This window comes from Aristolochia californica, unplaced genomic scaffold, assembly GCF_029961685.1.
Source record: "Aristolochia californica isolate CCGP_79_NKW_82.1479 unplaced genomic scaffold, dmAriCali1.0.hap1 SCAF_9, whole genome shotgun sequence".
Classification (NCBI taxonomy): domain Eukaryota; kingdom Viridiplantae; phylum Streptophyta; class Magnoliopsida; order Piperales; family Aristolochiaceae; genus Aristolochia; species Aristolochia californica.
Window position 1 is genome coordinate 25,564,692 of NW_027182290.1, and position 144,179 is coordinate 25,708,870.

Below are 144,179 nucleotides of genomic sequence, written 5' to 3' on the forward strand. Positions count from 1 at the left end.
CTTTTGTTTCATATAACTCATTAACTTTGACCAACCTGAACTTGATGAAAGCCTACGACTTGTGGAAACACCCATAGAGCTAGTACTTGAAACAATCTCTTCATTTCTAATATCCACATTATAAAAGGATACATATTCATCGTAGATCTCATATAAGGTGCGTCAAACTAAATTTATATTCATTGTAGCTTCCTCCTTAGAATATATCACTGGAAAACACATTTTGATCAACTTTAATTTTACCATTGGATCCAAAATTGAAGCAACAACCATCAATAAATTGCATTCACCCCAGTACTTCTCAAATTTCTCTTTCATTCTACTAACCATTGTCCTAATGAAAACATTTTCATTTGTAGAATGAAAATCCAGAACTTCTTTTACCCTATATACCTCACTAAGGTACAAATTAGAAGTAGGGTAGTCACTCCCAGAAATTATATTAGTAACTGCGTTAAAAACTTCTAGGATCTCACACACCATGTCAACCTTTTACCATTCATCAAAACTTGGCAAACAATCATAAGTTGGTTATCTAACTTTGAATCTAGAAAATGCATCTTTGAATTTTAATGCAGAAGACAACATGTCATAAGTGGAGTTCCAACGAGTTGGACAATCAATAACCAACCTCTTTTCACCAAGTTCTAATTGTTGTACAATTTCAGAAAAAAAGTGTGAAGTCTAGCCTCAGACAGATTTATGAATTTGACACTTTCACGCACATTATCAATGATATTCTTAATCTGAACAAGACCATCTTGGACTAATAAGTTCAAAATATGAGGACAACAATGCACATGAAACAACTTTCCACCACACACCAAATTTTTTTTCCTTGAAAAATCTTGTTTCAAAACTTTGATACAAACATCATTATATGCAGCATTATCAACTGAAATACTAAAAACTTTATTTTTGATCTCCCACTCTTTCAAACACTTGTAAATAGCATCTGCTATATCAACGCCACGACGAGGAGGAGGAACATTCACAAAACTCAAGACTCGTTTTTGTAGCTTCCAATTACTGTCAATAAAATGCCCAGTAATAACCATGTATTCAATCTTTTGATTTTGGGACTTCCAAAGATCCGTGGTAAGAGTAATCTTGTTAATCTCTTTTAAAAAAAATTTGAATTTCTTTTTTTCTGCCTCATACACCTCCATACACTCCTTCTTAATGGTCTTACGGGATATTTTCTCATAATTCATATTTGCCATCTTCATTACAAAATTAAATCCCTCCTCTTCTACTATCATGAATGGATGCTCATGCATAAGAATCCAATGAGCAATGAGTATTCTTATTTTAGCTTGATCATATTTTCCTCCAAAATCCATAAAAGGAAGTCCAGATGGACTCTGATCAACATTAGACCCCGCTCCCACTGGTTGAAAGTTTAAGGTTTTTTGTTTTCTCATTGCCACTTTTCTACTAGTGCAACGTTTTAAATGTCGACTCATATGTGTGGTCACTCCACTACTAATAACACTCAAATTGATTTTACAATGAGCACATTGAGCCTTTTTTGTACCATTAAGTGATACTTCTTTGAATTCCAACCACACATGAGACTTTTTTTGTCTTTTTGAAGTATGGGTAAAGTCACCTTCATCCTCATTTATGGTAATTTCATCTAGGTCCACTTCTATGACAGAGGGTAGTGACTCTGGTGGAGTTGAGTCACTATTTATAGTCACACTAGAACTAGTGTTAATTATTGATGTCAATTGAGGAGGTGTTGACATTCTTACTTCTACAAAAAAATAAAATTATAAATTAAAAATATAGAGAAAAGAAAGTTATCCAAACAATAAAGATCCTACACATAATTTAAGATACTTGTCTATTCTTAGAGGAAGGTACGTGACGTTGTGACAATCGGGAACGACCCTTGTCTTTCAACGCAGTGGGGTCTCTTTGACCCAGTAGCCCTGCACCTAATAGTTTCCAGTCCAATATACCGATCCTTTTTTATATATAAATTTAAAAACTTCTAAGAGAAGGAAATAAACATACCAACATTCTCTTCTAATATTCTAATGAAATACAACCTCAATAACAAGAAATTAATGATAAAAATGAAAAGAAAAAAAAATTCAAACCTTACAGAAACAGAAAGTGTGTTCGCCGTTCAGGGATATCTCCAAAAGCCTTTCCAAGAATGAAGGAGCACTGCTGAAAAGAAACGAGAGTTAGAAATTTTGTAGGGTTAGGTCGGCGACGAAAAAAAAATAGAACATTAAATAAAAATCTTACCTCCCATCGGACCGTCGCTTTCGTCTCATCAGCGACGAAGAACTTTGGATGAAGAAATTGAAGAGGAAGGATAAAAATCGATTGCAAAAAAGAGAGATAATTTACATCGGTCTGTATCTAATGTATCAATTCAACAAAATATTGGGTCTAAAAATAAAAATTATGTACTGTATTCTGAAATGTTCTGATCTAATATGTATGATGAATACACTTACTAGACTTGTTACTAGTCTAACATAACATAATTGGGTTGAGTTCCATATGCATAAAAAAAAGTTTTGTTTTGGTGAACAACAATTTAATTATTATGGTTGTTTTATGGACCACAATATTATATTTAGGAAGAGGAAGAGTTCCATAGGAATAAGAAAAAGACACATGAAGAAAGAACAAGCTCTGATCACACCAGATATGGCTTTTTTTTTTACAATTTTGCAGTTAGGACATGATTTTTGTCTACACAATTGATTCAAAGAGCATGTTATCGTAATTTTAATTCTCTCAAGTTATTGCATAAAAAAAAAAACAGAACCAAGTCACAATAGAAGCTGCAGAAAAAAGGTAAAGACTAATCATTGCATTTTGGATAAAAAAAAGTCCACTACCAGATAAAATATAATTAATATGGACACAATCTATATGAACAGAGATCAATATAAGTAGTGAACTAGCAAAAGTAGATGTGCATTGTACATTAAAAATGTTGATAGTCCACATATTGTGAGTAGAGGAAGGGCTTTGAGACTTTGTCCACAGGAAAATCGTATAGGATACCAAATGTAGGACAACATATGAATGATGACTGTACATAATGCAATGCTGAGCAAAGGATGAATGATCTTTTTCAGCTTAAACAAATTCTTAAGAGAGAACAAAAATTTTATGCATTTAAAACCAATACCGCTGATAGCAATATAGATGGAAATTGGAAGGTCAAAATTTAGGCCTGTCAGTAATAAGATAATAATCAACTACATGGTCTGCTAAATTCTCTTCGTGCTTAAAAAAAACCACATGATAGAAAACGATACGAGATAAACTTATTGATTGAGGAAAAAAGATAAAAAAATGATTAAAACGATGTATTTAACTTTATCTGGAACATATACAACGAACCCTAGAGTCCTGTCAACCAAAGGCTAACTAGACTTACAGAAGATAAAAATGAAAAAAAAAATCAACACTGAAATCACAGAGGAAAAAAACGTACTGAAAAAAAAAATAAACACCGAAATTGCAGAGGAAGAAAACGTACAGAAGATAAAAATGAAAAACAAAAATCAACTCCAAAATTGCTGAGGAAGAAAACATACGGAAGATAAAAATGAAAAAAAAAAATCAATACTTACAGAAATAGAGAGTGTTCGCCGTTCGGGGATATCTCCAAAACCTTTCATAGAATGAAGAATCATTGCTTAAACGAAACGAGATTTAGAGATTTTGTAGGGTTAGGTCGGCGACGCAAAAAAAAAACATTAAATAAAAATCTTACTTCCCGTCGGACCGTGGCTTTCGTTCGTCGGCGAGGAAGAACTTCGGATGAAGAAATCGAAGAGGAAGAAGATAGAAGAGGAAGAAATCGCAGAGGAAGACGAAAAAATCGAAGTCTTTGACAGAGATTGAAGAATCAGAGAGGGAGAACGAGGGATTTGAAGACCAAAATTCCCCGTTTCCCATGAATACCCGTTGACAGACAGTGATTTTTGAGAGAAAATCATGCTGAAACGGCTTGGAAATGGCAGAGAAGTATGGGTTCCAGACGGGGTAGGACGGAAAGGAAGAGACGAGACTCTCTGTCTCGAAATTTTTTTTAGAACTTCCCCGATTCCCCAATCGCCGCTTGTTAAAACGAGCCGGTTCGCGAGCCGACGAGCCGAACCTGGCTCTGCTCGGGTTCAGCTCGTTAATATAAACGAACCTATTTCTGAGCTCGAGCTCGATATAAAACTAATCGAATCAAGCCGGAACTGAGCCGAACTCGAGCGGCTCGCGAACTGGCTCAGTTCGAAGCCACCCCTATATAAGAGTATTGTAAGATGGGCCACACAACCAAGGAAGGCCCACATATCTAAGAGTATTGTAAGATGGGCCCAAGCATATAAGAAGTAGGACCCACCATGATTACCATGAGTTGGCATCCTTATCACATAAGTTGGAAGATCAAGAAGGACTCACAAAGATAACCACAAGCTGGTTGGAAGATCAAGAAGGACTCACAAAGATAACCACGAGCTGGCATCTTTATCTTATGGTAACATCCTAGAAGAGTTCTAGTTTGAGTTATGTTTGTCTTCTATTTATATTGAGTTATTTAATTGTGCTAGGACTTATCTTTAAGTGTTAGAGTTTGGGTGTAATTGGGACAAAGGTAGTTTTATTGTAATTGGACTCTACTACATTCCTCTATTATAAATAGAGGTTCAAGTACTCTGATTATAATAGGTCAATGAAGTATTTCTCTTTTTCATAAATTCAACAACATTCATGGAATAGAGTAGGTCGCGGGCTACCTCAAGTAGATGTCAATTTTTTTTCTCCTACAACATTTTGTTGAGGGGTGTAGGCACAAGATACATGGTGGATAATGCCATTATCCTTACATAAGGATATTATTACATTTCTGAGCACTGCATATAGACCCAATACCTACAAAAGATAGGAGTGTGCCCTACATCCAGCATGAGTTATGACTGGAGTATGGAGCAATGTTGTTGTGGACTCAATAGCACACCGAGTCACACAACGAAGAAGACAACAACAACTCACTCAATAGGATTTAATTCTTATATTTCTTTGAGTAGGATTTATTTCTAATATTGTTTTAAGTAGGATTTATTTCTTATATTGTTTTAAGTAGGAGTTATTTCTGATTACTTTTTATGTAAGGGCATTATGGGGAATTATTGTAACCCTAACCCTAAAACTCCCTATTTAAGGGATAGGTATGAATGAAATAGGAAGCTTTGAGATTTTAGAATAACCTAGTCTAAATAGGTTGGGATCACCTCTTGATCCCGAGTTTAGGGTTTACTCCAAAAATCCAACCTATCATTCACCCTCCATTGCCATCCATCTTCACCCAAATTCATCCACCATCATCCCTATTAAGAAAAGGAGCTTCCTGCCCCTTTTCCGAGCCCAAAGAGGAGGTCTATCCTCCTTCTTGGCAGCAGCAACAAGAGAGGCCCAATTCCTCCCTTACCAAGCAGCAAAGTGAGGATTTTTATCCTCAAATCTTGAGCAATTCCTGGTGCAACGTGGGAGCTGATCATAGCATCAAAGAAGAGGTATTAATCTATCCCAAACTCTGGTTTCAAGTTATTTAAGAAAGAAGGATTGCATTCTTAGCTAGAGCAGCAACAAAGAGGGCCAAACCCTCTTTGCCGTGACCAAGAAAGAGAGCACCTTGCTCTAGCAAGGTCAGCATTGTTGTGGGGTCTTCTACCTAGCACAACAACTCGGTAGGACCCTCAAAAGAGGATCTTTCCTCCTGGCCAAGCATTGGTTAAGGAGAAATACTCATACACAGACCCTTGACGTGAAGTGAGTAAATTCTGAGTGCTGGATTCACAAATCCCACGCCGTGTTACTCGATCCATGACTCGGGACCGTAACAACTTGGTATCAGAGCAGGGTAACATGGGGGATAATATCAGCAATGAAGAAATCCAAATCAGGATACAAAAGATAGAAGATAGCCTTGAAACAGCACAACCAGTGTTGGGAAAGGTTTGTGGTTTGGAAGAAGAGATGAGCCGAATCATTAGCATGCTACAGGAGTTGAGGGCAGAGAGACATCAGAGTCCAGAGGTGAGAGAGGTTACTCAACCATATCACAGAAGAGGGGAGCAGTGGCCTGGGCGCACTGCTGTCCAAGCACCTCAGCATGGAGGCACAATCCCAAGGTACACCAAGTTAGAGTTTCCCTTTTTCAATGGTTCTGTGGATCCCGTAATTTGGTTGCATAGATGTGAAATTTTTTTTTTGAACCAAGGGACTACTGAATGGGATAAGGTGCAACTAGCCTCTTTCCATATGACAGATGAAGCCATGTTATGGGTGACTCAAGTAGAGAAAGAGAGACCGGAAATGACTTGGGGAGAATTTAAAAATCTATGCACAGTTAGATTTGGGCCTCCCGCCAACAGCAACCCCTTGGGAGAGTTAGTCCTATTGAGATAAACGGGTTCGGTGGAACACTATCAAAAACTCTTCCAGGAAAAGTTGGCTCGTGCTGGAGAGAGGGTATTGGTTGACCAGCAGGTCTCCTTATTCACAGCAGGTCTCAATGAGTATTTACGGCTAGAGGTAGAACTCCTTATGCCCATGGATCTAGCTCATGCCATGAATATGGCCCGAGCAATGGAACAACGACAACAGTTGCAGCAACGTAAGTCGGGTTGGTCGAGTGAGAGGAACACTTCCTCCACGTGGCAAGGGCGCCGCTATAATTCATCTCAGGGAACATCTACAGCAGCACCATCCAGACACACTTCGACTACGACTCGGGTAGCCGATCCCCGCCATGGTAATTCCCTACCGAGCTTTATAAAAAAATTGACAAGTGCGGAGATGGCAGAAAGGCGGTCCAAAAATCTCTGTTATAACTGCGATGAGCAGTATCGGGTCGGACACCAATGTAAACGATTATTTTGGCTCGAGATGGAGGATTCAGAGGATCTAGAGGAACCAGAGGATATTATCGAGGAGGAACCACCAGAGATATCCTTGCATGCTATTACTGGGCAGAAATCGCCTACTACAATGCAAGTCCGAGCTCATGTCATTGACCGAGAACTGGTGGGACTAGTCGACTCGGGGAGTACACACAATTTTCTGAGTTTGACAGCCGCACAACATCTCCAGCTCCAGATACACACTCATCCGACAGCCACCGTCTCAGTGGCCAATAGGGAGAAAGTCCCTAGCTATGGGATTAGTAAGGCGGTAACTTTTTCCATTGGATTTACTTCATTTAATGCGGAATTTTTTGTTATTCCCCTAGCGGGATTTGATATGGTTTTAGGCATTAAATGGTTACAAACATTGGGGCCCATTCTGTGGGACTTTTCGGCTTTAACCATGAGCTTTGATTTGGCTGGAAGTCGGGTGCTCTTACAGGGCTGTCAGGTGGACAGGGCCCACCGCATACACACTTTGCAGACACAGGATCAGCCTGACAGTACTAGTGATGGTCTGGTTGAGGAGTTCTATGACCTCTTCCAGGAGCCTTCGGGGTTGCCTCCCATGAGGCACTGTGACCACAGGATCTGTCTGAAACCAGGTTCTGAGGTAGTGGTCGTGCGACCATACCGTTACCCACACCTTCAGAAGGATGAGATAGAGCGTCAGTGCCATGAGATGTTGAAACAAGGTCTTATTCATCCCAGCCGCTCCCCGTTCTCTTCACCCATCTTACTTGTGAAGAAACATGATGGGACATGGAGGTTCTGCGTGGATTATCGGGAGTTGAACGTGCAGACAGTAAAAGACAAGTTCCCGATTCCGGTAGTGGATGAGCTTCTGGATGAGTTACATGGGTCGTGGTTATTCTGTTATGGACTCCATAGCATCAAGAGTGGCTAACCGGAGAAGAGAATAGATGGAGTAAACTTGTATTTCAGTACCTTAGGGGTTTAATTGTAATTTGAAGTTCCATAAGGGTCTAATTGTAATTATAGAACCTTTGATGTTTTCCTTGACCTATTTAGGGCATCAAGTGAAGGAATGAAGACAAGCATTGATCATTAGTCTAAATGAGATCAGGTTCTCTCTCAAAAGAGGCCTAACGTGGGAGCTCCTTTTCAAGGCTCACGTCCTTCACCATTGGACGTTCCAAGAACCCCAAATCCTTCCCTTCCTCATCCTTCAATCTGGAAGCTAGAGGAGATCGCCGGGTGACTCGATCCATGGCTAGAGAGCCTAACAACGTGGTATCAGACAGGACCACCCTTGGTGATTCCTCTTCACCTGTAGAAATTCGAAATTTTGTGGAAGAAAACCATGCTGGTCTTCAATCTCAAATCAATGGATTGGAGGGAAAATTCCAGATGTTGCTGTCACGCATGGAAGAAGGATTCACCCAGCTTTCAGTCCAGATGGCATCCTCATCACGTCCAGCAGATCCTCTCAACCCTCTGCCAACGCCTCCACCTCCTCCCCTGCGCCAAACACCTCAACCTCGTGGGGGCCTCAATCCAGCCCCTCCGACCGTGCCAAGGTACACCAAGCTTGATTTTCCAACGTATGATGGGTCCTCCGACCCTTTAATGTGGTTGCACAGGTGTGATCATTTCTTTTCCAATCAAGGAACTCTGCCCGAAGGCAAGGTTCAATTAGCCGCCTTCCACATGCTCGATGAAGCGCTTATGTGGTTTCATCAATTCAAAAACGAATTTGTGGTCTATGATTGGGAATTTTTCAAAGAAAATTGTATGCTACGGTTTGGTCCTCCGCTTCGCAGCAACCCAGTTGGGGATTTGGTCAATCTAAAACAGCTTGGCACTATAGAACAATATCAGAAATTGTTCCAAGAAAAACTTGCTCGTGCAAGTCATTTAGTCCGACCTGAACTTTATGTCAATTTGTTCACGACTGGCCTGGTAGAACCCCTTCGCCTAGAAGTGGAATTGGAAGCCCCCACCTCCCTAGCCCACGCCATGAATTTGGCAAGAGCATTGGACACCAAACAGCGCCTCTTCCGTGAGTCCTTAAACAAACGTCCTCCTTGGCAACCTCGCCCACAGCCCCATGGCTCTTATCCCACTCCCCCCAGGCCTCCTCCCCACCAACCATCACCACCACCACCAGCCTTTACACCCCCACCAGGATTTATCAAACGTCTGACAAAAGCAGAAATTGATCAGAGGAGGGCTCAGGGCCTATGTTTCAATTGTGATGAGAAATTCGTCAAGGGCCATCTATGCAAAAGACTATTTTGGGTAGAAATAGAAGACCCTTCAGAGGATGACTTTCAGGAGGATATGGACCAAACCGAGGAGGACACACCAGAGATCTCCCTCCATGCCATGACCGGACTGCATAGCACAAATACCATGCAGGTCCATGCCACCATGAACCATCATATTCTGCTAGCACTCGTGGACTCAGGCAGCACACATAATTTTATAAGCAGCCAGGCAGCACATCAGTTGGGGTTATCACTACAGCAGAAATCAGGAATATCAGTCTCAGTGGCTAACGGTGACAAGGTCACCACAGTGGGGTTCGGTTCAGTAGTGCCCTTTACTATTGAAGGTCACTCCTTTGTAGCAGATTTTTTGGTCATACCGCTGGCTGGGTTTGACCTTGTCTTGGGAATTAAATGGCTACAGCGATTGGGTCCGATCTTATGGGATTTCCAATCCCTGACCATGAGTTTTAACCAGGACACACATCCGATCACCCTCCATGGCAATAGCGCCCAGAGGCCATGCAGCCTCCACACACTTTTGGTGGATCCTTCAACAGGGAATAACTTAGCTTCATTGTTGGCTGAATATGCTGATTTATTTCAGACACCTGCCGACCTTCCTCCTATAAGAGAGTGTGATCACATAATTCGTTTGAAGATGGGCATAGAACCAGTGGTAGTGCGTCCCTACCGCTATCCCCATGTGCAAAAAGATGAGATAGAACGACAATGTCAACAAATGCTACAACAAGGTATTATTCAGCCTAGTCGTTCTCCTTTTTCATCCCCAGTATTACTCGTAAAGAAATCAGATAAATCTTGGCGCTTTTGTGTGGATTACCGTGACCTCAATGCTCGCACCATCAAAGATAAATTTCCAATTCCAGTGGTCGATGAATTATTGGATGAGCTACACGGCTCTCAACTATTTACAAAGTTGGACTTAAAATCTGGCTACCATCAGATTCGGGTTTATTCAGAGGATATCGAAAAAACTGCCTTCCGCACCCACCATGGTCACTACGAGTTCTTGGTGATGCCATTTGGGCTATCCAATGCCCCGTCCACCTTTCAAGCGCTTATGAACCAGGTATTTCGCCCTTTCTTACGGAAGCATGTCTTAGTTTTTTTTGACGATATCCTGGTCTATAGCAAAACTTGGGCAGCACACTTGCATCAATTGAGACAGGTTTTCACCATTCTCCAAGCACACCATTTATTTCTCAATCGTGCCAAATGTGACTTTGCCACATCCGAAGTAGCTTATTTGGGGCATGTGATCTCAGCATCCGGGGTGAAACCAGATTTCAGCAAGATACAATCGGTGATGGATTGGCCCACACCTCACACCGTTACAGCTTTGAAAGGGTTCCTTGGTCTCGCAGGGTATTATAGAAAATTTATCAAAGAATACGGTCACCTGGCAGCACCATTGCATAATTTACTGAAGAAGCATGCCTTTCAGTGGTCTCAGTTGGCAGACTCCTCATTTAACAACTTAAAACAGGCATTAGCGTCAGCACCAGTTCTCCAATTGCCCAACTTTGCCGAAAATTTCATCATAGAATGCGATGCATCCGGGGGAGGGATTGGTGCCGTCTTGCAGCAACAGGGTCACCCCATTGCCTATTTCAGCCGCCATCTCGCTCCTCACCATCACAAGTTAGCCACGTATGAAAGGGAACTTATCGGTTTGGCCAAAGCTGTGCAGCATTGGCGGCCGTATCTGTGGGGCAGACCTTTTGTGATAAGGACAGACCACTGTAGCCTCAAATATTTATTGGAGCAGCGCCTTACTACAAACCCACAACAACATTGGCTCAGCAAATTAATGGGATTCGATTTTCAGGTGGAATACAAACCGGGTTATCTCAACAGGGTAGCAGACGCTTTGTCACGCCGGGAACTAGAGGATTCACATTTGCACGCATTGAACCACCCCAAGTCGCCCTTGCTGGACACAATCCGTCAGGATACTAGCCATCATCCAGATCTCCTTGAGTTACAAGCTCAAATCGAAAACCATTCCAAGGATAAGAACTGGACACTACAGGACGGTCTCATTCTGTATAAAGGACGCATATATCTTCATCCTTCGTCGGTCCTCATTCCTGCCATTATTGCATCCTTTCATGATAGTACACATGAGGGCCAGCAGAAAACATACTTCCGCCTCAGTCGGGAATTTTATTGGAGCGGTATGAAGCGGGTCATTGCTGAGTATGTTGCAGCGTGCCAGATCTGTCAGAGGAATAAGTCAGAATCCTTACAACCCGCCGGCTTGCTCCAGCCACTTCCACTTCCTTCACAGGTATGGGCAGATCTATCAATGGATTTTATCGATGGTCTTTCTCCTTCTGCAGGGAAATCTGTTATTTTTGTTGTGGTAGACCGGTTCTCGAAATATGCCCACTTTATGGCCCTCAGCCATCCGTATACAGCCACACAGGTCGCTCAACTCTTCATGGATAATATTGTCCGTCTCCATGGCCTTCCGGAGACCATCACCAGCGACCGTGATGCGATCTTCACCAGTAAATTCTGGGGGGGAACTCTTTAAGCTCCATGGTTCTAAGTTAGCTTTCTCGTCAGCATACCACCCTCAAACAGACGGCCAGACAGAAGTGGTTAACCGCACATTGGCGATGTATTTGCGGTGCTTTGTGGGGGACACGCCCCGACTGTGGGTTCGTTGGTTAGCATGGGCGGAGTATTGTTATAATACCTCATACCACACCGCCTTGGGTACTACCCCTTTTCAAGTTGTTTATGGACGCGCACCTCCGCGACTACTTTCTTATGAACCGGGGTCTTCTCGGGTAGCAGCATTGGACCAAGCATTAGCCGACAGAGATGCAATGCTTGCTCAAGTCGGCCTTCAGTTACAACGTTCACAAGCAACTATGAAGCATACTTATGACAAAGGACACCGTCCCCTTTCCTTTGCACCTGGAGAATTTGTTTGGCTCAAACTTCAGCCATACCGCCAACTATCTCTTGCAGCCATCAAACGCCATAAGCTCTCTCCAAAATTTTATGGGCCGTTCCAGATCATGCAACGTATTGGCACTGTGGCGTATCGTTTGAAACTACCACCAGACGCCAAGCTCCATGACGTCTTCCACGTCTCCCTTCTCAAACCGTTCAAGGGAGACTCACCACTACTGCATACCCCTCTGCCTCCTCTCAAAGATGGCAGGTCCATGCCCACGCCCGCTCAGATCCTTCAAGCCAGGCGAGTTAACAACGCTTGGGAAGTGTTGGTTCGGTGGACTGACAAGGAATTGATGGAAGCCTCTTGGGAGACACTCGAGTCCTTCCAGACTCTCTTTCCCACTTTCGAGCTTGAGGACAAGCTCTTTCTTCAGGAGGGGGGTGATGTTATGGACTCCATAGCATCAAGAGTGGCTAACCGGAGAAGAGAATAGATGGAGTAAACTTGTATTTCAGTACCTTAGGGGTTTAATTGTAATTTGAAGTTCCATAAGGGTCTAATTGTAATTATAGAACCTTTGATGTTTTCCTTGACCTATTTAGGGCGTCAAGTGAAGGAATGAAGACAAGCATTGATCATTAGTCTAAATGAGATCAGGTTCTCTCTCAAAAGAGGCCTAACGTGGGAGCTCCTTTTCAAGGCTCATGTCCTTCACCATTGGACGTTCCAAGAACCCCAAATCCTTCCCTTCCTCATCCTTCAATCTGGAAGCTAGAGGAGATCGCCGGGTGACTCGATCCATGGCTAGAGAGCCTAACATATTCACTAAACTCGACCTCCGTTCGGGATACCATCAGGTCCGGATGCACCCCTCTGATATCGAGAAGACGGCGTTCCGCACGCACCATGGCCACTTTGAGTTCGTCGTCATGCCGTTCGGGTTATCCAATGCACCCTCCACTTTTCAAGTTTTGATGAACGAGGTATTTAGCCCCTATCTTCGAAAATTTGTTCTTGTATTTTTCGATGATATTTTGATATATAGCAAGTCGATTGAGGAGCACTTGGCACACTTGAGGATTGTTTTCGACTTGTTAAGAGCACATCAGCTCTATTTGAAACACTCCAAGTGTTCTTTTGCGGCTTCACACGTGGGATATCTGGGACACATTATCTCACATGAGGGGGTTACGGTGGATCCCGAGAAGATCCAAGCTATTCACGAGTGGCCGCAACCACAGTCGTGTTCTGCATTACGGGGTTTTCTGGGTCTTGCGGGCTACTACCGTAAATTTATTCAGAACTATGGGCCAGTGGTAGCATCATTGACGAGTTTACACAAGAAAATTTCCTTTATTTGGAATGAAGGGGCCACCACATCATTTGTGGCACTCAAAGCTGCCCTTGCATCCGCGCCAGTATTACAACTTCCCAACTTCGACGAATTATTCGTGGTAGAGTGCGACGCTTCGGGCGTGGGCATGGGGGTCGTTTTACAGCAGCTGGGCCATCCTATTGCTTATTTTAGCAGACAGTTGGCAGTCCGCCATCACAAACTGGCAGCCTATGAGCGCGAATTGATTGGGTTGGCCAAAGCGGTCCAACATTGGAGGCCTTATCTCTGGGGCCGGGCTTTTCTCATACGCACGGATCACTACAGCCTTAAATTCTTACTAGAACAGCGTTTGACGACGTCGCCACAACAACACTGGATCAGTAAGTTGTTGGGGTTTGACTTCTCAGTGGAGTATCGTGCGGGGAGATTAAATAAGGCGGCAGATGCCTTGTCACGATGTTTTGAAGATCAGCAGTCGGTCTATTCTATCAGCCAGCCGAGATTTCTCATTATGGACTTGGTGCGAGAAGCACATGCTACTAACCCTGCACTGCAGGAACTGCATCAGCAGATCTCAGAAGGGACACTGAATGTGAAGTGGTCCATCCAGGATTCACTTATTTATTATAAGCATCGGATTTTCCTTCCACCTGAGTCTGAGTTGATTCCAGTTATTCTCTCGGTCTACCACGACAGTACACACGAGGGGATCCAGAAGACCTTGCACAGAATTCGAGCTGATTTTTACTGGCAAGCCATGAAAGCCTCTATTGCGACTTATGTTGGCGACTGTCAGGTATGCCAGCGCAACAAAGCCGAGCACTTGAGTCCAGCCGGTCTTCTCCATCCTCTGGCCCTTCCAACGCAGGTTTGGGCCGACATTTCAATGGATTTTGTGGAAGGCCTACCCCTGTCAGCCGGCAAATCCGTACTTTTCATAGTGGTTGATCGATTCTCCAAGTATGGGCATTTTATACCGATGGCTCATCTGTATACAAAAACACGGGTTGCTCAGACTTTCCTGGAGCAGATAGTCCGCTTACATGGCATTCCAGAATCCATTGTGAGTGACAGAGATGCAGTTTTCACGAGCACCTTTTGGCGGGAACTGTTTCGCTTGAGTGGGACGAAATTGAAGTTCTCCTCCGCCTATCATCCACAGACAGACGGGCAGACTGAGGTGGTGAACCGCACCATCGAGATGTATCTACGGTGCTTGGTGGGGGATCGTCTGCGGCAATGGGTTCAATGGCTTCCGTGGGCCGAATATTGTTACAACACTTCGTTCCACTCTGCATTGCAATCCACTCCTTTTCGGGTTATATATGGCCGGGATCCACCTCGCCTCCTCTCGTACAACCCAGGGTCCACCCGCGTGGACACGATTGATCAGGCACTCATAGACAGGGATCTACTGCTACAGAATATCATAGAACGGCTACGACGTGCCCAAGCTCGGATGAAGGATGTATACGACAGAGGCCACCGTGAGGTCTCTTTTGAGGTTGGAAAGTATGTGTGGCTACGGCTCTAGCCCTACCATCAGCAGTCTCTAGCGGGACCTCCACGTCATAAGCTCTCACCCCGATTTTTTGGGCCGTTTCCCATTCTTCGACGCGTGGGACCAGTCGCCTATCAACTCAAATTACCGGACACCGCCAAAATTCACGATGTGTTTCATGTCTCTCTTTTGAAGCCGCATTCCGGAGCACAGCCTACATCCACTCCATTCCTACCACCAGTTGATCATGGCGAGGTTATTCTTAACCCAGCTGCGGTGTTACGTGCACGGCTGACCAATGATCATTGGGAGATTCTCGTTCAGTGGACGGACACTGACCCTGATGCTGCAACATGGGAACGTGTGGACATCTTCAAACAAGTCTACCCAGCTTTTGAGCTTGAGGACAAGCTCTTTCTCCATGGGGAGGCAGATGTTGTGGACTCAATAGCACACCGAGTCACACAACGAAGAAGACAACAACAACTCACTCAATAGGATTTAATTCTTATATTTCTTTGAGTAGGATTTATTTCTAATATTGTTTTAAGTAGGATTTATTTCTTATATTGTTTTAAGTAGGAGTTATTTCTGATTACTTTTTATGTAAGGGCATTATGGGGAATTATTGTAACCCTAACCCTAAAACTCCCTATTTAAGGAATAGGTATGAATGAAATAGGAAGCTTTGAGATTTTAGAATAACCTAGTCTAAATAGGTTGGGATCACCTCTTGATCCCGAGTTTAGGGTTTACTCCAAAAATCCAACCTATCATTCACCCTCCATTGCCATCCATCTTCACCCAAATTCATCCACCATCATCCCTATTAAGAAAAGGAGCTTCCTGCCCCTTTTCCGAGCCCAAAGAGGAGGTCTATCCTCCTTCTTGGCAGCAGCAACAAGAGAGGCCCAATTCCTCCCTTACCAAGCAGCAAAGTGAGGATTTTTATCCTCAAATCTTGAGCAATTCCTGGTGCAACGTGGGAGCTGATCATAGCATCAAAGAAGAGGTATTAATCTATCCCAAACTCTTGTTTCAAGTTATTTAAGAAAGAAGGATTGCATTCTTAGTTAGAGCAGCAACAAAGAGGGCCAAACCCTCTTTGCCGTGACCAAGAAAGAGAGCACCTTGCTCTAGCAAGGTCAGCATTGTAGTGGGGTCTTCTGCCTAGCACAACAACTCGGTAGGACCCTCAAAAGAGGATCTTTCCTCCTGGCCAAGCATTGGTTAAGGAGAAATACTCATACACAGACCCTTGACGTGAAGTGAGTAAATTCTGAGTGCTGGATTCACAAATCCCACGCCGTGTTACTCGATCCATGACTCGGGACCGTAACAAATGTCATACTGCTTGGAGTAATTTTACTCTAACTTATCTTATGCCAGTCAGGCCTCATGGAAGAAATCACCAGCGTGAGGGGGAGTATTGGACGATAATAAGGACTGCCATTTTATACAAGAAGATCTTATACACCATTTAAGCAGGCTGGGAGTTCATGATGTTCTCTCACCCCTAGTTTGAGGGGGTATTGGAAGATGGGCCCAAGCCCACACAACCAAGGAAAGCCCACATATCCAAGTGTGTTGGAAGATGGGCCCAAGCCCATAAGACTAAGGAAGGCCCACACATCCAAGAGATGTGGAAGATGGGCTCAAGGCCCATATACCAAGGAGAAGGTCCATAGGCCCATACAATGATGGCAAGATGGTAAATAAAGAGTCATCTTATAGAGATGGCATTGATGTATTTACGTTAAGTTCCAGGGGAATTATTATAATATGGTAGTTTTGCCAATCTATAAATTAAGTTTAGGGGAAGGGTTAGGGCAACAAGTCCATAACCTCTTCTTCCTCCTGTTTTCTCCCACTGGGTGTCTCTCTCTTTTTCTCCATGATCTAAATCAATGGAATCCTGAAAATCAACAAATGGCACTAATGGACGAGGAGTAGTAGGAGGGAATGACATACCCGGAGGAGCATCATTCAAGGACTAGGAGGTGTCCTAAAAAAAGTCACATCCTTAGACACAAGTAACCGTTGAAGGGTAGGATTGTAACAGACAACCTTTTTGGGTGCGAGAGTAACCAAAGAAAATGTACGTCATAGAACTAGGAACAAGTTTACTTTTCTGAGGAGATGTGATATGGACAAAACAAGCACACCCAAAGACCTTTACGAGAAGATAAAATGGGTCTTCACAAGGAAATAATACAGAATAGGGAGTCTTATGACCTAGTACAGATGAAGGTAACCTATTGATAAGGAAATGGGCCATAAGTATGGCATCAGGCCAATAAAAGTAGGGTACCTTCTTGGAGTAGAGGAGGCCACGAGAAACCTCAAAGAGATGACGGTTCTTTCTTTTGGAAACACCATTCTGTTGAGGTGTGTAAGCACAAGATGTTTGATAGATAAGGCCATTACCTTCATTGAAGAATTGAAACACACTAGACAAGTACTCTTTAGCATTTTCAGACCTAAGTACTTGAATTTTCTTGCCAAACTGGGTTAATACCATAGCATGAAAGGCCTTAATGATAGTAAATATGCTAGATCTTTCTTTAAATATATATAACCAAGTAACCTGGGTAAAATCTATTACAATCCTGGATCTAACACAGCCATTCGTAGGGAAGAAGAAGAGAAGAAAGAAAATCAAGGCAAAGGGAAGCATGAAAACCCTAGGTTCGTTAAGGGGAACACCACCCCAACCACTCACTCCCTCCCCCTCCCCCTTTGAGCTTGTTTAGGAGAACTCAAACCCTCTGTTTAACCTAAATTCAGACATCCCTTTTTTCATTCCATTTTCCCTCTAAATAGGGTTCATGTCCACAAGGTTCAAGAGAAAACTATAGATTTGCCCCTCCACGACATTTAACTTGAAAAGAAAAAGATTCAAGAGAAAATTATGATTTGCCCCTCCATGGCATTTAACTTGAAAATCAAACTTAGTGACTCAGTAACTGACTCCGCCAGAGTAATTCACTCAGCCTATCGTCTTTGCATGACTCGGCCCATTATTTGGGTTCATAACATTACACCCCCCTGGAGAACGAGCTTGTCCTCAAGCTCAAAAGTAGGGAGGCGTGCTGAGACATCGCCACAATTTCCCAAGTAGGCTCTATGGCAGCCGCGTCAACCCACCAGATGACACAAGCACATTGTCAGGTCTTGCTCTTCCCTCCATATGTCCTTGAATTGCGTGAAATAGTCTCCTCACTTCGGCCCCCATTTTCAAGGCTGCACTTCCCACACTTTTCATGTTCATGGCGGAGAACCAGTATGGAAGCATTGCACCCACCATCAACCCAACGAAGATTTTAGGTGTTAAAGCCTCCCCTGTGGGAAATTCAGCATGATGCACCAAGGCACCAAAGAGAGCCAAAGACACTAGGGCGGCTGAACCCCCTTCCACAAGTAGCAGTAGTGGTTCCTACGACAGCAAGGGTATCCGTTCTTTTGCGTATCCTGTGACTCATGCCAGCCATTTTAGCAAAACCTCCAGCCTTGTCACTAATGGGACCATATGCCTCAATGTCAAAACCAATAGCAGTGGTGCTCAACAATGCAAGAGCTGTCACTACAATGCCATACATGGCAGCAAGGTTAAAGTTGACAAAAATGCTGATATCAATAGCAGAAATGGGAATAATGACAGACTTATATCCCAGATGAAGCCCGAATATCACATTTGTGGCACTGCCTGTCCGATAGGAATTAGCAACACCTGGCACAGGGCTGTAAGCATCGCTAGTGTAATACGGTGTTGTGTATCCACTAAGAGTCCTGCCCACAATCCAATAGCAACAACGAAGAAGAAGGGCCAATTCTAAACTGGTTTCGCGACTCCAACTACTGCCATATGTCTTATTTCCTCATAAATGTTTGGTGCCCTCACTACACTCCCAGCCAAACCATATGCATTTAGGAGGATGGTATATGTCACCATATCAGTAGGGACATGTACTATTGGCCTTTGCTTGTAGATATGTATTGTATAGCTCAAAGGACAGTCATGTTCATTCATGGGGCTTAACTTAATAAAATCTTGAACAAGGATTCCATACCTGATGATGGTCTCACAAATAGCAATATAATTTTTTGTTGAAGTATTTTCTCCATCCGCAGACCACTAAGTTGACAGCAACAATGTCATTATACTTCTGCTGAGAGGACTCACGAAGAGCAATTAGTGCTCTCTAGTGACTTGTTATAGCAACAACAAAGAAGTTAGCATTTATTGCCTCTGCCAGTGGAATCCTTCCTATTGAGATAGAGTGCAACCTTGCCCCTTCTCTGCAGGTCTTGCTATCAACTACTTGGTTGGCCTCTCCTGCCCCACCCAACTTCATCTCCCTTACCAGCTTAAGCCCATGCCCTGGGTGTCTGCCCCGTAAATATCTAGCAATCATCACATTTCCCTTTTTAATAGACCCTCTTAGTGTAGAATTCCAGGACTCCACTGTTGTTCTAGGCATGTCATTAGGTATAAGATTTACCCACTGCAAGAGATTGGTTAACTGATCTATGGGCAGATTGACCTTCAATACTGTTGGAATAGAGTGAAATTTAATACTGCAGGAATAGCGTGTCGTGCTGAAAAAAAAATTGACTGTAGGCTCTAATGTTCCACTAGAAGCACCTAGATTATTTGTTTTGACAACATACAAAATTTCAGTTGCACCTCCCATATCAATTGGCACCAATTCAAATCTGAACTCAACATTTGTCTGAATCCTTCTATGCAGTTCAACATATATCTGGCAGGCTACATCACCCCCAACACTAGGTGGATCTCTGCATAACCCCTGTGCTGCCAAACCAGCAGGTCCATATTTGGATCCACTCTTGTCCTTGTCAAAAATTTCAGTAGCTGTATACAAGTGATCTTCTTTTTCCACAGATGTGTCATTGCTATTATGAATTCAATATAATCAATTGTACTATTTCCCTCGACATCAGCTGCTTCCATCAGTTGACTAACTTCAGATTCTGAAAGCTTAATCCCCCCACTTTGACAGACCACTTTTCAGTTCTTCAAAAGTGATGGTGCCATTGTTATCTGTATCCATAGATTTGAACATCTCTTTCAAGCTCATGACTTTTTCCTCAGAAATATTTTGAGCAATTACCGTTAAGGAAAATTTTTAGAGCTTATTCATTGCCTTGAACTGCTTCCTTCTAGTTAAGATTGCACTATCAATTGGTTTGTCAGGTGCATCCCCACCCTCATAGACCCATGTATGATTTAGAACTCAATTGTAGAAAGTCGCTCTCCAGGATCTGCTCTCAACATCGTTTTTACTAGTTCTTTTGCACCACTAGAAATTGATGGCCATGGATCAGACGCAAATGCAATATGCCCATGCAAAACCGCATCAAATATACCCTGTTAAGTCTCCGCCCAGAATTTGATTCTATTCTCATGAAAAACAATATAAGTCATCATTACAGTCTTCATGTGTCCACCTGAATTTTTTTTTAGAGTAATTTTCTCTTCATCATTGGCTTTACAAAAACCATTTGATTTCTGTTGACATCTACACTACCTTTATGGGTAGAAGCTTGGCAACAGTGTTCAATAGTGGGAAACATGTTGCTTAGAGAAATCGCATCTTCTCTCATGTTATCAATTGCTTGCACTCCCTAGTGACTGGAAATTTCACATCCCCCATAGACAAAACCCTTTACTTCAATCTCCCCCTTCTCTCACACCTCAGTTACACTGTCAAAAAGTTCCTCATTATCATGAATTAGGAAATTGAACATACCTGTCTATCTTGATAAATCCAAACTTTCCTTAGCACCTTCATTCAGATGGTTGTGAACACATTTGGTCTTTTGGTGATCTTCTTTGTGGCCCTCAAGAACAAGATTGAAATCCTAGGACTCATCATGCAATCCAGGGTTTCCAGCGAACTCTCCAGCAGAAGCACAAATTTTTTTCAAATCGGCATCAATGATTCCAACACCAAACTTCATTGTCGGATTATTGTGGAAAACAGAGTTGACATTCCAGGAATTTTCATCTTCCTCAATAGTATCGTCCTCCTTCGCTTCCGGCACTGACGTGTCCAAGCTCTTCTTGCCGATGACCCTGATGGCGAATGCTATGCCGTCAATGACGGCCTTGGCGTATAAACTTTTGGCATAGGATCCCTGGTAGATGAGCCTATCGAGCTCGTATTTTTAAAACAAATTGGTTGTGTCGGCGTCGAGGATATGAGGGGTCTCCATGGGTCACAAAATCAATCGACCCCGAGGAGAGTCCTGAGTCCCGAGGATCTTCACCTCTGCTTTGGCTCTCGAGCCCGCTTCGGGTTCCCATAGTCTGGGCTTCGGTCTAGGTTGCCACAAGGAGAGGAGGCGCTCGGCGAAAACATGCAAACCCAATTTGGGCTGCACCGGAGAAATTTGAGGTCGGCCGATGAACAACAACAACTGTTCATCTACTGGAATAATGACCTTCCTCTCTGTTTTTTTTTTACGATGCTTCTCGAATTCCAGCAATCTCTCCTCTATTTTAATGGAAGTCTAATGTAGCATTGCTGAAAACTTTGCCCGCAGTACTGCATGTATTTCATCTTCAATCAACGAATCACTCATTGTGTCTCTGCTCTGATACCACATTGTTATGGTCCCAGATCTAACACAACGATTCGTAGGGAAGAAGAAGAGAAGAAAGAAAATCAAGCCAAAGGGAAGCTTGAAAACCCTAGGTTCATTAAGGGGAACGCACACCCCCGAGCTCGTTTAGGAGAACCCAAACCCTCTGTTTAACCTAAATTCAAACTTCCCTTTTCCATTCCATTTCCCCTCTAAATAGGGTTCATGTGCACAAGGTTCATGAGAAAATTACAAATTTTCCCCTCCATGACATTTAACTTGAAAAATAAAAGGTTCAAGGGAAAATTAAAGACCCCTCCACGGCATTTAACTTGAAAAAAAAACTTAATGACTCAGTAACTTACTCCACTAGAGTAATTGACTCAGCCCGATGTCTTTGCATCACTCATCCCATTATTGGGTTCGTAACAAAATCATCAACAAAAGTAACAAAATATTTAACTTTAGAAATATTGGAGACACTCAAGAGTCCTTATACATCAGAATGTACTAGAGAAAAGGGAGCACCAATTTTATTGGTAGGGCAAGGAAAATATGTACTCCGCTGGTGTTTGCTTAATTGACAAACCTCACAATTTAATGTAGACAAAGACTTTAAAGAAGAAAATAATTGTCAAAGAGAAGATGTAGAAGGATGGGCATGCCAGTTGTGCTAAAGTTGTGCCTTAGATGGAGAGGATGAAAGTGTAGCTAACGGAGGCAGGTCTAAGTAATACAAACCCCCCTTTTCAAGGCCTCCACCAATCACCCCCTTCTTTGTTAGATCCTGAAATACACAAGAAGTGGGTGAGAAGGAACCAGAGCAATTTAGATTTTTTGTGAGCAAACTTACTAAGAGTAAGTTTAAAGGGAATTGAGGAATGAGGAACAAATAGGACATCTTGAAGGGGGATAGAGGGTGTAATAGAAGATGGTCCCTTGCCAAGTACTTTGGTTTGGGTACCATTAGCTATAGTAACAAACTTATCGGGAATACATGGAGATAAAAATTTTAGCATATGTTTGTTACCTAAGAGATGTTCGAAGGCCCTAGATTCTATTATCCAAGATGAAGAGGACGAAGTGGAAGAAAGCATACCAGAAGCAATAGTGGCAGCAACTATAGGATGTAAGGGAAGAACCCATGAATGACTTCATTTTCTGAAATATTTCATAGTCTTCATGAGTGAGAGTCATCTTCCCGGTTTGTGATTCAGCCTTTTCTTCCCGTTTTTCATTGGTAACAAAGACTGGAGTAGCCATGGCCTATTCCGGTTTTCTGTTATGGTCCCTAGTCATGGATCAAGTAACTCGGCGTGGGATTTGAGAATCCAGCACTATAATAGAGCAGTTGCTCTCAGTAAGGATGGAAAAGGGTTCTCCTTTCTTTGGCTGTGTTCGGATAGGAGGAAAGCAGCCTCCTTTGTGGGACTAGGCTGCTGTTCTCAGTAAGGGCAGAGAGCCCTTGCTGCTGCTTCTTGGATAGGAGGGAAAAGGTTCCCCTTTTGCTCATGGAAGAGAGGGTTTGGAACCCTGTTTGCAGCTGTTTGGGTTAGGGGCTGCAAAGCGTCTAAGTTGGACAGCCCTTGGACCAGAGGTTAGGGGTTCCTAACCTTGTTTCTTGCTGGCCTTGAGGCTGAGAGCCTCTGAATTATGGCTGTCGTGATAATGATGGAGAGCCTCAAACTTGGCTCAGAAAGGGAGGGAGAGACCCTCTATGGCTGCTGTGAATGGATGGGAGGCTGAAGCCCCTGATTGAACTCGGAAAAGGGGCAAAAATTCCCCTCTTCTCTTCGGTATGGAACAAGGTAAACAGAAATTAAAATAAGGAAGAAGGAAATTCAGATTCAAGAGCGAACCTGGATCTAGAGCTCATCAAGGAGACCTCCAAACCCTAGAGCTCGTCAAGGAGAACTCCAAACTCTGTTTATCCTAATTCAAGACTTTCCTTTTCTCATTATCCTTGCCCTCTAAGTAGGGTCGATGCCAACCATAGTTTTAGGTTTAATTATTACAATTATGTTCCTATGGAAATTTAACTTAAATAATGCATAAAAACGAATTGAAAACAATATGGAAAGAAAGCTGTTAACTCTGTGACTCAGTGCGCCTCCGTTGTATGACTTAGTTAGCTATTGAGTGCTCAACATCTGTCTCCCCTTGAAGAAAGTGCTTGTGCTCAAGCTTGTAAGCTGGGGAGACCTCTTTGAAGGTGTCCAACTGTTCCCATTTCCCTGTGTCTGGTTCAGTGGCTGTCCATTGGACTAGAATCTCCCACTGGTCATTAACCAATCGGGCGCGTAACACCATAGCTAGTGTAAGGATGGCGAGTTCATTGTCCACTAGAGGAAGGAACATAGTGGATGTGGGGGGGTGAGCCCGTATAATGACACACATTATGCAGCTTGGCCATGGTTGGAAGTTGTAGTTGATAGGCCACAGGTCCCATGCGCCAAATAATGGAGAAAGGCGCAAAGTACTTGGGTGGAGCTTATGGCGTGGCGGTCCGGCAATGGAATGTTGTCTGTACGGTTGGAGTCGTAACCAAACGTAGTCTCCTACCTCGTACGAGACGTCTCGATGTCCCTTGTCGTAGAAATCTTTGATGTGAATCTGAGCACGTCAGAGGTGATCTGTAATATTTTGTAATACTTGGTTGTGATCCATGAGTGCTTGATCAATGGATCCATGCAGGTGGACCTTATAGTATAAGAGAGGAGCCGAGGGAGATCCCTACCATAGAGAATCCAGAAACAAGTGGATTGTAAGGCTGAATGGAATGAATTGTTGTAACAATATTTGGCCCACAGTAGCCACTGAACCCAGTATTTTGGACTATTGCCCACAAGGCACTGTAGAAACATTTTGACAGTGTTGTTAATCACCTCGGTTTGGCCATCTATCTAGAGATGATATGAGGGGGAAAATTTCAACTTCGTGCCACTCAGACAAAAAAGTTCCGACCAGAAAGTGGTGGTAAAGACCACATCCCGATCACTGACAAAGGATTCTAGAATGTCATGCAAGCGGACAATATGCTCGAGGAAGGTATGTGCCACTTGTGATGTTGTATATGGATGAGCCATAGGAATAAAATGTGCATATTTGGAGAACCAATTGACCACCACAAATAATACTGATTTTCTGGCTGACTGGGGAAGACCATCGACAAAGTCCATTGAAATATCGGCCTAGACTTGTGTAGGAAGTGTGAGAGGTTGAAAAAGACCTGTTAGACTTAAGTGATCGGCTTTGTTGCGTTGGCATACCTGACATGCTGAGACATATGTGGCTATTATTGTCTTCATGGCTTGCCAATAAAAATCTGCTCGAGCGTGCTATAATGTTTTCTAGATGCCTATATGTGTGCTATCATGGTAGGCAGAGAGGATGGCTGGAATCAACTTGGAAGTGTGTGGTAGATAAATCCGCATTTTGTAGCAAATAAGAGAATCCTAAATAGACCACTTAAAATCCATTGTCCCCTCTGTAACTTTTTCTTGTAGCTCCTGTAGGACAGGAAGAGTGGCATGGGCCTTTCTCACTAAGTCCAAGATGAGGAAACGAGGCTAGATGATCGCATATATGAGCTACTGGTGTTCAAAACACCGTGACAAGACATCCATGACCTTGTTTAATCTTCCTGAATGGTACTTGACTAAAAAATCAAATCTCATCAACTTACTGATCCATTGCCACTGTGGAAAAGTCGTGAGGCACTGTTCAAGTAAGAATTTAAGGCTATAATGATAAGTAAGGTCGCTAATGTTGGACAGACTTGGTCAACCCGATTAATTCCCTTTCATACGCTGCCAATTTGTGATGTCGTGCTGCCAACTGTTTGCTGAAATATGCAATGGGGTGTGACTACTACTGTAAGACGACCCCAATGCCCCCATCGGATGTGTCGCACTCTACCACAAATAAGTCCTCAAAATTGGAAAGTTTTAGGACGGGTGTGGAGGCGAGAGCTAGTTTGAGGGCCTCAAAGGACTGTGTGGCCTCATCATTCCAAATAAAGGAATTCTTCTTGAGCAGACTGTCAATGGTGCTGCCAAGGGTCCATAATTCTTAATGAATTTGTGTTAGTAGCTGACTAGGCCCAAAAATCCTCTCAAAGCTGAGCAAGACTGAGGTTGTTGCCAATCATGAATAACCTGAATCTTCTCGGGATCAACAGTGACCCCCGCATGTGATATAATATGGCCGAGATAGGCAACATGTGACTCCGCAATAGAGCATTTGGATTTCTTCAAATAGAGCTGGTGGGCTCGTAACAATTCAAAAACTATCTGTAAATGCGATAAATGTTCTTCCCCGAACTTGTTGTATATGATTATATCATAAAAAAAACAAGTATAAATTTTCGAAGATAGTTGCTAAATACCTCATTCATCAGTGCTTGAAAAGTGGATGAGGCGTTTGATAACCCAAATGGCCTGACCACAAACTCAAAATGGCCATGATGTGTGCAGAATGCCATCTTCTCAATGTCGGAGGGGTGCATATAAAGCTGATGATATCCAAAGTGTAAATCCAGTTTAGTGAAGACCCATGAACCATGTAATACATCCAAGAGCTCCTACAATACCGGGATAGGGAACTTATCCTTCACGGTCTATGCATTTACCTCCCTATAATTGATACAAAATCTCCATGTGCCATTATGTTTCTTCACAAGCAAGACTGGTGAAGAAAACGGGGAGCAACTGCTGCGAATAAGGCCCTGTTGTAACATGACTTGGCACTGTCACTTGATTTTATCCTTTTGGAGGTGGGGATACCGGTACAACCAAACTACCACCACATCAAAACCTGTTTTAGAGAGATCATATGGTCATAGTTCTCAAGAGAGGCAATCCGGAAGGCTCGTGGAAGAGGTCTAAGAACTCATCAAGAAGTTTTTCGATAGTGCTATTCGGTTGGTCTTGAGTGTGAATGGTATGAAGGTGGTGGGGTTTGTTCACCTGACTGCCCTGTAATAGTACTTGGCTTCCGCTCAACACGAATCTCATAGTTAAAGCAGAGAAGTCTCACTGTATGGGTCCCAATGATTGTAACCATTTGATGCCTAACACCATATCAAATCCTGCCAAAGGTATGACAAAAAATTCTGAATGAAATAAAGTAATACAAATTGAAAATTTTACTACTTTGTTGATCCTGTTGCTTGGGACTTTCTCCCTATTGGGCACTAAAACCGTGGCTATTGGGTGTGGATGGATCTATAACTGAAGATGTTGAGCAGTTGTCAAGCTAAGAAAATTGTGTGTACTTCCCGAATCCACTAGTCCCACTAGTTCCTGGTCGAGGACTCGAGCTTTGACTTGCATAGTTTTGGCAGATTTCTGCTCAGTAATGGCATGCAGAGAGATTGCTAGTGGTTCCTCAATAAGATTATCACTATTTTTGTATCCTCTATTTCATCCACTTTGAGCCAGAACAACTGTTTACATTGGTGGCCTGCCCTATATGGTTCATCATAGGTGTAACACAGATTCTAGGACCTCTGTTCTGCCATCTCGGAACTGGTTAATTTTTTGATATACTAAGGGTGGGGGTTACTAGAGTGTATGTCTGCTGCCAGAGTAGTAATTGGATTATTTTTGGGCAGTGGTAATGCTGGATGTGGCAGTTGAGGAGAATTATTTCATCGCCCTTGCCAATTGGAGGAAGTGTTCCATTCCCCTTGCCAAATTGGCTTACGATGTTGAAGCCATTCTCGTTGTTCCATTGCATGAGCTAAATTCATTGCCCGAGCCAAATCTGAAGGTGAATGAAGTTTCACCTCTGACCACAAAGATTCAGTGAGGCCTACTGTAAATAAGTTGACCTGCTGGTCGACTCGTACCAATAAGCCAGTGTGAGCCAAATTTTCTTGGAACTATCTTTTATGTAGTTCAACAGACCCGGTTTGTCTCAATAGGACCAAATCTCCCAAGGGTTGCTATGGGCGAGAGGGTCAAATCTAATTGGGCATAATTCTTTAAATTCATCCCAATCCAGCACTAATCTTTCTAGTTCCACATGATGAAACCATAGTTATGCCTCATCTAACATGTGGAAGGCGGCAAGTCTCACCTTGTCAAACTCAGTAGTCCCTTGGTTTGAATATTTTTTCTCACACCTATGCATCCAAATTAAGGGATCGACTAATCCATTAAATGTAGGAAAGTCCAATTTTGTGTACCTGGGTATTGTACCTCCACTCTGCAGTGCCTGGACAGCAGTGCACCCAGCAAACTATTCCTCCCTTCTGGTGTGCGAATGATTCTCCCCCCTTCGGTCTAGGATAGAGTGTCTCTCTGCCATGAGATCCGATATCATGCTAGTGAGTCATTGGATTTTCAAGCTCATTCTAGGAATTTGTTCCAACTTTTCTTGTGCTTAAGCCAGTTCATCTTGCATCCCTTTGATCATGCTTTGAAGTTCTTCATTGCTAGATGTATCCCCCATGTTACCCTGTGTTAGGATCCTCACGAGCCATGGATCTTGTTACCCTCCTCTCTTCTCTTCCTTCCATTATCTTGCTTGACGTTGAGATGGAATGAGGGTTGAAGGGGATTGAATTTCGGAAAGGAGAATTGGGAAAATTCGGAAGAGAGCTTGAAGGAGCTCTTGACCTGTTTATCTAAATTACGTTAACTAGAGTGAACTCAATTCCTAATCTTCATTACCCTAGCCGTCCCCTTAAATAGGGTGGAGGACGTCCAAAACCCTAAAGACCTCTTGGGTCAATGGTTCAAACCAATAAATGCTAAACCAACCCAAACCAAAGACAAAACCAAACCAAAGACAATTACATGGAAATTGAAAAACACATTAATTAATTCCTACGCCTGTTGGTAACTCGTGATGCTATAGAGTCCATAACATCACCCCCCCCCTGGAGAAAGAGCTTGTCCTCAAGCTCGAAGGAAGGATATAAAAGTCGAAATGTTGATAACTGCTCCCAAGTGGTGTCACTGGGATCGGCATCGGCCCACTGGACTAGAATTTCCCAATCCCCTTGAATGTGGCGTGCTTGTATTACCTGAGTTGGAATAGAAAGGACTCTGCCCTCATGTAGTGGCGGCAGTGGAGTGTGTAGTAGGGGCGAGTCACCTTGGAAGGGCTTCAATTGGGAGACGTGAAATACATTGTGGATCTTTGCTTCCGGTGGGAGTTGCAAACGGTATGCCACGGGCCCAATTTGGTCCAATATCGGAAATGGACCATAATATTTTGGAGACAGCTTATGGCGCTTGGCTGCAGTCAGGGACAGCTGGCGGTAGTGTTGAAGCTTTAACTACACATAGTCTCCAGGGCAATAAGATGCCTCCCGGTGCTTCTTATCATAAAAGCGTTTCATAGAGTGTTGGGCCGCTTGCAGATGTGTACGTACCTCAGTGAGCATAGCATCTCGTTCAGCTAATGCTTGGTCCAAAGTGACGACTTTGGATGCCCCCGGTTCATATGGTAACAAACGAGGTGGATCTCTGCCATAAACTACCCTGAAAGGAGTAGTACCCAGTGCTGTGTGGTAAGATGTGTTATAGCAAAATTCTGCCCATGAAAGCCATTTCACCCATCTTCTAGGTGCGTCCCCCACAAAACAACGAAGATACATTTCAATAGTGCGATTGACAACCTCTGTTTGGCCGTCCGTTTGTGGGTGATAGGCTGACGAAAATGCCAATTGGGTGCCCTGTAATTTGAATAATTCCTTCCAAAAGAGACTGGTAAAAATTGCATCCCTGTCACTGATAATGGATGAGGGAATTCCATGTAATCTAACAATGTTTTCCATAAATAATTGAGCGACCTGAGCAGCAGTATATAGATGCGCCAAAGCAAGGAAGTGCCCATATTTTGAAAACAGATCAACGACGACAAAGATCACCGATTTACCTGATGAAATGGGAAGTCCAACAATGAAGTCCATGGAAATATCAGACCAGATTTGAGATGGTAGTTGCAGAGGTTGCAGTAGGCCGGCTGGACTTAAGGATTCGGCCTTGTTTCTTTGACAAATCTGACAAGCAGCTACATAATCAGCAATTGTGCTCTTCATGCCCTACCAGTAAAAGTCCCGACTTATTCGGAAATATGTTTTCTGTCGACCCTCATGTGTGCTATCATGGATAGAGGACAGGATTGTGTGAAGAAGTGGTGATGTATTATGTAAAAATATCCTGTTTTTGTAGAGAATGAGACGATCCTGAATCGTCCAATGAGGAGCAGTTGTCCCCTGTTGAATATCCTGATATAAAGACATAAGATCCGGATATTGATTTACTTCCTCACGAATAGAATCTAATAGCAGTGCACGTGGGTGACTGATAGCATAAATTTGAGTGGTGGAAATATCCCGACGTGATAAGGCATCAGCCCCCAAATTCGAACTACCTGGCTTATAATGAACCGTAAAATCAAAGCCCATGAGTTTAGTTAACCAATGCTGCTGTGGGGATGTGGTGAGGCGCTGTTCCAGAAGATACTTGAGGCTGCAATGATCTGTACGAATGAGAAACGGTCTTCCCCAAAGATACGGTCGCCAATGTTGGACAGCCTTGGCTAACCCAATCAATTCCCTCTCATATGCAGCTAACTTATGGTGGTGTTGTCCCAACTGACGACTGAAATAAGCAATGGGGTGCCCCAATTATTGTAACACTGCCCCTATACCTCCCCCGGAGGCATCACATTCCACCACAAATTCTGCCTCAAAATCTGGTAATTGTAGGACTGGCGCTGAGGCTAAGGCCTCATTTAACAGGTTAAATGCCTGTTCTGCTGAAGAAGACCAGTGGAAGGCATTTTTTTTGAGCAGGTTGTTGAGTGGTGCTGCTATCTGTCCATAAGATTGGATAAATTTTCTATAATATTCCGCTAAGCCCAAAAAGCCCTTTAATGCTGTAGTGGAGGTGGGAACCGGCCAATCTGTAACTGCCTGAATCTTGCTCTGGTCAACTTTCACGCCCCCAGCTGATATGACGTGGCCCAAATATGCCACCTCAGATGTACCCATAGCACATTTTGATTGATTCAAAACCAAATGATGAGAGCGTAGAATGGTAAATACCTGGTGGAGGTGGTGGAGATGTTCTTCCCAATTTTTGCTGTAGACCAGAATGTCATCAAAAAAGACTAACACATAGTGGCGCAGAAGTGATGAAAAGACCTCATTCATGAGGGCCTGAAAGGTGGATGGTGCATTGGAGAGACCGAAGGGCATGACGAGGAACTCGAAATGACCGTGATGTGTGCGGAAGGCAGTCTTCTCCACATCCGCCTGGTGAACTCGTATTTGATGATAGCCCGATTTCAAATCTAATTTGGTAAAAATTGTAGCACCATGTAACTCATCCAGCAACTCTTCCACAACTGGAATGGGGAACTTGTCCTTAACTATGTGCAAGTTTAGTTGCCTATAGTCGACACAAAATCTCCAAGATTTATCTTTTTTACGTACAAGTAACACTGGTGAGGAGAAAGGAGATCGACTGGGCTGGATCACACCCTGAGCGAGCATATGCATGCACTGTCGTTCTATTTCATCTTTCTGGATATGTGGGTAACGATAAGGCTGCACCACTACTGGATCAGTTCCCAACTTTAAACGAATGCGGTGATCGCAATGACGCACTGGTGGTAGACCTGTAGGGTCATTAAATAAATCCGCAAATGCTGTAAGTAAAGGAGCTAACTGATCATCACCCGTGTGTTGAATATGCAAAGTGTGAAGTGCGTAAGGGACCTGTGCCACAATGCCTTGTAATGTAATCTGGCCCTGTGGTGCTGAAAATGTCATAGTCCGAGCCTGAAAGTCCCATAATATCGGTCCTAATAACTGGAGCCATTTGACCCCGAGCACCAAACCAAATCCAGCCAATGGAATGACTAGTAAATCTGCCTGAAAGGAATGCCCCTCAATGGTGAAAGGGGTGTTAGCACATAACCCCACGCTAGCAATTTTGGCCCCATTGGCCACTGAAACTGAGAGACCCCTTTGTTGTTGAATTTCCAATCCCAATTGTTGCGCGGCTGGTTCACTGATAAAATTATGTGTGCTGCCCGAATCAACTAAAGCAAGTAGCATGAGATGATGTAACCTGGCCTTTACCTGCATGGTATTAGAACTACGCAGGCCATGCATGGCATGGAGGGAGAGCTCTGCTTCCTGTTGTACCTCTTCCACAATTTCATTTTCAAGAAGCTCTTCTGAATCTTCTTCCAATAATTCAATACTGAATAAACGTTTACAGGTATGTTCGGGCAAGAATTGTTCGTCACAATTAAAACATAGGCCCTTTGCCTTTCGAGCATCCATTTCCTGTTTAGTCAAAAATTTACGTGGCATAGAGTGTGGAGGAACATTAGTAGCCTGATCTGCTCGGTTAGGGGCAGAGGACCCAAAACGTGGACCAGATGCAGTACCCTGTGTTCTGTTTTGCCAAAATGGTTTTCTTTGTAAAGACTCTTTTAGAACTCTCTGTTTGTGCTCCACAGCCCTGGCATAATTCATTGCAGAGTCCAAATTTGTTGGACCCAGTAATTCCACTTCCAATCTGACTGCCTTTGTCAATCCAGCATTAAAAATCTGAACATGTAGGTGAGGAGGAACAAATTCACTAGCTCTGGCCAACCTTTCTTAGAACGTTTTTTGGTAAACCTCTAAGGTGCTGGTCTGTTTGTAGTTGATCAATTCCCCCACTGGGTTGCTGCTAGCTGGAGGTCCGAACCTTAACTGGCAAGCATGTTTAAAGTGCAGCCAATCCTGAATGGAATGGACATTTCGGTAGTGATGGAACCACATGAGCGCTTCATCGAGCATGTGGTAGGCGGCCAAAGTAACCTTGTCCATTTCCACCGTTTGTTGATGATAAAAGAATTGTTCACATTTCGTGAACCACAGTAAAGGATCTTTAGAGCCATCATATGTAGGAAAGTTAAGTTTAAAGTACCTGGGAACCGTTGATGGTGCTTGTGCGTGAGTGGTCATTGAACCCATTGGTTGGCGCAAGGGTGGATTTGGTGGTGGCGTGAATTGTTGGTGGGGAACTGGTTGTTGTTGAAAATTGGTTGCTGGTGGTGGCGTTGGTGCTTGAATTGCAGCAAGTTGTCGTAGGATGGATTGTAGAGATGATTCCAGAGTTTGTAAGGTAGTATTGATGTGAGAAATTTCAGTACCTTGAAGAGTGGATCGTTGTTGAAGGTCTGAAAGGACTTGACGTATGTCCTCTGGAGAAGAGGAATCACCGAGGGTGGACCTGTCTGATACCACGTTGTTAGGATCCTCACGAGCCATGGATCTTGTCACCCTCCTCTCTTCTCTTCCTTCCATTATCTTGCTTGACATTGAGATGGAATGAGGGTTGAAGGGGATTGAATTTCGGAAAGGAGAATTGGGAAAATTCGGAAGAGAGCTTGAAGGAGCTCTTGACCTGTTTATCTAAATTACGTTAACTAGAGTGAACTCAATTCCTAATCTTCATTACCCTAGCCGTCCCCTTAAATAGGGTGGAGGACGTCCAAAACCCTAAAGACCTCTTGGGTCAATGGTTCAAACCAATAAATGCTAAACCAACCCAAACCAAAGACAAAACCAAACCAAAGACAATTACATGGAAATTGAAAAACACATTAATTAATTCCTACGCCTGTTGGTAACTCGTGATGCTATAGAGTCCATAACACCCTGCTCTAATACCAAGTTGTTATGGTCCCTAGTAATGGATCGAGTAACTCAGCGTGGGATTTGAGAATCTAGCACTGTAATAGAGCAGATGCTCTCGGTAAGGATGGAAAAGGGTTCTCCTTTCTTTGACTATGCTCGGATAGGAGGAAAACAGCCTCCCTTGTGGGACTAGGCTACTATTCTTGGTAAGGGCAGAGAGCCCTTGTTGTCGCTGCTCAGACAGGGGGGAAAAGGTTCCCCTTTTGCTCAAGGAAGAGAGGGCTTGGAACCGTCTTTGCTGCTGCTAGGGTTAGGGGCTGCAAAGCCTCTAACTTGGACAGCCCTTGGACCAGGGGTTAGGGTTCCTAACCTTTTTTCTTGCTGGCCATGAGACTGAGAGCCTCTGAATTATGGCTGCTCATGATGTGATGATGGAGAGCCTCAAACCTGGCTCAAAAAGGGAGGGAGAGACTCTCTATGGCTGTTGTGAATGGATGTGAGGCTGAAGCCTCTGATTGAACTCGGAAAAGGGGTAAAAATTCCTCTCTTCTCTTCGGTATGGAGCAAGGTAAACTGAAATTAAAATAAGGAAAAAGGAAATTCAGATTCAAGAGGCAACCTGGACCAAGACCTCATCAAGGCGACCTCCAAACCCTAGAGCTCGTCAAGGAGAACTCCAAACCCTATTTAACCTAATTCAAGACTTGCCTTTTCTCATTATCCTTGCTCTCTAAGTAGGGTTGACGCCAACCATAGTTTAGGGTAATTATTACAATTATGCCCCTATGGCAATTTAACTTAAATAACGCATAAAAACGAGTTTAAAACAATATGGAAAGAATGTTATTAACTTTGTGACTCAGTGCGCTTCTGTTGTATGACTAAGTTAGCTATTGAGTCCTCAACATTTTCCGTTAAGCTTCCAAAAATGTTCTACAAGGCGATTTTGACCGCCACAATAAGTGCATATTCGAGGCTCTGTGCTAGAGTAGCTTGAACCGGTTCTAACATCTCTTGTTCGGCCTCTAGAATTTCTGTCGCGGCCTGAATACCTCTATTACCTGAATACATAGTAGATGAAACATCATTATTTGATTTAAGAGATGGATCAGGGATTCACAGAAATGTGGCACTTATTTCATGAAAGGAAGGTAGTGCGGAGGAGCTAAGAAGTTGTCTTAGAGATTTCAAGATATGACTTGATATTTGTCAAAAACATTTTTGTTGCCTTTGCCTCTCTTGAACCGAAATATCGTTGTAGTTTGGTTGAGTGATCTTCCACTCTTGAAGTAGACCCAAAAACCGAGTAAAAAATTCATGAATATTGTCTCCTAGCTTAGTATTGAGCATGTTTTGCAATACATCAAATAACTTTTGTAAAGAAGTCATACTAGAGTATAACTTAGTACAAGTGCCCCAAATCTGTTTGACTAATTCTAAGTAGACAACATTGTTGGCTACATGCTCTTCCATACTATTAATAAGCCAACTAATTACCAAATTTTTATCCTTAACCCACTTTAGATAGGTTTTATTTTCTTCATCTATCAGTGGAGAAGGCTTGGTTAAGTGACCGAGAAGGTCTCGAGTAATAAGAAACCTTCTCACCAATTGAGACCAACTAAGACAATTAGATAATCCCCTTAAGGGAATAGTACTAATTTTGAGTATGTCACTCTTACTACTTGTATTTCCTTCAGCCATCTTAAGGCAACGAATGCTTAGTAAAGCACAAACAAGAGGAGGATATGATGAAGATCCAATCAAACTAAAACTCCAATTAAAATGGTGCATTTGCTATAATCCAATATTGAAGAATTGATATGAACTAAAGTAGAACTGATATAATCCAATAATCAGTCGAGCCTTCAGTTGTGGAATTGACCCATCCAGATGTTTGATAGTATAAACTCACTTGAAACGAACGAGTTTTTTATCTGTTGGAAGAGGAACTAGTGACACTGTCTGATTGTCATTAAGTGCCTTCATTTCTTCATCGATGCTGTAGAGCCTCCTGATAGGACTATGGAATAGATATGGAGGAAATAGAAGAAAGAAACTGACAACATAAAGGTGAGAGGCGATGATGAGACACAAAATTTGAAACGAGATGAGAGGTAGAAGGTCTAGTGCATGATCTAGGTTATTTCCTTACAGAAATAGGACAAGTATCATATTGAGAGCCAAAAATAACTGGGGATGAAGGACTTAACTCTATTGGATCTGTTAACTAGGTAGGTGTGTGTTATGGTCCTGGGTTAAGTACTTGGCTTTCCGCTACCTACCAAGCCGATCTTTTGGGTAGTATTGGCTAGGTGCTTAACAATTGGGATCAGAACGGGCACCCACGTCGCGAGTTCAAATCCTGGCATAAGCAAACTTAGTGGAGGGGGCGACCTAGAGGTTGGATTAAAATTACTGGTAGGGTCACGAAAGGTGGGTCGGGCTAGTGTCGCTAGAGGCTGGATTAAAATTACTGGTAGGGTCACAAAAAAAGGTGGGTCGGGTCAGTGTCACTAGAGGCTGGATTAAAATTACTGGTAGGGTCACAAAAGGTGGGTCGGGCCAGTGTCGCTAGAGTGGGCCATCGCATGTGGGATGTCGTGGACGTTGGCTCGTGAAGGTGGGTGTAATGTTATGGTCCTGGGTTAAGTACTTGGCTTTCCGCTACCTACCAGGCCGGTATTTTGGGTAGTATTGGCGAGGTGCTTAACAACTATTGATTAGCCAACTAATCACCAAGGTATCATTTTTCAACCATTTTTTATAAAAAAATATCATCTTCATCAATAGGTGGTCCTCGGGTGGTGAGGTGACCAAGTAGGTCTTTTGTTATAAGAAACTTCCGACTCGATGTGGACCAACTCATAAAATTTGATACCCCACATAAGGGTATAGTGGTAATTCTTAGTGTATCACTTTTGATATTCACATTCTCTTCGGCCATGATAGGCCCTTCAAAAAAACTTTCGAACAATAACACCAAGTAGTATTCTTCAAACAACTCGATGTATGGGGAAATTTTAGCATTGATGATAAATTCTTATTCTGATTTTTTTCTCTAATACCATTCATAAGAGACTCAATAACAATCTTCTATATCATGGGACTCTTTTTCCCATGAAAAAAAAAAATTCCAACAATCTGATCATGGACTGGTATCGGTTAACCGACAAAACTGTTTTGATAGCTTCTTCTAGATGGAGAGGCATGCATATCCACAATATAATAAGATGAAAAGCATTCACATACTCATCTTTAAATTATCTTCTAAATTCTGAAACCAGTAACATGAAGGACAAAAAATTAAGCTCTTATTTCACGGTTTGTGATCTTCCATCATAAAAGAGCTTTCTTTGAGTGGTGTTGATCATCACTTCTTTAAAAAATTCCTTTTGACGAGGGATCCTAAATTTAATGCTCTGATACCATGTTGAATTTAGGATCCCTTTTCCAATATTCCAAGCAAAGGAAGAGAGAAATAAAAAAAAGGAAAAAAGGGGAAGAAGACTCTCGGGTAGAGAAAAGAAAAGAAAAGGAACAAGGTGAGCCCCAAGCAAAGAGAGAGAGATTTACTCAAGAGAAAATTGTAGAACTTGATCAATTTTGAATTACAACACCTCTATTTATGGTAGAAGAAGTGATAGAGTCCTTATACAATTAACCTTTAAATCACCTAACTACATTCCTACTCTAACTCTCTAAGATAAGTCTATCTTGAAAGGATAACACAATCTAATAGAGTTATAATATAAGTTAAACTATAAATCTTCTTCAATAACGTGGAAATAAGGAAGGAGGTGAGCTTGTGGCCTTATCCTTGTGGGTCCCACGTGATCTTCCAGCTCATATTGATAAGATTCTAGCTCGTGGTATATTTGTGGGTCCCACTTGATCTTCAAGTCTTATAACTCATTTCAGCTTGTACTTCTTATCTTCATAACTCATGCTAGCTTGGATGAGGACTCTTCTTGGCATCCCACGTCCTCATGGTGGGTCCCACCATCTCATGCATCATGGTAGGTCCCACATTTTAACACTCGCCCTCAAGCTGGGGGTGAGAAAACATCGCAGATGCCCAGATTGCTGCAGAAGGTAGACATAATCTTGTGAGTGACTGGCTTGGTGACAATATCAACAACTTGACTTTGTGATTATATATGCTTTAGAGATAAAAGGCCTGCTTGGAACTTTTCTCGTATAAAATGGTAGTCCACTTCAATATGCTTTGTTCTTTAATGGAAGACTGGATTCGATGTAAGGTGTATAACTGCTTGATTATCACAATATAGATCCATCAAAGCTTCTTTGTAGAATCCCAATTCATCAAGAAAAGATCTTATCCATAGGAGTTCACTATCAATGTGTTCCATGGCTTTTTATTCTACTTCTGCACTAGACCATGCTACTACATTTTTCTTCGTGCTTCTCCATGTAACATAATTCCCTCCAACCATCGTAAAAGATCCTGAAGTAGATTTCTTGTCATCCGGGGATCCGACTTAGTCTGCATCTAAGAATTCTTTGATGTTGAAGTGACCATGATTTTTATAGAGAAGCCCTCTTCCTGGAGCTCCTTTCAGATATCGTAATATCCTTTCAAGTGCTTGCCAATGACTAAGTTGTGGTTTTTTGATGTATTGACTCACCACACTTACTGCATACGATATATCTGGCTTTGTTACACATAGGTAAAAAAGTCTTCCCACTAGTCTCTGATTTTTCCTAATATCTACATCTTCTCCAATACCTGCACATAATTTTGTATTTGAGTCCATAGGTGTGTCTACTGGTTTGCATCCCAGCATTCCTGTCTCCTCCAGTAGATCAAGGGCATACTTCCTTTGGAATAGCACAATCCCATGTCTGGATTGTAATACTCCAATACCCAGAAAGTATTTGAGTAGTCCAAAATCATTTCTCTTGAATTTAGCACATATTTTTTCTTTTGTTTCTTGGATGCCCTCGGAATCACTACCAGTTAAAATGATATCATCAACACATACTGCCATAATTACCTTGCCTCTAGGTGTATTTTTAATAAAAACTGAGTGATCTCCAAAGCATCTATAAAATCTTGCCTGTATGTGGGATTGGCTAAATTTCTCAAACCATGCACGAGGGTACTGTTTTAGACCATACAACGATTTTTTTAGCTGACATACTGACTCCCCCTCAATCACATACCCAGGTGGTTGTTGCATATAAATTTCTTCTTTGATGTCCCCATTCAGAAATGCATTTTTCACGTCAAGTTGATATACCTGCCAGGAAGATTTAGCTGCCAAAGATAATAACATACGTACCGAGTTCATTTTTTCCACTGGAGATAGGTTTCCTCATAATCAATTCCATAACATTGTGTATAACCCTTAGCCACGAGGCGAGCCTTCAGCTGAGCCACAGACCCATCCAGATTGTGTTTCACAATAAACACCCATTTTCAACCAACATGTTTCTTATATAATGGAAGTGGGACTAGAGCCCATGTCTGATTTTCATAAAGGACCTGCATTTCTTCATCAAATGCTGCCTTCCACCCTTGATGTTTGAGAGCCTCCTGATAGGACTGTGGTACATGTATGGAAGAAATAGCAGAGATAAATTGACAACATGAAGGGGAAAATGATGATGAGACACAAAATTTGATATGAGATGAGACGTAGAGGGTATGGTGCATGATCTGAGTTCTTTTCTTTGTGAAATAGGACAAGTATCATATTATGGGCCAAACAAAATTGGAGAAGATGGACTTACCTTGGTGGGATCCATAAAGTCAATAGGTGTGGTGTCAGCCGGTGTTTCTGGGTACTGAGAAGTTTTTGTAGCATGGGATACAACTGATCGAGGAGAACCTGGTACCGAAGATAAAATTGGAGGTGCATTTTTAGAATAGTATGGAGAGTCTTCAAAAAATGTTACATCCCTGGACACAAGTAAACGCTGAAGAGTAGGATTATAACAAACATAACCCTTTTGTGTACAAGAGTATCCTAGAAAGATACACTTGATAGATTTAGGATGAAGTTTACTGTGTTTTGGGGAGGAAATATGGACAAAACATTGACACCCGAAGATTTTCAAGGGCAGTGAAAATGGATCATCATTTGGTAACAATATAGAGTAAGGAGAATTATTACCAAGAACAGAAGATGGTAGACGATTTATAAGAAAGAATGCGGTCAGGTTTGCATGATGCTAATAAAAGTATGGAACTTTCATGGCATATAATAAACCTCGAGCTACCTCAAGAATATGACAATTTTTTCGTTCAGGTACACCATTTTTTTGAGGAGTGTAGGCACATGATGTTTGATGGATAATGCCATTTTCTTGACAAAAAGAGTCAAGTTCTTTGGAAATGTATTCTTTGTCATTATCATACCGAAGTATTTTTATGTTTTGACAAAACTGAGTGAGTAGCATAGCATGAAAAGACTTAAAAATCAATGGTATCTCAGAACACTCTTTAAATAGAAAGAACCAAATGGTACGAGTGAAATCATCAATAAATGTAATAAAATACCTGACTTGAGAAATATTTGAGACACTCAAGGGTCCCCATACATCGGTATGAATTAATGAAAATGGAGTAATACTTTTGAATTTTGGACGAGGTGAGTATGTACTCCTTTGATGTTTACTCAGTTGACAAACTTCACAATGAAACTCGGACTTGAATTTAAGAGTAGGAAACATATAATGAAGAGATTGTGAAGATGGATGCCCCAACTAGTTGTGCCATAGCCTTGTCTCATTTTCACTAGTGGAAATAATATTTACTTTTTGCACATCTAGGTAGTGTAGCCCCCCTTGTTCACAACCTCTACCAATCACCTGCTTCGTTATAAGATCCTGAAATACACATGAAGTGGGTGAGAAGGTGATAGAGCAATGAAAATACTTTGTCAGCTGACTAACAGATAACAAATTCAAAGGGAAGGTAGGAACAAATAGAATATTAGTGAGCACAAGTGATGGTGTAATGGAAGTGGATCCTTTCCCTTGAACCTTGGTTTGAGAACCGTCAGCTATGGTAACAAACTTATGTGAAAGACACGGGGATACAAAATGTAATAAATTTCTGTTACCTGTAAGATGCTTGGAGGCTCCTGAGTCAATTATCCAGGATGAGGATTGTTGAATTTATGGAAAAGAGAAATACTTCATTGACTTCAATCACTCGTTGTAATCAGAGTACATGAACCTCTATTTATAATAGAGGAGGTAGTATAGTCCAATTACAATAAAACTACCCTTGTCCCAATTACACCCAAACTCTAACACTTAAGGTAAGTCCTAACATAATTAGGTAACTCAATATTGATAAAAGACAAATATAACTTAAACTAAAACTCTTCTTGGTCGTGATCCTAAGATAAAGATACTTTTGAGAGTCCTTGATCTTCCAATTGATGTGATAAGATGCCAGCTCATGGTAATCATTGTAGGTCCTACTTCTTATGGGTTTGGGCCCATCTCGTGGTCCTTCCTTGGTCGTGCGGCCCATATTATAATAATCTTAGATATGTGGGCCTTCGTTGGTCGTGTGGGCTTGAGCTTATCTTCCAACAAAGATGTGCCAAATAGCATACCTGAAGCAGTGGTATTTAATGAGAAACTTCAAGAAGAACCCATCATTTTCTGAAACAACTCATATTCCTCATCAGTAAAATTTTTCTTTTCAATTGTTTTTGTGGGCTGATCTTCCTTTGTATCACCTACCAAGGCTTGATTAGCCTTTGTCAAGTCTGAGTTTTCGTTGGCATTATAACATATTTCTCCATGGTGACCATTTTTTCTACAGTAACTCCTTTCCTTTTAATAGCATGTATCGATAGAGTGGCCATATCTACCACAATGAGTCCATTCTTTCCACAATTTTTCCATGCTTTTGATTAGCCAACTAATCACAATGGCATCATTTTTTAACCATTTTTTATAAAAAATATCTTCTTGATCAATAGGTGGTCCACGGTTGGTGAGATGACCAAGTAGGTCCTTTGTTATAAGAAACCTCCAAACCGATGCGGACCAACTCATAAAATTTGATACCCTTTGTAAGGGTATTGTGGTAATTCTGAATATACCACCTTTGCTACGCACATTTTCTTTAGCCACAATATGCACTTCAACGAAAATAATTCTCCAAAAAATTCTATTCAAAATATCCAAGTAGTATTCTTCAAACAACTTGGTGCATGGAGAAATTAAGCATTGATGCTAAACAATCATTATTCTGATTTTTTTCTGACTAAATAACCACTCATAATAGACTCAATATCAATCTTCTATATCAGGGGAATCTTGTTCCCTCAATTTTTTTTTTCAACAATCTGATCATGGACTGGTTTCGAATAATAGAAATTTTGAACATATAAAACTCCTTTGATAGCTTCTTCTAGATCGAGAGGCATTCATATCCACAATCTCATAAAATGAAAAACATTCACATACTCATCTTTAAATCATCTTCTAAATCTTGAAACCAGTAACATGAACTAATAAAAAAAATAATGTAGGAACTTATCTCAAGCTTTTTGATCTTCCTTCTCAAGGAGCTTCTATGAGTGGTGTTGATCATGTCTTCTTAGAGCATTCCTTTAGATGTAGGGATCCTAAATTTAATGCTCTGATACCATGTTGAATTTAGGATCCCTTTTCCAATATTCCAACCAAGTGAAGAGAGAAAAAAAATAGAGGAGAAAAGGGGAAGAAGGCTCTCGGGTAGAGAGAAGAAGAGAAGAGGAACAAGGTGAGCGCCATGCAAAGAGAGAGAGATTTACTCAAGAGAAAATTTTAGAACTTGATTAATTCCGAATTACAACACCTCTATTTATAGTAGACGAAGTGATAGAGTCCTTGTACAATTAACCTTTAAATCTCCTAATCACATTCCAACTCTAACTCTCTAAGATAAGTCTATCTTGAAAGGATAACACAATCTAATAGAGTTCTAATATAAGTTGAACTATAACTCTTCTTCAATAACATGGAAATAATGGAGGAGGTGAGCTTGTGGCCTTATCCTTGTGGGTCCCACGTGATCTTCCAGCTCATATTGATAAAATTCCAACTCTTGGTATCTTTGTGGATCCCACTTGATCTTCAAGTCTTCTAACTCATTTCAGCTTGTGCTTCTTATCTTCTTTACTCATGCTAGCTTGGATGAGGACTCTTCTTGGCATCCCATGTCCTCATGGTGGATCCCATCAGCTTGTGCATCATGGTGGGTCCCACATTGTAATAGGAAGAAGAGCTATCGGGTAGAGAGCAGAAAAAAGGAAAAGAGAGATGTGTGCCCAGCAAAGAGAGAGAGAGAAAGATTTACTCAAGAAGGAGATGTGTAACTTGATTAATTCCGAATTGCAACACCTCTATTTATAGTAGAGGAAGAGATAGAGTCTTTATACAATTAGCTTTTTAATCTCCTAATTACATTCCAACTCTAACTCTCTAAGATAAGTCCATCAACACAATATACTAAAAGTCTAATATGAGTTGAACTAGAACTCTTCTTCAATAACGTGAATATAAGGGAGGAGGCTAGCTCATGCCCTTATCCTTGTGGGTCCCACATGATCTTCCAGCTCATATTGATAAGGTTTCCAGCTCGTGGTATCTTTGTGGGTCCTACTTGATCTTCAAGTCTTCTAAATCATTTCAGCTTGTGGTTCTTATTTTCTTAACTCGTGCTAGCTTGGGTGAAGACTCTTCTTGGTGTCCCATGTACTCATGGTGGGTCCCACCAGCCCGTGCACCATGGTGGGTCTCACATTGTAACAGCTGTAATGTGGCGGTCCGAACTGTATTGTGCATAGCTCTTTAAATTCTTCCCAATCCACCACCAGGCAGTCTAATTCCACTTGATGGAACCAGAGTTGAGCTTCATCCAGCAAGTGGAAAGCAGCTAAGCTTACCTTGTCCATGTCAGATGTGCCTTGGTGGGTAAAAAAAATTTCACATCAGTGTAGCCATATTAAGGGTTTGACTAACCCGGTGTATGGGGAAAAAATAAATTTTTGTGTACTTGGGTACAGACCCTCTGCTTTGTGCCGGTAGACCATTGCCCCAGAATGTTGTTCTCCCCCTCTGTTGTAAGAGTGTTCTTCCATCCTTCGTGTATTGTCTGGGGGTCGATTTAATCCCGCCACAATCTCTGAAACTTTGTGTGTGATCTGTTCCATCATCTCTGCCATTCGAGCTTCATTTTTTGTCCTTAGTTCTCTGGCAAGGTTTCTTAGTTCTTCACTTTGGGATGGGTTTCCCATGTTACTTTGCTCTGATACCAAGATGTTAGGGTCCCGAGTCATGGATTACGTAACATGGCGAGGGATGGATGGATCCAGTGCTATGAAGGAGTGGGCCCACTGATCAAGATTGGTCTTGCCCATAGATCTGGTATGATCTAGACACCTGCAGTGACTGTGAGGGAGTGGGCCCACAAATCTGGACTGGTTTGGCCCACATATCTAGACAGGTTTGGCCCACAGATCTGGAATGATCTGACCCATGAATCTGGCAGGTCGGGACAACAGCTTACTGTTGTTGACTAATGAAATGTGAGTTTTAATTTATCACTGTAGCTCGTTGATAGGGGATATGCAGCTTGCTGGAGGTTGGCCAGAACAGGTTGACCTCCCTGTCGTTGCCGGGGGACTAGAAATCCTCCGTGGCTCAACGTCTGAATAGCAAAGGACCACCGATGGCTCAACGTCTGAACAGAAAAGGACCACCGGTGGCTCAAAGTTGGAACAGAGCCTGGCTGTTCTAGCGGAAATCCGACAGCACATCCCTACTATCATCGTGCTCAGGGGCCTCCTCTACACACTAACTACACTTCTACCCTGCTGTAGGAAGCTACATACCAGCTTCTCTCTGACCACCTTAGCAGTAGCTCCCCGAGGTGTTGCTTCGTCTTCCCATACCTGGTTTCTATCGTGAAACATCATGAACAGCAGTAGCTAAAACCAGAGAAGCTTCAACTGCTGTTGAGTGCTTAGATCTGTAGGAAACTATATGATTAACAACAATAAGGGTGGATTATGGGGGGGTATAACTAGAGCTCAAGGGGAACTCCGACCCTGAGCTCTAGAAGGAGACCTCAGATCCTGTTTGGAGATAAAATGAGTCTTGACGTTTCATTTCCATCTCTGCCTTACAAATATTTCATGCCAACATGAGTTTACGATGAAAATTACAAAAATGCCCCTGAGGCATATTTAAACAGAAATAGCATAAAAACAAAAATGTAACTAAAAGATGCAGTGCCCAGTGACACACCCACGGTGTTGCTGCGTTACCCAGCTCACTATCGAGTTCATAACATTCTTATCCAGTATTTCTATGAGGGCCTTCTACCCACTGATAGGAGCATGATTGATGCTGCTAGTGGAGGAGCTTTGGTGTATAAAACTCTCGAGGCCAAGAGAAACTTTATTGCAAATATGGCGGCCAATTCTCAACAATTTGGCACTAGTCTTGACCTTCCATCTGAGAATGTTAATGAGGTAAATATTTCCTCTCTTGAACAACAAATTACGAGTCTAACTTCTCTTGTTCGTCAAATGACTATAGGTAATACGCAAACAACGAAGGCTTGTGGGATTTTTTCAGTAGGAGGGCATCCAACCGATATGTGCCCAACTCTTCAAGAGAAGCCCACTGAGCAAGTGAATGTGGTGGGTGGTTTTCTTGGAAAACTGCAAAGGAAGTATGATCCCTATTCGAACATGTATAACATGGAATGGAGGGATCATCCAAACCTTAGCTATGGGAATCCACAAGTTAATCAGCCCATGACTCAAAATCACCCAAGTTACCAGCAATATAGGCAGCCATATCCCCCTAGACAACCACCGAGCCAAACTTCCAATTCTGGTATGTCTTTAGAAGATATTGTAAAAAACTTGCCACTAATAATTTACAATTTCAACAGGAGACAAGGGCCAGTATTCAAAGTTTGGACAATCAGATAGGTCAGATGGCAACCACAATTAGTCGGCTAGAGGCACAAAGTTTGGGGAAATTACCCTCTCAAACGGTAGTAAATCCAAGAGAAAATGCAAGTGCAATCTTTTTGAGAAATGTTAAAGAGGTTGAGAATCCGGTAAAGGCAAGCCCAGCATCATCAGAGCAAGAAAAGGAGAAAAATGTCGTTACAGACAGGAACGTTCCCAATGATGATGATGTACCTAAGCATAAGTTTCCACCTCTTTTTGATTATAAACTAGTTCCTCATTTTCCTCAGGCTTTGGTAGATTCTAGAAAATATGAGCAAAATAAATATTTATATGAGACTTTTCGTATATGTGAGGTAAATATTCCATTTTTAGATGCTACTAAACAAGTGTCTCATTATGCTAAACTCCTAAAAGAACTGTGCACAATTAAAAGAAAATATAAACTTAAAGGATGTGAGAAGGTGAGAGTAGGGGAGAATGTTCTACAGTTATCCAAAGAAAATTCCCTGCGAAGTGCAAAGATTTAGGTATGTTATCTACTCTTGTACATTAGGTAACACGAGATTTGAGAAGGCCATGATAGATTTAGGAGCTTTGATTAATGTCATGCCATATTCTATATATGCTTCTTTGAAAATTGGACCTTTGAATAAAACTGGTGTAGTAATTCAATTGGCTGATAGATCTAATGCTTATCCTATGGGTGTAGTTGAAGATGCTCTTGTGCAAGTTAATGATTTGATTTTCCCTACTGATTTCTATGTGCTTGATATAGAAAATGGTGACTAAAATGCTCCTATTTTGTTAGGAAGACCATTCTTAAAGACATCCAAGACTAAGATAGATGTTCATAGTGGCACACTTACCATGGAATTTTATGGTGAATTATTAAGTTTAACATTTATGATGCCATGAAATATCCTGGTGATGATAATCATGTTTATTCTATTGATGTGATTGATCCTTTCGCACATGAAATTTTTGAACTTGATAGAAAAGATGAATTGGAAGTTGCCGTTAGTAAGCATCTTGAGAAAGAGAATGAGGAGTTATCCTTGAGTTCTGATTTACAAGAAACTATTGCGGTGTTGAATGATATTCCAAAGTTACAGCAGTCAGGTAATGTTCTTATATTGCGTTACCAGTTTCTAACAAGAGGCCTTTACCCTCTATTTTGCAGGCACCCACTCCAGATTTGAAGCCTCTGCACAGTCACCTCAAGTACATGTTCATTGGAGATGGAGGAGCGTTACCAGTGATCATCTTCAGTAGACTTAGTGCACCATAAGAAGAAAAGCATGTGCATGATGAACTTCATTTGCAGGAAACGCTCCCTAATGAGCAATTGCTCGCCGCAAGTGTGACATTACCTTGGTATGCGAATATTGTAAATTATTTGCTAACTAATATGTTACCTCCTGGTTTGTCTAGGGCTCAAAGAGATAAGGTCAAGAGTGATGCTAAATAATATGTGTGGGATGACCCATAATTATGGAAGCATTGAGTTGAGCCAATGACAATAAACAAAGGTGCTGCTTGGGAGGCAACACAAGGGGAGTTCGTTCTTTTTTTTTTTTTTGCATTTATATTTTGGTTATTTTTGCCTTCTATTTAATTTCACTGTACATTGGGGACAATGTAAGTTCTAAGTGTGGGGGAGGGGATTTAGGTTGTGTTTCAATTCAGTTTTAAAAAAAAAAAAAAAAATCTTTGTTTTTGTGGTTTTTAATGATTTTTGGTTGTGTATGTCGTGAGCAAGATTAAATTAGGCTCTTGAAAAATTCATAACATGATTGAATAAGTAATCTTCCAATTGAGAATGAATTAGTCTAGTTATTTTCTTTGAGGATGGTAGTGACTATATTTGGTAGACAAAAGCCGGTGAGATTTTGAGCCTTTAGACTGACACATCTATATCACTCTCACTATTTTCTTTCATGAGAGATAATCTTCCATGGATTTGTTTCTCTAGAACTTGCCTTGATTCTCTTTGAGGTCACATTGACACATGCAGGCATGAACATGATTAAGGCCCTCTTTGTTGTAAGCTACATAAGCCAAATAGCCTACCTTGTAATTATTTTTTTTTTCCTTTTGTTGAACCCCTTTGAGATTTATTGTTTTTTTTAACCCATGTTACAAGCTTTAAACCTGAAAAAAAAAAAACCTTTACCCAAGCCATAGAGCTAGTGGAGCATTGTTCATCATTATGGTTTGTATGGGTGTGCAAGAAATAAGTGTGGGGGTGTCTGGATTTGTGGTATGGCTATGACTGGTGAAATGGAACATGTTTTCACCCCAATTCATGAGTTTCATTGTTAGTAAAAATAAAGGTGAAGAGAAAAAAAGAAGAAGAAAGGAAGTGATGGAGGGAATGGCTTTTAAAGTTACAAATTGTATGTGTTCATAATTCCTCCTAAAATTCCAAGAAAGGGATCTATTTACACGAGATAGATACAAATTGAAGAAGATGTTGACTGGAGTGATTAGTTTTACACGTCTAATATATTCGAGCTTGAGTTGATTCATTTTTCCTCCACTAGTTTCAATGGCTTTTGAGCTACATTCCCAAATATGTCCCACCTTGATCCTAAACCCCATTACAACCCTTGAAAAGTCCTTATGATTTGTGTTATCCATGAGATCTGAGTGGTGGATAATGAGAAGATATGCAAGCCTATGGTTGATCATTTTCATTGGAATGAATTTGAGAGAAACACATTCCCTTCAAACACATGAGACTTGAGTGTTTATTTTTGTGACAGTCTACTTATTTAGTCTACTAATTGTAAGTTGTTTAAAAATGTTTGTTCGTGATATTTTATGAGTTTTGAAGAGCTTGGTTATTTTTTGTTGATGGTGTTACAACCTTGGTGTTTTTAGTAAAGTGAATTTGAATTTTGTCGGAGGAAGTGCAAAAGCAAAGTGTGGGGGAATTTGATGAGAATAAAAAATATCATATTTTTATCCCTTAATGCTTCGGTTTTTATAATTATTTGGTGCCTACATATACTCATTATTCTTATATTTTGATTTAGGATGCAAATGGAAGCGTTAAGTGCAAAACGAAGTTAATTGGGCTATTATGGACAGTTTCAACATTGCTTTGTAATCTGAGAATAACTCTCTCATCCGAGCTCTGATGGAGATGATTCAAGATGCTATGGAATTCCAAGAAAAATTTCTACAACTTTTATGTTTAGATTTTTGAGAAATACTGGATGTATCCAGGTCTCATCCTGGCTTGAAGTCACTGCATGTGCATTGTGACTCAGACCAAATGCACGAAAAGAAAAAACCCTAAACCGGGAGAAAGAAGGGGAATAAAAAGGAGAAAAGGAGTTCAGCACCCCTGACCTCATTTTCTCTGCTCCAGCTTTTCCTCTTTCTTTTCTCTAGTTTTTTCTTTTAGATTTCTTCATGGCCCTACGTGGCTAAACTTTCAGACTTGGTCAAAGGAAACTAAAGCCTCGGTATCAATACAACTATGAGATCTGATTTGTTTTCGTTCAATTTATATTTTGAGTATCCGATGTTCTTCTATAATTTTATTTCATGATTGTCTCATTTAATCACTAGGAGGTCTACTAGTTTATTACTCGTTGCAATCTACAACTAGGTTAGATGTCAAATCCGTAATTGTTTGATTTGTCTAACTTGTGAAGCAATCGAGATTTGATGATTAGTTGCGTCAGGAATTATTAGATCTTGAGAAGAACGCTGGACTAAATTAAATGCAGCCACTTGTGCTTGTGTTTTTTAGCTTCATCGATCTCTCTAATTCTTAAGTCTTTTGCTAGATTAAACCTTTAGCACTTGTCTTGGGTTGTTTAGTAGTTAGGGTTAACTGGATCGCTTGTTTTCTAATTAGCTACAAAAGGAGAGACAGGAAGATAGTTCCAACGGTGAATATTCAACTGCAAATTGACATATGCTTGCATCGATGATCAGTTGTGATATTCCGATGGTGGATGTTGACTTAGACCAAGGTATGTTCTTTCGATTGATTTCAATTCTTTTATTTTAAAATTATTTGTGGTTAGGAGTCCATGACGGAGGAACTTCATCCCAGTCAAAAATATCAAAATTATTTATGGTTGGAAGTCCATGACAGAGGAACTTCATCCTCGACAAAAATATCAAAATTATTTGTGGTTGGGAGTCCATGACGGAGGAACTTCATCCCCATCAAAAATATCAAAAATATTTGTGGTTGGAAGTCCATGACGGAGGAACTTCATCCCCGTAAAAAATATTAAAAGTATTTGTGGTTAGAAATCCATGACAAAGCAACTTATTATTACATTTATGTTACTTCCCCCCATTAATATCATATATTACTCTACCACTTGAGAGTCGCTGTCCTATGGAGGGACACGATGGTAGAGGTGGACACTTCAGAACAATGCCGATAGACACACTACTTACAAAAGACAGAGTGTGCCCTACATCTAGCATGAGTTATGACAAGAGTATGGAGTAATGTCTTAGTGGCTAGGAGTGATTTACTCTCACTGATATTATACCAGCTGGACCTCATGAATGAGAGCACCAGCGAGAGGGGGGACTTTTGGAAGATGAAGGCATATTGGAAGATGTGCCAATTTATACAAAGATTTTATACATCATTTGTAGCAAGTTGGGAGTTCATGTTGTTCTCTCACCCCCAACTTGAGGGGGAGTGTTTGAAGACAGGGCCCAAGCCCACATGACCAAGAAATGCCCACATATCCAAGTGTATTAGAAGATGGGCCCAAGCCCATAAGACCAAGGAAGACCCATGAAACCAAGAGATATACAAGATGGGCTCAAGGCCCACAAATCAAAGAGAAGGCCCATAGGCCCACATACAAGATGGCAGGATGGTAAAGAAAGGGTCATCTCATAGAGATGGCATTGATGTAATTAAGTTAAAGTTCTAGGGTTTAAACCTAAACCCTAAGTTCATGGGTATTATTGTAATAAAGTAGTTTCACAAATCTAAAAATAGAGCTTTAGGGGGAGGGATAGGAATCATCAATTCCATAACCCTTCTTCCACCTGTTTTCTCCCAATGGGTTTCTTTCCCTTTTTCTCCATGAGCTAAATTTATGGAGTCCTGAAAATCATTATGTTGATTTTTAGGACTCCATGAATTTAGCTCATGGAGAAAATGGGAGGGAAACACATTGGGAGAAAACTGGTGGAAGAAGGGTTATGGACCTTGATTATCCTAACCCTCTCCCTAAAGCTCTATTTATAGATTTATGAAACTACTGTATAACAATAATACCCCTGAACTTAGGGTATAGGGTTTAGGATTTAAACCCTGTAACTTTAACTTAATTACATCAATGCCATCTCTATGAGATGACTCTTTATTTACCATCCTACCATCATTGTATTTGGGCCTATGGGTCTTCTCTTTGATTTGTGGGCCTTGAGCCCATCTTCTATTTCTCTTGGATGCGTGGCTCTTCCCTAGTCTTATGGGCCTATGCCCATCTTCTAATACACTTGGATATGTGGGTCTTCCTTGGTCGTGTGGGCTTGGACCCTCTGCCAACACTCCCCCTCAAGTTGGGGGTGAGAGAACAGCATGAACTCCCAACTTGCTGCAAATGATGTATAAAATCTTTGTATAAATTGGCACATCTTACAATATGTCTTCATCTTCCAACACTCCCCCTCACACTGGTGCTCTCGTTCATGAGGCCCAGTTGCCATAATATCAGTGAGAGTAAATCACTCGTAGCCACTAAGACACTGCTCCATACTCCAGTCTTAACTCATGATAGATGTAGGACACACTCCGTCTTTTGTAGGTAGTGTCTATTAGCATTGCTCAGAAGTGTCCACATCCACCACCGTGTCCCTCCACAGGACAACGACTCTCAAGTGGTAGAGTCATATATGACATTAATAGGGGGATGTAACATAAATATAATAATAAGTTCCTCCTTCTTGGACTTCCAACCACAAATATTTTTTACGGGGATGAAGTTCCTCCGTCATGGACTCCCAACCACAAATAATTTTGATATTTTTGACGGGGATGAAGTTCCTTCGTCATAGACTCCCAATGACAAAAAAATGATAATTTTTTTATGGGGATGAAGTTCCTCCGTCTCGGGCTCCCAACCAAAAATATTTTTGATATTTTTGACGAGGATGAAGATCCTCCGTCATGGACTACCAACCAAAAATAATTTTGATATTTTTTAAGGGGATGAAGTTCGTCCATCATGGACTCCCGACCACAAAAAAATGATATTTTTGACGTGAATGAAGTTCCTCCGACATGTACTCCCAACCATAAATAATTTTGAAATTTTTTATGGGAACATAAATAAATATTGGTAAGAGGCTACCTCTTTTTCAATAATAATGTCTCATCAAAAGAGACACAATAACAACAGTTGGAATGGGTTTGGCTTGGGCCCATTTAACACGACCTAAAATAATCCTTGTAAAATGACCCATGAAATAATCCAATGAACATATCTGTTCTAAATAATGTGCAAACCAAGGAATAATCTGTTAATTCTTCAAAAATAATAATCCAACCAGAGAAAAAATTTACCAAATCGCACCGAGTTAAATAGTAGACCAATATATGCAAGTCACTGCAGAAATATGTATAAGCTTTGGTCTAGGCATGTATACCGATGTAGAAAATAAGTGGCCCGAGTAAGGTTGACCCAGACCCGAGTTGACTCAGTCTGGAACAGAAGTCACACGAAAAGCTGCTGAGTCAACTCGGTCTGGGTTGCAGCTGAACCAGCGCTTGGTTAACTCGGAGCTGATTAATTCATGTTTCCTAACTTTAAAGGGGGGGTTATTCCAACATGAAGTGAGATTAATTACTTCTACATTACTTAGGTCATCAGATTAAGGTGTTGGTGTAGAATGAATTACACTTCAAGTGAATCACGTCAATTCATTCTTTCAGGCAAAAATTGGGAAATTTGGATTCATACAAGTTTTCGCTTCTCCTTCCCCCTGTTGGCCTTCCTCTCCTCTACCTCTCGACCTTCGTTGCAGAGAACGGGAGGCCGAGTCTTTGTTGTAGAGCCTCTCGGCCTCCCTCTCCTCTACCTATCAACCTCTGTCTTAGAGTACAGGAGGTCGAGCCTCTGTCGTAGAGCCTCTCGGCCTCCCACCATTCTTACCCCCCCCCCCCCCCCGTTGGCTTTCCTCTCCTCTCCCTCTCGACCTCCGTCACAGAGCACGGGAGGCCGAGCCTCTCGGTCTCCCTCTCTTCTCCCTCTCGGCGTACTGTCAGAGCGCCACCTCCGTCACTGTTTCCCACTGGCCCGCCGCTGAGGAAGACGACGCGCGCCATGAGGAAGACGATGGTTTAATTTTTTCTAAGTAAGGAAAAATTAAACCATCGTCATAAAAATAATAATATATAATTTTTATTTATAAAATAATTATATTTATTTATTTAATATATTTATTTTATAATTACTATATTAAATTAGTGATTTAATCGTCATAATTAAAATATTTTAAAATAAATATTTGATAAATTATTTTGGTTTAATTATCCCATTGCTATAATTAATTAAACCAACGGTTTTAAATTTTGTGACAATATATTATTAATTAATAATACATAAAAATATATATTATGTTATTAATATATATATATATATATATATATATATATATTATATTAATTTTTTTATTAATGTATTAAATTAGTGGTTTTTAATGTTAAAATATATTTTATGTTATTAAAAAATAATTTATTTATTTATTATATTGGCTTATGTTATTTTTTTAATTTTATTTATTTATTTTTAATAATTTATTCTAGTCACACGTAATTATTCTATTAATTTATAATAAACTATAATCATTAAGTAATATAATATAGTTTTTCATTAATTAGGATATTAATATATTCTAATACTACAAGTTAAATCACTTAGAAGTGTTGTAACCATGTTTATTTTGGTTAATTATCTGTTTAGATATATGTTCTATTTAAGTATATTATTAAAAGGTTACTCATTTTCTTTTTTATATCATACTTTTCATTTGGGGTTACTAACACTGGAATCTATTTTCCAGTACACTTGAACTCGTCTACACTAACAACCAAGGATGAGTTGAAGTTGAATAAATTCATTTAAGATGAATTGAATTCTTCACTTCATTTCAAGTTGATTGTGGACTAACCCCCCAGGAAACATGAAATATTTGAACAATGTTGTCTTCTTCTCCACGGCGCCGAATGGAGATCAGAAAGCCTAGTTGGTGATGAACGGCAAGAACCAGAAATAGTTGGTGAAGGAATTTCCGAAATCAATAGAATGACGTCCTTTCGAAGTGGCAACCAAGTTGGCATAGGAAAGGCCAGGCGAAAATAATCTCTCTTCGGAAGTTACGGAAACAGTAGAGAATCAGCGAGGAGATTCTGAATCAATAGAGTCGTTGTCCAGAAATGACAACATGGTGGGATACAGCCATGAGACTTTCCGAAAAATAGTGTTAACCGCAATGGAGAGCGATTTTCTAAAAACAACAACGTTTTCTGGCTGGACTCAAGCGAGTTCGGGTCTCGACAGAACAGAGCGGCCGACTGATTATAATTGGTTTCCAAACTTAGGAACCAATTTAAATCGGCAATAGAGCTTCTTCCCTGAAGAGCATAAACTCAGTGCTCTTTGGGAGGCAACTTTCCAGATTAGAGCAGTGAACGAAAAATTGATAGGAAACTTGCCCAGACAGCAGGGTGATAGAACAAGACTTTTTCCAGCAATATTTTTTGAGAAAGTCAAGAATGTCCAGAGTGCAACTTTGGACGAGCAGAGACCAGATAGGCTGGATCAAGCCAGCCACAATCTGCCAAACAAGCTCCAATCGAGCAAAATATATGGCAAGTTGAACCAGAATATCTGACTAGACGACGATGATCAGCAACGAAGTTGCCTCTGTTGTTGGAATGATTTCGAATGAAGGCATGGCAACTTTCCAAGGTAATTTACAGAGACAACGTACTTTAGGCTCACCATCATTCACCGTGAGATTAGACTTCTAATGTGATACCCACAATAATTTCCAAAGAGAGATAACAAAGAAACAAAGAACGATGACAGAGATAGTGATGAGCAAGGAAAAATGATTTAATCAAGGGAAGCAAAAAAAATTAAAAATAATGCATGAGACTAAGAGATAAAAGGGGAAAAAATTCTAACAATGTTCAAGAATAAAAATTAAAAAACCATAGCTCGGAGTCCTGAAAATCAAAGCTCGGATATCATGTTGATTTTTAGGACTCCATGAATTTAGCTCATGGAGAAAAATGGAGAGAAACACATTGGGAGAAAACTGGAGGAAGAAGGGTTAAGGACCTTGATTATCCTAACCCTCCCCCTGAAGCTCTATATATAGATTTTTTAAACTACTGTATAACAATAATACCCCCAAACTTAGGGATTAGGGTTTAGACCCTAGAACTTTAACTTAATTACATTAATTCCATCTCTATGAGATGACTCTTTATTTACCGTCCTACCATCATTGTATGTGGGCCTATGGGTCTTCTCTTTGATTTATGGGCCTTGAGCCCGTCTTCTATCTCTCTTGGATGCATGGGTCTTCCCTGGTCTTATGGGCTTGGGTCCATCTTCTAATACACTTGGATATGTAGGCCTTCCTTGGTCGTGTGGGCATGGGCTCTATCTTCCAACAATTTAGACCAAGGTAGTTCTTTTGATTTCGATTCTTTTAATTTGAATTGTTTCTAAGTTGTTTTTATTAAAAGTGTTTTTGTTATACTCAAATCTCCCCCTCCTATCCTTGTTCACGAAGCATAAAAGTAGATTAATCACTCTTCATGGATCGATCCTTACTCGCACTACTACATATATTTTTAGGAGTATAGGTTTTATTTTTGGTTTCCTGCGACAACACACCTGGGCCCCTATAAAATTGCTTCTCTTTCTGGTGCGAAATATTTTTTAACTACTGTGGACAATTATTCTAGATTCACATGGGTATTTTTTATGCATCACAAAAGTGAAACACAACATTTACTTGTCAATTTTTTCTATTTTGTCCAAATAGAATTTCATGTTTCTATAGCCAGCATTCAGGTTGATAGTGGTGGAGAATTATTTTCCATGAGAGAATTTTTTAAACAAAAGGGACCACTTATCAGCATTCTCGTGTCTATAGTCCCCCAACAAAATGGGGTTGTAAAGCGCACACACCACCATATTCTTGAGTCAGCTCAAGCTTTTCATTTTCAAACCCACCTTCGTTTATATTTTTGGGTAGAATGTGTTTCTATTTCTATTCATATAATTAATCATTTGCTCACACCACTCCTTTTTTTTCCAAACTCCTTGTGAACGGTTTTATGGCAAGCTCCCTTCTTATTCCCATTTTCAAGTTTTTGGGTGTCTCGATTATGCTACTGATGTGCACATTCCCCATAAATTCGCTCCTCGAGGCAAACGTTGTATTTTTCTTGGTTATCTCGTTGGTTAGAAAAATTACAAGCTATATGATCTTAACACTCATCAAATTTTCACTAGTCGTGATGTTGTTTTTCATGAAACTATTTCCCCTTATGAGTCTATTCCATCCACTCCCCCAAATTCAGCCTCGGTAATTCTTATTTCTATAATTGATCCTTCCCAACAGCCGTTACCACGGACTCCAGTTCCGTCTCCACCATTATCTGCTACTCCTTCCAAACCTATTTTACACCGTTCCCAGTGTCCACATAACCACCCCCCCGGCTTTATGTGACTATGTCTACAACCAAGTGACGTCTCCCGACCATTTGTTGCCTTTGTCATGAGGTCCACAAAAAGGTACGCGTTATCCTCTTAGCAATTTTGTCTCTCATCATCGCTACTCACCACAACATTACTCTTATACTATTGTTGTCAGTCAAGATATTGAGCCTACATCTTATACGGAAGTACCTTCTCATTCCCATTGGCAAGAAGCAATGCAATCTGAATTGGCCGCTTTAGAAGCCAACCACATTTGGTCCCTCACTTCTCTTCCTCTTGGTAAGAAACCCATCGGTTGTCGTTGGGTTTATAAAATCAAATGGCACTTGGATGATACTATTGATTGTTTTAAAGCTCGTTTGGTTGCAAAGGGTTACACACAACTGGAAGGTATAGATTACCATGTCACTTTTTCTCCCACTACTAAAATTGTTACTATTCGTTTTTAATTGGATTTAGCTTCCGCCAATTAAAAGATGGTAGATTTTTGGGTGCTAAACCTATGAACTTTCCAATGGAGCAAAACATAAAGATTTTAGATTTATGAGAATTGCTTAACGATCCATCTCAGTATAGGCGTCTTATTAGACACCTAATTTATTTGACTATCACCCGGCCGGATATTACCTATTCGGTCCATGTGTTAATCAAATTCATGCATGCACCACACAAACCACACAAGGAAGCTATCTTGCAAGTGTTGCGTTATTTAAAAAGCATTCTAGGACAACGTTGGTTTTCCCTTCTCAAAATGATTTATCCTTGCAAGCATTTTCTGATTCGGATTGGGTTGGTTGTCCAATATCTCGTAGATCCACTACAGATTATTGTGTTTTTTTGGGATCTTCTCTTATTTCCTGGTGGAAAAAGAGGCAGAAAACCGTATCTCTCTCCTCAGTAGAAGCCAAATATAGAGCCATGATATGTACATGTTGTGAATTATCCTGGCTACGGTCATTGTTGATAGAGTTGAAAATATTACATTAGAAGCCAACACTGTTATATTGTGATAACACAACTACCTTACACATAGCAGCCAATCTTGTTTTTCATGAAAGAACCAAACATATGAGATAGATTGTCATTTTATTCGTGACAAAATACAAGATGATTCGGTGGTAACCAAATATGTTGCTTCAACAAATCAGCTTGCGCATGTGTTTACCAAGCCATTGGGAAAGGAAGTCTTCTCAACTATGATGCGCAAGTTCGGAGTTCTTGATATTCATTCTCCAACTTGACGGGGAGTGTTGAGAAATCATGGTAGAAATCAACGATAAACTCAACTTTTGTAAATGGATTGTATAAAATTGCGAGAATCACAATTATAGATTGTAAAACACTTGTATAAATTACCTCTTCATTCAATACAAATCAACATGGAAAATAAACTTCCTTGTTTTACTAGCATGGCAGCACATACGGTAAGGTGAATCAATTCCAGCAATTAAGCATTGACTTAATGCTGAAATTTTGATAATTGACCCACCAAAAGTACAACATTAAGGTGAGATTGAAAGCTAACTTAAACAACTTCCTTCAATAATTAACTTCAAACCCTATTTTAGGGTTTCATTGATTTGAAAACTAAATTTAGCATCCAACAACATCAGAATCAACCTAGAATTAAGAGGGATTTTTTGACATTGTATGCCTGAATTTTGGACATCTAATTCATGGCTAAAATTTGAGATATAATAACTTACAAAAAAAATTGGAACTCAGCCATATATGACTATGAAGGAACTCGATTTTCACCAATTCATGCAAGATCTAATTAAAAAAAAATTAGGATGTTTAGGACTTTGTTTTGTATGAAATAAAATGAATACAAATGACTAGGAACCACTTATCTAATTTAGAACATTGCTGGAATTTTAAAAAATCAAGCACCTTGTTTCCTTCAATGGTTGAAAACACTCCTTTGACACACTTTTAACGCTTTGGACATAGCTTTATTTGGAACCCTAGAGTCCCAGACACCATGTTAGATTCTAAGGTTTCATTCTTAGAACAACTAGGGTTTAGGAGAAGTAGAGGAAGACATAAGGAGAAAAAATAGAAGAGAGACTAGGAAGTAGAGGCTAGGACACATGAGACAAGAGTTGTAGAAAACATGAGTCTAGGGCACAAGTATGAGTGTCCTCCTCCTTAGCTTCATATTTATTCTTTGGGGGTAGACACCCTAGTACATGAATTTTTGTATTTAGGACTTCATTACTAGAAAGTCTTCAAGGTTGAGTGAATGAAGAGGAGAAGAAAGAAGGAGAATAAGAGAGAAGGAGGAGAAGAGAGAAGGAAGGAGAGGACAGTTGAGAAAGAGAGGAGAGGATGATTGAGAGAGAGAGAGAGAGAGAGAGAGAAGAGGAGGAATAGGGGGAGAATTAGGGTTACGGAACTTGTCCCTCCCCCTTAAGCTTTATTTATAGAGGATAAAAGTATCAATATTACAAGTATACCCTTCACCCTAGTAGGAGTGAGAAAGAGGCAAAAAAATAAGATAGTTACAACAAGAACACCCAAGCTTGCCTATATCTTCTAACACCCCCTCAAGCTGGTGGTGAAAAGACATCGTATATCCCCAGCTTGGTACATGCAGTGGATCCCATGTTATGAACCTTTATCAAGGTAGTGATAGAGGGAAGAAGGAGAAGAGAAGAAGAGAAAGGAGAAAAAGAGATTGAGCACGGCTAGAGAAGAGAGAAAAAGGGGGAGAGAGATTAGAGAGAATGCTTGGACGGATATAGAGAAGAGGAGAGGGCTTGATTGAAACCCTTCAACCGAGACCCCTATTTATATTTTCTTATTACATATTTAGGGAAACTCCTCAATCAATTATGATTCTTAATTGCATCAATAAAGAAAGATAAATTACACTAATTAAATAAAATTACCAAATTTTCCACCTCATGTGATGACACCTCATGAAGATTCCACCTTGTGTGATGACTCATCATGCCACCTCGTGTGGGCATGAAGGTTTTGGTTCCATCTTCTAACAATTATTTAGGATGTCTTTTGCCTAGTTTATGAGAATTCATTGGAATCCTTATAAACCATGTATAAAAATTTATTCAAATCACTTGGTATAGGCAAATTAGGTTTTCATTGTCATTGACCTTACTTGGATATTAAGAGTTTATGACTTGGATGAGTTAAAAAAGAGAAAATTTGTTTAAATGCATAATGGCTATTAATGTGTACGTAGCCTATACTTTAGAATTAATGTGTTTGTTTGTTGGATATCTGGCAAGATTTTGAGAATCCCATCTCATAGCTACAAATCAATTTTTACTTTAGACTTTGATTCAATACATGACTTTATGCTTGATTCTCATACTTTTGTAGAGACATTGGTATAAGTTATCTTTGTCTAGTTGGCTACGGTACTTTAAAGAGTGTTTTGACTTTTCTTAATGCAATTCAAATTAGCCTACTTATGCCAAATAAGAATTTGGCATTTACTCTTCTTAAAAGCATTGGAGATCTTAATGGAAAATAGTATAGATGTATGTAAAAGATCTTTACAAAGCACATACACATATGGTTAGATAATGAACTTTATGAACCTATACCAATGATAAAATGTAAGCCATATTGTGCTTAGAGAAGTAAGACCTTCTTTTGAGTCTCAACCAAGCTCTTTGTTTTTTTTTTAATGTGAGACTACTTAGGTAATTCTTTGCAACTCAAAGATTAATCTCTCATTAGAAATTAAAGTCAATGCCTTGGGCAAGAAATTTAATTTTCTATGAGCATTAGACTACTGTGAGATCGAATTGGTAAATTTCTTCACTTTGATGTTTTTATTGGTTTTTAATCAAAATTTGACAAATAACAATGAATAAATTTATTTTTGGAACCTTATGATGTTTTTCTGCCATAGGCATGTTTGTTGAGTATCTAAGATGTGTTTAATTGGTTTTCGTCAAAATCCAAGTGGTAGACAAGATTTTGATCTTTTAATATGAAAATTTGAAAAAAAATCTATTTGGAAGTTGTGAAAAAATTTGTTTTATCTTCACTAGAAACCAATCTGTCATGACCTAAACAAGTCACATTATCATCCCATAGATATTTGAGAATATTTAGTTGAACTTTAATAGGAAGAATTTTTTTAGCTTTAAGACAGAGGTACAAAAAGGTTCATGGAGTTACTTGGAGCATGCTTAAGTTGCCTGACATCTATGTGAGAGGGTGTGAAAAATCTCCTCTCACTTTGAGTCCTTTAAGGTTTATTTGGAATCCCTAGAAAAGAAAAAAAAAAAAAAAAAAAGAGAAAGAGAAAGAAAATGATTTTCTACTATTTGATAGCAGAGAATCATGGAGAGAAAAGAAAACAAGATGGAAAGCCATTTTCTCTTTTAGTTAAAACATTTGTTGTCAAAGAATCAAAAAAACTCGTAGAGAAAAGAAAAGAAATGGTTAAGTAAGAAAAAAATTTATTGGGGTGATTTGGGATCTTGGACATTTCATCCGTCCCCTTTCTTTCTTCTGCCTTATATCCTCCTCAGCCAAGTTCTTCCCCTCCGATGAGTCAATGAAAGCTCATTTCTTCCAACGAACAAGAGAAAACCCTTCCCTTTGATGAGCAAGAGAAAGCTCCTTCCCTTTGACCAGCAAGAGAAAGGTGGTAATGGTTATTGGAGCTTCATCCGGCCTCGTTAGAGACTTCTATTTGGATCTCACAAAGGCCAGTTGCAAGATCATAGCCACAACTCGAAGAATAGATGAACTAAACTCTTTGTGCGAGGAGATCGATCAATTTAACTTTTCTTCTTCGTCTACCCCAAAGCGCCCCACAGTGAGATTCCCTTGCACCGAGCTCAATATGACTATAGCAGAACCCATCATCGATGTTTCTGTGTAGAAAGCATGGGGCCCCTTTGGAAGGATTGATGCTTTGGTTAACAATGCAGGAGTTAGAGGTACTGGCCATGCAAATTCACCTTGAACTTTTTTTCTTTTTCCTAAAATCTAATGACAAAGGCGTTAGATTATTCCATTTTCTCTTGCTGATCTGAGTGTGATTTGACATAAGGGGAGTCGGACAAAATTTTTAGAACCAATTTAAGCAAATAATGGCTTGTTGTGAAATCTGACTACAGATGCATGCATGATGCTAATGTGGAAGGTTCAATTGTTAATATTTCTTCTATTTCTGCTCTTGGTCATGGTCTTGCACTCGGAGGGTTGCCTATGGTGCATCAAAAGTTGTATGGATTTAATGACCCAGGTAAGTTATTAATCTTCATCTCTTTAATGACCTATAATTGGGTTTTTTCTTCCTGTAATGGTTTTGGAGAGACCGAGGCATTGGATCTCAACAGGTGATGAGCAGGAGTTGAGTGTGCACAAGATTAGAATGAACTGGATAGCCCCATGCGTGTCCAGGTCGAAGATCACGGAGAAGCTTATGTAGAAAGGATGGGTTAAAAGAGCATTAGAGAAGACTGTGCCTTTGAGAACTTGAGGCTATATGGATCCTCTGTTGACATCTCTTGTTTGATTTCTTATTCATGATTTGTCTGCTTATATGACCGGCAACATTTTTGTTGTAGACAGAAGTACCGCTCTTGTAGGCATCCCAATTTCCTCTTCTCTTTGAACCATGTTGGGCTCCTATCCACAAAAAAAGACAACAAAATAAAGTTTATGAGGATTAATCCTCTCTAGCAATAGTTTGTGGAAAACCCTTATGTCATGGTGCTCCTGTATCTTTGGAATTAAAATTCTTATATCTTTTCTATTTTTCTTGTGCATCCAAACAAGAGATCCGCATTTCTCTTTTGTTTTCTCTCTTCTTTTCCATGGGCATCTAAACAAGACAAAAGAAACCTTTTTTTATTTTTTTATTTTCTCTTTCTTTTCTTTCTAGGAAACGTGGTTTCTCTTGTTGGGATGTGTTATGGTCCCGAGTCATGGATTAAGTAACTCGGGGTGGGATTTGTGAATCCAGCACTGTAATAGAGTAGCTGGTCTCGGTAAGGAAGGAGAAAAAACCATTCTTTGTGCTGATCTCGGATAGGAGGAAAGCAGACTCCTTTCTGAGTCTATGTTGCTGTTTTAGGGTAAGGGCAGAGAGCCCTTACTGCTGCTGCTCAGAAAGGAGGGGAAAGACTCCGCTTTTGCTCACAGAAAAGAGGGCTGAAAAGCCTCTAACTTGTATAACTTTTGGCTCAAGGATTAGGGGATTCCTGACCTTCTTCTTGCTGATCTTGATGCTGCGAGGAACTTAAATTGGTGTTGCTCATGATAAGAGGATTGAGAATCCTCCACCCTTGCTCGGAAAGGAGGGTAGAGTCCTTCTCTTGCTGCTGATGATGGAAAGGAAGCTGAAGCCTCTATTTGAACTCAGAAAAGGGACAGCAACTCCCCTCTCTTCTTCGGTATGGATCAATGGAAAACAACAATTAACTATGAGAGAAAGATATTCAGATTCAAGAGGGAACCTGGACCTAGAGCTCATCAAGGAGACCTCCAAACCCTAGAGCTTGCCAAAGAGAACTTCAAACCCTATTTAACCTAATTCAAGACTTACTTTTTTCTCATTACCTTGCCCTCTAAGTAGGCTTGACATCCCCCCTAGTTTTAGGGTTAAAATTATAATTCTGCCCCTATGACAATTTAACTTAAATAATTCATAAAAACGAATTTAAAATAATATGGAAAGAAAGCTATTAACTTTGTAACTTAGTGTGCCTCCGTTGTATGACTCGGTTAGCTATTGAGTCATCAACATTTGCCTCCCCTTGGAGAAAGAGCTTGCCCTCAAGCTTGTAAGCTAGGTAGACCTGTTTAAAGGTGTCCAACCACTCCCATGTTGCTGCGTCAGGTTATGTAGCTGTCCACTGGACTAGAATCTCCCACTGGTCATTGACCAAACAGGCGTGTAATACCGCAGCTGATGTAAGAATGACGTGTCTGTTGTCTACTGGAGGAAGGAACAGAGTGGATGTGGGCGGTGAACCCCTATATGATTTCAGGAGGGATACATGAAGCACATCATGCAACTTGGTCGTGGCTAGAAGTTGTAGTTGATAGGCCACCGGTCCCACCCGTCGGATAATGGAGAAAGACCCAAAGTACTTGGGTGAGAGCTTATGGCATGGTGGTCCAGCAATGGACTGCTGGTGGTACGGTTGTAGGCGTAACCAAACATAGTCCCCTACCTCGTACTAGACGTCTCAATGTCGTAGACATCTTTCATGCGTACCTGAGCTCGCCATAGGCGTTCTGCAATATTCTGTAATACCTGGTCGCAATCCGTGAGTGCCTAATCAATGGCGTCCACGCAGGTGGACCCTGGAGTATAAGATAGTAGCCGAGGAGGATCCCTGCCATAAAGAACCCTGAAAGGAGTGGATTGCAAGGCGGAGTGGAATGAAGTGTTGTAACAGTATTCAGCCCATGGTAGCCATTGAACCCAGTGTTTTAGACAATCTCCCACAAGGCACCTTAGATACATTTCGACGGTGCGGTTAACCACCTCGGTTTGGCCATTTGTCTAGGGATGATATGAGGAGGAAATTTTCAACTTCGTGCCACTCAAAAGAAAAAATTTCTGCAAGAAAGTGCTAGTAAATTCCACGTCCCGATCATTGACAATAGATTCTTGAATGCCATATCAGCAGACAATATGCTCAAGGACGGTTTGTGTCACTCATGATATTATATATGGATGAGCCATAAGAATAAAATGTGCATACTTGGAGAACCAATCAACCACCACAAATAATATTGACTTCCCGGCTGACTGTGGAAGACTCAAAAAAATCCATCGAAATATCGGCCCAAACCTGTGTAGGGTGGGTGAGAGGTTGTAGAAGACTTGTTGGACTTAAGTGGTCGGCTTTGTTGCATTGACATACCTGACATGTTTAGACATATGTCGATATGGAGGCCTTCATGGCTTGCCAATAAAAATTTGCTCGAATGCGCTGCAAAGGCCTTCATGTGTGTTGTCATGGTAGGCAGAGAGGATGGTTGGGATCAACTCGGAAGTGTGGGGAAGATAAATCCGTTGTTTGTAGCAAATAAGTGAATCCTGGATGGACCACTTAGAATCCATTGTCCCCTCTGTAATTTTTCTGTGTAGCTTCTGCAGGATAGAAATAGTGGCATGAGCATCTTTCACCAAGTATAGAATGAGGAAACAAGGTTGGCTGATCGCACATATGAGTTGTTGGTGTTCAAAACACCGTGACAAGGCATCCACTGCCTTGTTTAATCTCCTCGAACGGTACTCAACTGAAAAATCTAATCCCATCAACTTACTGAGCCAGTGCTGTTGTGGCGAAGTCATGAGGTGTTGTTCAAGTAAGAATTTAAGGCTATAATGATCAGTACGAATGAGAAATGCATAGTCCCATAAGTAAGGACGTCAGTGTTGGACCGCCTTGGCCAACCCGATTAATTCTCGTTCATAAGCTGCCAATTTGTGATGACGAGCTGGCAACTGCCTGCTGAAATATGCAATGGGGTGTGACTGCTGATGTAAGACGGCCCCAATGCCCCCACCAGACGCGTCGCACTCAACCACAAATAAGTCCTCAAAATTGAGAAGTTGTAAGACAAGGGTGGAGGCGAGAGCTCTTTTGAGTGCCTCAAAGGACTGTGTGGCCTCCTCATTCCAATTAAAGGAATTCTTCTTGAGGAGACTAGTCAATGGTGCTGCCAAGGGACCATAATTCTGAATGAATTTGCGGTAGTATCCGGCTAGGCCCAAAAATCCTCTCAAAGCCGAACAAGACTGAGGCTATGGCCAATCATGAATTACCTGAATCTTCTCGGGATCAGCAGTGACCCCCGCATGTGATATAATATGGCCGAGATAGGCGACATGTGAAGCTGCAAAAGAGCATTTGGATTTCTTCAAATAGAGCTGATGGGCTCGTAACAATTCAAAAACAATCCGTAAATGCTCTTCCCTGGATTTGTTGTATATGAGTATATCATAAAAAAAACAAGTACAAATTTTCGAAGATAGTTTCTAAATAACTCATTCATCAGTGATTGAAAGTGGATGGTGCATTTGATAATCTAAATGGCATGACCACAAATAAAAATGATCGTGATGTGTGTGAAAGGCAGTCTTCTCGATGTCGGAGGGGTGCATACGAAGTTGATGATATCCAGAGCGTAAATCTAGTTTAGTGAAGACCCACGACCAGGAGCTCCTCCACTACAAGAATAGGAAACTTATCCTTCACGGTCTGAGCATTTAATTCCCTATAATCGATGCAAAATCTCCATGTGCTATCATGTTTCTTCACGAGCAAGACGGGTGAAGAGAAAGGGATCTGCTGCTGCGAATAAGGCCTTGTTGTAACATAGCCTGACACTATCGCTCAATTTCATCCTTCTGTAGGTGGGGATACCGGTACGGTCGAACGACCACCACATCAGAACCTGGCTTTAAACAAATCCTATGGTCGCAGTGTCTCAAGGGAGGCAATCCAGAAGGCTCATGAAAGAGATCAGAGAACTCGTCGAGAAGATTTTCAATAGTGTTGTTCGGTTGGTCCTGTGTGTGTATGGTATGAAGGTGGTGGGGTCTGTCCACCTGACTGCCCTGTAATAGCACTTGGCGACCGCTCAATACAAAGCTCATAGTTAAAGAAAAGAAGTCCCACGGTATAGGTCCTAATGTTTGCAACCATTTGATGTTTAACACCATATCAAATCCTGCCAAAGGTATGACAAAAAATTCTTAAATAAATAAAGCAGTACCAATCAAAAATTTTACCGATTTGCTGATCCCGTAGCTAGGGACTTTCTCCCCATTGGCCACTGAAATTGTGGCTGTTGGGTGGGAAATGATTTGTAACTGAAGATGCTGAGCAGTTGTCAACCTAAGAAAATTGTATGTACTTCCCGAATTCACTACTCCGACAAATTCCTGGTTGAGGACTCGAGCTCTGACTTGCATAGTTTTGGCAGATTTCTATCCAGTAATGGCATGCAAAGAGATTGCCGGTGGTTCCACCTCAATGTGATCATCACTATATTCTATATCCTCTGTTTCATCCACTTTGAGCCAAAACAACCTTTTATATTGGTGACCTGCCCTATACGGTTCATCACAGTTGTAGCACAGATTCTTTGACCTCCGTTCCGCCATCTTGGAATTTGTTAATTTTTTTATATACTGAGGAGGGGGATTACTAGAGCATGAGTCGGCTGCCAGAGTAGTGACCGGATTGTTTCTGGGAGGTGGTAATGCTGGATGTGGTACTTGAGGAGAAGTATTTTGTTGCCAATTGGAGGAAGTGTTCCGTTCCCCTTGCCAAACTGGCCTACGTTGCTACATCCGTTGTCGTTGTTCCATTGCTCGAGCTAAATTCATTGCCCGAGCCAAATCTGAAGGTGAATGAAGTTCCACCTCTAACCTCAGAGATTCATTGAGATCGGCTGTAAATAAGTGGACCTGCTAGTCGACTCGTATCAACTGGCCAGCACGAGCCAATTTTTCTTGGAACTATTTTTTATACAATTCAATAGACCTGGTTTGTCTTAACAGGACCAAATCTCCCAAGGGGTTGCTGTGGGCGGGAAGGCCAAATCGAATTGTGCATAATTCTTTAAATTCATCCCTATCCAACACTAATCTTTCTAGTTCCATCTGGTGAAACCATAGTTGTGCCTCGTCTAACATGTGAAAGGCGGCAAGTCCCACCTTGTCAAACTCAGCAGTTCCTTTATTTGAAAAAAAAAATCTCTCATCTATGCAACCAAATTAAGGGGTCGACTGACCCAGTAAAGGTAGGAAAATCTAATTTTGTGTACTTGGGTATTGTACCTCTACTCTATGGTGCCTGGACAGCAGTACTGTTAAGCACCTAGCCAATACTACCCAAAAGACCCTTGAAAAGGAGTTTCCTTTTCTTAATTATGAATGCACCAATTCCAACAAGAGACTGTTTTAAGGATCCAATTATGAAACCCCACTTTATACCTCACGTCAATGAGTAGGGTTTCTGAATTCATGCAACTACCAATGCTGAATGTAAAGAGGGCAGTCTCTAGCTCTTCTAAATTCGGAAAAGATAGACAAAAATACCTCTTGAAGACCTCCTTCAATTCAGCAACTCGAAAATCCCTTTCTTGATGCTAAGACTCAACCAAATCCTTCTTCCCTCACTGCTGGTTCGTGGAAGAGATGGATGACTATTGCAGCATGGAAGAGAAGGCTGATTCCTCCTCCTTTTCCTTCCAAGATCTCCTCAAAGACTCCCCAATGGATGCAGCAAACCCCCAAGAGAGTTCACACCAAGAACCCTAGAATAGAGAGCCTAGAAGGAACCTAAATTACCCTAGTTTATGCTAATTTCGAACTTGCTTTATTTCTCAATCCTTACCCCTTAAATAGGGTAATTAACATCAACATAGGTTAGGGTTATAAAACCCAATTCTACCCCTACCTTTAAGTCTTATTACAAATCAATAAAATTCGAAATTAAAAGCAACATAAATAATAAAAGTAAAGTAGATGACTCAGTCTTATTGAGTCCATAACATCTGCCCCCCCCTTGGAGATCGAGCTTGACCTCAAGCTCGGAAGCTGGGTAGACCTGGTGGAAGTTGTGGCCGATTGCTGCCCAGTAATGGCATGCAGGGAGATGTCCGGTGGTTCTTCCTCAATCATATCCTCTGTCACCTTGAAATCCTTATCTTCAAACTTATCGATCAAAAACAATCTTTTGCACTGATGCCCAACCCGATATGGTTCATCACAGTTGTAACATAGATTCTTAGCCCGTCGTTCTGCCATCTCAGCACTTGTCAATTTTTTTATATAAGGAGTTGTAGGATGACTAGATCTCGGATCCCCTGTCAAAGTAATACCCGGGTTGTTTCTCGGAGGAATGCGCTCCCCTGACCATGGAGGTCGTCTATGCTGTGCTTGCTGTCGCAGTTCTAAAGCACGAGCTATATTCATAGCACTGGATAAGTCAACAGGTGCATAGAGCTCCACCTCAAGCTTTAAGGCCTCTGTCAGTCCTGCTGTAAATAGCGCAACTTGCTGATCCACTTGTACCATATTGCTGGCTCGTGCTAATTTTTCCTGGAACAATTTTTGATATTGCTCCACGGCCCCAGTTTGGCGTAATAAAACCAAATCTCCCAAAGGGTTACTGTAAGCCGGAGGACCAAAGCGGAGAGAGCACAGTCGCTTAAATTCATCCCAATCTACCACCTCACTACCAACCTCAACTAGCTGGTACCAAAGTTGTGCTTCCCCTAGTAAGTGGAAAACAGCTACGTTGACTCGGTCATAGGTTGGGACTCGCTGATGGCTAAAAATTTTTTCACATCGATACAACCATATCAAAGGGTCTTCTGACCCATTATAAGTAGGAAATTCCATTTTAGTATACCTCGGAACAGTGCCTCCCCCTGGTAGAAGTGTCCCCCTGGAATGAAGGGTCCTTGCTGTCCCAAGAAACTCGTGCGCCTCGGAAATTCATCTCCCCCTCTGTTATACGAATGGTCCCCTCCTCTCTAATCTGGAATGAGAGGTACAGTGCCTCCCCCCTGGTTGAGGTGTCCCCCCGGAATGAAGGGTCCTTGCTGACCCGAGAAACTCGTGTGTCTAGTAAACTCATCTCCCCCTCTGATCTGTGAATGGTCTCCCGGAATTGGGTTCTTGCCAGTGCTCAGACCAGTCTCCATGCTATCCATCCTTCCTTTCAAAGTTTCCAAACTGAGAGTGAACTTCTCCTCCAATGCAGCAAATTTCTTGCCAGTAGTTAGACCATTCTCCATGCTATCCATCCTTCCCTTCAAGGTCTCCATATCGATATCAATTTTTGAGAACCTCTCTAGGACAATATCAAATTTTCTTTCAAGCAATTCAAAGTATTCATTGGTGCTTCTCTCTGTCGGGTTACCCTGCTCTGATACCAAGTTGTTAAGCACCTAGCCAATACTACCCAAAAGACCGGCCTGTTAGGAGCGGAAGACATAGGTACTTAACCCAGGACCATAACATCACACCCCGCCCGCCCGAGCCGACGACCACGACGGCATTAACACAGCAATGCGACCGGGTCAGGGGTCACACCAGGGGCTTGCGGTCCACCTGCGCACGCGGCCGCTGGGACTCGAAGTCAGGACGTAGCGCCTGCTCTGATACCAAATGTTAAGCACCTAGCCAATACTACCCAAAAGACCGGCCTGTTAGGAGCGGAAGACATAGGTACTTAACCCAGGACCATAACAAGTACGCCTAGCCAACTGCTCCTCCCTTCGGCTGTACGAATGATCCCCCCCTCCCCTTGGGTCTAGAATAGAGTCTCTCTGCCACAAGATCAGACATCATGCTAGTCAGTCGATGGAGTTGCAAGTTCATACCAGGAATGTTTTCCAGACTTTCTTGTGCTTTAGCCTATTCATCTTGCACCTTTTTATCATGCTTCTAAGCTCTTCCTCATTGGATGTATCCCCCATGTTATCCTGCTCTGATACCAAGTTGTTATGGTCACGAGTCATGGATCGAGTAACTCGAGGTGGGATTTGTGAATCCAACAATGTAATAGAGCAGCTGGTCTCGATAAGGAAGGAGAAAAAGCCTTTCTTTGTACTGATCTCAGATAGGAGGAAAGCATACTCCTTTCTGTGTCTATGTTGTTGTTTTAGGGTAAGGGCAGAGAGCCCTTACTGCTACTACTCGGATAGGAGGGGAAAGACCCCCCTTTTGCTCACGAAAAAGAGGGTTTGGAACCCTCTTGGCTGCTGCTCGTGTTAGGGCTGAAAAGCCTCTAACTTGTATAACTTTTGGCTCATGGATTAGGGGATTTCTGACCTTCTTCTTGCTGATCTTGTTGCTGTCAGGAACTTGAACTAGTGTTGCTCGTGATAAGAGGATTGAGAACCCTTAACCCTTGCTCGGAAAGGAGGGTAGAGTCCTTCTCTTGCTGCTGATGATGGAAAGGAGGCTTAAACCTCTGTTTGAACTAGGAAAAGGGACAACAACTCCCCCCTCTTCTTCAGTATGGATCAATGGAAAACAACAATCAACTATGAGAGAAAGATATTCAGATTCAAGAGACAACCTAGACCTAGAGTTCATCAAGGAGACCTCCTAACCATAGAGCTCGTCAAGGAGAACTCCAAACCTTGTTTAACCTAATTCAAGACTTGCCTTTTTTCTCATGACCTTGCCCTCTAAGTAGGCTTGACTTCCCCCCAGTTTTAGGGTTGAAAATTATAATTCTGCCCCTATGGCAATTTAACTTAAATAATGCATAAAAAATAAATTTAAAACAATATAGAAAGAAAGCTATTAACTCTGTAACTCAGTGCGCCTCCGTTGTATGACTCGATTAGCTATTGAGTCCTCAACAGGATGCACAAAGAAAAAGGAAAAGAAAAAATTAATAATTTTTAAAATTGTATAATATTAAAAATATATACAAGCCTAAGAACTAAAATATCTATAATTATTAAAATATTATCAATAAACTTTTATTTATCAATTAATCTCAATATTATCTATAAAATTTTATTTATTATTTTATTATAATAGGAATTATTATTATTATTATTTTAAAATAATATTCCTAAATAATATTTAGAGGCTGTAATTATAAAATGCCTCAATCTAACCTAAAAAAGTAATTATTGAACATAAAAATGTTGCAAGTTGAAAACTCGAGTCTACTTGGCACGGATCAGGTTTCTCAAAACCTGAACACAACCTCGATCCCTGGTCGCAAAACCCAAACACGACAAACTCGAAACATCAAACCCGACCCCAACCCGATCAAGATCCCAAATCACCACGATAAAATTTTATTTACTTAAGAGTTCTTTTAAGTAACATACAATCGACTTAACATAATATTTTGTCAAACCATGTTACCTACATTACATTTCGGCTTATTTCAGCCCTTTAACATGAGATCGCCTATACCGTTGTGGCCCACAAATTTTATGGACCACATCAATCACCTAGCTTGAGGTCATTGACATCAGGCCCCTTCACCTATGAGGTTTGGTCTAACAAATTCCTAGACCATGTTGTACAGGATATCCCATCTCCTCGCGGCCATCATAGATTATGATTAGTCTCCACAATGTCACCTATTCTTCTCTCTTTCACCTTCGTTTGTTGAGAAAACACTTCTATTCTAACGAACGAACCAATCTGTCCTTCTACCTTCATTTTCTTGTTCGATTTTTTTCTAATCTATTGGTTCCTTCTCATGTTCACCCTCTGACCTTTCATATACATCGTGTCAATCATCTTTCGGTTGGAAGGATTCAACCGAAGAGAAGAAATGGAGAAGAACCTCGTCACCCCGCCATTTTCACTTCCATTTGTGAGTACTCCCTCGGTGCCATCACCCAGCTCCTCGTCGGACATTTCGGCACCATCTACCTCTCCGCGATCTCCATTGAGAACCTCCGTCATTGTCGGCTTCTCCTACAACATCATAGTGCGGAAGCGAAGCTTAGAAATGATGTGATTTCTCAGTTATATAATCCATGCCGTTTACTCTGATTTTTGTGTTCTCTGCATTGATTAGTTGGGTGGAACGAAGACAGGGGACGGATGAAATGTCCAAATCACCCTGATAAAATTTTTTCCTCACTTTCCATTTTATTTTCTTTTCTCTCCAAAATCTTTGATTATTAGAGACATTTTTTTAACTAAAAGAGAAAATGGCTTTCCATTTTTTTCTCTCTCCACGATTCTATGCAGCCAAACAACTGAAAATCACTACCAATCGTAAACGAGTTACATTCAAATTACTTTCCTGCCACACACCAAAGAGTCTCTTTTGACCGAAAATGGCTACTTGAAGAAAGCAACGACGACTATACCCTGAAACGTCAACCTTCAAACGTCCACATTTCCTGCGGCAAATGGAGCACCATTTAATTTGTTTCCCCGACTCCATTCCTGTAGAACTAGGATCGTTTCAAATCATAGCTGGATGACAGGACCCAACATTTGATCTGAGAAGACGTAGAGCAGATCTCAGAGTCTCTCATGCCTCCTTACTTCAGTAGAAGCTCTGATATCTGTTGCTTTATGCTGCGTTTTCTATGCTTCCTCGTTACGACAAGCAGTTTAGGACAAAACTAAAAAAAAGTTTTAAATGAAAAGGCAGCAGTCCAGAAAACAGTTTCTAGTTACTGTAGGGTGTTACATAAGATTTCAGACGATCTTCACCTCTCTGAAGCAGTTGCTTGTTCCAGAACCTCGTTTTGTGTTCAGACTTAGAAACTTAAAACACACTTGGGCATTTGCAATCCGAACTATCAACTCGAAATTAGCGAGATAAATTAAAGCCCGTCTCTGCACTGTACTGAAGTTGCATCAGCGACCAGGCGATAACCTTCATTATTCAATTCTTCGGGCCATCTAAAAACTCCGTCTCTCACCTCTTTAAATGCAAAGCATCCCAAATTAGGAATCCAATCCGTTCGGTACAGCAACGAATCAAAACCACCTCTCGATTCTCTCAACTACCAACTTGCAGAGATTTAATTTCACGGTCCTTTTCTCTGGTCTTTCGCGAAAAGAAGAGAGATCGACCCAAGAAGAAATCTGAAAATGCAAATAAGCAGCAAAGCCACCGGCGAAGCAGGAGTGTGCAGATCATTTCCTTTCTGAGTTCGTATTGATGCAACTTTCCTGATGCCGAACGACACAACAGTTAGGATGGCTCCGCTCTCGTCTTCCTTCCGTGCTTCCGTGACAGATTGCTGTAAGAAAGTGTTTTACTCCCCAAAAATCAAAATCCGATATTTTTTTCCTCGACTGAGGACAATAGCAAGTTTGATAAAGCTTTAGAAACCAAAAATAATACAAGAATCACTGAGGCATGCATTTACTTGGATATAAAGCTCGGCTAGTTGCAAAAGGATATACGCAAAGGTATGGGATAGACTATCAGGATACTTTTGCACCAGTAGCTAAGATCAATACAATTCGTATTCTTATATCTATAGCAACAAATCGAGACTGGCCTCTGCAACAGTTTGACGTTAAAAATGTCTTCCTCAATGGAGACTTAGAAGAAGAAGTCTACATGGAACTACCACCAGGTGTAAAAAGTGGTTCTTTGTTTCAAGGTAAAGTTTGTAAATTGAAGAAGTCATTGTATGGGATGAAACAGTCACCTAGAGCATGGTTTGAGAGATTCTTGACTACAATGAAGGAGTTTGGTTATAAACAAAGTAACTTAGATCATATTTTGTTTATAAAACACAAAGAAGGAAAGGTAACAACATTAATTGTATATGTTGATGATATGGTCGTGACAGGAGATGACCCAGGTGAAATGCAAGTTTTACAGGAGTATTTAGCTACTAAATTCGAAATGAAGGATCTCGGACAACTTAAATATTTTTTGGGGATTGAAGTTGCAAGATCGAAACATGGAGTCTTCCTTTCACAGCGAAAATATGTGTTGGATCTTCTAGCCGAAATTGGAATGCTTGACTGTAAACCAACAGAGACGCTAATGAAAATGCATCATAAACTCGGAATTCTTCCAGATCAAATTCTAGCAGACAAAGGGTGTTATCAGCGATTCGTTGGAAGATTAATCTACCTATCCCACACAAGGCCCGATGTAGCATATGCAGTAAGCGTTGTGAGCCAGTTCATGCATGCACCAAGTGAAGAACATATGGAAGCAGTCTATCGGATCTTGAGATACTTAAAGAGTGCTCTAGGAAAAGGTTTGTTATTCTCAAAAAATGGTACCTCTAGTATTGAAGGGTATACAGATTCTGATTGGGCAGGTGATCAGACAACTAGAAGATCCACGTCGGGTTACTTTACTTTTGTGGAAGGGAATCTTGTTACTTAGAAAAGCAAAAAACAGAAGGCAGTATCAAGATCAAGTGTTGAAGCTGAATTTCGAGGTATGGCTCATGGTGTATGTGAGTTGTTATGAATACGGAATATACTGAGAGACTTAGGGATTGAATACGACAAACCTATGAATCTTCACTGTGATAACAAGGCAGCTATCGCAATTGCACAAAATCCAGTTCAACATAATAGCACTAAACATGTTAAAGTTGATCGTCATTTCATCAAAGAGAACCTCGATGCAAAGATTACACAATTCCCCTTTATTCAATCTGCGAGTCATATGGCTGATATGCTCACGAAGGCAGTATCAGGAAAAACATTTCATGGTATAATTGACAAGTTGGGCTTGACTGATATCTATGCACCAACTTGAGGGGGAGTGTTGAAATGTATAGCTGTATAGCGTGATTGGAGGAAACTGTATAGCGTGATTGTTTCCTCCGATCCCGTGATTGTATTCTTAATTTTATTCCTTGATTTTAGGATCTAAATTGATCCTAAAATTGACTTGTAATATATTATAAATAGCCTCTTAACGGAGAAGAATAAACTCATCGGAAAATCATTTTTTCAGTCTCTGTTATTATTTTCGGTTCTCTCTTTTTTACAAAAAAGAAAAGTGAGGAAAGAGTCCAATAAGGATGTTTCCATCAAAAGCGTTTTACATGTATGAACAAAGCTGAAGTAAATTTGACCCTGCCATGGAGAAAGGAAACCCACTTCTTTTGCAGACATCGTGAATAAGAATAACGACCATATGAAATTTGATAAAATTTCAAAACTGAAACACGATAGAGTAAAAGTTTTGAGTTTTCAGACTACAAAGAAGAATAGGAACAAAAAATTATACTCCTGAAGTTTTCTATTTTTCTATCTCATCAATATCGATAGGAAGCTCGACAAGCGTAAAGAAGAAACTCTACATAGATCCTCTTTCTATTCTTCATCTTCGCTTTCTTCATCATCATCTTCTTCCTGTACTAGTGTTACTCAACTGTTTTCTTCTTTGTGTTGCTCTACCTGTTGTGTAATGGATTGGGGCCTGTCGGCACTAGTCGTTTGTCATCCGAAAGAGTGGAGTTCTCTATGCCGTGCATGTAATTGCAGAAATTGAGCTTCTTCGACGCGCATTCCTCAGCGAAAGTAGTGGCAATTGAACCTTTTGAGGTCTTCCGTCGGTCCACCCTCAGGACCTCACCTGAGATCTCTCTAGCAATCGCATGTGATCCCATAATCAACAAACACAACACCACAGTGAACCTCACGCACCACCTCATCTTGCCCAATTAGATATAAGGAAGGGAAGCAAGAAAGAGACACAACCCACCTGCATAAAAAGGCTAGAAAAGCGAGGGAAGATTTGAGAGAGAAAGAAGCTGAACGGTTTGAAGGCAAAAGGAATACGGAGAGCCAAAAAGTGGCCATTTACTGAGGTACCTTGGATTTACAGTCCCTTCCGATACATCCACATCTTGGGTCAGAAAGCCTACCAAACCGCATTAAAGGCACTTCAATTTTCTAGCCGTAAGCACAAAATGGATACGCTCGAGCAAAGCAAATAGTAATGGACGCTGGCTATTCTATTCCCAGCGTTTTCTCTAAAACAGTTGAGATGGTCGAAAGGGGTTTTCTATGCGTTTCCTCTTGCTGCACACCTCTGGTAGCCGGAGCTTCTCCTAATTCCTTTTTTTTTTTTTATTTCTTTAACATTGTTGAGAGGAATCTGGAACCGAGTTTCGGCCATACTGCACACCAGATGGGTAGATTGAAGGTCCTTGACTCAACCTCCTGCGTTTTTGTTTCTTCTCCAGCAACTTAGAAGGAATCTAAGACTCGGCTGTGTATTCTTTCTCTTTTTTGCTCGATACATGGTAACGGAGAAAACGAGAAGCAAATTCTGCAGCCTATTTTGAGAATGATAAAAGCAAATTCTGCTGTTTGGGTTCGATTTAGATGCTACCCATGATACCCCATGACACTCTTTAGTCAGTATAATTCTTACTGTATTTTGGGAATGACCCCAGAGGCGTGTCGTCTTTCATCTCCCACAAAAATTCATCCGGAAAGGCTATGTAGTTGTATTGCTCCACTTTGGTGTGGAGCTTCTTCATCCACATAACCCTTATAAATAAATTGGTGAAATCCCTCCTAACTTTTCCGATATCCTTTCCTGAACACTATTGGAGGGTTATTCCACAATGAACTTGAATTGAAGTGAAGAGTTGAATTGAATTTAAATAAATTGATTCAACTTCAACTCATCCTTGGGTGTTAGTGTAGATGAGTTCAAGTGCACTGGAAAACAGATTCTAGTGTTAGTGCCCCCAAATGAAAAGTATGATATAAACAAGAGAATGAGTAACTTTTTATAATATACTTAAATAAAACATATACCTAAATAGATAATTAACCAAAATAAACTTGGTTACTATACTTATAAATGATTTAACATGTAGTATTAAAATATGTTAATATCCTAATTAACAAAAAATTAAATTATATTATTTAATGATTATAGTTTATTATAAATTAATACAATAATTACGTGTGATTATAATAAATGATTAAAAATTAATAAAAAATTAAAAAAATAACAGAAGCGCATATAATAAATAAATAAATTATTTTGTAATAACATAAGAAAAATTTTAACATTAAAACTCACTAATTTAATATAATAATAAGAAGATAAATATAATAAATAAATAAATATATTTATCAATAACATAATATATATTTTTATGTATTAATAATTAATAATATATCGTCACAAAATTTAAAACCATTGGTTTAATTAATTATAGCAATGGGATAATTAAAGCAAAACAATTTATCAGATATATATTTTTAAAATATTTTAATTATGACTATTAAATCACTAATTTAATATAGTAATTATAAAATAAATATATTAAATAAATAAAAATAGAGAGTGAAGACGAAAGGAAGAAGATGGGGCAAAAAAAAATCGTCGGGAGACGAAGGCCAAGGGAGTGGAAGAGGAGAATAGTGAGGAAAGTGGTTGATTCGCAAAATAGGTATGAATCAACTTTTCCCCGTTTATGTCTGAGCGAATGAAATGGTGTAATCTCACTTCAATTCAATTCTTTCTACACTAACGCCATTATTTGATGAACTAGGTAATGCGGGAGAATTCATTCCACTTCATTGTGGACTAACCCCCCCCCCCTATATCTGAATTTGTTGTCATTGTTCTTGCGCCAGAGCCTGTCAATAGTCTAGAGATCCAACTTAGATATAAACAAATATAATAGAAATGATAGAAATCAAAATGGGGGTAATCGAAGGAAATTGGAAGGTATTTTGGAGGAAAAGAGAATAGCGATAGGGAGAAGGGAGTGGGATGTCGAGAGGGAGAAGAGAGGGAGGCCAAGAGGGATAAGAGAGAGGAAGGCCAAGAGGGATAAGAGAGAGGGAGAAGTGAGCGGGAGGCCGAGAGGGAGAGCGAGTGCGAGAGAGAGAGAGAGAGAGGGAGGCCGAGAGGATGTTCACTGTGAGAGGGAGAAGGGAAAGGGAGGCCGAGAGGGATAAAAAAATTTTGGAGGAAGAAGAGACGAGGGAAGAAGGAGACCGAGAGAGCAGAGAGCCGGAGAGAGACAAAATTTTTTTTTTTGACGAGGGTTTGATTCGTCCTGTCCACTTCATTCGGATGATTCACAATATACTGCAAAATCTGGAATCTAGAAATTAAACCATGAAGATGATTTTTGGGTTCATCTAATGCATCATCAACATGAATGGAGCATTGGTGCTCCATTAATGACGTCAAGAGATGAACTAAGTAATGCGGCTAAACTTCATCTCCTACATCAAGTTGACTAACCCCCTTTAATGAGGCATGAATGCTACCAACAATCAATTTAAAACAATATGACCAATTGTTATTCAAATCAAATATCTTTTTATTCTTAATTTTCCTCACATATAAAAATTTATTTTAGAGTGATCAATTGAAGTTTGTGAGTAAGCTATGAATGTCGGAAGCTACATAATCTAGACGTTGAATGAAACTTTTTAACTTAAAATAATTCCAAGAAAAAGGGCAAAACTTGGTCGATAAAAATCCAAATTATTTTTTAAGCTGTCTCACTTTATGTAAAATAGAAAGATATTTATGGCATGATATTTTCATTTACTATTTATGTTTTACTTTCCATAAGATGTTTGGAAGAGCAAAATTGTTTGTTTAGTATATTTGAGTTAGAAATTAAGTTTCCCAGCAGGATTTCACTATCTTTCAAATTAAAATCTCTCTTGTTACAAGTAATTTTAAAGTTTTTGGAGATACTTCATTTAGTTTTGCACCCAAACAAAACCAAATTAGTCATTCAAAATTTCTTTTAATTTGAGATTATTAACCCAGGTTGAAAGTGTTGTTCGATTTCTAGGGCATTCTCATAATCTTTACAAAGATAGAAGAATAAAAAAAGAGAGAGAAGAAAGAAAAGAGGAGAAAGGAAGAGACATAAATAAGCAAAGAAGAGAGGGTAGAGCTAAATACTCTAACGCATGCCCCCATGCCTCTATTTATAGTTGAAATGTGAATATTACTATGCCAATGATACCCTTAGGTCTACACCTCTAAAGAGAGAAAAAAAAAAGACATAAAAGAACATACACCAACTTGTATAATTATAAAGTCATGCGACCTCTTATTAGAGAATTATCCTATTTACTTTAAGGCTACCCAACACACTTAGGTGTCTTTTAATACTCCCCTTCAAGTTGGTGTTTTTAACTTCAACTTGTAAAAAATCTTGGTCAAGAAACTTGTGTATTTGAAAAGTTCTAATTTTGTGTCTTAAAAACGAATTTTGATTGTTTTGCCTTGATTCATTTATTTATTGTTCACAATTTACATGTATCCTTCATCCTGTTCTCATCTTATTCACCCTCTTACATGGATATTTTGATCATATAAAATTTAATTACCATAACAAGTAGTATTCTTTATTGTTGGCTACCTCTTTCTTATACTCTTTTCTTTACTTCTCCCCCTCAAGTTAGGGATCTCTTTGTTCTTTGCCTAGAGACCATGCTTGCACAAAATAATGGTGAGAAAAGAAAATTCACCCTTAGCTTAATGACAAAAATCCTACTCTAGTTTGAAATCGCCGCTCAAATTTAAACGTGATCCAACCAAATTTAGGGCAATGAAAAGAGTCTACTCATTGTTTAAAAGATAGCTCAAAATATCTCTTGGAAATACCAGTTGGTTAAAAAGAAAAGAAAAGAAAATTGAATTAAATTGGATGTTGGGGGCACTCTTTATCTTTTTGTAGGTAGTGGCTATATAGGTATAATTTTGAAATTATTTAAAAATACTAATTAAAGAAAGTACTTTGAGTAATTAAGAGTATGAATATAAATTATAACAGTTCTCATATTTTAAATAGAAGGAAATAAAAAATGTAGTTCTTTATAGTTCCTAATAAGGCGCACTTTTAGACCAATAGATGGATAAAGAGAGAGCAAATTTGACTTGAAAGGAAGATAAAAAAATTCCTCTTTGTCCACGTATGATTGAGGAAACTTAAAAAAAAAAATCAATAAGGAAAGTCTTGATGGAACATATGAATAGAAACTTTCTAAAAAAAGAATTCTCATGTAAGACAATTAGTATTAACACAACTTGACCAAATTGGCAAAAAATTAAGAAATAAATTCTAGAATAATGGGATATTTAGAACACTAATATTTGGACTTTAGAATGAGGAAACAAGATTTTCTAATTCAAAATTTTCAGAATTTGTTAAAAATAAAAGTAAACTAATTACAAGAAGATAGAAAGAGGTGTACGAGGAAATTTGACTAAAGTTTTCTTTGAATTTAAGAACTCCTAATTAAAAATTAAAATTACCAATCATAAAAAAAGGACTGGAATTGAAAATTTCTTAAGTATAGTGGCAATTAGGGGTGGCATCGAGCCGAGTTGAGCCGAGCCTAGGCTCGAGCCTAAAATTGTTATCGAACTTGAGCCTAATAATTTTAACCGAGTTCAAGCCGAGCTCGAGCTTCAACATTCATTTAAAACTTTTGAAAAAATACATGTCTTGAGTTCCTGCTCCAACATACATTTAAAACTTTTAAAAAAATACATGTCAAATAAATTGTATATAAAATTATGCATATATTTTACATAAAATTGGGAATGACCTCTACTTAAAATATGGCACAAGGCTGACATCGAATCCAGTTGAGTCTAAACCTTGTTCAAGCCGAGTTTGATTTAAATATTTTGAACTCGAGATTGAGCTCTAGCTGAGTTCAAGCTTAACCTACATTTAATACTCTATATAAAATATATGTCAAATAAATTATATATAAAATTATGCATACATTTAAAAAAAAAATAATGATAAGGGAGGTTCAAGACTGAATTTCAATAATGGATTAAAACACACCAATAATAATCTTTTTTACTCCAAATGTTCTCTAACTTTTTTTGTAATTTTTGAATCTGGCCATATATTTACTATGGCCTCCTTATGTCCCCCGATTGAAAATTTATATTTTAGGAAAAACTAGAAATGTTTTTCCTATGATACATATTTCCAAAAAAAAACCTTTAAATAAAATCCTATTACTATTAGTGACTTATTAGAAAATTACAAGAAATATTTTAAAATTTTCTTAGGAAAGTTAAATGGACCTCTTATTGCCTCTTCTAGGGAAATAAATACAAATTAATAATCAATCTAATATATTACTATACATCGATAAATTTTTAATTAAATAAAAAGTCAAACACAAAATTGCAATGAAAATTGTCTCATGCTAAAAGTATTACAACATCAACTGTCAAATACTTATTAAAAAATTTTTGATACGGTTTTCTAGCCCTTCTTGGCAGGAAAATCTTACTTAGAAATTATATGATTTTTAATAAGAATTTTCAATTAGAATTTTTTTTTACAAAAAACATGAGACACTAATAGTCCCTAGAAACTTATTTATACTAAAATGTACTTTCAATTTCTTCAAGAGCCATGAGGAAGGAGAGTTTAAGGATTTTTTTTTTCACTTTATGATCTTGCACGTGCAAAATCCATCTTCGCACATGGGAGGGGGGGGGGGGGGGGCGGAGAAATAATTTCTCCCTTGAACTTAGGGGAGAATTATTTCTCCCCTGATTCTGGTTTTCTGCCAAGACAACACGGAGGGAAGAAGGTTATGGCGCCGTGAGGACCTGTCATCGGGGATGACGGCTGTGATGGAGGCGGTGGCAACGAAAACAAAGGCAAAGGCGAGGGAAGGAAGAAATCAAATGGACCGCTACAGAGGCGGTCGGCGAGCAGCTGTCAAAGACGATAGAGGCGGCGACAACAACGGATGGGAGGGGCTCGACGGTGACGATGGGAGGAAAAATCCCCCCTCCCCCTTCGCTATCACTCCAGCTCCCAGTTCCGACTCGGCCCGTTATCAAGTCGGCTCACGAGCCATCGAGCCAAACCTAGATTCCGTCGAGCTCAGCTCATTAATTTAAACGAATCGATCCCGGATCTCGAGCTCGGGTTGAAATCCAGAGATATCGAATCGAACCGAGCCGAGCTCGAGTCCCTCGCTAGCCGGCTCGGTTCGAAGCCACCCGTAGTGGCAATGATATAAAATGTCTTCAATTATTGTCCCTTTCATCACTTCTTAAGGCAAAGAGCATTGATGTAAATTGTGACATAATCAATATTATAAATAGATGTTAAGGGGGAGGATTAGGTATGTCACTTAACCCTAATCCTCCTTCCCTCTTTCACTCTCTTTCTATTAGTTGGACAGTCCTCTCCCTCTTCTTCTTCCTTTTACTCTTCTCTCTTTTCTCTCGCTCACACTCGTTACATTCTTCTTCACCTAATCTGGTTCTTTCACGTTAAACATCATGGGATCCTAAATCCAACAAACAAGATAAATGGGTACTAAAGAATTCAATTTTCACAAGCAACATACTTCTATCCTGACCATTGATTATTTCAATATTGATATCTTTCTCTAGAAAATTTGCATTGAGAAAATATTTATTGAATTATAAAATAGACTCGAGAGATTTTTTTTACATATAATTTTCTATATAAATTTGTTGGATGTTGAGATCAAAGCATAGTGGCATGATGTAATTTAACTTTGTTTTTTGTTCCTTTCTGTCCCTTCTTAGAATAAAGGGTAATGATGTAATTATTGTTTCTCTTATTCATATAAATACATTAAGAGGGTGGATTAGGATGTCACTTAACCTAATCCTCCTTCTATCTCAAACTCTCTCAACTTTGGTTTCTCTCTTCTTCTCCCTCTCCACTTCATCTTTGTTTTCTACTCTCTCTTGTGCTGATTATCTACAAAATTATCATGGGATCCTAAATCCAACATGGTATCAGAGCAGTGTATTAGGATCCAAACATTAAGATGATGATTAAGAGATTTTATTTATCAATCATCACTTGGAGTTATCTTTTTTGATGAAGCAAGACTTGAGCTACTTCAAGATAAGTGTCTTTCTTGCTCTTTCTTTAACAAAATTGTTACTGGTATTATTTTATCTTTGCAAGATGATTAATGGATAAATTTTTTCATCCAATCTGGATAGAAAGTGAATGATTATATATCTGGCTTTGGAAGTGGTTCTTTCATAGAAGTTGCTTTTGGTTTTCCCCTCCCTCATCCAAGATTGGTTATGTTATTGCTCTCTTGCATATAATGTTGTTTTGTGTCTGAAAATTGCATCTGGATTAAGATCTATTATCCATGATATTGATATTCGTGATTATCATGATCTAAGCTTTTTTTCTATGAGTTTTTGAGTTGTTAAAATCAGTTATATGTTGCTCTTCTTATTGCTTCCTAAAGAGCTCGAAAGAGGGTTGGTTTTGAGAAGATGCCGAGAGCAAGTTTTTTTTTTTTTTTTTGAAAGAGTTTCTGGTCCTTACAATGAATTTTTGTCTTTCCATTGGTGTGTTACGCTATTGGGTAGCTAAAAATTTGAGAAAAAGGGTAAGAATAAGTTGTGATTCAATCATAAAGTTGGCACCTGTTTATGGAAGGAAAGTTTACTTCTTAAAGAGCTTGCCGAGAGGATTTTTTAAAGAAATAAAGTGCTGGATTTTACTTATTTGAAGCCTTCTTCTTAGAATATTCTCTGGAATTTCTTTCTTAATTGATTTAAGGAAATATGGAAGCAAAGATTATGATCTTTATTTGCTAAGGTGGTGCAAGTAACAAAAAAGGCCAGTTTCTTTCTTTAGAAGATACCCGAGTTGTCCTCCCATGAAAGCTTTCCTTGTTGGTATGAGTATTCTTTTGATGATTATTTACTTGCTTTAAAGCATGACAAACCAAAATATTTGCTGCATCCGAGTTTCTTTCCTGGTTTTATATTCCCATGTTTGATCTTTCCTAGTTTGAAGGTACTATTTTAAGACATTTGAGATTTGATATGTCTTCAAGATCAACTCAGATTTGAAAAAGATTATAGGCCAACTTAAAATATTTGGTTAATTTATATTATATTGTGTGGATTTATGTTTGATGATGAAAGCCTATTAGGCTTGGGTTGGTCTATGTTTAGTTGCCTCGGCTTTTTAAAAATTGATTCGGTTTCAATATTGGATTTAAGTGAGTTGCTTGAGCATTACATGATGGCTGAAGATTACATGGGAAGTAAAAGTAATCTTCTTAAGATTACCACCATACCCTGAGAGGTCTGTCTAACTATTTGAGCTGGTTATCATCACTTGATCTCTTAGGATATCTAACCAAATCAACTTCACCAGTTTATAAGATAGTTTTATGTTAAATAGCTCAAGAATAACACTTTGGTCATCAATTGGTTAATTAATAGCATGGGAGAGCATGTAGCCAACAACGCTGTTCACCTTGAGACTGTAAAATAGATTTGGGATACTTGTGCCAAGTTGCACTCTAGTGTTGTGAACTTACGGAAGTTATATGATGTTTTTAAAAATATTTTTAATACCAAATAAGGGGAAAATCTACATGAGTACTTGGCTTGGTTTAGAGGGCCGATTTTGGAATATAAAATTGTTCAACTCTACTCCATCGATATTTTGATTCAAGAAAAGCAACGGTAGACCTTAACAACTTCTAGTTGTTTGGCCAATATCAAGCCATACCTAGAGGTAGCAAAATCTCAACTTCTCAGTTCACACTTTCATCTTTTGATGACATAAGTGCTCCACTACTTGGGATATCAAATTCCCTCTTCCACCTCTCAGATTGAGGTATCATCTGCTATGTACTTAGGTAATAGGGTTATAAAATCTAAAACCAGAGGGCACAAGAGAAATTATAGAGGAGGCCCAGGAAGAGGTGGTAGGATTGGGTTTGGTCCTTCAAGGAATGATAACCGGATATGCACTCACTATGGTGGATTGAATCATCTAGTGGATACTTGTTGAAAGCTTCATGGCAAACGAAACTGGGGTACTACCAACCAGGCCTCAATTAATTGCAATAAGAAAATGAAGAAAATCCCGAGTTACAGAAAGGCAAGAAAACTACCTTAGATGATGTTGATGAATTATTAAAAAAAATGAAACCCTTGATGGTATCTTTTCCTACATCTTCTACTATTGTTGTTGCCACAACTGCATCAAGTATTATCCTTGCTACTTCCTCTTCTTCATTATGGATCATTAACTCGGGGGCTTCCAAACATCTTACAGGTAATAAGAGTCTATTACATTCCACATCTCTATGTTTACCAGACAAGTTTGTTACCATCAGATGGATCCCAAACCAAAGTTCTTGGGAAGGGATCCTCCTCTTCTATACCCTCACTTCCACTTACTTTGTCTTATTTGTTCCCCAGTTCCCATTAAATTTATTGTTTGTTAACCAGTTAACAAAAAGGTTTAATTGCTCTATCACCTTCTCACATTCTTCTTGTACTTTCCAAGTTCTAACAACAAAGTAGGTGATTGTTAGAGGCCATGAACAGGAGGCCCTCTATTACTTTGACTTGCCTCCAGTGATTGTAAGTTCTGCTTCTCAAACATAGGCAAAATAATGGCCCAACAAATTTAGACGTCCATCAGCAACATTACTTTAGCACTTGTTTCCTTTTTAAAACTCTTGTCTAGTTTAAATTGTGAAGTATGTCAGTTTAACAAACACCAGAGGATTACATATTGTCCTCCAGCTGAAGTTAAAGGTGTTGCTCCCTTTTCATTGATTCACTTGATGTATGGGGACCCTTGAGTGTCTCAAATACTTCTCAAGTTAAGTATCTTGTTACATTTGTTAATGACTTTACTCGAGTTACATGGTTGTTTTTATTCAAAGATAGGTTTGAAATCCTGTCTATTTTAAAATCATTTCAACTTATGGTGTCCACTCAATTTGGTAAAAAGTTAAAAGTCATTCATTCAGATAATTCTAGAGAATACTTATCAGAAGAATTTCAACCATTTTATAAGGATAATGACATTATCCATCAGAAATCTTGTGCCTATATCCCTAAAAAAAATGTTGTAGCCGAAAGACAAAATTGACATCTTCTTGAGGTATCTCATGGCCTACTCTACTCTATGAATGTGCCTTATTTTTACTGGCCTCATGCAATTCTTACAACCTTTTTCCTTATTAATAAGTTACCATCTTCAGTACTTAGTCATAAGTCCCCATATTCATTGTTATTTCCAAATGAGGACCTATTCTCCCTGCTTTTGAAGGTCTTTGGTTGCACATGTTTCATTCATGTCACATCCTCACAAAGAGTAAGCTGATCTCAAGGCTCTTAAGAGTATCTTTTTGGGTTACTCTTGTACCCAAAAAAGATATGTTTGTTATAATACTTCTCTTTGGAAGTTAATTATCTCCAAGGATGTCATATTTTTTTAGGACATCCTTTTATTATTCAAGGATCCTCCTCTAGGTCTTTCATCTGTTCAAGTAGCTTTGAAGCCTGTTGTGCCACTTGATGCAAATCTCTATTCAGCCCCTTGAAGCATCGACGGATACCACATCTGTGGAGTTTATGGATCCTTTCGAGGTAAGTCTATCGTACCCTATTGTATTTGGTCCATAGTTTGATACTAGTCCCATAACTCTTCAGAAGGAACCTAGGACTTGTACTAAGCCTTCTTCTTCCTATCCTATGTCCAATTTTGTTTCTCAACATTGTTTGTCTTCTTCTTATTGTCAATTTCTTGTATCTATTTCTTCCATCAGTGTCCCATAGTCATATCAGAAGGCTCTGAGGCAATGAAATAAATGAATGCATTATATGAGAATCAAACTTGGGTCTTGATTCACTTCTTCCTGGCAAGAAACTTGTCGGTTGTAAATGGGTTTTTACTATCAAGCACAATTCAGATGGTTCTGTGGCTCATCTCAAGGCCGGTTTAGGTGCAAAGGGGTATACTTAGTGCTATGGAGTAGATTATGAAGAAACTTTCTTTCCAGTGGCTAAATTAAACTTGGTAAGAATCTTATTATCACTCGCTGCTAATTCCTCTTGGCCGTTGTATCAATTGGATGTGAACAATACTTTGTTGAATGGTGAAATAAAGGAAGAAATATATATGCATTAACCTTCTGGCTTTTTGGTTGAGGGGGAGTAGGTATGCAGATTGAGGAAACTTTTATATGGCCTAAAACAATCTCCTCAGACTTCATTTGATAAATTTAGTCAAGCAATATTGCAATTTGGATTCAACCAATGCCCAATTGAACATTTTGTCTTTGTCAAGAATAACTTAAAGGGAAGAGTATTACTTGTGGTTTATGTGGATGATATTAACTTAACTGGGAAGGATGTAGACAATATAAAAGAAGTGAAAGAGAAGATATGCAAAAAATTTAAAATGAAGGATCTTAGAGTTCAGAAATATTTCTTGGGTATTGAAGTCTTCTAGTCAAATCATGGGATTGTATTATCTCAGAGAAAACATGTTCTTAATCTACTTGAGGACACAAGGATGATGAGATGTCGACCAATGGATACTCCTATGGAAGCTAACACAAATCTATGTGCAAGCTCTGGAAGATGTTGATATAGGTAAATATTACAGACTTGTGGGAAAATTTCTTTACCACACAATGACCAAGCCTAATATATCATATGCAGTAAGTGTGGTTAGTCAGTATATGCATAAACTACAACTTACTCATTGGCAAGCTCTAGAGAGGATACCGAGGTATTTAAAATGAGCTTCGAGTAAGGGACTTCTCTTTAAAAATCATGGTCACTTCAACATTGAAGCTTTTGCTGATGCAGATGGGGTTGGATCACCTGATGACATCAAGTCTAATTATGGGTATTGTACTTTTGGTTGGAGGAAACATGGTCACATGGAGAAGTAAAAACCAAAATGTTGTTGCTAGATGTAGTGTTGAAGTAGAATACAGAGATATGGCCCAAGCAATCCGTGAGCTTCTGTTGATTAGATCCCTTCTTACTGAATTAAGGTTTTATACAGAAGCCTCTATGGAATTATATTGTGACAACAAGGTAACCATTCATAATGCTTCAAATTCGGTCTTTCATGAGAGAACAAAACATATTGAGGTAGATTGCTATTTTATATGGGAGAAATTTCAAGTCAGTATCTTATCTCTCAAACATGTTTCATCTCAAGGACAGGTGGTAGCCATACTTACAAAACCAATCACATCCAAGACTAAGACCACTATATACATCAAACTGGGTATCTACGATGTTTTCTCTTCCCTAGCTTGAGGGAGAGTGTTGGAAGTTAAGATCAAAGTATATTGGCATGATGTAATTGTCTTTGTTTTTTGTCCTTTTCTCTCCCTTCTTGGTTAAAGGTAATGGTGTAATTATTGTTTCTCTCATTAATATAAATACATTGAGAGGGAGGTTTAGGACATCACTTAACCTAATCCTCCTTCCCTTCTCTCTCAAACTCTTTCATCTTTGGTTTCTCTCTTCTTCTCTCTCTCATTCTTCTTCTCCCTCTCCACTTCATCTTTGGTTTCTTCTCTCTTTTGTTATGATTATCTACAATATTATCATGGATCCTAAATCCAATAAAATTCTCATTCTTGTTGGCACAAAATATCCTAAAAATTGAAGATTTATACTATTGTTGAAAACTTTTTTGCTACTTGACCTTTGCTGTATCTAATGTCGATTTCTCTTTATAGAAACCTCTGACTAAAAAAAAAATTTTGTGTTAGAAACTAGACTCAAATATATTTTCAAAAATATAGTAAGATAGTACAAGTACCAATGTAAAAAGACTAAAGGGAAAAACAATTTTTTTTTTTTTATCTTTTTCTTCTTCATCCTCCTTTCTTCTTACTTTTTGAGGACCTAGTCAGACTGAGACCATATTGATTTTTGGGGCCTTCTCATAATCTTTACAAAAGGGTTAGGAGAAGAAGTGGGAGAAAGAAGAAAAAAAGAGGATAGAGGAAAAGTGAGAAACCTTAAATCGAGAGAGAGAGAGAGGGAGAAAAGGAAACAAACAAAGAATAGAGAAACTGAAAGAAGAGAGGCTTCCTTTTTTTATAGTTGAAGTGTGAAGAATTTGGAGCTACTTTTAGAGTTACACCTCTTAAAAGAAAAAAAGAGACCTAAAAAGATATTCACCAACTAGTATAATTGCAAAGTCATGCCACCTCTTATTGAAGAGTTGTTCTATTTACTATAATATCATCCTACAAGTGGGTGTTTTTATCATGTTGAATGATGTAAAACTTTACTATGTTTTTCATATCATAAAAATTGATGAATTTGGACCATCTTAATCCTAATTTCATCACAATACCACCATTCACTATAAAACCTACTTGAGTTAAATAAAAAAAATCATACGGATTTTATAAAATCATGTGCTACAACTCGTATACTTAGTCAAATCCCATTTTGAAAATAAACACCTTTTAGTTGGATCTTTGGAGTAGATATGAGTTCCTCATGTTTACCATCCAAATTCTAAACTGTAGTTGACAGAAACTCGGTAAATAATAGATATTACATGTCAACAAACATCTATTACATTTGCCACAATGTAATATAGACCCATAACATGAATACAAATAAAAAACGTAAAATCAGAGAAAAAACAGAAAAATAGAGCATGAGAAGTTTATTCCATCCGTCTAAAAGTTTTCCAAATGACCGATGGAACATACGACAAGATTCTTTTAATCCGTTTTGATTGAAGTGTAAGGATTGCCTGATTGGATCTGGAAATAGCTAAGTATTAAATTGGAAATCAATCCGGAAATAGCTAAGTATTTAATTATACATGTTTTGTTTGAATAGTAAGCTTGGTTAAGTGCCCGATATAGTGCTTGTTACAAAAAAATTGTAACTTGAATGTGGAATTTATTTTAATGTGTTCATTTACATACACATCTTCTATTGAACTGTAGTAAGGGTCGAAGGTGGAACTGAAAGAGTAATATGTTTTCCGGTTATTCTTGATGCATATTATTGTCCTTGAAATACGTAAATAGGCAGATCCACCTTCTATAAAGAGACGATGACATTGTTCAGTCGGCCTCTCCTGTTCAAATTTTATAATAAGAATCTAAAAAAATATTCATATATTAGTTAAATATCAAAAGCCATAACTTTCTCCCTCCTGGGCACTCAGCGTGAGGGGTCTCCTTCTCTTGCGTCTTTCCCGAGGCCATTGTTGATCCAAAGTGCTTTGTCCTGGTGGATTTCCGTGAAGCTCTGACTGGTTCGTCTCCAAGCATTATCAATTGGTTGACTTACAATTCCGCCGATTCGGTGAGAATGGAAACCACAAAATGAGAAATAGGAAATCACAAAATGAGAAATACGGACTTCCGGCTGCGCATCCATTCATATCGGAGATTGCAGTTGCATTAGTATCGTATTTTCTTCCACGTCTTTTACCCCTTCACTGCCGGAGAAGCCTTCACTGGCGGAGACTAAAGTGTCAGCCCCTGGCCGATTAGATTATTGCTTTATCTTCTTCATATTCTCCTCGATTATTTTTCTGTGGAAAACCAGACCTTATCCATGTCGTATCTTTGCATTTGTAAAAATTCAACCAGGTCATCATAATTAGAGAGTGTGGCCGACAGGAAGACAGTAAAAGAAAACAAAAGCTCGAATTTCATTTTCCCGTTGCTTTCCTCTCTAACAATCATTTCCTCTTCGCGTGCGTGCTTCACAAATACAGTCAAACTCACAATTATTTCGTAATCTTCGATATCAGTACTGAACTTTCTCTTACACTTTTTCTGGTCATCTTTTACACTATTTTTTTTGTAAGCGGCGGTTGTTCGTTGTCCTTTATCGTATTTGATGCAGAAAGTCTTTGACATTGGGTCGTGAGTTGCTCAAGAGTAAGATGACTCTGGTAAGCTTAAACAGCCAACTCGACCGGTTTGAGACCCCATTTTTAAGGCATAGGTTTCTCCCTTATACGACAGGATAGGGTGAGATATTAAAAGTGGAATGCATTCAATGTGAACCACATATACAAACAATACCTTGTTAAAGAATAATCTAACATAAAAGAGTAGGTAAAAATTATCTTTGAGTTTATAAGAGTGGTGCTTGTATGTGTGCCTCTAAATTGCCCATATTTAGGAGCCATAAAAGGAACCCACATGTGAAGCGAAGATCAAATACCAAAAGATGCTATTCATTTTGTTCTATCTTCAACAAGCCTAACCAACATGCGACAACTTCAAGCACATGGTGTCGGCTACTTATACTTCTTAATAAAATGGTATAGCTGAACGTAAAAATTGCCTTCTATTAGATATAACTTGTTGACTGATGTTTCATAAGATCGTACCTACAAGTTTTGCACATACGTGCTTATTGCCTTCTACTTTATCAATAGAATGCCATTCTCTACATTAGAGAGACAAATCACAATCAACATTCTCAATTCCTCAAAAACATTGTTTTCTCTTCTTCCTTGAGTGTTTGTTTGTTTAAGTTTTGTGCATACTCTTGGTCCTTTCAAATATAAGTTGTCTCATCGGTCTATTAAGGTGTGCTCTTGGGGAACTCATGCCTAAAAAAATGATAAGAGTGTCTTGATATTATCTTTGATCAATTTTGTGTCTCTATAAATGTTATTTTTTTACTTAATTCCATTTTCTCCTTGTCGAGACATGTAAAACTGTGTGCTTAAACCGAGTGTCAGCCATTGCCTACTCTAATGGATGTTAATCCATTCTTGTCCCCCACAAAGCCAGCAACCCAGTCATCAAGCTCTCCAAGTTTAGGATCTTCACCTTCATCAGGTTCTTATAGAGATTAGTCTTCAAGCCCATCACATTTCTCTTAACTACATATACCTACAGCCCTTCAAAAAGGAGTTTGCTCATATACTAAACATCTCATCTTCCATTTTCTTTCTTTTGATTATCTCTATCCCTAAAAACTTTTGCCTTGTCCTTATCTTCTATTTGTATTCTATGAAATCATATTGAGGCCTTGGCTGTCCCTAATGTGGTAAGCAACCATAGGAGAGGAGATGAATGCTCTACTTTCTCAAGGGAGTTGGGAGTTGTGTAATCCTCCTTCTAATATTGATGTTGTTGGATGTAGATGCATGTGCACTACTAAACATAACTCTGATGGCTCAATTAAGAGGTGTAAATCTTGGTTTGTCACCATGTGTATACATAGATGTTGGTCTCAAGATCCCTATTGCAATAATTTTGATGATAACGCACTTGGAAAGTATTTGAAATTTGAGTGAGTTAATTAACAAAAAAAAAGCCCTCAATTGAGTTCTAATACAACAACCATTCAATCAGCCAAAGTCCCTCCAAATGCCCCATGTAAAAACCTATTAGCAGGTCAAGCCAAAAATCACACTGCCCAAATAACAAACACAACCCTTGGACTAGGTAGAGAGAGAAAGCTCTTGGAAAGAAACTATCCAAGCCAACGTGCTAATAGTTAGAACACTTATTAGAGTAGCAAGAGATAAACAGGCCATCCTTCTAAATTATATGAAGCCAAACATTTGGACAACTAGGGGAGAGAAATTTCTTTGTTAGAGATTGTTCACCCAAACATTCAAATGGCCAGCCCAACAAATGCCATAAGAGAAAAAGGGGGAAATGAGCATTAATAAGAGTCGTTCAACTAGACAGACGACGCTTGAAGGGACGGGAGAGAGAGAACAATTTCTATAAGAAACTGTCAAGCCATCTATATGAACAAAGGAAGAAAAGAAAAAGGACAATCACTGAAGACTAGTCAAATGGTTTAAAAGCGTTCAAATGAGGCTCATCCTAGAAATATTGCAGGTGAAGATTTAGAACTTCTATTCAACCATTGTAAGTTTCAAAAAATTGTGAGTTACCACTATTGTGAACAACTCAAAATGATAACGTTGGTCATTTTTCTAAGTTTTTTACCATCAATTTGATCTTTTTTTTTTGCAAAATGACAACAAATCATTTTTAGAAAAAAACAACAAGAAATGGCTATCTTTTTATCCTTTAGTTGAAACTTATTTAAATGATTTTGTGCTCCACAGTATTTGCTAATCATTGCTACTACAAACTTGTTAAATTTTTGGAAAATAAAAATAATATATTAATTTGATTATAACTGAGTATAATGAGCCTCTATTTATAATCGAGAAAACTAGTAGAATCAAATTACAATTAAACTTCCCATATCTTAGTTACATATATCCGCAACCAACTAGGGCATAAATTAGGCTCCACAGCTTAACAACTTTATATGGAGAATTATATATCAAAAGAAAATTTTGTATGTATATTTTCTTACCTTTTCGACCAATTCTACATCTGAGTTTTTTATATGGAGATATTGATCTTGGAAGAGTCAATGGTCATGCTGGCAAAAGGAGACGGAGTACTTAGTTCAGCCATATTACAGAGACCGAAATATATCATATTATTTTTCTCAAAAGAAGTATATTTTATGAAGTGAAGTTATACTTGGATGAAATTTATTTAAGTATAGTTTTATAAGGAGAAAATTTCATGTCAATCTGATCTATATTTAAGGATTTATTCGTATTGGAAGAATCAAAGGACATGATGGTATCCTGTTGCTTTGAAAAATCTGAATTTAAGCCAGATTTTTTGTGTCACTTTTTGAGTTACTGTTATTGATCAACTATATCAGGAAAATATCTCACTTACCCCTTTTTGAGTTATCTTTCTCCTACCATCCTTTTTTGACTCTCACATACCCCTTTGGGTCAATCTCTTGTGTGTTGCTTTGGTTGGTTTACCTTTATATATATGGGTATTTTATGTCCATTGAGACTTTTTATATGTATCCGTGGATCTTTTATTGCTATCTTGAGAATGATAGGCATTACGTACTTATCACCCTTTTTTACCTTTAAGAGTCGGTGCATGGGTTGGGACATTGTGATGGAGAAGCTTATCATTACCTCTATTTTATTTGGTTCAAGTTGGAATCACTACCATTACCTCCCAACTTGAGGGGGAGAAGTAGAAGAAGAAGCATAAGAAAGAGGTATTTTATTCCATATGTTGTGGTAAGTTTTATATGACAAAAATATTCAAGAAAGGGGGAGCACAAAAGATGAAGTTTTGCATCTATGATGAATTGTATTAGTCAAGAATATTTTTTCAGCAAAAGAAAATTGAAGACCAAGAATCCTTTTCATTACAAGCTGAAGTTATAAACTCCACCTTGAGGGAGAGTGTTGAAGAACAAATATGGAAGAGTCTGACATGACTCTCACAATATGAAGTCTTACGGAGCCACAATTATTATGGAAGGAGGTCTCATAGAAGAGTTTCAGTTTAAAGGTGTTTTAGTTGTGTTAGTCTTCTATTTATGTTGGGTTATTTAATTATACTAGAACTTATCTTTAAGTGTTAGAGTTTGGGGGTAATTGGGACAAGGGTAGTTTAATTGTAATTGGACTCTACTACTTTCCTCTATTATAAATAGGGGTTCATGTACTCTGATTATAATCAAGTCAATGAAGTTTTTCTCTTTTCCATAAATTCAACATGCTTGATCGATCATGGTTTATAGTCTTGGCCTACACTCTCCTAGATGATCGATCAGTGGTAGAGGTTGATCAATCATTCTAGTGCCTGTTCTCCTAAACATGATGTTCCTTGAAGCTCCATATTCATTATTGTACTCAAAGAAGGGAGTTAGAAATTCTCTCTTTCATTTGTGACTGAGTTTTGATATAAGAACTTTACACTTAAAATCTAGTCTTCTTATTATTTTCTTCCTTGTGGATGCTTCTTTAAGAGACATTCTTCAGTTTTGATTGAGATCTTGAGTAGGCTTGATCATTTTGAAGCTTTAGACCTTGAGATGCATTAACTCTTGTTAGATCAATTAAGTTTTGTTCTCATAAAAAACAATAAGGGAGTCACACCCTTACAAACATTATAACACAGCCATGGTTGAAATCACACCCTCACAAACATTATAACACAACCATGGTTGAAATCACACCCTTACATACATTATAACAGACCTTAGTATATTTTAATACACATTAGCCCCTTTAGCCTAGACCCACACTTGGGATTTTCAGTAGCAAACTAGGCACTCTAGCCTAGACACACAAAGGGATTTCAGTTGCAAACTAGTCTACACAAGCCTAAATCCTCAAGGGGATTTTCAATAGTAAAGTAGGTCTGCTAGCCTAGACTCACTCTTGGGATTTTTAAATATACCTGGTCACTCTTGAAACTTACAGTCAAGAACAACTAAATACACCTACTTAGACCCACAAAGGGATTTACAAAACCCTTGCCTATATGAGGACTTTCAAAACTCTAGGTTCTCTAGCTTAGACACACATGGGGATTTTCGTAGTAGCAAATTAGACTCTAAGTTTAGGCCCACACTTGGGATTTCATAAACCAACTAAGCTTAACAACCTTGTCCCTCTCTTGTGCTTATTAACAACCAACTAGCCTCTGTAGTTGACACCCACTAAGGGCATATCAGCTACCGATTAAGCACATTAGCTTAGACTCACATTGAGCTTATTAGTTCACTACAAGGCTCAAAAGTCCAAAATCACTCAAACTTCTTGCACCTCCATATTAAAGGCAAAAAAATTCTCAGAAACCGAGTTGGCGAAAGATCTTTTCTCCCAAAGGTTTGACCTTGCTAAAGTAAGGGTTACTTGCTTATAATTCCACACTCATTAATGCCTCTTAATAGGTTGATTTCAAAATATAAGCACAAACAAATAGCTTATGGTATGCAAATTCAATTAATTTCAACATCGAATCACAAGTTGCAAACCCAACTAAATATTTTATAAGCATAAGCACAATTATAAACAATCCCAAATAAGGATTTATTTTGAGAAACAACAGCCCAAAACAATTTTCTTAGCTACACAAATAATTTTTTAAGTCCAAGGGACAAGTTCAACTAAAAATCACCAAGTGCTCATAAAGATTTAAATATATGAGCTCTATGGTACTTGGGTTTATCTAAAGAATCTCAATTAAATGGAGAATATAAAATTCAAAAATCAAGAGTAGTGGCTGGATGGCTGCTAATGATTTTACTGTTTAGGAACATCAATTCCAGCACAATTAAAAGCTAAATCGACCAATGATTGAAAAATAAGAGTTCTATATTGTTGAGCACATAGAAATCAACACAAACACCATAAGTTTAAAATTTCACTATTGAAATAGATTTTCTAGACAATGGAGCACTATTTAACACTTACAAGGATCGGTTCTAGCATGAATACAAACTACTACATGTGAAAGATTTTAAAATAAAAGTTTTCATGCACTTAGCTTTTAAAAACACACTGATAGGTTAAGCTTGTAAACCTCCATGTTGACCTTTAAAGATGATTTCAAAGTATGGGAATTCTTTGGAAATGGTTGTGGTCTCATTGAGAGCTTCTCTCATGAAATGAGACAAAACATCAACTTAAAACAAAGTTATGTTCTAAAACAAAGTCCTTCAGCTTTGACAAGGACCATTTTCCCAGTAAAACCCACTAAATACTTCATTAGAAATCATGAAAAAATACTTCAAAATAATTTCCTTGAGCTTTTGAAAGCGACAACAAGGTTTCTTACAAAATTCTGACAAATGAACTTGCATCAACATTTGGAATGAAGTTTCTGCTTCTTGGAGTCTGGTGGTTCAAATGGTTCGTCCTCCATCTCAAGTTGTCTTTTAGATGGTCCTTTGGGCAATTAAACTATCTTTTATGTACGGTCTTCAACTGCGTTTTAGAGGCTGCCCAAATCAACTTAATGCACCAGTTTCGTTCCCAAGTGTTCATTATTACAAAAATTCAATGAAATGAGATTTTGAGACCAATGTCTTTCTAACATTCTCTGAGGAAGAAGAAGCTCAAATATTGCTCTAAGTACCAAAATTTTGATGATAACAAACATAGAAATTTGAGTACTTTTTTATTGAATGTGAACAAATTGGTTTTGAGCTGAAATTATAAAAAGGAGTCTACTCCATATCATAGGAGTTGAGTACATATGCAAGGGGAAGCCTATGGAATTAAAAAATTCAATAACTTCCATTTCAAGAAGCTAAAAGAATCAAGCACACACTTATGGAGTTCAGCAGACACCATTGCAATCAAGCACAACTTGAGAATGCAAGAAAAAGTATTTGAAAAGTCCTTATAGACAATAGTTGGAAATAAAATAAATTGAGCACATGCACAAATAGAGTCGAGTACACGCATATGGAGTCGAACACATATGCCAAGAGTCAAGCTCAAAGAAACACAATTTCAAATCAAATTTGTGCTAGTACAGAAAAATGAGTCCACTCCATATAGATGGTAGCAAAGAACAAGGAGTCCAACCTGACATATAGTAAGTTTTGAATTATTTGAGTCGACCCTAGTAGGAAGGAGAAGTATTAGGAGTCAATCCCTATAGGAAGAAAAAGAGAAAGGATTCTACCCCAAGAAAAGGATTCCATCCAAAATAAAAAATATGGAAATCTAAGACTTTTCAAATGCCAAAACTTTGGTTGTAGGTCCTTTATCAAAATGATGTTGAATTTTTGGAAAAGAGAAAAAAATTCACTTGCCTTGATTTAATTTGAGTACAATGAACTTCTATTTATATAGAGGAAACAAATAGAATCCAATTACAATTAGACTACCCTTATCCAAATAACACCCAAAGTTAAACACTAAAATATGAGTCCTAGAATAATTGAACAACTGGACATAAATAGAAGACTAATATAACTAAAACACTTTTAACTAAGACTCTTATATGAGACATCCTTCTATGAGATTCATCTTAGACTCCACCATATTAATTATGGCTTTGTGAAACTTCTTACTATGAGAGTCATGTAAGACTCTTCCATACTTTCTTTTCAACACGCCTCCTTAAGCTGGAATTTATAATTTAAGCTTACAATAAAAAAGATTATTGGTCTTAAATCTTCTCTTGTTGAAAAAATTCTTCATAAACGTAAAATTTCATTTTTTGTTCACCCTCTTTCTTAAATATTTTGGTCACATAAAAATTACCACAACATGTGGAACATAATACCTCTTTCTCGCACTTCGTGTTCAACTTCTCTCCCTCAAGCTAGGTATAGAAAGGACAGAGACCCAACATGGACAAAACACAATGTGGGAGAATAAAATCACTCCAAGCCATACGAAAAAGCTCCATACACTAGTCAAAATAGTCATAGTCTGAAACACACCCCGCTCAATTTTAAAGGCAGAAAAATGGCCCAACTTTAGGGTACAAAAAAAGACTTCTCACTTTTTAAGGGTAGCTCAAACACCAATTACCTCTCAGGTGATGAACAAAAGACTTGACTGAAGCTGAATGTTGGACACACTCCTATACTTTTAAGGTTGTGGGGTTAGGCATTGCTCTGAAGTGATGAAAACACAATAAGATAAACTGAATAAATCTTAGAGAGAAACAACAATAACCGAAAGTAGGCGACTATGCAACACTCATACTTCCAAACGAATCTAGAATATGTCATTTTTAAAAAAAAAATAGGGCAGACTATAATGGTAGAACTTAATAAATTTCACCAAGTATAACTTTTTTTTGGTTAACCACAAGTTTTGAAGTTGATGATGCATAAGATACACAACCAAGTAACAAAAACACAAAACTTGAAAACAACATTGAAGCAGGAAATTTTTGCATACCTTGAATGAGCACATCATTTAGTGATTAATTCTGATCAAAACTCTATTATTAGAAGATAAATTTGGATAAAAAACAAGGATTCTAGGAGATAATGAAACTCAATTCACAACAATGCATGGAGAAATAGGAGAAGAGAAAATAGGAAAAATGAGAGATTTTTTCTAAATTGGCCTTAGTACTTCTGATATCAATATCTCCCAAAATATAGACCAGGGTCACAAACCATTCATGTCTTTAGAAACTAGACTCAAAGAGCTTTAATTTTATACCTACTTTGACATAAAAATCTTTGTAGCTTGATCTTTGCTGACTCTAATGTGAATATCTCCTTAAATATAAATCAGATGGACATGAAATTTTATCCTTATGAAACTAGATTTAGATACCTTTCATTGAAGTATAATTTTTTTTTTCCAAAATCACTTCTTTTTAGAGAAAGAATCTGATATATTTTGGACTATTTGATCTGGCCGAATTGAGTACACTTTCTTCTTTTGCCAACATGACCATTGACTCTTTCGAGATCAATATCTCCTTTTAGAAAAATCAGATTTAGAATTGGTTGAATATCTAAGAAAATAAAATTATAGATATTTATTTAAATGTATATTTCTCCATACAAAGTCTCATTCTTGATGGTATAAAATGATTGGAAATTTGAAGCTTTTTGCTATTGCTCGAACCTCGCTTGTAGTTTGACCTTTGCTACTTCAAATATCAAGTTCACTTTATAAAAAACTCCGATTGCCAATTTTTTTTTGTGTTAGAAAGAAGAATCATAGATCTTTCCATAAACATATAATTTTCAATATGAAAAGTTCAGTATGAAGGTGCGAACACAATGAAAACAATGGGCATTGGGACAAAAAAAAAGAATGAATAGAAACCTAAGCCACTCGAGATGATAGATTAGAAAAAAGGATCACATTATCTTTGTAGGTTGATCTAGTCAACTCACAAAATCCACTCTAATACCATGTTGAATTTTTGGAAAAGAGAAAAACTTCACTGACTTTATTTAAGTTGCGTACAATGAGCCTCTATTTATAATACAAGAAAAAAGTAGAATCCAATTACAATTAAACTATTCTTATCCTAGTTACACCCAAAGTTAAATACTAAAAGATAAGTCCTGGAATAATTGAAAAATTGAACACAAATAGAAGACTAACATAATTGTAGAATTTAGGACTCCTTCATATTTATCTCAAGCCAAAGAGGGAGAGGAGAAGGAGAAGGAGAGGAAGAAGAGAAGAAGAGAGAAAGAATAGAGAGTTTAGAGATCAGATTCTAAGAGATGGGAGATGAGATTTTGGACGAGGTTGAGAAGTGAGGAGAGAATTTAATTCTCTACATCTTACGCCAGGGACTCTATTTATAGTGTTTACAATGCCCTTAGGGCTAAAACAATACAAGGGAAGAGACATAAATAGATAATTAATTACATCTTCATGCCATCTTTATAAGAAGTCTTCTTATTTACACCTTTTTGACGTGTGGACTTGAGCCCATCTTCTAACACAACTCTCTACAGGAGGAAAAAATATCATAAATACCCAACTTGCCACATATAAAAGATAGGATCTTAGACATAACCAGTTTAGTAAGAACATCTACTACTCACTCTTGCGATGAAACATGTTTGAGGGAGATTATACCTGTTTGTAATTTTTCCCGTATAAAGTAGAAGTCCACCTCAATGTGTTTGGTCCTTTCATGGAAGACCATATTCGAAGTAATATGCATAGTTGTTTGGTTATCACAATATAGACCCACATAACCTCCTTTATAAAATTCTAATTCAATAAGAAGGGGCCAGATCCATAGGAGTTCACTAAATGTGTGAGTCGTAGCCCTGTATTATGCTTCTGGATTAGATCTCGCAACCACATTTTGCTTCTTACTTTTCCAAGTAACCAGGTTCCCTCCAACAAGAGTGCAATATTTGGAAGTGGACTTCCTATCATCAGGTGATCCAGCCCAATCTACATCTAAGGAACCTTTTATGTTGAAGTGGCCATTTTTCTTATAAATTAATCCTCTTCATGGGGCTCCTATTAAGTATTGTAAAATCCTTTTCAAAGTTTGCCAATGGGTAAGTTGTGGTTTATTTATGTACTGACTCACCATATGACATATGATATGTCTGGTCTAGTTACTGTGAGGTAGATAAGTTTGCCCACAACTCTTGGATATTTTCTAATATCAATATCTTCTCCAAAACTTGCACATAATTTAATATCCACATCCATAGGTATGTCAGTTGGGCAGCACCCCATCATTTTTTCTTCAAAGAGGTCAAAGACACACTTTCTCTAAGATAATATTATCCCATACTTTGGCTGAAGAACTTCTATGCTCAGAAAATAATTTAGAAGTCCAAGATCTTTAGTTTTAAATTCATGACATATCATGAGTTTCACTTCTTGTATCCTATTCACATCATTGTCGGTTAAGACAATATCATCAACATACACAACCAATAATATCTTTCCTTTTGAGGTATCTTTAATAAATACCGAATCATGTAACTCTTCCATACTTGCTCTTCAATAAATCACAAGCAACAAAAGAAGGATTTATCAAATATTTATATTTTTTTAAACTTTTTCTATAAAATTTTACCAAAGATAGAGCATGCTTGATTTTATTCAACAACTAGTTTTCTGAATTGGGATTTTGTCCTATCAATACCAAAATCATTTGTAGCCTAAACAACAACTCCACACACCAAAAATTCAAAGCTTTCTTGTCATCTTCAGTGGTTTCCAAGTGGATGATTTTGAGATCTTAGATTTGAATTCTCCCATTGTTATGCTCCCTAGCCATGGATCTAGTAACTCAGCAAGGTACTGATGAATCCAGCACTGTCTGAGGGTTCTAGATCACATAACTGTGAAAAGAACTCCCTTTTCTTCTCTCTTCTTCATTATAATTGAAAAGGAGTTTTCTTTTCTCAATTATAGCTATAACCTAGGGATCAAGGGACTATTAGATAGCCCATGCATAAAACCCCCCTTTTAGGATTCACATAGAGATACAGGGTTTCCCTAATATGCCAATACTGATCATGCACGTAAAGGAATAAAATTATAACCTTTCTCTACTCGGAAAGGAGTGTAGGATTACCTCTTTGACGTAAACACCAGTCCAACAACCCGAAGGTATCCTTCTTGCTCAGGAAAGAGAGATTAACTCTCCTCTCTTCTCTCTCGATCACACCAAATCTCCACAAATGTAACTCCAAGAACAATGCATGTCAAGGACCCAAAGATAGGAACTCGACAAGGGATCTCTCTACTCTAAATTACCCTAATTTCAGAATTGCTTTATTTCTCTTTCTTTAACCCTTAAATAGGGCATTTCATGTCATGATAGCTTAGGGCTATCAATCCCAAGTATACCCCTACGTCCATGCTTATTACATAATCAATGAAAATTTAACTAAAAGCAACATAAAGAATGAAAGTTAAATTAGATGACTCGGTGAGTCATTGTCTCCTTCTCTGAGTGACTTGGTGTGCTATTGAGTCCATAACATCTGCCTCCCCTTGAAGAAAGAGCTTGTCCTCAAGATCTTAAGCTGGATAGACCTGTTTGAATGTCTCTAACCGCTCCCATGTAGCTTCTTCCGGGTCTATAATGGTCCACTGCACAAGAATGTCCCACTGAGCATTGGTCAACCGCGCCTGTAACATCGCGTAGGATGTCAGAATGACGTGGCCCTAGTCGACTAGAGGATGGAATGGAGGGGAAATAGGCGGTGACCCCTTGTGTGGTTTCAAGAGTGAGACATGAAACACTTCATGCAGCTTTGCTGTGTCAGGTAGTTGTTGTTGATAGGCCACCTGCCCGACGAGCCGAATAATGGCGAAAGGCCCAAAGTACTTCGGTGAGAGCTTATGGTGTGACGGCCCTGCCAAGGACTACAGCCGGTACTATCGTAGGCATAACCAAACATAGTCCTCTACCTCATAAGAGACATCCTTATGTCCCTTGTTGTATGCACTAGACATCCGGGCCTGAGCCCGCTGTAGATGGTCTGTAATAGTCTGTAACACCTGATATCGATCCATGAGCTCCTCATCAATGGCATCTACTCGGGTGGAGCCTCTGGTATAAGAGAGAAGCTGCGGGGGATCCCTCCCATAAAGAACCCGAAAAGGAGATGACTGCAAGGCCGAGTGGGTCAAAGTATTGTAATAGTATTCTGCCCATGGTAGCCACTGAACCCATTGTTTCGGCCAATCACCAAAAAAGCACCTGAGATACATTTCGATGGTTCGATTAACCACCTCGGTTTGGCCATCTGTCTGAGGATGATATGCTGACAAAAATTTCAATATTGTGCCACTCAGATGAAAGAGTTCCCGCCAGAAAGTACTTGTGAATACCGTGTCCCGATCACTGACAATATATTCTGGGATGCCATGTAATCGGACAATATGCTCCAGGAAAGTATGGGCCATTCGAGCTGCCGTGTAGGGATGAGCCATCGGAATAAAATGACCATATTTGGAGAACCGATCCACCACCACGAATAAAACTGATTTCCCAGCTGAAAATGGACGACCCTCCACAAAGTCCATCGAAATATCGGCCCCATACACGAGTAGGGAGGGCAAGTGGCTACAGAAGACCCGCTGGACTCAAATGCTCGGTTTTGTTTTGTTGACATACCTGACATGCGGATACATATGTGGCAATGGAGGTCTTCATCGTCTACCAATAGAAATCTGCACAAATACGCATCAACATTTTCTGTAACCCCTCATGGGTCGAATCATGATAAGCCGAGAGAACGGCTGGAATTAACTCGGATGTGGGAGGAAGGTAAATCCGTTGTTTATAAAAAATAAGTGAATCTTGTATTGACCACTTAGAATCCATCTTCCCCTTTGTAATTTGTTTGTGCAGCTCTTGTAGTTCTAGAAGAGTACCATGTGCATCCCGCACCATGTCTAGGATGAGGAAACGAGGCTGGCTGACCACATATATGAGTTGCTGGTGTTCAAAATGCCTGGACAAGGCATCCACTGCCCTGTTTAATCTCCCCGCACGATACTCAACCAAGAAATTGATGCCCAACAACTTACTGATCCAATGATGCTGTGGCGAAGTAGTAAGGCGTTGCTCAAGTAAGAACTTGAGACTATAATGATCCGTACGGATGAGAAAAGTATGACCCCATAAGTAAGGCCTCCAGTGTTGGACCTCCTTGGCCAACCCAATTAACTCACGTTCATATGAAACTAATTTCTGATAACGAGCTGCCAACTGCCGAGTGAAATAAGCAATGGGGTGTGAGTGTTGCTGTACCACGGCCCCAATGCTCCCACCAGAAGCATCACATTCCACCACAAATAAGTCATCAAAATTCGGAAGCTGTAAGACATGTGTAGAGGCCAGAGCACCTTTAAGAGCCTCAATGGCCTGTTTGGCCTCCTCGTTCCACTGAAAGGAATTCTTTTTGAGGAGGTTTGCTAAAAGTGCTGCCAAAATTACCGTATTTCTGAATAAATTTTTGGTAATATCCTGCTAGACCCAAGAAACCGCATAATGCTGAACAAGACTGAGGCTGAGGCCACTCACGAATGACCTGAATCTTCTCGGGATCCACCGTTACCCTCTCATGTTATGCAACATGAGATGCCTCAAAGGAGCATTTAGATTTCTTCAAATACAACTGATGTGCTTGTAATAAATCAAACACAATCCTCAAATGTTCTACATGGTCTTCTCAAGATTTGCTATATATAAGTATATCATAAAAAAAACAAGTACGAATTTTCCAAGGTAAGAGCTATATACCTCGTTCATCAGTGCCTGGAAAGTGGAGGGAGCATTGGACAACCCGAATGGCATGACCACAAATTCAAAGTGGTTGTGATGTGTGCGGAATGCTGTTTTTTGAATGTCTGAGGGATGCATAAGAACCTGGTGATATCAAGACCGTAAGTCCAGTTTGGTAAAGACCCACGATCCATGTAACTCATCGAGTAGCTCCTCCATGACCGGAATGGGAAACTTATCTTTCATTGTCTGTGCGTTCAATTCCCGATAATCAACACAAAAGCGCCATGTCCCATCATGTTTCTTCACGAGCAAGACGAGTGAAGAGAATGGGGACCTGTTGCTGCGAGTAAGTCCTTGGTGTAGCATCGCCTAGCACTATCTCTCGATCTCATCTTTCTATAGGTGAGAATACCGATACAGTCGAACAACAACTACATCAGACCTTGGTTTCAAACATATCCAGTGATCACAATGTCTGAAGGGAGGGAGCCCTGTAGGCTTACAAAAAAGGTCAGAGAACTCATCAATAAGTGTATCTATAGTGTTGTATGGTGTATCCTAGGAAGTCAGAGAATGAATGTGTTGTTGTTTGTCCACTTGACTTCCTTGTAAGAGTACTTGGCTACCGCGTCAGCCAAAACACATTGTTAACGCAAAAAGTCCCACAGAATGGGTCCCAATGTTTGTAACCATTTAATCCCCAACACCATATCAAAACCAGCCAGAGGAATAACAAAACATTCTGCATGAAATAAAGTAGTGCCAATAGAAAAATTTATCGCCTTACTGATACCGTAGCTAGGAACCTTCTCCCCATTGGCCACTGAGATTGTGGTTGTCGGATGTGGAAGAATCTGTAACTACAGGTGTTGTGCCACAGTTAAGCTAAGAAATTTGTGGGTACTCCCCGAATCCACGAGTCCCACCAGTTCCCGATCAAATACCTAAGCCCTGACTTGCATGGTTTTAGGCGATTTCTGCCCAGTAATGGCATGCAAGGATATTTTCAGTGGCTCTTCCTCTCTCCTCTCATCTGTATCCTCTGAATTATAGACTTCATCCACCTCAAGCCAAAACAACCATTTGCACTAATGACCAGCCTGATACTGTTCATCATAGTTATAACACAGATTTTTAGACAGCCTTTCTGCCATCTCCACACTTGTCAATTTTTTTTGTACTGATGTGGATTACTGCTCGATCTTATATCCCCTGACAAAGTATTACTCAGAGTGTGCCTTGGAGAAGATGTTTTGGACTGACCCCATGAGGATAATTGCGTCGTCCATGCCAGGTGGAGGAAGTGCTCCTTTCCCCTGACCATGGGGTTTGTCTGTGCTGGACTTTCTGTTGAAGTTCTAAAGCACGGGCAATATTCATAGCACTAGATAGGTTAATGGGTGCATAGAGCTCCACCTCAAGCCGTAACAATTCAGTAAGGCCTTCTATAAATAGTGCTACTTGTTGATCCTCATGTACCATACTGCTAGCTGGTGCTAATTTTTCTTGGAACAGCTGTTGATACTGCTCCACTGAGCTAGTTTGGCGTAACAAAACCAAATCCCCTAAAGGGTTGCTGTACGCAGGAGGACCAAAATGGAGAGAGCATAAATTCCTAAACACATCCCATTCGATCACCTCTCTATCACCCTCAACTTGCTGGAACCAGAGTTGTGCTTCCCCCAGGAGTGAAAGGCAGAGAACTGTACTTTATCATAAGCTGCTATTCTTTGTTGGTGAAATTGTTTTTTGCACTGATACAACCAAATCAAAGGATCTTTTGACCCATTATAAGTCAAAAAATCAAGTTTAGTATACCTGGGTATCGTGCCTCCCCATGGTGGAAGTGTCCTCCTAGGTTGAAGAGTCCATGCTGGCCAGAGAAACTAGTGCGTCCAACAAACTCCTCTCCCCCTCTGTTCAGTGAATGTTTTCCTCTTCTTTGCTTTGGAATCGTGTTCCTTCCAATTGTTAGGCCAATCTCCTTGCTATCTATCCTTCCATTCAATGTCTCCATATCGAGATCAATTTTAGAAAATCTCTCCATGAATTCATCAAGTTTTCTTCCAGTCTCTACCTGTCCTCTGAGCATAATCTCTTTTAATTCATTCATGTTGTTCGCTACCATGTTACCCTGCTTTGATAGAAAGTGTTAAGCACCTAGCTAATACATCCCAAAAGACCGGCTTGTTAGGAGCGGAAGACATAGGTACTTAACCCAGGACCATAACATCACACCCCACCCTCGCAAGCCGATGACCATGGGGCCCCACTCTAGCGACGGCCCAATCTAGTGACACTGGCCAGGACCGGGTTCAGTTCTTACGGCCTACCAGTAATTTTAATCTGGCCTCTAGATCACCCCCTCCCTTTAGGTCGCCCCCTCCACTAGGTTTCCCCCTCTGGGATTTGAACTCGAGACGTGGGAGCCCGCTCTGATACCAAGTTGTTATGGTCCTTAGCCATGGATCTAGTAACTCGGTGAGGTACTAACGAATCCAGCATTGTCTGAGGGTTCTAGATCACGTAACTGTGAAAGTAACTTCTTTTTCTTTTCTCTTCTTCGTTACACTTGAAAAGGAGTTTCCTTTTCTCAATTATAGGTATAACCAAGGGATCAAGGGACTGTTAGATAGCCCATGCATAAAACCCCCCTTTTAGGATTCACATCAAGATATAGGGTTTCCCTACTATGCCAATACTGATCATGCATGTAAAGGACTAAAATTATAACCTTTCTCTACACGGAAAGGAGTGTAGGATTACCTCTTTGATGTAAACACCAGTCCAACAACTTGAAGGTCTCCTTCTTGTAGCAAGACTCCACGTAACCCTGTCCTTCTTACTGATTTCTGTGAAAGAGGTAGGGTTCCTCTTCTTGCTCGGGAAAGAGAGATTAACTCTTCTCTCTTCTCTCTAGATCACACTTATGTGAAAGAGGTAGGGTTCCTCTTCTTGCTCGGGAAAGAGAGATTAACTCTTCTCTCTTCTCTCTCGATCAAACTTATGTGAAAGAGGTAGGGTTCCTCTTCTTGCTTGGGAAAGAGAGATTAACTCTTCTCTCTTCTCTCTCGATCTCACCAAATCTCCACCAATGTAACTCCAAGAACAATGCACATCAAGGACCCAAAGATAGGAACTCAACAAGGGATCTCTCTACTCTAAATTACCCTAATTACAGACTTGCTTTATTTATCTTTCTTTAACCCTTAAATTGGGTATTTCACATCATGATAGCTTAGGCCTATCAATCCCAACTATACCCCTACAGATAATCAATGAAAATTTAACTAAAAGCAACATAAAGAATGAAAGTTAAATTAGATGACTCGGTGAGTCATTGTATCCTCCTCTGAGTGACTCAGTGTGCTATTGAGTCCATAACAACTTGGTATTGGAGCAGGGTAACACGGTAGAGAATAACATGAATGATTTAAAAGAGATTATGCTCAGAGGACAGGCAGAGACTGGAAGAAAATTTGATGAATTCATGGAGAGATTTCTAAAATTGATCTTGATATGGAGACATTGAATGGAAGGATGGATAGCATGGTGACTGGACTAACAACTGGAAGGAACACGAGTCTTGAGCAAAGAAGAGGAGAACATTCACAGAACAAAGGGGAGAGGAGTTTGCTAGACGCACCAGTTTCTCTGGCCAGCAAGGACACTTCAACCTGGGAGGACACTTCAACCAAGGGGGAGGCGTTATACCCAGGTATACTAAACTTTATTTTATGACTTATAATGGGTCAGAAGATCCTTTGGTTTGGATGTATCGGTGCAAAACGTTTTTTCACCATCAAAGAAAAGTAGCTTATGATAAAGTACAGTTGGCTGCCTGTCACTTACTGGGGGAAGCACAACTCCGGTTCCAACAAGTTGAGGGTGATAGAGAGGTGATCGAATGTGATGTGTTTAAGAATTTATGCTCTCTCCGTTTTGGTGCTCCTGCTTACAGCAAGCCTTTGGGGGATTTGGTTTTGTTATGCCAAACTGGCTTAGTGGAGCAGTATCAACAGTTGTTCCAGAAAAAAATTAGCACGAGCTAGCAGTATGGTACGTGGGGATTAGCAAGTAGCGCTATTTACAGTAGGCCTTACTGAGTCGTTATAGCTTGAGATGGAGCTCTATTCACCCATTAACCTATCTAGTGCTATGAATATTGCCCGTGCTTTAGAACTTCAACAGAAAGTCCAGTACAGACGAACCCCATGGTCAGGGGAAAGGAGCACTTCCTCCACCTGGTAGGGATGACACAATTACCCTCAGAGGGGGGGGGGGGGGGGGGGGGGTCATTCCGTAGCACCTCCTCCAAGACACACTCCAAGTAATACTTTGTAAAGGGATATAAGATCGAGCAGTAATCAACACCAGTACATAAAAAAATTGATAAGTGCAGAGATGGCAGAAAGGGGGTCTAAAAATCTGTGTTACCACTGTGATGAACAATATCGAGCTGGTCATCAGTGCAAATGGTTGTTTTGGCTTGAGGTGGATGAAGTCAATGATCCAGAGGATACAGATGAGAGGATAGAGGAAGAGCCACCAAAAATATCCTTGCATGCCATTATTGGGCAGAAATCGCCTAAAACCATACAAGTCAGGGCTTAGGTATTTGATCAGGAACTGGTGGGACTCGTGGATTCAGGGAGTACCCACAATTTTCTTAGCTTAACTGTGGCACAACACCTGCAGTTACAGATTCTTGCACATCCGACAGCCACAGTCTCAGTGGCCAATGGGGAGAAGGTTCCTTGCTACAATATCAGTAAGGCGGTAAATTTTTCTATTGGTAGTACTTTATTTCATGTTGAATTTTTTATCATTCATTTGGCTGGGTTTGATATGGTGTTGGGGATTAAATGGTTACAAACATTGGGACCCATTCTGTGGGACTTTTCTGCGTTAACAATGAGTTTTGACTGGCGCGGTAGCCAAGTACTCTTACCAGGAAGTCAAGTGGACAAACAACAGCACATTCATGCTCTGACTGCTCAGGATACACCATAAAACACTATGGATACTCTTATTGATGAATTCTCCAACCTTTTTTTTTGAACCTACAAGGTTCCCTCCCTTGAGACACTGTTATCACCGGATATGTTTGAAACCAGGGTCAAATATAGTTGTTGTTCGACTGTATCGGTATCCTCACCTATAGAAAGATGAGATCGAGAGACAGTGCCAGGCGATGCTACACCAGGGACTTATTCGCAGCAGCATGTCCCCATTCTCTTCACCCATCTTGCTCGTGAAGAAACATGATGGGACATGGCACTTTTGTGTTGATTAACGGGAATTGAACGAGCAGACAGTGAAAGATAAGTTTCCCATTTTGGTCGTGGAGGAGCTCCTCAATGAGTTACATGGATCATGGGTCTTTACCAAACTGGACTTACGGTCTGGATATCACCAGGTTCACATGCATCCCTCAGACATTCAGAAAACAGCATTCTACACACATCACGACCACTTTGAATTTGTGGTCATGCCATTTGGGTTGTCCAATGCTCCCTCAACTTTCCAGGCGCTGATGAATGAGGTATTTAGCTCTTTCCTTTGGAAATTCAACTTGTTTTTTTTATGATATACTTATATATAGCAAGTCTCGAGAAGACCATGTAGAACATTTGAGGATTGTGTTTGATTTATTACGAGCACATCAGTTGTATTTGAGGAAATCTAAATGCTCCTTTGGGGCATCTCATGTTGCATTCCATTATCTCACATGAGGGGGTAATGGTGGATGCCAAGAAGATTCAGGTCCTTCGTGAGTGGCCTCAGCCTCAGTCTTGTTCAGCATTACGCGGTTTCTTGGGTCTAGCAGGTTATTACCAAAAATTTATTTAGAATTACGGTCCTTTGGCAACACCTTTAACAAACCACCTAAAAAAGAATTCCTTTCAGTGGAACGAGGAGGCCACACGGGCCTTTGAGGCACTTAAAGGTGCTTTGGCCTCTACGCATATCTTACAGCTTCCAAATTTTGACGACTTATTTGTGGTGGAATGCGATGCTTCTGGTGGGGGCATTGGGGTCGTGTTACAACAACAGTCACACCACATTGCTTATTACAGTCGACAGTTGGTAGCTCGTTATCATAAATTAGCTGCATATGAACGTGAGTTAATCCAGTTTGCCAAGGCGGTCCAACACTGGAGGCCTTACTTATGGGGTCGTACTTTTCTCATTCGTACGAATCATTATAGTTTCAAGTTCTTACTTGAGCAACGCCTCACTACTTCGCCACAACAGCATTGGATCAGTAAGTTGATGGGCTTCAATTTCTCAGTTGAGTATCGTGCAGGGAGATTAAATAGGGCAGTGGATTCCAGGTGTTTTGAACACCAGCAGCTCATATATGCGATCAACCAGCCTCGTTTTCTCATCCTAGACATGGTGCGGGATGCACAAGGCACACTTCCAGAAATACAAGAGCTGCACAGACAGATTACAGAGGGGAAGATGGATTCTAAGTGGTCAATACAAGATTCACTTATTTGTTATAAACAACGGATTTAACTTCCTCCCACATCCGAGTTAATTCCAGCAGTTCTCTTGTCTTATCTTGATTCGCCCCATGAGGGGTTATAGAAAACGTTTATGCATATTCGTGCAGATTTCTATTGGCAGGCGATCAAGAATTCCAATACCACATATGTATCCGCATGTCAGGTATGCCAACGAAACAAAAATGAGCATTTGAGTCCAACGGGTCTTCTACAACCTCTTGCCCTCCCTACTCAGGTATGTGAGAGCTGACGTCCATGGTGGCCCACTTGTGATGACCCATGGTGCGGGAACATACTCAGGTCGCCCCTTCCGCATATAGCGGTGGCCCATTGGTGAGGGAAGCACACTCTGGTCACCACTTCTGCTAGGTCGCCCCCTCCAGGATTTGAACTAGCGACGAAGCACTAGCTCTGATACCAAATGTTAAGTACCTAGCCAATACTACCAAAAAGACCAGCCTGTTTGGAGTAGAAGACATAGGTACTTAACCCAGGATCTTAACATCACACCCCACCTTCGCGAGTTGACGACCATGGCGGCCCACTCTAACGCTGACCTACTCTAGCGAGGGCCCACTCTAGTGACACTGGCCGGATCTGGGTTAAGTTCCTATGGCCTACCAGAAATTTTAATCTGGCCTCTAGGTCGCCCCCTCCGCTTGGTTGCCCCCTCCGGGATTCAAACTCGCGACATGGGAACCCACTCTGATACCAAATGTTATGGTCCCTAGCCATAGATCTAGTAACTTAGTACTGATGAATCCAGCACTATCTGAGGGTTCTAGATCACGTAACTGTTAAAAGAACTCCCTTTTCTTCTCTCTTCTTTGTTATAATTGAAAAGGAGTTTCCTTTTCTCAATTATAGGTATAACCAAGGGATCAAGGGACTGTTAGATAGCCCACACATAAAACCCCCCTCTTTGGATTCACATCAAGATACAGGGTTTCCCTAATATGCCAATACAGATAATGCATGTAAAGGAATAAAATTATAACCTTTCTCTACTCGGAAAGGAGTGTAGGATTACATATTTGACGTAAACACTAGTCCAACAACCTGAAGGTCTCCTTCTTGCAGCAAGACTCCACGTAACCCGTTCCCTCTTTCTGATTTCCGTGAAAGAGGTAGGGTTCTTCTTCTTGCTCGGGAAAGAGAGATTGTGTTATGGACTCTATAGCATCACGAGTTACCAACAGGCGTAGGAATTAATTAATGTGTTTTTCAATTTCCATGTAATTGTCTTTGGTTTGGTTTTGTCTTTGGTTTGGGTTGGTTTAACATTTATTGGTTTGAACCATTGACCCAAGAGGTCTTTAGGGTTTTGGACGTCCTCCACCCTATTTAAGGGGACGGCTAGGGTAATGAAGATTAGGAATTGAGTTCACTCTAGTTAACGTAATTTAGATAAACAGGTCAAGAGCTCCTTCAAGCTCTCTTCCGAATTTTCCCAATTCTCCTTTCCGAAATTCAATCCCCTTCAACCCTCATTCCATCTCAACGTCACGCAAGATAATGGAAGGAAGAGAAGAGAGGAGGGTGACAAGATCCATGGCTCGTGAGGATCCTAACAACGTGGTATTAGACAGGTCCACCCTCGGTGATTCCTCTTCTCCAGAGGACATACGTCAAGTCCTTTCAGACCTTCAACAACGATCCACTCTTCAAGGTACTGAAATTTCTCACATCAATACTACCTTACAAACTCTGGAATCATCTCTACAATCCATCCTATGACAACTTGCTGCACTTCAAGCACCAACGCCACCACCAGCAACCAATTTTCAACAACAACCAGTTCCCCACCAACAATTCACGCCACCACCAAATCCACCCTTGCGCCAACCAATGGGTTCAATGACCACTCACGCACAAGCACCATCAACGGTTCCCAGGTACTTTAAACTTAACTTTCCTACATATGATGGCTCTAAAGATCCTTTACTGTGGTTCACGAAATGTGAACAATTCTTTTATCATCAACAAACGGTGGAAATGGACAAGGTTACTTTGGCCGCCTACCACATGCTCGATGAAGCGCTCATGTGGTTCCATCACTACCGAAATGTCCATTCCATTCAGGATTGGCTGCACTTTAAACATGCTTGCCAGTTAAGGTTCGGACCTCCAGCTAGTAGCAACCCAGTGGGGGAATTGATCAACTACAAACAGACCAGCACCTTAGAGGTTTACCAAAAAACGTTCCAAGAAAGGTTGGCCAGAGCTAGTGAATTTTTTCCTCCTCACCTACATGTTCAGATTTTTAATGCTGGATTGACAGAGGCAGTCAGATTGGAAGTGGAATTACTGGGTCCAACAAATTTGGACTCTGCAATGAATTATGCCAGGGCTGTGGAGCACAAACAGAGAGTTCTAAAAGAGTCTTTACAAAGAAAACCATTTTGGCAAAACAGAACACAGGGTACTGCATCTGGTCCACGTTTTGGGTCCTCTGCCCCTAACCGAGCAGATCAGGCTACTAATGTTCCTCCACACTCTATGCCACGTAAATTTTTGACTAAACAGGAAATGGATGCTCGAAAGGCAAAGGGCCTATGTTTTAATTGTGACGAACAATTCTTGCCCGGACATACTTGTAAACGTTTATTCAGTATTGAATTATTGGAAGAAGATTCAGAAGAGCTTCTTGAAAATGAAATTGTGGAAGAGGTACAACAGGAAGCAGAGCTCTCCCTCCATGCCATGCATGGCCTGCGTAGTTCTAATACCATGCAGGTAAAGGCCAGGTTACATCATCTCATGCTACTTGCTTTAGTTGATTCGGGCAGCACACATAATTTTATCAGTGAACCAGCCGCGCAACAATTGGGATTGGAAATTCAACAACAAAGGGGTCTCTCAGTTTCACTGGCCAATGGGGCCAAAATTGCTAGCGTGGGGTTATGTGCTAACACCCCTTTCACCATTGAGGGGCATTCCTTTCAGGCAGATTTACTAGTCATTCCATTGGCTGGATTTGATTTGGTGCTCGGGGACAAATAGCTCCAGTTATTAGGACCGATATTATGGGACTTTCAGGCTCGGACTATGACATTTTCAGCACCACAGGGCCAGATTACATTACAAGGCATTGTGGCACAGGTCCCTTACGCATTTCACACTTTGCATATTCAACACACGGGTGATGATCAGTTAGCTCCTTTACTTACAGCATTTTCGGATTTATTTAATGACCCTACAGGTCTACCACCAGTGCGTCATTGCGATCACCGCATTCGTTTAAAGTTGGGAACTGATCTAGTAGTGGTGCGGCCTTATCGTTACCCACATATCCAGAAAGATGAAATAGAACGACAGTGCATGCATATGCTCGCTCAGGGTGTGATCCAGCCCAGTCGATCTCCTTTCTCCTCACCAGTGTTACTTGTACGTAAAAAAGATAAATCTTGGAGATTTTGTGTCGACTATAGGCAACTAAACTTGCACACAGTTAAGGACAAGTTCCCCATTCCAGTTGTGGAAGAGTTGCTGGATGAGTTACATGGTGCTACAATTTTTACCAAATTAGATTTGAAATCGGGCTATCATCAAATACGAGTTCACCAGGCGGATGTGGAGAAGACTGCCTTCCGCACACATCACGGTCATTTCGAGTTCCTCGTCATGCCCTTCGGTCTCTCCAATGCACCATCCACCTTTCAGGCCCTCATGAATGAGGTCTTTTCATCACTTCTGCTCCACTATGTGTTAGTCTTTTTTGATGACATTCTGGTCTACAGCAAAAATTGGGAAGAACATCTCCACCACCTCCACCAGGTATTTACCATTCTACGCTCTCATCATTTGGTTTTGAATCAATCAAAATGTGCTATGGGTACATCTGAGGTGGCATATTTGGGCCACGTCATATCAGCTGGGGGCGTGAAAGTTGACCAGAGCAAGATTCAGGCAGTTACAGATTGGCTGGTTCCCACCTCCACTACAGCATTAAAGGGCTTTTTGGGCTTAGCGGGATATTATAGAAAATTTATCCAATCTTATGGACAGATAGCAGCACCACTCAACAACCTGCTAAAAAAAAATGCCTTCCACTGGTCTTCTTCAGCAGAACAGGCATTTAACCTGTTAAAGGAGGCCTTAGCCTCAGCGCCAGTCCTACAATTACCAGATTTTGAGGCAGAATTTGTGGTGGAATGTGATGCCTCCAGGGGAGGTATAGGGGCAGTGTTACAACAATTGGGGCACCCCATTGCTTATTTCAGTCGTCAGTTGGGACAACACCACCATAAGTTAGCTGCATATGAGAGGGAATTGATTGGGTTAGCCAAGGCTGTCCAACATTGGCGACCGTATCTTTGGGGAAGACCGTTTCTCATTCGTACAGATCATTGCAGCCTCAAGTATCTTCTGGAACAACGCCTCACCACATCCCCACAGCAGCATTGGTTAACTAAACTCATGGGCTTTGATTTTACGGTTCATTATAAGCCAGGTAGTTCGAATTTGGGGGCTGATGCCTTATCACGTCGGGATATTTCCACCACTCAAATTTATGCTATCAGTCACCCACGTGCACTGCTATTAGATTCTATTCGTGAGGAAGTAAATCAATATCCGGATCTTATGTCTTTATATCAGGATATTCAACAGGGGACAGCTGCTCCTCATTGGACGATTCAGGATCGTCTCATTCTCTACAAAAATAGGATATTTTTACATAATACATCACCACTTCTTCACACAATCCTGTCCTCTATCCATGATAGCACACATGAGGGTCGACAGAAAACATATTTCCGAATCAGTCGGGACTTTTACTGGCAGGGCATGAAGAGCACAATTGCTGATTATGTAGCTGCTTGTCAGATTTGTCAAAGAAACAAGGCCGAATCCTTAAGTCCAGCCGGCCTACTGCAACCTCTGCAACTACCATCTCAAATCTGGTCTGATATTTCCATGGACTTCATTGTTGGACTTCCCATTTCATCAGGTAAATCGGTGATCTTTGTCGTCGTTGATCGGTTTTCAAAATATGGGCACTTCCTTGCTTTGGCGCATCCATATACTGCTGCTCAGGTCGCTCAATTATTTATGGACAACATTGTCAGATTACATGGAATTCCCTCATCCATTATCAGTGACAGGGATGCAATTTTTACCAGTCTCTTTTGGAAGGAATTATTCAAATTACAGGGCACCCAATTGGCATTTTCGTCAGCCTATCACCCACAAACGGACGGCCAAACAGAGGTTGTCAATCGCACTATTGAAATGTATCTTCGTTGTTTTGTGGGGGACACACCTAGAAGATGGGTGAAATGGCTTTCATGGGCAGAATTTTGCTATAACACATCTTACCACACAGCACTGGGTACTACTCCTTTCAGGGTAGTTTATGGCAGAGATCCACCTCGTTTGTTACCATATGAACCGGGGGCATCCAAAGTCGTCACTTTGGACCAAGCATTAGCTGAACGAGATGCTATGCTCACTGAGGTACGTACACATCTGCAAGCGGCCCAACACTCTATGAAACGCTTTTATGATAAGAAGCACCGGGAGGCATCTTATTGCCCTGGAGACTATGTGTGGTTAAAGCTTCAACACTACCGCCAGCTGTCCCTGACTGCAGCCAAGCACCATAAGCTGTCTCCAAAATATTATGGTCCATTTCCGATATTGGACCAAATTGGGCCCGTGGCATACCGTTTGCAACTCCCACCGGAAGCAAAGATCCACAATGTATTTCACGTCTCCCAATTGAAGCCCTTCCAAGGTGACTCGCCCCTACTACACACTCCACTGCCGCCACTACATGAGGGCAGAGTCCTTTCTATTCCAGCTCAGGTAATACAAGCACGCCACATTCAAGGGGATTGGGAAATTCTAGTCCAGTGGGCCGATGCCGATCCCAGTGACACCACTTGGGAGCAATTATCAACATTTTGACTTTTATATCCTTCCTTCGAGCTTGAGGACAAGCTCTTTCTCCAGGAGGGGGGTGATGTTATGGACTCTATAGCATCACGAGTTACCAACAGGCGTAGGAATTAATTAATGTGTTTTTCAATTTCCATGTAATTGTCTTTGGTTTGGGTTGGTTTAGCATTTATTGGTTTGAACCATTGACCCAAGAGGTCTTTAGGGTTTTGGACGTCCTCCACCCTATTTAAGGGGACGGCTAGGGTAATGAAGATTAGGAATTGAGTTCACTCTAGTTAACGTAATTTAGATAAACAGGTCAAGAGCTCCTTCAAGCTCTCTTCCGAATTTTCCCAATTCTCCTTTCCGAAATTCAATCCCCTTCAACCCTCATTCCATCTCAACGTCAAGCAAGATAATGGAAGGAAGAGAAGAGAGGAGGGTGACAAGATCCATGGCTCGTGAGGATCCTAACAGATTGTAGTTGATAGGCCACCTGCCCGACGCATCGAATAATGGTGAAAGGTCTAAAGTACCTGGGTGAGAGTTTATGGTGCGATGGCCCCGCAATGGACTGCTGCTGGTACTGTTGTAGGCATAACCAAACATAGTCCTCTACCTCGTAAGAGACATCCATGTGTCCCTTGTTTTATGCACTCAACATCCGAGCCTGAGCCAGCTGTAGGCGGTCTGTAATAGTCTGTAACACCTGATCTCGATCCATGAGCGCCTCATCAATGGCGTCTACTCGGCTGGAGCCTCTGGTCTAAGAGAGAAACCGTGGGGGATCCCTCCCATAAAGAACCTGAAAAGGAGATGACTGCAAGGCCGAGAGGAATGAAGTATTGTAATAGTATTCTGCCCATAGCAGCCACTGAACCCATTGTTTCGGTCGATCACCAACAAAACACCTGAGATACATTTCGATGGTTCAATTAATGACCTCGGTCTGGCCATCCGTCTGAGGATGATATACTGACAAAAATTTCAATTTTGTCCCACTCAGACGAAAGAGTTCCCATCATAAAGGACTTGTGAATACCGCATCCCGATCATTGACAATAGATTCTGGGATGCCATGTAATCGGACAATATGCTCCAGGAAAGTATGGGCCACTCCAGCTGCCGTGTAGGGATGAGCCATCGGAAGAAAATGACCATACTTGGAGAACCGATCCACTCACTGAAAGTGGAAGACCCTCCACAAAGTCCATTGAAATATCCGCCCATACCTGAGTAGGGAGGGCAAGAGGTTGTAAAAGACCCACTGGACTCAAATGCTTGGTTCTTTTTGTTGACATACCTGACAGGTGGATACATATGTGGCAATGGAGGTCTTCATCGCCTGCCAATAGAAATCTGTACGAATACGCATCAACATTTTCTGTAACCCCTCATGGGTCGAATCATGATAAGCCAAGAGAACGGCTGGAATTAGGGTATCATGATAGTAGTAGTACTAGTAATAGTAATAGTAGGCCCATATATCATGGAGAAGGCCTATAGGTTCACAAAATGATGGATGGATGGTAAATAAAGAGTCATCTAATCAAAGATGACATTGATGTAATTAGGTTAAGTTCCAAAGGCATAATTGTAATATTGTAGTTTCATTAATCTATAAATTGAGCTTCAAGAGAAGGGTTAGAATATAAGTCCATAACGTAGTTTCATCAAGTCTCTCTCCCCTTCTTTAGTTCGTCCAGACTCTCTCCCCTTTCTCTCTTTCTCCCTTCTTTACCGGAGTTCCTTCTCTTCTTCTCTTCTTCTCTCCCTCTCTTACTTTGATTGAAGTTCTAATCATGGGGTCCTAAATTAAACAAGGCATCAGAGAAATAAATTTAGGATCCCCAAGTCAAGATGATGCTCTAAGGTTTCTATGATCAAAGCTACTCACGAAAGCATCCTAATGAAGCAAAATTGAAACTTGTTGAAATAAATTTCTTGTTCTCTTTATTATTATCTATTGGTTGCTTCTTGATCTCGTTTTTTAATCCCTGGAAGATGATTTAGAGATTGTTGTCTTAATCCTATTATAAAATTAAGATTTATATCTCTCCATTTGGAAGAAGCTTGTAAAGACTGGATTTTTTTAGTCGATTTGCAATTTTTTGGCTGAAATCGGTAATGTTGAGATTTTGTTTTTGCATGGGAAGCTACTATTCATGCATTCAAGATTTATCTCTATTGAAAATCAATTCTATCATACTTTTTATGATCCAAGCTCGATATTTTTTTGTGTTAAGAGGTTATGAGGGAAAGTATGATACTTCTTCCTCCCTCGATGCTTCTTTGAAGAGCTGTTTTTTAAAGAACCGAGATTATTCAGTTTTTTTATTCAAAGACACAAATAAATCCATGAGTTTTTATTCTCATTTCATAGATTCCCACGTGAAGCTGAGGTTGGGAGATCTATTTCCAAAAAAGAATCAAGGAAGAAGGAGTTTGTTCTCTTGGAAAGATCAAGGTGGCTCTAATGAATTTGAGGAAGGTTTCTTTTTTTTTAGATCTCAAACCACACCACATCAAGATCTCCTTGATTAGGATTGATTTATTGATCCACTATCAATCATATCTTGACTAAATATAAAAGGGCAGAATCTAGACTGGTTCGCATCAACATTATTTTTGGAAAGATGATGAAAATCTTAGTCTCTTGGCAAGAAAACGAAATTGCTCCCTTGATGTTCTCGGTTGCTTTTTTTTCTCTTACTCTAAAATGAAGATAAGAGGTCTGAGTAAAGCATCTTTAACATCTCATCTTGCCTCAAATATTAAGGACAAAATCCAGACTTATATCTGTGAGTTGGCATCTACAATTGTTTTTGGAAAGATCTTGGATGATCTACTTATCTTGGCTCATTCTTGAATAATTTGGTGCTTGATTGCCCATTTATTCTCAATAAAAAAGTGAAGATTATAGGATTGATTCCACCAGTTTTCAGACAGCATTTTTACTTGATTAGTGGTTGTTCACTTGAAAAAATATACTCAAACTCGGGCTGCCTTGGTGTCCTACCAGAGCTGGTCTATTTTGTCAAAGAAGAAAATAGTTGGCTTGATTTTACTCTAGGTTATTGAAGCTTATTCGTTAGGATATATCACTTCTCTTGTTGAGTAAATTTTCATTCTCAACTTATCTCAAATGGCTGAAGAATACATTAGTAGTAAGAGTGATATCCTCAAGATCACCACTATACTCTTGAGAGGGTTATCCAATTACTTGAGTTAGTCCAAATCAGTTAAAAGGTTTCTTATTACTAGAGACCTACTAGGTCGCCTTACCAAGCTTGGACCACATGTTCATGAAGAGGATAGTAATTACAATAAGTGGTTGAAGAATGAATCCTTGGTGGTTAGTTAGCTCATCAACAACATGGAGGAGCAAGTAGACAACAATGTAGTCCACTTGGATACATCCAAAAAGGTTTGGGACACATGTGTCAAATTGTACTCTAGCACAGATAGATTACAAAAACTGAATGATGTCTTCCAAAGTATGTTTAATACTAAACAAGGAGACAACTTACATGATTACTTGGGAAAATTCAGAGGCCTTATTCAAGAATGGAAGTTAGCCCAACTTAACACAACCAATGTCTCTGTTCAAGAGAAGCAGAAGGAAGCCTTAGCAACCGCTATCTATTTAGTGAATATTAACCCTGAGGTTACTAAAAATAAACCTAGCTCCTCTATTATTCCCACTTTTGATGATGTATGTGCCACCATACTCCGTATTCCAGATTCTTCTTCTCCCTCTCCTATTGAATTATCATGTGCCATGTACTCTAGTAATAGAGGCACATCCTCTACTAACTGAGGCACATCCTCCAAGACAGATGGCAAGGAATGTAATCATTATGGAAGATTCAGCCACATCATCGAACATTGATGGAAACTCCATGGCAAGATAGAATGGGCCACTGCTAATCAAACCTCAGCCAGTGGCACAAAGAAGGGCAAGTTTTCACCATCGTAAGAAAAAAAAGACCCTCGATGATGATGAGTATGACCTATTCCAAAGGATGAAAACTGTAATGGTCTCTCCCCCAAGCTCTTCCACTACTACTGCTGCCACCACTACTTCAGGTATGCTCCCTGCCACTACCCCCTTTTTATGCTAGATGATTGTGTTATGGTCCCTAGCCATGGATCTAGTAACTCGGCGAGGTAATAGTGAATCCAACATTGTATTAGGGTTCTTGGTCTCGGTAATGAAGAAAAGAACCTCCTTTCCTTACCTATTTTTGGTGGGATTGGAAAGGAGTTTTCTTTTCTTAGTCTTCTATGTAAATAAAATACTTCTCTTGCTATTCTCGACCAGAAAGGGCTGAACCCTAAAGCTGCCTCTTTTAGAGGTGCTGCTCTATTAGGGACTCAAGACTTCCCTTTTCTTGCTTGAATTGAAGAAAAATTCTTCCCTCTTGCTGCCGTAAACGTGGAAGAGGCTAAAGCCCCTCCTTGAACTCGGAAAACAGTACTCAAGACCCTCTCCCTTTATCTTGGATAATCTCAATGCAAAGCAGAATTCAAAGAGAGTAGAATTAAAACTCAAATCAAGAGAACCATACCTAGAGCTTGTTAAGGAGACCTCCCAAACCTAGAGCTCATCAAGGAGAACTCCAAATCCTGTTTAACCTAATTCAATACTTGTCTTTTCTCTATTTCTCTACCCTCTAAATAGGGTTTGATGTCATCAGTGTTTTAGGGCTAAAAATGATAATTCTGCCCCTGTGTGCTTGCTCATTGCATAATTAATGAAAATTATACTTAAATCAATATAAACTATGAAATTTAAAGTAATAAACTTAGTGAGTCATTGCCTCCTCTTTTGGGTGACTCGGTGTGCTATTGAGCCCTCAATATTTGCGCCCCGCCCCCCCCCCCCCCCCCCCCCCCCCCCCTCCCCATGGAGAAAGAGCTTGTCCTCAAGCTCGTAAGAGGGGTAGACCTATTAGAAGTTGGCTAGCTGATCCCATGTCACATTTTCTTTTTCGGTGTTCTTCCACTGTACAAGAATCTCCCGTTGGTCATCAATCTGACGGGCCAACAATACCCTAGCTAGAGTAAGAATAACCTGTCCATTGTCCACCAGAGGAAGAGACGGAATTTCCGATGGAGATGGACCCTTAAAGGGTTTAAGTAATGAAACATGGAACACTTCATGCAGTTTAGCCATTGCTAGAAGTTACAATTGATAGGCTACTGGCCCGATACGTCAAATAATAGCGAAAGGCCCAAAGTATTTTGGGGAGAGTTTATGACATTTTTGGCCCGCTAGTGAGTGTTGATGGTACGGATGGAGTCGTAACCAGACATAGTCACCTTCCTTGTATTCGATATCCCGATGTCCCTTATCGTAGAAATCCTTCATACGAACATGTGTTTTGCGGAGGTGATCCAAAATATTCTGTAGCACCTAGTCCCACTCCATAAGTGCGTGATCGATTGAGTCCACACGAGTGGAGCCCTGAGTATATGATAGAAGCCGAGGCGGATCTCTACCATAGAGAACACTGAAGGGAGTAGATTGTAAAGTTGTGTGGAAGGATGTGTTGTAACAATATTCTGCCCACGGTAGCCATCACACCCAGGTTTTAGGATGATCACCCACAAGACATCGGAGATACATTTTCATAGTGCAGTTAACAACCTCTGTTTGTCTGTCTGTTTGAGGATGATATGATGATGAGAACTCAACTTGGTGCCGCAGAGACAAAACAGTTCACTCCAAAAATTGCTGGTAAAAACCGTAACCCGATCACTAACAATTGATTCTGGAATACCATGTAAAATGAACAATATGCTCGAGAAATATTTGTGCCACTCTAGATGCTGTATATGGGTGAGTCATGGGTATGAAGTGAGCATATTTGGAGAATCGATCCACCACCACAAATAATATCGACTTGCCGGAAGATAGTGGAAGACCTTCGATGAAGTCCACAAAAATATCTACCGACACCTATGTAGGAAGTGTCAAAGGTTGTAGGAGACCCGCTGGACTTAAGTGTTCGGCCTTGTTACATTGACAAACCTGACAGGATGTTACATATGCTACAATAAAGGTCTTCATACCCTGCCAATAGAAATCTGCTCGAATGTGATGCAAGGTTTTTTGGATGCCTTCATGAGGACTGTCATGGTATGTTGAAATGATGGCTAAAACCAAATCTGAATTGTGTAGGATATATAACCGTGAACGATAATAAAGAAGAGAGTCCTGTATGGTCCATCTAGAGTCCATGACCCCCTCTGTGATTTTCTTGAGCAAAACGAGAAGAACCGGATTGCTGACATTATCCTCCTTCACCAAGTCTAAAAGAAGAAAATAAGGCTGGCTGATAGCATATAAAAGTGGCGGTGTCTCCAAACATCGGAACAAGGCATCGACCGCCTTGTTTAATTTGCCTGAGCGATATTTCACCGTAAAGTTGAATCTGAGCAATTTACTTATCCAGTGTTGTTGAGGAGAAGTCGCGAGGTGCTGCTCCAGCAAATATTTGAGGTTGTAATATTTAAGAAATGCACGACCCCATAAATACGGCCGCCAATGTTGTACAACTTTGGCCAACCCGATTAACTCCCGTTCATATGCTGGCAATTTATGATGTCGTACTGCCAGTTGGCTACTGAAATATGCAGTAGGGTGAAATTTTTGTTGTAGAATGGCCTCAATGCACCCACCTGATGTGTCACACTCGACCTCAAATAACTCCTCAAAATTGGGAAGTTGCAGAACTGGTGCAAATGCAAGAGCTAATTTGAGATCCGAAAAGGACTGAGTACCCTGCTCATTCAAAATAAAGGAATTTTTCTAGAAGAAGTTTGTCAATGGTGCAGCAATCGGTCCATAGTTTCTGATAAATTTCCTATAATAACTGGCATATCCCAAAAAACCTCGCAAAGTTGAGGTATTCATAGGTTGCAGCCAATCTACAATAGCCTGAATTTTCTCGGAATCCACTCTGACTCTATCATGTGAAATAATATGGCCAAGATAGGCCACATGTGATGTTGCAAATGAGCATTTCGATTTCTTTATATATAATTAATGGGCACATAACAATCCAAATACCAATCGTAAATGCTCTAAATGCTGATGTCTAGACTTGCTCTAAATGAGTATGTCATCGAAGAAAACAAGTAAAAATTTATGAAGATAGTTGCGGAATACCTCGTTCATTAATGCCTGGAATGTGGATGGGGCGTTAGATAACCCAAATGGCATGACCACAAATTCAAAGTGGCCATGATGAGTGAAAAAAGCCATTTTATCGATGTCGTCTGGGTGCATACGAACTTGATGATATCCCGAGCACAAGTCCAACTTGGTGAATATATGAGAACCGTGCAATTCATCTAAAAGCTCCTCTACCACCGGAATAGGGAACTTATATTTCACAGTTTGGGTATCCAGTTCCCGATAATCAACACAAAAAAAACCATGTACCATCATGTTTTTTACGAGGAGGACTGGTGAAGAGAATGGGGAATGGCTGCTGAAAATAAGGCCTTGCTATAGCATTGTTTGGCTCTATCGTTCAATTTCGTCTTTCTGGAGATGTGGGTACCGATAAGGTCAAACGACCACCACTTTTGATCTCTATTTTAAACATATCCGATGGTCACAATGCCTCAAGGGAGGCAACCGTGAGGGCTCTTGGAACAAGTCTGAGAATTCATCCAAAAGATTATCTAGATTGTTGTTCGGTTTGTCCTATGAGTGAATCGTATGAATATGATGGGGCTTGTCCACATGACTGCCCTGTAATAATACTTGTTGTCCGCCCATTGAAAAACTCATAGTTAAAGCAATAAAATCCCATAAAATAGGGAAGAGTGGTTGCAGCCATTTAATACCCAAAACCATATCGAACCCACTAGAGGTATGACAAAAAATTAAGAATGAAAGAAAGTTGTACCGATTGAGAACTTAACTTTTTTGCTGATGCCGAAGCTAAGAACTGTTTCTCCATTGGCAACCAAAACAGTTGCTATTGAGTGTGGAAGTATCTACAATTGAAGGTGTTGAGCAGCGGTCCAACTGAGAAAATTATGTTCACTTCCCAAATCCACAAGGTTGACAAGGTCCTGGTCCATCACTCGAGTGCAGACTTGTATCGTTTTGGCAGATTTCTATCTAATAATGGCATGTAGAGAGATTTTTGGTGGATCCTCCTCACCAGTATCAATCTGCAGTGGTTCTATGATATCTTCTGTGATTTCATCGACCTCTAACCAGAACAACCATTTACACTGATGGTCTGCCCTGTATGTTTCATCACAATTGTAACATAAGTTCTTTGCTCTGTTCTCCGCCATCTCCCCACTAGTTAATTTCCGAATATACTGGGCGGGTGGGTTGCTGGACCGTGCATTTGCTATAGAATTAATATTGGGATAATTTTTGACTTGTTGCACTACTTGAGAAGCTCGTTGAGTATTATTATTGCGCCTCCCTTGCCAACTAATGGAAGTGGTCCGGTCCCCTTGCTAAGTTGGCCTCCTGTTTTGAACTTTTTGTCGAAGTTCCTGTGCACAAGCTAGATTCATTGCTCGAGCTAAGTCAACAGGTGCATGTAGCTCCACCTCTAACCATAATGACTCATTAAGGCCCACTGTAAATAAATTGACATGCTGTTCTACGTGAACTATCCGGCTAGCTCTTGCCATTTTTTCTTGGAACTGTTTTTGATAGTGCTCCACTAGACCAGTTTATTGTAACAACACCAAATCCCCCAAGGGGTTGCTATGGGCTAGAGGACCAAATTGTACAGTGCATAATTGTTTAAACTCTTCCCAATCCAGCACTAATCTATCCAACTCAACTTGATGAAACCAAAGTTGTGCTTCCCCAAGCAAGTGGAAAGTGACCAACCTTACCATATCATTAGCTGTTGTTCTTTGATGGATAAATTTTTTTCCACACCTATGTAACCAAATCAAACGGTCTTCTAACCCATTAAAAGTAGTAAAATCAAGTTTTGTATACCTTGGTACGGTGCCTCCTCCCTGGTTGAAGTTTCCAATCTGGCCAGGAAAACTAGTGCGTCCAGCAAACTGATATCCCCCTCTGTTGTGCAAATTGTCCTCTCCTCTTTGTTCCGGAATTGAGTTCCTTCCAATCATCGAATTTTCCATCATCTTAGAAAGTCTCTCAATCTGAATATTCATATCTGGAATTTGTACTATTTGGTCCATCAATACAGCAATTTTTCTATCAGTCTCTGCCTGTTCTTACTGAACTCCACACACCAATTCCTTTAACTCATTAATGTTGTTCTCCACCACGTAACCCTGCTCTAATACGAAGTTGTTATGGTCCCTAGCCATGGATCTTGTAACTCAGTGAGGTAATTGTGAATCCAGCACTGTATTAGGGATCTTGGTCTCGGTAATGAAGAAAAGAACCTCCTTTCCTTACCTATTTTTGGTAGGATTGGAAAGAAGTTTTCTTTTCTTACTCTTCTACGTAAATAAAATACTTCTCTTGCTGTTATCGGCTAGAAAGGGCTGAACCATTTTTCTGCTCACCTCCAAGAGGGTAGGGACCCTCTAGAAAGGTTTTTTTTTACCAACTAAGGATAGATTATGACTTCGAACCCTCCCTTGGTTAGAGGCTAAAGTTGCCTCTTTTAGAGGTGATACTCGATTAGGGACTCAAGACTTCCCTTTTTTCTTGCTCGGATTGAAGGAAAATTCTTCCCTCTTGCTGCTGTAAACGTGGAAGAGGCTAAATCCCCTCTTTGAACTTGGAAAGTGGTACTCAAGGCCCTCTCCCTTTATCTTGGATAATCTCAATGCAAAGCAGAATTCAAAGAGAGAAGAAATAAAACTCAAATCAAGAGAACCATACCTGGAGCTCGTCAAGGAGACCTCCCAACCCTAGAGCTTGTTAAGGAGAACTCCAAACCCTGTTTAACCTAATTCAATAATTGCCTTTTCTCTATTTCTCTACCCTATAAATAGGGTTTGAAGTCATAAGTGTTTTAAGGCTAAAAATGACAATTCTGCCCCTACATCCTTGCTTATTACATAATTAATAAAAAATTATACTTAAAGCAATATAAACTATGAAATTTAAAAGTAATAAACTCAGTGAGTCATTGCCTCCTCTTTTGGGTGACTCGGTGTGCTATTGAGCCCTCAATAGATTGACTCATGGGCCTCTGAGCATTTCACAGCAAATAAAGGTCTATTACACTTTTCCACTTCAGCTTACAGATATCCTCTTTGTTCCTACCTTTCTCTTGAACCTCTTGTCTATTAGTCAACTTCCTAAACACTTCAATTGTTCTATCACTTTCTCACCCACTTCTTGTGTGTTTCGGGATCTAACAACAAAGCGGGTGATTGGTGGAGGGCATGAACAAGGGGGGCTCTACGACATGGATGTGCATCAAATAAATGCAATCTCAACCAAGACCACCAAGGTGAGTCTATGGCACAATCGGTATGGACATCCCTTAGCACCATCTCTTCACCTTTTCTTTTGTTACAATGTGGGACCCAACATGGTGTACAAGCTGGTGGGACCCACCATGAGGACGTGGGATGCAAAGAAGAGTCCTCACCCAAGCAAGCACGAGTTAAGAAGATAAGAAGCACAAGCTCAAATTACTTAGAAGACTTGAAGATCTAGTGGGACCCACAAAGATACCACGAGCTGAAATCTTGTCAATATGAACTGGAAGATCATGTGGGACCTACACTCCTCAACAAAATGGTGTAGCCACATGGAAAAATCATCATATTCTTGAGGTAGCTTGAGGTCTGTTATATGCCATGAAATTTCTATACTTTTATTGGCCTCATGCAGTCCTTACCGCATGCTTTCTTATAAATCGTCTACCATCTTCCATTCTTGGTAATAAATCTTCTTACTCTATATTGGTACCAAATGATGATCCATTTTCACTGCCCTTGAAAATCTTCGGGTGTCAATGTTTTGTCCATATTTCCTCCCCAAAACACAGTAAACTTGATCCTAAATCTATCAAGTGTATCTTTCTAGGATACTCTCATACACAAAAGGGTTATGTTTGTTATAATCCCACTCTTCAACATTTACTTGTGTCCAGGGATGTCACATTTTTTGAAGACTCTCCATACTATTCTGACAATGCTCCTCTAGGTTTATCTTCAGTACCAGGTTCTCTTCAATTGGTTGTGCCCCGTGCTATAGAAACTTCTCAGCCCCCAGAAACACCGGCTGACACCGCACCTGCTGAGTTTACGGATCCCAGTGAGGTAAATCCATCTTCTCGAGTTGTTTTTGGCCTACAATATGATACTCGTCCTTTCGCACAAAGAAAAGAACCCAGATCATGCACCATACCCTCTATGTCTCATCCCATATCAAATTTTGTGTCTCATCATCGTCTATCCCCTGCATGTTGTCTATTTCTCTATGCTATTTCTTCCATACTTGTACCACAATCCTATCAAACATGGGCTCTAGTCCCACTTCCATCAAATAAGAAACCTATCGATTGTAGATCAGTGTTTACTGTGAAACACAATTCAGATGAGTCTGTGGCTTGGCTGAAGGCTCACCTCATGGCTAAGGGCTATACACAATGTTATGGAATTGATTATGAGGAAACCTTCTCTCCAGTGGCAAAAATGAACTAGGTACATGTGTTATTATCTCTGGCAGCTAACTCATCTTGGCAGGTATATCAACTTGATGTGAAAAATGCCTTTCTAAATGGGGACATCAAAGAAGAAATTATATGCAACAACCACTTGGGTATGTGGTTGAGGGGAAGTTAGTATGTTGACTAAAAAAATCTCTGTATGGTGTAAAACAATCCCGTCGTGCATGGTTTGAGAAATTTATTTAAGCCCTGTAATGGGTAGGATTTTACAGATGCACTGGAGATCAATCAGTTTTTATTAAAAACACACCTCAAAGTATGGTAATTCTAGCAGTATATGTTGATGATATCATTTTAACTGGTAGTGATTCCGAGGGCATCTAGGAAACAAAAGAAAAAATATGTGCTGAATTCAAGACAAAGGATCTTAGACTACTCAAATATTTTCTGGGTATTGAAGTATTACAATCCAGACATGGGATTGTGCTATCCCAAAGAAAGTATGCCCTTGATCTACTGGAGGAGACAGGAATGCTGGAATGCAAACCAGGAGACACTCCTATGGACTCAAAAAAGAAATTATGTGCAGGTACTGGAGAAGATGTAGATATCAAAAAATATCAGAGACTAGTGGGAAGACTTATTTACCTATGTGTAACAAGGCCAGATATATCATATGCAGTAAGTGTGGTAAGTCAATACATGCACAAACCACAACTTAGTCATTGGCAAGCACTTGAAAGGATATTACAATATCTAAAAGGAGCTCCAGGTAGAGGGCTTCTCTATAAAAATCATGGTCACTTCAACATCGAAGGATTCTCAGATGCTTACAGGGCTGGATCCCCGGATGATAGGAATCTACTTCGGGATTTTGTACGATAGTTGGAGGAAATTTGGTTACATGGAGAAGCAAAAAGCAAAATATAGTAGCACGGTCTAGTGCAGAAGTAGAATACAGAACCATGGTACACACTGTTAGTGAACTCTTATGAATAAGATCTCTTCTCACTCAATTGGGATTCAACAAAGAAGCTCCAATGGATCTATATTGTGATAATCAAGCAACAATACACATTACATCGAATCCGATCTTCCATAAAAGAACAAAACATATTGAAGTGGACTGCCATTTTATACGAGAAAAGTTACAAGCGGTCTTTTATCTCTAAAGCATATAGCATCACAAAGTCAAGTTGCAGATATTCTCACCAAGCCGGTCACTCACAAGATTATGTTTACCATCTACAGCAAGTTGGGCATCTACAATGTATTCTCACCCCCAGCTTGAGGGAGAGTGTTACAATGTGGGACCCACCATGGTGCACAAGCTGGTGGGATCCACCATGAGGACGTGGGATGCCAAGAAGAGTCCTCACCCAAGCAAGCACGAGTTAAGAAGATAAGAAACACAAATTGAAATGATTTAGAAAACTTGAAGATTTAGTGGGACCCACAAAGATACAATGAACTGGAATCTTATAAATATGAGTTGGAAGATCACGTAGGACCCACAAGGATAAGGCCACGAGCTGGAGGAGGGCCTCCTCCCTTATTTCCACGTTCTTGAAGAAGAGTTATAGTTCAACTTATATTAGAACTCTATTAGATTGTGTTATCCTTTCATGATAGACTTATCTTAGAGAGTTAGAGTTGGAATGTAATTAGGAGATTTAAAGTTTAATTTTATAAAAACTCTATCACTTTCTCTACTATAAATAAAGGTGTTGTAATTCAGAATTAATCACGTTCTACAATTTTCTCTTGAGTAAATCTCTCTCTTGATTCTCCAAAAATAGGGATCAGTGTTCTCCTCAATGAACCCAGGGTTTCAAGCTCCCCTGTGAGCTTGATTTGCTTCTCCTCCTTCTCCGTACGAATCACCTTGTTAGATCCGGGGATCATAACAAGTTGGTATCAAAGCTGAAATAATGAGCGATTCGTGAATCGTTGCTGAAATATGTGCAGTAATCCATCAAATAATTCAGGAGAGGAAGGTCGCCATAGAGGAAAAGTTGTTGTTGTTCGTCAACCGACCTCAAATCGTTGAACATGGAATCCCAGAGACGCAATCTAGAGCACGGAATTCCGAACATGGGGAACCTGACACTCTAAAAGCAGCGGCTTATAGGGCAAAAAGGCTGTTGGAATTCGAGAAGCGTACAAAAAAAAATTCACAAAGAGAGGTTGCCATTCCAGAAGATGCAGAGTTGGGCTGCGTCGAGCAGGGAATTCCAACAACGCAATCCAGAACCTGACATTCCGAACACGGGGAGCCGGGCAATCAAAAGGTAGACACGCCAGTTCTGGAAGCGAAGGGGGACGATAAGGTTGAGGAAGAAGAAAATTCCGGGAACGTTAGTCCTGTTTCCAAAAATAAACCTAAACCATAGCCCATACACTGGGAATCCGAAGCGAGCTTGAGAGCCAGAGCAGAGGTAAAGAGCCTCAGGACACGCGATTCTCCACATGCTCGATTGATTCCATGACCCATGGAGACCCTCATGTCCTCAATGCTGGCACAACCAATTTGTTTGGAAAATACGAGCTCGGCATACTTATCGGCCAGGGATCCTAAACCAAAGGTTATTCGCCAAACCCATGGTGGATGAGATGGCATACGCCGTCAAGGTCATCGCCAAGCGGCGCTTGGATGCAAACCCCCTGGTTCCAAGAATCCTCCGTGAGGTATCTGTCATCTAAGGCTGGGACTTCGACTCTGTTTTCCCTCATAATCAGAAATTGAAGGTCGAAAGTCCTATTACCTTTAGGGGTACCTCATATCACGCTTTATGTGTAGCAATAGAGAAGCTCTTTCCCCAGTTGTATGGACAGCCGCTAGTTTATCTGCTTCTGTCCATCTATAGCATGAATCGAAAATGGGAGAATGGATATGGCGACAGATGGAGGAGAAATCCAGACCAGTGAGCGTCGACAAGAAGACATTGGGGGGTAAGCTTCTAAAACGTCCTCGAATCTTATGGCAAAACGCCGCTTCCATGGCATGGTTGGGGCTCAAATGTGCTGATCAGCTACTTGTGTTTACTTACAATTACTTATTGGATGGGCTGGTAAATTTTATGTTCATAAGATCTGTAGTGAAGGTGTTTGAGGCAATGAATGCCAGTTTATCTGTTGCTGATACAACAATTTGCCAGAGAGCAATATTGGCTCTTCGTGAGTCATCTCAGATAAACTATAGAGAAGCTGCTGTTGCCAAATCAAACCTAAACTATATTGGTCTGCGGATGGAGAATATAATTCAGCACAATCCAGATGTGATTTTTGATGTAGGTGTTCAGTATGCCGAATAGTGTAATGCAAATGCTGCACTGAGGTGTGCCAAACAATTTATTGGGACGATAGGGGAATCGATATTAAAAGGGTGGAGGTTGCTAGCTTTAATTTTATCTATTCAGCAGAGACACTCGAAGGCTGAAGTTGTTATTGATACAAATTTAGATGAAACTGCCAAGTGGGACCAGGGTCCACTACTAAGAATGAAAGCAAAGTTGAAAATTGCTCAGTCTTTGCCTATGGATGCAGTCAAAAGAATCCCTTCCTTCTTGCACTGGTTCAACCTCATAAAAAATCATTTGGTTCATTCCAGAGCATAGCTAAGGGATGGGATGATAAGGTTGGTGAGTTTGAAGTCTGTCAAGGACTTTTCAGCCTATACTCGGGTCTATCACATTGGAAAAACGACAAAGTATGCTTGGAGAGATCCAGAGCATTGAAACAATATTCTACTACTACTCTACATATTGAAGGTCTTATGCATGAAGCACGCGTAACTCTTCTGTTTGAGAAAATGCTGAAATGACAGGGGAAGGTGAGAAATTATAGTACTGTAGTTGAGAACAACAACTGTGTTCTTCATTCACGTGTCATTTTTGAAGATATTGCAATGAAGATGATGATGAAAACACAACTTGCTGCTACTGTTGCAGTAAGCATGGTGGATACAAAATTGCCAGGCATGACCAGAGACCTCGGTCTTCAGGTTCTATTTGTTTGGTTGACTGTTATGCACCTAGCCAATACTACCCAAAAGACTGGCTTGTTAGGAGCGGAAGGCATAGGTACTTAGCCCAGGACTACAACATCACGGCGGCACACACTAGCGGCGGCCCACTCTCACGATGGCCCACTCTAGTTTTTGCTAGGTCGCCCCCTCCGCTGGGTCACCCCCTCCCTGCTGGACTCTTCAAGCGCTGCTCAGGACTCTTTGAGCACTGGGATTCGAACTTGCGAGGTAGCGCCTGCTCTGATACAAAATGTTATGTACCTAGCCAATACTACCCAGAAGACTGGCCTGTTAGGAGCGGAAGGCATAGGTACTTAGCCCAGGATCACAACATGGACTGTCTGTAAGGCTGCTATCTTCCAAGAGGAAACTTATGAAAGTGCTGATATAAGCCCAGCAACATGTCCTGTTGTTGTTGAGACCCTTGATTCGTCATCTTCTAGTGCAAAGGACAACTTCACTACTCTAAAAGTTAATAGCATGTTGAATAGTAATGTTGATGACAAAAAAATTTAGGCAATCCCTTCAAAGCTCCAAGCAGTTCTAAAGCAGGCAACTTTACTATCTGACTTCTACCACTCTATTGGTAGTTTGGTTATTCTTAAGGATGAAGGTGGGTGTGATGTTCTGGTCCTGGGTTAAGTGCTTGCCTTTTCACTACCTACCGCACCGGTCTTTTGGGTAGTATTGGCTAGGTGCATAACATTTGGTATCAGAGTGGGTGCCCACATCACGAGTTCGAATCCCGACGTGACCAAACTTAGCGGAGGGTCGACCTAGAGGCTGGATCAAAATTACTGGTAGGGTCACAAAAGGTGGGTTGGGCCAGTGTTGCTAGAGTGGGCCGTCGCAAGTGGGCTGTCGTGGACGTCGGCTTGTGAAGGTTGGTGTGATGTTATGGTCCTGGTTTTGGGTAGTATTGGCTAGGTGCATAACACACACCTTGTTCCTCTTCTCTTCTTCTCTCTACCCAAGATCCTTCTTCCATTTTTCTCCTTTTTCTTTCTCTCTTCCCTTGCTCCGAATATTGGAAGAGAGATCCTACATTCAACATCTTTCTAGCATTCAAAATTTTATCAAGTTTGAAATGTGAAGTGTGTCAACTGAGCACACCAAAGGACCAAATATTCTCCAAGTATTTAACTTAAATGTGTTACTCCCTTTTCTTTGATCCACACAAATGCATGGGGACCCTTAAGTGTCTCAAATATTTCTAGAGTTAACTTCTTTATCACTTTTATTGATAATTTTACTTGTGTCACATGGATATTCTTCTTTAAAGAAGGAACTGAAATTTTATCAATTTTTAAATCATTTCATGCTAAGGTGGCCACTCAATTTGGTAAGAAAATAAAAGTACTCCGCTCTGATAGTGCCATAGAATATCTATCTAGTCACTTGTCACGAAAATGGCATTATCCATCAAACATCTTGTGTCTACACCCATCAACAAAATGGTGTAGCAGAATAGAAGAACCACCATCTCCTCGAGATAGCCTGCGACTTATTATTCTCCATGAAAGTACCATACTTCACTCGCCACATGCCATACTTACTACGTGCTTTCTCATTAATATATTACCCTTATTCGTCCACGGTCATAAATCCCCATACTCATTATTATTTCCTAATGATGAACCATTTTCGCTTCCTTTGAGAGTCTTTGGGTGTCTTTGTTCATGTTACCTTACCTCAACAAAGTAAACTTAATCCAAAATCTATCAAATGTATCTTCTTAAGATAGTCTCACACATAGAAGGAAGTTTTCTAAAATCATATTCTCCAAAGGTTACTTGTATATAAGGATGAGACCTTCTTTGAAGACACTTCATACTACTCCAACAATGCTCCTCCCGGTCGCACTTCTGTACAAGCCACTCCTTGACCAGTGGTGCCCCGTGCTACAAAAACTCTTCAAACCCCTGAAGCACTGGCCGATACCACACCAACGGAGTTTATAGATCCAACTGAGGTAGGTCCATCTCCACCAATTCTTGTTCCATTTGGACCGCAATATGATACTCGGCCTATCGCCTTAAGGAAAAAACCCAGGTTTGCACTAGGCCCTCTAGTTCTAACCCATATTTAAATTTGTGTCTCACCGTCATTTGTCTTCTTCATGTTGTCAATTTATTGCATCTATCTCCTCCATCTCTGTTCCATGGTCCTATCAGGAGGCTCTAAGGCATCCAGGATGGAAAACTGCAATGGAAGAAGAATGCAAATACTATATGAAAATCAGACATTGACTCTAGTTCCTCTTCCTTCAGGTAAGAAACCCATTGGCTATAATTGGGTATATATGGGTAAACATAATCCGGATGGATCGATTGCTAACCTTAAGGCACACCTCATTGCTAAAGGCTCTGGTTAGTGCTATGAGATTGATTATGAAGAAACATTCTCTCCTGTGGAAAAATTGAACTTGGTCCGTGTATTGTTATCCCTTGCTGCTAATTCCTCTTGGTTGGTCTATTAGCTTGAAGTGAAGATGTTTTCCTAAATGGGGATATTAAAGAAGAAATTTGTATGCAACAACCAGCTGGATTTGTGGTTGAGGGGGAGTCGGTATGTTGAATGAGGAAATCTCTATATGGTTTGAAACACTTTGCTCATGTGTGGTTTGATAAATTTAGAATTCACCGATGTTCAGTAGATCACTTTGTATTTATTAAAGACATCCCCAATGGGAAAGTACTTTTGGTAGTCAATGTTGATGATATTGTCTTAATCGAGAGTGATTCTAATAGCATTCAAGGTTCCAAAAAACCTAGGAACTTTAACCAAATTACATCAATGTCATATCTATGAGAAGACTCTTTATTTACCATCCTGCCATCTTTGTATGGGCCTGTGGGCCTTCTCCTTAGTCTATGGGCCTTGAGCCCATCTTCTACATCTCTTGGATGTGTGAACCTTCCTTGGTCTTAGGGCTTGAGCTCATTTTCTAACACACTTGGATGTGTGGGCATTCCTTGGTCGTGTGGGTTTGAGCCCATTTTCCAACACTCCCCCTCAAGCTGGGGGTGAGAGAACATGAACTCCCAGCTTGCTGCAAATGATGTATAAGATACTTTTTGTATAAAATGGTAGTCCTCCATATCTTCTAACACTCCTCCTCACGCTGGTGGCTCTTCCATGAGGCCCAATTGGCATAAGATAAGTGAGAGTATAATCACTCTAAGCTGTATGACATTGCTCCATACTCCAATAGGGCACACTCCTTTCTTCTGTAGGTAGTGGGTCTATACGCAATGCTCAGAAGTATAATAAAACTCTTCTATCATCGTGTCCCTCTACAGGACAATGGCTCTCAAGTGGTAGGAGTAATAAATGCCAATTAAGGGGGTTATGGGTAATTACTCGAAAGATAGTAATAAGCTCCTCCATCATGGTGTCCCAACCCGGGCACCAACTCTCAAAGGTAGAAATGGGTGATAAGTAGGTAATGCCAGTCATTCTCAAGACGGCGATAAAAGACCCACGGGTATATATATAAAAAAGTCTCAATGGACTTAAAACACCCATATGTATATATGATGGACTTAAAACACCCATATGTATATATGATGGAATTAAACTCCCAACCATAGCAACACTCATAAGGTTACAATAAAGGATGGTAGGAGTAAGGTTACTGAGGGCACCACTTCTTCAATAATAATGTCGAATCCAAAAGGACACAATAGCAACAGCTGAAATGGGTCTGGGCCCATATAACTCGAACTAAAATAATAAAATCCTTGTAAAATGGCCCATGAAATAATCCGATGCAAGTAACTGTACCAAATAATATGTTGACCAAGGAATAAGCTGTCAATTCTTCAAAAAAATAATCTAGCCTGAGATAAAGAAAACTGAGTTGCGCCAAGTCAAATAGTAGATCAATATAGCTGAGTTGCAGAAGAAATAGGTATAGAACTTGTGACCTAGACTTATATAACCGATGCAAGAAAACAAGTGGGCCAAGTCACTTGACCCGGACCCAAGTTGACCCTGACAGAGTTGACTCGGTTTGAGTTGATCCATCTTGGTGGGTTAACTCGCTGAATCAACCAGCCTACTTAAGTGGGATTTTAATTCAGAATAGTGTCGTCTTCCCCATAGAAGAGTTGGTACTGAGCAGAAATGGGACAATAGAGACGTCTAGAAATAGCAACCAAGCTGGCGGAGAGACTGGTTTATTCATCCAAGGAGGCAGAGAACTTTTCAAAAAAAATTGTAGCGGAGCTAGCGCATGGGAAATAACCCACAAACCAATTACAAGATTGACATAGATAACTGATGAAATTGACAACTTTCTAGTTTAAGGTAGCCAACCAAGCAGCACTGAGAATCTAGTGATTCTAGTAGAGACAATCTCAGAAGGTAATCTGTCATCATATAACGAGCTGGTGATGAACCAGGAAGATCAAACTCAGAAATGCGAGTAGCAACAGATATCTCGGCAAAGATAGCTCAGTAATGATCTGACAGAGGCAAAAATAAAGCAGTGAAGGAATAGTTGTTCCAGCCGCAACCTGCTGTCGTCATCCCCGCTTCTGAATAGAGCGGGACAACTATGAACCACAACATAACATAATCTCAGTAGAAACAAAACAGTATGGCAGAGGAGTTTCTGGAACCAGAAGCAAGATCAAGATCAAGATTAAAATTATGGATACCAAACGAAGTAGAGAACCGACGGCTCCTTCTTCCCCACTCGCTTCCAAACAGAGTGGGACAATAGTGAGAGTAGAGAGATTCCAGAAAAAAGGCTCTTTTTAAGTGGCAATGGAGCTCCTATTTCTATAGAGGAGCAACAGCAAGAGATTCGGTTCCAACTATGAACCAGCGAGAATAAAAAATAGCATGGCTTCGTCCTCCAGAAAACGGCAATGCAGAGGCTGGTTACAGAAATAGGCAGTGGGATAATAGACAACAACAATAATCTCCCTCTCGGCTTCCCTTCTATTTCCACAGTGGATAATTTTTCGGATGAGTACCCGGCAGAGAGAGGATTCAAAACCACATTAACGTCTTCTGAAGAAGCCATAGCGATGAACTCAAAATATTTCAGGAAGATACCCGGATTGACAACAATAGATATGATTTTATCTTTGGAAGATACGAATTATATACTTTCATGAGAAAACCAGAGAAGCAATCAGAGAGTGAAGAGCAACAAAGTAAAAATACTGAGAATCCAAAAATTTATGGACTAAGTATCCGGGAGAAGAAAAAAAATTATGCTGAGAATCCGAAGAGAAAAAAATAATCAGGAGATGATGCGGGGGTACGTGCCTAATTAAAAAATTTGGAATTTTAAAAACCATCGCTATGAGTCACAAAAAACAATGCTCTGATACCATGTTGATTTTCAGGACTTCATGGATTTAGGTCATGGAGAAAAAGATAAAAGCACCCATCGGAGAAAACAAGAGGAAGAAGATATTATGAACTTGATTTCCTAACCCTTCCTACGAAGCTCAATTTATAGATTAATCAAACTATAGTATTATAATTATAACCCAGGAACTTTAACTTAATTACATCAATGTCATCTTTATGAGATGACTCTTTATTTACCATCCTACTATCTTTGTATGGGCCTGTGGGCCTTGTCTTTAGTAGATGGGCCTTGAACCCATCTTCTACATCTCTTGGATGTGTGGGTCTTCCTTGGTTTTATGGCTTGAGCCCATCTTCTAACACACTTGGATTTGTGGGCGTTCCTTGGTCGTGTGGGCTTGAGCCCATCTTCCAACATGTGCTATGATGGAAACTTAGTTTAAAACCAAGGTCGATCAGTCCGATAAAGCAAAAGAGTATTTTTCCTCTCCTTTTCAAAAAAATTTAAAGGAAAAAGGGATCATTCATCAATTGTTTTGTGTTTATACACCTCAACAGGTTGGTAAATCTTAAAGAAAACATCGCCATCTTGTACAGTTTGGCCAAAAAATTATGTTGTCTATGAATGTTCCTCAGTTTTATTGGCTTTATGTCGTCCTCACTGCTTGTTTTCTATTTCCCATATGCCCTCCAATGTGCTCGAAGGTGCCACCCCCTTCTCCAAACTATTTCTTGATTCAATTGCCTTCTTGTAGGCACCTAAGGTATTTGGATGCACCTCTTATGTTCATCACTTGGAGCCTTCCTGGGGTAAATTCCTTGGGTTATTAATTGCATTTTCTTGGGGTATTCCAAAGATAAAAAAGGCTATGTGTGTTACTCTCTTTCCTTGAAGAATATGTTTATCTCCGCTGATGTTTCTTTTTTTGAGCATCAACGCTATTTTACTACTAGCTCTCGTCCTAGTTTCTCATCATCTATAGGGATGCCAAAGCAACCTATTCCGATGGATTATGATTTTTAGAATATGAACCAACTTCTGAAGACCCTCTCTCTCAACCCATTGATCAGTCACCCGTGGTGCCTTCAGATGATCTCAAGATATGTTCTCATCCTTCATCTCTAGTAGTTTATGGACCACCTTATGATACTAAGCCTATTGCTCTTCGCAAAGGGCCCCACTCCACTACTATTTGACCTTCATCCACTTCACACCCAATATATCATTATGTTTCCACTCACCGTTTGTCTCCAAGTTGTGCCTCTGTTTCATCCACGGTGTCTTCTTCCACCATTCCTACCTGCTATGAGGAGGCTTTCACCGATCTGAGGTGGAAAACTGCCATGGATAAAGAGATTTCGGCTATGTACCACAATTCCACTTGGTATTTGGCCACTCTTCCACCACAAAAAAAGGTTGTCGGTTGAAAATGAGTCTTCTCCCTAAAGTATAATCAAGATGGTTTGGTTGCTGGATACAAGGCTCTATTGGTTGCCAAAGATTATTTTTTAGTCTTACGATGTTGATTATGATGAAACATTTTCTCTTGTTGCCAAGATGAACTCTATCAGAGTTCTTATTTCTCTAGAAGCCAATTTAAATGGGAGTTACATAAGTTAGATGTCAAGAATCCTTTCTTTAATTTTATACTCTCTAATACATGTGCCAACCACCTAGTTATGTGGTCGAGGGGGAGAAAGTATGTCGACTGAATAAAGCAATATATGGGTTAATATAGTTTCCATGGGCTTGGTTTGATAAATTTATCACTATGGATACAAAACATGGGTTCAAGAGGTGTGAAAGTTGTTGAATTTAATACCCCATGATTAGAATCTTGAGCAAAATAAGAGAGTGAGAGAAGAAGAGAAGAAGAGAAGAAGAGAGAGAACTCTGGTAAAGAAGGGAGAAAGAAAGAAAAGGGAGAGAGCCTTTAGGCTAAGTGAGCTTGGATGAATTTGGAGGGGGAGAGAGACTTGGTGCTCTACTCCAAGCCAAGGGCATCTATTTATAGTTTTTAGAGGAATTTACATTGCTTACAATGCCCCTTAAGGCTACAAGCTTCGCATGAGAAAAGACATAAGTAGACATGGTCACCTTGACTAATTACACCCTTGTGCAATCTTTAAGAGATGATACCTTATTTACAATCATGCCACCCCTCTTGGACGTGTGGGCCTTCTCCATACTCATGAGGGCTTGGGCCCATCTTCTAATACTCCCCTTCAAGCTAGGGATGAGAAAACATCATAAATGCCTAGATTGCTATAAATGGTAGATAGGATTTTGTTAGTGATTGGGTTCATGAGGATGTCTGCAACTTGTCCTTGTGAGGAGCAATGTCTAAGGGATAATATGTCGGCTTGTAATTTTTCTCGTAAAAATTTGAATCCACCTCAATGTGTATTGTTCTTTTACGGAAGACTGTATTTGAAGTGATATGAATTATTGCTTGATTGTCACAATATAGATCTATAAAGGCTCCTTTATAGAATCTTAGTTCAGTGAGAAGAGACCTAATTCATAGAAGAACACTGACTGTGTGTGCCATAACCTTTTATTCTGCTTCTGCACTGGACCTTGCAACCACATTTTGGTTCTTGCTTCTCCATGTAACCATGTTTCCTCCAACCATTGTACAATACCGCCGAAGTAGATTTTCTGTCATTCGGGGATCCAGCCCAGTCTTCATCCGAGAACCCTTTTATGTTGAAGTGACCATGGTTCTTATAGAGAAACCCTCTTCTTGGAGCTCCTTTCAAATATCACAATAATCTTTCCAATGCTTTCAAATGAGCAAGTTATGGTTTGTGCATGTATTGACTTTTCCGCACTTACTGCATAGAAGATATTTGATCTTGTTATACAAAGATAAATAAGTCTCCCCACAAGTCTTTGTTATTTCCCGATATCCATATCTTCTCCAGAGCCTGTAGATAATTTAGTACTTGAATTAATGGGGGTATCTCTGGTCTACATCCCATCATTCATGTCTCCTCTAGTAGATCAAGGGCATACTTGCTCTGAGATAATATAACCCCATGCTTGGAATGTAACACCTCAATACCCAAAAAGTATTTAAGTAGTCCAAGATCTTTTGTCTTGAATTATTCACATATCTTCAATTTGGTTTTTTGAATGCCATCGAAATCACTGCCAGTTAGGACAATATCATCAACATCGATTGCTAGAATTACTTTCCCTTTAAAAGTATCTTTAGCTCTTTCACACACTTCCAAGTTGAACCACCTGAATGATTGACTTTTTATTCCATCCACCTCGCCCACTCCTCCTTTGTTGTTACCTCACTCTTCACTGTTACCTCACTCTTCCCCGATATTGAAGGGAAAACAACACTCCTCCCTAGCACCACTCCATAAAACTATATGTCGTTCTTCCTTCCATAGTCTTACAAACTTCCCATCAACAATGTTGTTACGGTCCTGGGTCATGAATCAAGTAACACGGCGTGGAACGTGAGACTCCAGCACTTGGAATTAAAGCTCACTTCACATTAAAGGTTTGTACGTGAGTCTTTCTCTTGACCAGTGCTCGGCCAGGAGGAAAACTCCTCTTTTGATGATCCTAACAAGTTGTTGTGAAAGGTAGGATACCCCACAACAATGCTGAGCTTGCTAGAGTAAGCAGCTCTCTTTTCTTGATCACAGCAAAGAGGGTTTGGCCCTCTTTGTTGCTACTCGAGCTAAGATTGCAACCTTCTTTCTGAATTAACTTGAAACACAAGTTTGGAATAGATTATTACCTCTTCCTTGCTGGTATGATCAGCTCCTGCGTTGCACCAGGACTGCTCGGGGTCTGAGGATGAAGATCCTCACTTTTCTACTCGATAAGGGAGGATTTGAGGCCTCTCTTGCTGCTGTTGCCGAGAAGGAGGAAAGACCTTCTCTTTGGGCTTAGAAAAGGGGCAGGAAGCTCCTCTTCTTACTTGGGATGCTGGTGAAGGAAGATGGATGAAGATGGATGGCAATGGAGGGTGAAGGATATGTTGGATTTTTGGAGTAAACCCTAAACTCGAGATCAAGAGGTGATCTCAGGCTGTTTACTCTAAGTTATTCTAAAATCTCAAAGCTTGCCTCATTCATTCATTTTTTCCCTTTAAATAGATCATGTCATGGAGTTTTAGGGTTAGGGTTACAATAATTCCCATAATGCCCCTACATATAAAAGTAATTAAAAATGACTCCTACTTAAAACAATATAAGAAATAAATCCTACTCAAAGTAATATAAGAAATAAATCCTATTGAGTGAGTTGTTGTTACCTCCTTCGTTGTGTGACTCGGTGTGCTATTGAGTCCACAACATCTGCCTCTCCCTGGAGAAAGAGCTTGTCCTCAAGCTCAAAAGATGGGTAGACTTGTTTGAAGATGTCCACACGTTCCCATGTTGCAGCGTTGGGGTCAACGTCCGTCCACTGAACGAGAATCTCTCAATGGTCATTAGTCAGTCGAGCGCATAACACCGCAGCAGGGGTAAGAATAACCTCACCATTATCAACCGGTGGTAGGAATGGAGTGGATGTAGGCTGCGCCCCGGAATCTGGCTTCAAAAGAGAGACATGAAATACATCATGAAGTTGGGTTGTGTCTGATAATTTGAGCTGATAGGTTACTGGTCCCACGCTTCGAAGAATGGGGAACGACCCAAAAAAATTGGGAGAGAGCTTATGTCGTGGAGATCCCGCAAGAGACTGCTCACGGTAGGGCTGGATCCGTAGCCACACATAATCCCCAACCTCAAAAGAGACCTCACGGTGGCCTTTGTCGTAGATATCCTTCATCCGAACTTGGGCGCGTCATAGCCGTTCTATGATATTCTGTAGCAGCAGATCCCGATCTAAGAGTGCCTGATCAATCGCGTCCATGCAGTGGACCCTAGGTTGTACGAGAGAAGGCGAGGTGGATCCCGGCCATATAGAACCCGGAAAGAAGTGGATGTCAAGGCAGAGTGGAACGAAGTGTTGTAACAGTATTCGGCCCACGGAAGCCATTGAACCATTGCTGCAGACAATCACCCTCCAAGCACTGGAGATACATCTCGATGGTACGGTTCACCACTTCTGTCAGCCCATCCATCTGCGGATGATAGGCAGAGGAGAACGTCAATTTAGTCCCACCCAAGAAAAAGAGTTCCCGCCAAAAGGTGCTCGTGAAAACTGCATCTCGGTCACTCACAATGGATTATGGAATGCCATGTAAGCGGACTATCTGCTCCAGGAAAGTCTGAGCAACCCATGTTGCTGTATATGGATGAGCCAGTGGCATAAAATGTCCATACTTGGAGAATCTATCAACCACCACGAAAAGTATGGATTTGCCGAAGGACAGGGGTAGACCTTCCACAAAATCCATCAAATGTCGGCCCAAACCTGCATAAGAAGGGCCAAAGGCTGGAGAAGACTGGCTGGACTCAAGTGCTCGTCTTTGTTACACTGGCAGACCTGACAATCTCCCACATAAGTTGCAATAGAGGGCTTCATGGCTTGCTAGTAAAAATCAGCTCAAATTCTGTGTAAGGTCTTCTGTATCCCCTCGTGTGTACTATCATGGTAAGCCGAGAGTATAGCTGGAATCAACTCGGACTCAGGTGGAAGGAAAAGCCACTACTTGTAATAAATAAGTGAATCCTGGATGGACCAATTTGAATTCATTGTCCCTTTCGAAATCTTCTGATGCAATTCCTGCAGTGCAGAGTCAGTGGCATGTGCATCTCTCACCAAGTCCAAGATGAGAAATCTCGGTTGGCTGATCGAATAGACCGACTGCTGATCCTCAAAACACCGCGACAAGGCCTCTTCTGCCTTATTCAATCTCCCCGCATGATATTCAACCGAGAAGTCAAACCCCAACAACTAACTGATACAGTGCTGTTGTGGCGACGTCTTCAAACATTGTTTCAGTAGGAATTTAAGGCTATAGTGGGCCGTGCGTATGAGAAAAGCCCAACCCCATAGATAAGGACTCCAACGTTGGACCGCCATGGCCAACCCAATCAATTCACGCTCATAGGGTGCTAGCTTGTGATGGTGGACTGCCAACTGTTTGCTAAAATACGCAATAGGATAGCCCAACTGTTGTAAAACGGCCCCAATGCCCACGCCCGAAGTGTCGCACTCTACCACAAATAATTCGTCAAAGTTGGGAAGCTATAATACTGGTGCGGATGCGAGAGCAGATTTTAGTGCCGCAAACGACTAGGTGGTCTCCTCATTCCAAATAAAGGAATTTTTCTTGAGTAGACTGGTCAATGGTGCTGCCACTGGCCCATAGTTCTAAATAAATTTGCGGTAGTAGCCCGCAAGACCCAAAAAACCCCGTAATGCAGAACAAGACTATGGCTTTGGCCACTCATGAATAACTTGGATCTTCTCGGGATCCACCGTAACCCCCTCATGTGAGATAAGCCACATGTGAAGCCGCCAAAGAACACTTGGAATGTTTTAAATAGAGCTGATGTGCTCGTAACAAGTCAAAAACAATCCTCAAGTGTGCCAAGTGCTCCTCAACCGACTTGCTATATATAAGAATATCATCGAAAAACACAAGAACAAATTTTCGAAAATAGGGGCTAAATACCTCGTTCATCAAAGCTTGAAAAGTGGAGAGTGCAATGGATAACCTGAACGGTATGATGACGAACTCAAAGTGGCCATGATGTGTGCGGAACGCAGTCTTCTCAATATCAAAGGGGTGCATCCAAACCTGATGGTATCACGAACGGAGGTAGAGTTTAGTGAATAACCACGACCCATGTAACTCATCCAGGAGCTCATCCACTATTGGAATCGGAAACTTGTCTTTCACTGTCTTCACATTCAACTCCTGATAATCCATGCAGAATCTCCATGTCCCATCATGTTTCTTCACAAGTAAGACAGGTGAAGAGAACGGGGAGGGACTGGGACGAATAAGACCCTGTTTCAACATCTCCTGGCACTGACGCTCTATCTCGTCCTTCTGAAGGTGTGGGTAACGATATGGTCGTACGACCACTACCTCAAATCCTAGTTTCAAACAAATCCTATGGTCATAGTGTCGCAGGGGAGGCAATTCCGAAGGCTCCTGGAAGAGGTCAAAGGACTCCTCAACCAGACCATCACTTGTACTGTTAGGCTGTTT

General features: G+C 40.2%; 1 pseudogene; it reads right to left on the minus strand.

Moving 5' to 3' along the window:
* Positions 1 to 17,719: 17,719 nt before the first annotated feature.
* Positions 17,720 to 20,049, minus strand: LOC137940685 (pyrophosphate-energized vacuolar membrane proton pump-like; annotated as a pseudogene).
* Between the last annotated feature and the right edge of the window lie 124,130 nt (positions 20,050 to 144,179).